This window comes from Notolepis coatsorum (genome assembly GCF_963971535.1).
Source record: "Notolepis coatsorum genome assembly, chromosome: 2".
Classification (NCBI taxonomy): domain Eukaryota; kingdom Metazoa; phylum Chordata; class Actinopteri; order Aulopiformes; family Paralepididae; genus Notolepis; species Notolepis coatsorum.
This window is the reverse complement of record NC_140166.1, coordinates 85,250,125-85,394,303: the sequence shown is the minus strand read 5'-3', so window position 1 is coordinate 85,394,303 and position 144,179 is coordinate 85,250,125. Positions and strand designations below refer to the sequence as shown.

General features: G+C 43.5%; 1 protein-coding gene across 1 annotated transcript; it reads right to left on the bottom strand.

Annotated features, from left to right (window-relative positions):
* Positions 1-32,645: 32,645 nt before the first annotated feature.
* Positions 32,646-140,984, bottom strand: ipo7 (importin 7). The gene is made up of 25 exons (XM_084308865.1): positions 140,768-140,984; positions 94,150-94,231; positions 68,146-68,302; positions 67,705-67,863; positions 63,680-63,836; positions 61,270-61,359; positions 61,045-61,139; positions 60,833-60,917; positions 58,690-58,824; positions 58,134-58,233; positions 57,788-57,864; positions 55,409-55,525; positions 55,188-55,277; positions 52,956-53,121; positions 49,730-49,890; positions 47,624-47,752; positions 46,557-46,623; positions 43,665-43,790; positions 43,231-43,328; positions 42,954-43,049; positions 41,882-42,102; positions 40,186-40,394; positions 39,013-39,222; positions 35,197-35,313; positions 32,646-35,096 (listed from the first exon to the last, which is right to left on the bottom strand). The coding sequence occupies exons 1-25, from the start codon at positions 140,849-140,851 to the stop codon at positions 34,999-35,001; spliced, it is 3,126 nt and encodes a 1,041-aa protein (XP_084164991.1). The 5' UTR covers positions 140,852-140,984; the 3' UTR covers positions 32,646-34,998.
* Between the last annotated feature and the right edge of the window lie 3,195 nt (positions 140,985-144,179).

Sequence of the window (144,179 nt, the reverse complement as noted above, 5' to 3'; positions counted from 1 at the left end):
ATGTCGTTCATACTAATACAATTGGCAGTATTAGGGGGTGGGAAGCTGATGGGTGGGGATTGGACGTTGTGGACAGCGACTCCTACAGGTCGGTTGGTGCGCCTGCGCAGCAGAATCAGGAAGCGACGGGGGCGGCGTGCCCTCCAAACGCAGACCCCCGACGCTGAGAGATCGCGCTGTGCAGGTGAAAAGATGCGACTGCTGCTTCCTCGAGTACCGGAGGGGACACGTGATGTAAGGCTTAGTCCACATTGCAGCCGGCTTGTGGGAGGCATGGCCTAACAGCGTTCGAGACAGGGGAGGGTAGAATTGGACGATACGAAATTGGGATGGGAGAAAAATAGAAAAATGGGAGAAAAAGTAGATAAAAAAAAAATTGTGTATTGAGCTGTACTGTATTGTACCCATTCTGAAATCTGTTAAAGGGGCTATGTATTATAAATGTCATTTTTCAGTCTCTAGCATTGTATTATAGTAATAGGAGTTCGTATCAATGTGTTTTAGGGTCTAAATACCATATTGGCGGATTGCTCAGATTCAGCCCAGCCCCTTTCCTCGTCTAGTAAATCAGGTCATATTTTTTTTGAACGGCCAATACGCGTCATACAGCCGCTGGGTAGCGCACAGTGATGCGATTGGCTCTGTGGTTGGAGCTAATGCCCGCCCCCTAACGCCCGCCCCCATTCTACCGAGAATACAGAGGTACCGAGAAAACGGAGTGCGGTCACTTGCATCTTCATATCTTCCACGATGAGCAAACCCAGCAAACCCCACAGGCCTTACAGGACATGTTCTGTTCCTGGCTGTAAAGCTAGTACTACTAATACGTCTTTGCACACTTTTCCCGTGGATGCCGAACTTCGCCAGCAATGGACAAAGTTAGTTTTTGGGGACCCTCCTAGTTTTGATTTTGATTTTTGATTTGAAGTCTTTATTTCGCAATGAATACAACAAACAATAACAAAAAAGAAAAACAACTCAATCTGCATGTTCGAAAAGGAGTAGGAAGAAGTATACACTTATTTAATCCTACCCCTTTTCCACTACTCAAATGAGTGTACTATTTTAAACATAAAAAAGAAAAGAAAAGAAAAGAAAAGAAAAATATATATATATATATATGCAAAACAAAAAACAAAAACTATATATGTATAAAATAAAATAAAATAGAAACAAAATAAAAATGTAAACACCTGTGAATATCAAGTCCCTTCTTCATCCCTGTACCTTGTGAACACAATTTCCTTATACATCAGTTTGAATTGTCTCATGTTTGGACATTGCTTTAACACCACATTAAGACTTTTCCACAGTTTCACTCCACATATTGAGATGCAGTGTTTTCTCATGGTAGTGCGTACATTTAGCACCTTTAAATTGTGTTCTCCCCTCAGATTATAATCCCCCTCCCTATCAAAGAACAATTCTAGTTCTGTCGCAACGTCTCATACTCGGGTTTGTACTGCACATTTTTCCACCGAAGACGTTGTCAATCAAGGTCTTTTTGATGCTGGGGTGACATCCTGGATTCTTCTAAAGAAAGGTGTTGTGCCTACTATTCGGGACCCGACAGAAGTAGTAAGTAGATATGTCATTCACATGTGTGTGTGTGGGGAACCATTGTTTGGGGGGTGAGTACAATCTAACGTTAGTGTGTGTGTGTTCGACGGTGGGGTAAACATAATTAAAAACTGCTCAATACAAACACAACTAGTCAGAGGTAAACAAGGTAACGTTACTTATAGCAAGCTATCGAAGCAAGCTGGCTGGTCAAGTAAGTAACGTTACTCGCTCTTTTCGGCAAGCCATTATACTAACGTTGTAATAAACTTACCAATCGGAAACTATTTGCAAGCCTCGCTGTTTGGGGGGGGAGTACAATCTAACGTTAGTGTGTGTGTGTTCGATGGTGGGGTAAACATAATTAAAAACTGCTCAATACAAACACAACTAGTCAGAGGTAAACAAGGTAACGTTACTTATAGCAAGCTATCGAAGCAAAAGCTGGCTGGTCAAGTAAGTAACGTTCCTCGCTCTTTTCGGCAAGCCATTATACTAACGTTGTAATAAACTTACCAATCGGAAACTATTTGCAAGCCTCGCTGTTGCAACTCGACTTCTTCTTCTGAATCATACTGTGGGTCGCTCTCTGGATCCCAAACATAATGTACAGCCATGTTGTATTAGTTAGTAAAATCGGTATATGTTTTGCGTGTCGAAATAAAAACCCTTCACCTGAGAGGGAAGGACGGGGAGATGGGCAGAGCTATTTGGTGGGTGGCTGTCACTCAAAGCATTCTGCTAGTATGGGTGGAGCCAAGCCAATAACAGCTTGAAATCCTAAAACAGAAAAATGCTGGTTTTGAGTACTTGATTAGAAATATAAAACAATGATTATTTTTGGAATAAACCTTACAGATGTGTTACATAGACTCACAGGAATTGTGTAAAGTTGCCCAAATAGTGCTAGGAATAGCAATACATAGCCCCTTTAATAAAATGTTCAATCAATCAATCAGATGCGGATGAGTAGAATGAGCAGTTATAGGCATGAACTATCTGTGGCAGATGCTCCTTCCATCTATCCTTCTCTTTCTCATTTAGGGTCCTCAGCATCTTGAGCAGGGTTCTGTTGAATCTCTCTGCTGGGTTGCCCTGGGGATGATACGGTGTGGTCCACTATGAATTGAAAATGGGGGACCCTGATGTAAACAAGACAAACATCTTTCTCTGGTCTGCATCCCCTTAACAATTGTGTGTATTGAGCCGTACTGTATTGTACCCATTCTGCAATCTGTTAAATAAAGTTTTCATTCATTCATTCAGTCCTGGAGTGTCCCACTCCTGTCATCAGCTGTAAGGCCTTGAACAGGTAATTCTCAAACTCACGACCTTGATCATGGTGGAGCTTTCCTGGGTAGCCAAACCGTGGAATGAAGTCATTGAATATCTTTTCAGCTGCGGTCTTCCCAGACGTATTCCTTGTAGGGTAGGCCTGGGCAAATCTGGTAAAATAATCCATGACGATCAATATGTACTCAAAGCCCCCTTTGCTTGGCTCTAGGTGCATGTAATCGATGGACACATGTTACAGAGGTGAGTGAGTGGTGATACTACCCATGGGCACTCTGACGTGCAATGCAGGCTTCTTTTGTTTAATACAGGAACATTTCCGTGTCACATAGGCTTCGATTTCACCAGTGGAGGTTTCTCTATGACAACACGTGAAACACAAATTCACTCATAATTCACAATTATTATTAATTTACATATACATATATATATAAAAAAAAAAAAAAAAAAAACTATATATATATATATTTTTTTTAAATTATTATTATTATTATTTTTTTATTATAAATGTTTTCCTCTGTAAAAAGAATGCCAGTCAATTTTTTTTTTCAAAAATTGCCAAAATTGCCAGCTCTGAGCAGGCCTGCACTTCAGTATTGCCTGCAGTAATTATTCGTGAAGAAAACTTCACAGGTGTGACCCATTGTTAAATAAATAATAAATAACAGCGAATCAAAATAGGCTATTAACTTCATCTAAGCACGGTCTGTGCAGTTAAACTCTTGCCATTGAATGGAGGATTGATTGATTGACAGCCCTTGACATCCAATACACAGAGGTTGAATATGATTGGCAGCCTTGCAAATCCAATCAGAGATTGCTGCATTGCAAAGTCAAAACGGGTCCAGCTGCATGTCCGGAGGATAGGTTTAGCTCGGGCCAATCTCAAGTTTCTCAAGTTTCTTTATTAGTTGTCATACAGAAGTACAGAATACTTTTATACAAAATGTAACATAAAGAAGCATTTTGTATAAAAGTATTCTGTACTTCTGTATGACAACTAATAAAGAAACTTGAGAAACTTGAGATTGGCCCAAGCTAAACCTATCCTCCGGACATGCAGCTGGAACCGTTTTGACTATGTGAAAGTTGAGACTATGAGAAAGTTGTTTTTTAGTAGTTAGTAAGCTGTACAGCTATAACAAGTCAAGTCAGGCTAAATTAAACTTTGCGCCAACATTAGGACCGAAGTATAAACCAGCAACTGAGCAACATGAAAAGTGGACTTATGCATCTGGATCAGAAAAAACGTTGTGGATGAAAAAGTAAGTAGGCTACAGTGCTTGTATGCTAACAGTAGCTAGCCAGCTTAGCCTACATCACAATGATAATCACCAAGCTAACTTACTGTACACACTGTAGGGCTGGGCAATTAATCGAAACAGAATCGCGATATCGATTCATAGACCTATGCAATCTCATTTCTAAGTTATGACTATTTTCTTTTATTAAAAAAAAAAGCTTTTTTTTTTTAATTATTTTATCTGGGTTGAACATGATTTGTGGAACTCCCTCTGGTGTTGTGGTCGTGGTATTCACTGACCTTTGGGAAGTATTTCGACATGCACATGGGTATCTTATCATTTGTGTTCTTCCTTATGTTTCATTTAGCCTGTCTATTACTCTGAGAATCACGACAACAGGAAAAGGAGGGTTAAAGGACATTTATTGTTGGCCATTTTAGGGACAGTTACAGTAAAAGCTTAGGCAAGGAGGGCCAAGGACAGGACCAAAATTGAATTAATGAATTGTTAACACTTTCCGTGCCAGTCCTAGATACCCCGTTGAGTGCCAACGCTCTATTCAATGACAGAGCGCTAACATTTGTGAACGCATAAACTATAGGCACAAGGGGGTTGTATGGTAACCCATGGTAGGGTACGTTGAGGTACGGTGGCAGATATGGAACAAATTACCTGCTGTCGTCAGGGGCGCCTGCTCTGTCGAAGCTTTTAAATCCCTGCTTAAGACCCATCTTTTTTCGCTCTCCTTCAACCTACCCTGATCTCACCTGGTCGGGGACTGACCCTTAGATTAATCTGTCTAGTTTAGTTAGGATGTCTATTTGCTCCCATGTCTGCTTTTCTGCAGACATGGGAGAACCTTTTTAGAAATGTTAACCTCTGTCTCTGTCTCAACCGGTCCCATGGAACAGCTTCATACCGTCTTCTGTCTGGCCTGCAGTGCTGAACCTTCTGAGTGGCTTCTCCTGCCCCCACAGGGCATACAGCGCTGAGCTATTGTCTTGTATCTCATCCTGTATCCATACGCTTGCAGTAGTTCTATCTATTACTCAATTTCACAATTTTCTTATATACTATGATTCTACTGTCACCATGTATGCATATGCTCACTACATGTAACGTGGTTTCATTGCTGGGTTAAGTACTTCTATTCTATTCACATAATATGCTTACTACATATATCTATTCTATTCACATAATGCTTACCACTTGTATCTATTGCTATGTCCGCCCATCACAATCACGTGAGCTGTCTAACGCCTGTCCCGTCTCCCTGTCTCCCTGTGAGTGGCTGTCCCGGAGTGATGACCGGAGTGTTGGACGTCCCGTGATGATGACCGGGAGGATGCGACCCTCTCTGCGCTGCCCCCCTGTCTCCGGCTGTCTCATAGTGATGACCGGAGTGTTGGACGTCCCGTGATGATGACCGGGAGGATGCGACCCTCTCTGCGCCGCCCCCTTGTCTCCGGCTGTCTCTGAGTGATGACCGGAGTGTTGGACGTCCCGTGATGATGACCGGGAGGATGCGACCCTCTCTGCGCCGCCCCCTTGTCTCCGGCTGTCTCTGAGTGATGACCGGAGTGTTGGACGTCCCGTGATGAAGTCCGGGAGGACACAACCCTCTCTGTGCCGCCCCTTTGCCTCAAATAGATCCGCTATCAGCTCTATCTTTAATCTTTCAAAATGTTCAGTTGCTATCGCTATCAGCTCTATCTTTAATCTTTCAAAATGTTCAGTTGCTATCGCATGCACTTATCTGTGTTTCACTACACACATGAGTGCATGCTTACCAACTGTTCGCCTGTTTTACTGCAACACTACTATCACTGACATCTAAGAAGGGAGATCCCCCCTTGAATGGCCCTTCTAAGGTTTCTCTCCTCCACATTGCCTGTGGTGCATTTTTTTCCCTATTGCTAGGTTTTTGTGAGTTTTTCCTTACCTTCGCGTGGGGTATGTCTGGGAGTGTTGCATTTATTTTGCATTTATTTAAAAAAAAATTGACTTTATGGTGTTCTTGTTTTGTTCTTGACTTATTGTGATGTTTCTTCTTGACTTGTTTAAAGAAAACGTGTCCGGCCTATGGGGACATTAACGTGTGTTGTCGGGCCTTACAAATACATTTGATTTGATTTAATGTAGTTGCACATGTCGTATATTCCTATATGAATATCTATTAATTACAGCACAGTGAGGTTGCTAACTAGAGGAAGGGAAAGATCACAGTGTGATAGAAAACATGGTCCTCATCTGGACTCCCAAAAATAGCCAGTAGAGAATAAGTGTGTACAACCAGACAACCAGAAGCTATGGTCCAATATTCATTTAATTTCAGCGTGGGCCGAGAGTGGAATAATGCATTGGTTACATACAGGAAACTTCAAGCATAATACATGTTTGTACAAAAGGATTTGATGAGGTAAATCACAATAGCCCTCACACGTTGGCTCTCTTCATCAAAGACAGTATTGTACATAAATATTAGTCATGTTATGTTAATGAAATAAGACCATAGTACTCTTTGTCACCACATGATTAAACCTGGGTCTAAGATAGGCATCTTACTCTAGTTATCACAAACAGTGATTATTCCATATACAGTTTTACTCACATCGGGACAAAGTAGAAACCATGGTCGGTGGTGGGTGATGGAGGCGCAGACTCAGACCCCCTGTGGACGGGACGGTGTCCTGAGCTGGCCTCCCTACTAACTGCACTCCTCCAATACTTATAGTTTATCTGACTTCCCTACTCTTAACCTAGTTCCACCAATCACAAGTATCTTAAAAACAGGCAGTCCTCATTTGGTGTCTTCTGGTCGTGTGGGTGCCTGTAGCAGCCAGGGGTAGCCCCCTCCTTTTTGGACAGAGGGGGTGTTGGACTGTGGTCCCCTTTGAATGAATCAATCGTTTTAACATTCCTTCTATATGGTTTTTCTTTGTAAGTTACTTTCTAATAGGTTTCTATACTCTTGTTTTATTATTCCAACATTGTTTTCATTCTAAACTAATATAATGCAATTATATTTCCTGTGACCTTACTTGATTAGGCAACTGTCCTTACTGTCATACTGAGTCACCGTTTTTCTGTGGTGTGTGACTGAGTAAACAATGTCGTCATTAGAGAGGTGTCGCCTGGTGGTTTTTCAACATGATGAGGTCTGATGACTTCAGCCTTAATAGTGCTTGTGTTGATATAACATTAACCCAGTATAGTCAGTGCTCCTTAGGTTAATACTATTCAATTCACAAGAGCCATCCCAAAACCCCATCTACCAAACTGACACTTTGTATTTTCTGAATCTATTATTGTAAAGATTCAAGCACATTGCTCTGGTCTCACAGAGGCATTTCCGCTTTTGGTCTCTTCTTGCTGTGCTCAACTGTCACATGTCTAGGTGTTTGGTTTCTTGGGGGACTGGAATGGCCCTCTCTCAAACAACCCTATCATTATAGGCTTGGCCTGCAGGCTTTCTCCGAAATGTGCTCTGAGAGTCTATGTAATGCCTAAATTACCATCACTACAGATATTTTCAGTTTTCAGGGTTAATCTAACATTTTGATTATTGTTCTGAAGGATCAGATTAAACCGAATATATATATGTATTTATATATATATATTTAATTGTATTCGTATATCCCCTGATATCCCTTGTATATTCCTTGTACAATATGCATTGAATATCCCTTCTAGTCTACTGAACATCCCATAATAGTCTCCATTCTACCATTGGACGAGACCTTGGTGCCAGGTCGCCATACCCCTCAGACCAGGTTCAATCGTACCGCTCAACATGTATGGACAAGTCCTAGTTCCGCGTAGGAATATGTCTACCGCACCACTAATGGTACTATTTGTTCATAGTGCGTATATATACTGCGCTATTAAAGTAGAGCTTTCTTTTAGTCCAGTTCCTTACCCTCCAACAGAGTGACAGACGCAAAAGCCTCCCCGCGAACCACGTGTGGGCAGTAAGGCCAATTCGGCCCAGTATCGGCATTGAGACATCGTGTATATTAATATTTGAATAGTCATATTTGGCACTATATCGTCGAGTTGGACGTATTCTATTAAGCTAATAATAGTCTATTCATATGTAGTGCCTTGTGCGGTAAGAGTTCTATAGTAATCAGCACCCCCATCATTTCGGGCATCAGCTGGACGCTTATCCAGGGTGGTTGACCCCACGTGAAGCTGCACCCGAGGAGCTCCAGGCCAAAGAGCGAGTGGACCTGTATATTGGATTATTCTACCGACGACGGCTAGCCTTCCCCGGCTTGGATTATGCTTTGAGTACTTTGATTATTCTATGGATAAAGGCCAACACTGCGGTGTGTTGGAAATACCCCCCCCGGAGAGGACGACAGGTGAGAAGACGCTCTACACGACGAGGTCGCCTCACGTCTCTCCATCGTGGACCGGAGGACGCCGGCCACAGAGAGTCCAACTGCTTTCATCTGTGGATCGAGGATCGCTGGGCACCGGGTCGCACGACTGTGGGCTCTCCCAGGATACCCTCGGCCAGACGGGATACAGCCAGACTCTACCCCCCCCCCTCCAGCTGTCCTACAAGCAGTCGGAACCTTCCCCTAGTGTATCCAGCTATATAATCATTCAAGTATCATTGCTATTGTTCCCTAAATATTCCAGGTTGTATATTTGCTTCCTGCGCAATCAGAGATTGGACATTCGATATTGATCTATCTACGAATACTCATTTGCCATAAAAGTGCAGACTATTTCAAATCATAAATGTAATTAAGTGATCGTTGTACATACCTTTTGCTATGTATTAAAACTCAAACTTTCGATTTGGTACATTTGTGTTGGATCCGTTTATCAGGTGGGAGTGTTCAACATATTCATACCTAGTACTGGGTGGCCAGAGTCTAAAGTACAAGAGGTAGTGGTAGTAAGTATCATATCTAACCATACAGTCAGGGAATTGTACCCCTCAGTTACAATTGGTCCTTCGAGCCGGATGGTAATCAGTGTAATATTAATATAGTGTTATTAATATTAAAATGGCCTATGATGAACACTCCACGAAACGATCCTCCTAACCAACAACTGACCCAGCTCACGGTGGGGACCAGGGGGAACCAGACATGACTTTACACCCGCCAATACCGAAGAAGTAGTCCCCGACGAGTCCCGGGAGGAAGACAACACTACCGAGAGAGAACTCGGCACGGAAGAAGATGAGGAGAGCACCGTGGAGATAGAGCTCCAAGACTCCGCACGGAGTACCCCAAGGGACGGCTCCCCTATACAACCGTCTTCTCCCAGCGAGGCAGAGAGGACACTACAGCAGGCATTCCTCGTCAGCCTGAAAGCCTCTACTGAACGCGATAGACTCCAGGGTGAACGCGATCGATTGCAGATACAGCAACGGAGCGAAGAAGAGCACATACGCCTGGAAATAAGACGCATTCAGATGGAAGAGAATATGGCAAGAGACCGGGCCGACGCCCAGCGCGCCGCCACCGGTGCCCAGAGAGAATCGGATCTCACCAAGCGCGAAGCCGAGCGCGACAGAGCACAAGCGCAACTAATAGAACAGCTGATCAGAAGGACAACACCCCCTCCCTCCACCAGAGGCTCCAGGAACTCGTCTAGACATCACTCCAGGGCGGCATCCCCTAGCCGAGTAAGCGACCCTGAACTTGACCAACAGACGAGGTTTATACCCCCCGCAGACCCCCTTCCCCAACCGGTCCAAGCGAGACCCAGCCACCGGGAAGGAGCAGAATACACTGCGGAGAGGCTAAATCAGAGACTACAAGCCCTGGATGACCTAACGGAAGACGAAGAGGAAGAGGAGGAGAACCACGCCCGACGACAGCACAGTACTCTACCGGACCAGGAGGTCCAGTACAGCCCAGGCTATACCCCCGCGGAGCTGCGCTACAGACCCCCGACGCTATTCACGGGTGAGCACGACGCACGACCCGCACCGAGGAACAGCACCTGGACCAGCGGGCCATGGTACACAGCCGGTACCAGCCCACGCCAAGGAGCAGGAGGAGACTCGCCTAGGAGGCCTCTCCCCCAACGCTCGCCGATGTATCAACAATCCGCGTCATACATTGGCACACCTATGGTACCAGACTTCACCCAGGAGAACCGGGCCCAGTATACGGAGCTCCGCATGTGTCTGGAGACAATGTTGGTGGATGTCATTGATGAACGCCATAAATACGCGATACTACTGAAGCACTTAAAGGTACCCCGCGCGCACAACATAGCGCTCGCCTACGCCACTTCCACGACCCCATACACCGCAGCGCTGGTAGCGTTGGACCAGAGATATGGACGTATATGGGATTACGTGATCCAGGAGATCAGGCACATCGACCGCCTACCCCCAGCAACAGACAATCGAGCACTGGACGACCTGTCCATCAGAGTGCAGTCCCTGGTAGGGATGCTGGGAGCGCAGAGGGAAAAGGGTAGGCATGAACTATACGCCAACTCAAATGTAGAGAGGATCTTTGAGAAGCTACCGCCCGCCCGACAGGAGCGCTTTAGGCGGCAGAGAGACCACCGAGACCCTAATGGCCCCGAACCGAACCTCCTCGACCTAGCCGACTTCCTGGCGAGAGAAGTCAGCAGCTTACGGCTAGATACATTCGGACGGAGCACCCCTGGCTCCAGAGAAGGAACCAGGAGACTAAATGATGGAAGAAGATCGGTGACTGTCATGCACCAATCGGAGTCAGTGCCAAGCAGTAGGAGCCACAGTACCCCCTCAAGAAAGGAGAAGTGGAAGATAGTGTGCCCCTACTGTGAGAAAGAACACTGGCTGTCACAATGTGACTCATTCCCCAAGATGAACGCGGAGGAAGCGAGTCAATGGATAAAGTCCAACAGACGCTGTTTACGCTGTGCGCGATCACACATGGCAGCCGAATGCCGCTTAAAGAAAAAGTGCAGTCGGTGCGATGGAGCCCATCTGGACATACTCCACGACAGTAACAGACGGCGGCCTCCACCCGCACCATCAAGCAGCAAAGCAAGCGTCATGTACATCGACCCCGCCAGCAGCAGCGGAGCCAGAGTGCTCTTAAAGGTAGTCCGTGTGACATTGAGCTACCAGAATAAAGTCATGGACACTTACGCCGTCCTTGATGACGGGTCAGAGAAGACCCTTCTGCTCGCGTCCGCTGCGGCCCAGCTAGGGCTGCGGGGGAGCGAAAACCAAATGACAATTCGGACAATAAGAAGAGATTTGAAAACGATAAAGGGCGAGAATGTCTCATTCTCTATCGCAGCAAGCGGCCAGCCCGAGCGACGGTACAGGATTACAGACGCTTTCACCAGCCAAGAAATAGGACTCTCGCGGTACACATACCCCGTAGCCAAGCTGATGGAGAAATATGTACATCTACGCAAGCTACCGATCCCACTCATAGACGGTGCTACCCCGACACTGTTGATAGGCTCCGACCATGCAGACCTCATTGTCCCGATAGACCGGGTTCATACCGGACCCAGAGGCTGTCCTGCAGCAGTCGAGACCCGCCTAGGATGGACTCTCCAAGGCCCACTCGCCAAATCTCTCAACCAAACCACAGCCACTAGCTGTCTCCACTCCCGAGTCACAGAGGGAGACACCGCACTCCTGCAGCATGTAGAGAGGCTATGGACCCTAGAACAAATGCCCTTTAAGAACGAAAAGAAAGACATTCGCTCTAAAGACGACATCTACGCCATTAACCTCCTCGAGACAGGAACAAAGAGAGTCCCAGTCAGCGGCGTGTTGAGATACGCCACGCCACTCCTGCGGCGGGAAGGGATGCCTACCTTTCACGCAAAGAAAGACGCCACAGAGCGGTACCTACTAAACACAGAGCGGCGCTTAGCCAAGGACCCCGCCCAAGAAAGTGTATACCGCGCTGAGATTGAGAAGCTCATCACAGCGGGACACGTCACAAAGATTGACATTAAAGAGGCCGACCAGACGACTGAATCGTGGTACGTGCCCCACCACAAGGTTCATCACAACGGCAAAGACCGCATCGTGTTTAACTGCAGCTACCAGATCGGATCCCAAAATCTGAATAAAGAGCTATTGCCCGGTCCTACACTCGGCCCCTCCCTACTAGGCGTACTACTCCGCTTCCGCCAGGACAAGGTGGCTATCAGCGGGGATATCAAAGGGATGTTCCTGCAGGTGAGATTAGTAGAGGAGGACAAGCCCCTGTTGCGGTTCCTATGGAGAGAGAGGCCAGGAGATGAGCACCCAGCCATCTACCAATGGGAAGTCCTCCCTTTCGGAACTACATGCAGCCCATGCTGTGCTACATTTGCACTACAGAGACATGTCGCAGAGGACCCAGCAGCGGACGAAGAGGTCCGACACAGTGTGAAGAACAGCTTCTACGTAGATAACTGTCTACAAAGCGTTTCGACCCAGGAAGAAGCCGAGGCTCTCCTACATAAACTCCGCGCCTCTCTGATCAAAGGCGGCTTTGATCTCAGGCAGTGGGCCAGCAGCGATCCGCACGTACTGCGCAGCCTCTCCTCCGAGGACAAGGCAGCGAGCAGCGAGACCTGGATGGCCACAATCCCAGGAGAAGCCCAAGAGATGACACTAGGACTAGTGTGGCGCTTCAAAACAGATTCGCTCCACTATAGACACAAACCCCTGACCACGGAGCAGGGAAGGTCGACGGCAATACCGACCACCAGACGGAGTGTGTACAGAACACTCGCCCGACAATATGACCCGTTAGGATGTATACTACCGTACACCACCAGGGCAAAGATGATTGTACGAGCATTGTGGGACAAGGACCAGGGCTGGGACGACCCCATTCCCGCACACCTTGCATCCACCTGGAGAGAGTGGGAGATGGAACTCCACTCACTCCCAGGCGTTAATATACGCCGAAGCTACTTCCCACCCACGGTGAGGCCAGAGACATGTAAAATGGATTTACACGTCTTCAGTGACGCCTCCGAGGTCGCCTACGGATCAGTAGCCTACTTGCGGGCCCAAGAAGAGGGGGGAGAGATCTACACAGCATTCATCCTCGCCCGCTCGAGAATAGCCCCACGCAAGCAACAGTCTATCCCACGTCTAGAGCTCTGCGCAGCCCTCGCAGGAGCGCATCTAGCCACACTCATCCAACGTGAGCTCACCATTCCGGTGCATAGAACAATCCTGTGGTCAGATTCCACGACAGTACTCGCCTGGATCAAATCGGATTCATGCAAATACAAAGTCTTCGTGGGAGTCAGAGTCACTGAGATTCAAGAGTTAACCGGAGAGTTAACCGGAGAAGCAAACTGGCGCTATGTTGATACAAAACACAACCCAGCTGACGTCATCACCCGGGGAATGTCCCTAGATGACTTAACCCGTCATAACATCTACAGTGACGGACCAGCATTCCTCAAGCTCCCGGAAGGAGATTGGCCCACGCCCACCCCGAGGGAAGCAAGTGACGAGGAGGCTGAGAATAAGAAACCCATGTTCTGTGGATTGAGCACTGTTGTCTCCGCAGACCCCAACATAGACGATTGCATTACCATAGAGAGTGCGCAGCAACGGACATTCCTGCGGCACCACCCAGAGATTAAGTCCCCCGCTGATATGTCAGCAGCTGACTACGAGGAAGCAGAACTGCTTCTACTGCAACGAGCCCAGAGAGACTCGTTCCCCGATGAACTAGACTGTCTACAGGGAGGAAAGCCCGTCCCATCAGACAGCAGATTGATTCATCTGGCCCCCGAGAGTGACACACATACCCTCATCAGAGTGGGTGGTCGCCTGCGGAGAGCCCCCAATTTACCGGATGACATTAAGTACCCGATCGTATTGAACAGCCGACACAAGGTCACAGAGCTGATTATAAAGAAATACGACGAGGATGTACACCACGCAGGAGCAGAGAGAGTCTTCGCGGAAATCAGACGTCGTTACTGGATACTTCAAGGAAGAGAGGCGGTGCGACGCTTCCAGCGAACCTGTCTAGACTGCCGAAAGTGGCGCGCGCAGCCCAGCATACCACGGATGGCTGACCTACCTCCATGTCGCCTCCGACTCGGCGACAAGCCATTCCACTCAACAGGCATGGACTGTTTTGGCCCGCTGCACATAAAGAAAGGAAGAGGCACCGAGAAGCGGTGGGGTATTGTATTCAAATGCATGACCACCAGAGCGATACATATCGAGCTCCTTCCGACCATGAGCGCAGACTCATTCCTTATGGCCTTCCGAAGATTCACATCACGGAAAGGAAAACCGTCTACATTATTGTCCGATCACGGGACAAACTTCAAAGGCGGAGAAAGAGAGCTGAGGGAGAGCTTCCAAGCTATGGGCCCAGAACTTAAGACCCACCTCGCTCCAGCCCAGATTGACTTCCAATTCAACCCCCCAAACGCACCCCACTTCGGTGGAACTTGGGAACGAGAAGTACGTTCTATAAAGACAGCCCTGTACGCAGTACTTGGGGCCCAGACTGTGGCGGAAGAAGTCCTAATGACAGTCCTCACGGAGATTGAGGGAGTATTGAACTCCAAGCCCCTCGGTTACGTCTCCAGTGATGTAGCAGATGTCGACCCAGTCACCCCCAACACCCTCCTGATGGGGCGGCTAGATCCCGCGTTACCCCAGACAATGTACCGGCCTGAAGAAGCGAACGGCCGACGAATGTGGAGGTACAGCCAAGTATTAGCCGACAAGTTTTGGAGCAGTTTCCTACTGCACTACCTACCGTATCTACAGACCCGCCAGAAGTGGGTAAAAGAGAGAGACAATTTGACGGAAGGAACAGTCGTCATGATTATTGACCAGTCACTACCCAGAGCTATGTGGCCGGCTGGCCGCGTAAGCAAAGTGATCACCGGTGCCGATGGCAAGGTCCGAGCAGCTGAAGTACTCGTCCAGGGGCGCATTTACACCCGTCCTGTGGCGAGGCTCATAGAACTGCCCCGACTCCCAGACACAATCGATGATGACCATGACCCTATGACTTTGTGAGTTGACTGACCCTTACAGCGAACCCTTGAGTGGTAGACAGTGCGGTTAATCTGTCTCTGCTTAACTAATTGGGTTGGGACCAATTAGGGGGCGGCTGTTCTGAAGGATCAGATTAAACCGAATATATATATTTATTTATATATATATATTTAATTGTATTCGTATATCCCCTGATATCCCTTGTATATTCCTTGTACAATATGCATTGAATATCCCTTCTAGTCTACTGAACATCCCATAATAGTCTCCATTCTACCATTGGACGAGACCTTGGTGCCAGGTCGCCATACCCCTCAGACCAGGTTCAATCGTACCGCTCAACATGTATGGACAAGTCCTAGTTCCGCGTAGGAATATGTCTACCGCACCACTAATGGTACTATTTGTTCATAGTGCGTATATATACTGCGCTATTAAAGTAGAGCTTTCTTTTAGTCCAGTTCCTTACCCTCCAACAGAGTGACAGACGCAAAAGCCTCCCCGCGAACCACGTGTGGGCAGTAAGGCCAATTCGGCCCAGTATCGGCATTGAGACATCGTGTATATTAATATTTGAATAGTCATATTTGGCACTATATCGTCGAGTTGGACGTATTCTATTAAGCTAATAATAGTCTATTCATATGTAGTGCCTCGTGCGGTAAGAGTTCTATAGTAATCAGCACCCCCATCGTTTCGGGCATCAGCTGGACGCTTATCCAGGGTGGTTGACCCCACGTGAAGCTGCACCCGAGGAGCTCCAGGCCAAAGAGCGAGTGGACCTGTATATTGGATTATTCTACCGACGACGGCTAGCCTTCCCCGGCTTGGATTATGCTTTGAGTACTTTGATTATTCTATGGATAAAGGCCAACACTGCGGTGTGTTGGAAATACCCCCCCCCGGAGAGGACGACAGGTGAGAAGACGCTCTACACGACGAGGTCGCCTCACGTCTCTCCATCGTGGACCGGAGGACGCCGGCCACAGAGAGTCCAACTGCTTTCATCTGTGGATCGAGGATCGCTGGGCACCGGGTCGCACGACTGTGGGCTCTCCCAGGATACCCTCGGCCAGACGGGATACAGCCAGACTCTACCCCCCCCCCTCCAGCTGTCCTACAAGCAGTCGGAACCTTCCCCTAGTGTATCCAGCTATATAATCATTCAAGTATCATTGCTATTGTTCCCTAAATATTCCAGGTTGTATATTTGCTTCCTGCGCAATCAGAGATTGGACATTCGATATTGATCTATCTACGAATACTCATTTGCCATAAAAGTGCAGACTATTTCAAATCATAAATGTAATTAAGTGATCGTTGTACATACCTTTTGCTATGTATTAAAACTCAAACTTTCGATTTGGTACATTTGTGTTGGATCCGTTTATCAGGTGGGAGTGTTCAACATATTCATACCTAGTACTGGGTGGCCAGAGTCTAAAGTACAAGAGGTAGTGGTAGTAAGTATCATATCTAACCATACAGTCAGGGAATTGTACCCCTCAGTTACAATTATGAAATTATGAAGTCAAGGTTACCACACACACCCCAAACTGGTGTCGATGCTACCCCATAGACCCCTACATTGTTTTCGGTGCTGGGAAGGTGGTAAGAAGGTTCACCTAATAACTCATAAGTCAACATCTGAGGCGGCCTCCTATCAAGGGTAGACGTTCTAGTTTCTGTCAGCCTAGGCTGAATACTGACTGTCTAGCTAGTCACTGACTGACTGAGGGACTTGAGCTTCCTCTGATTGAAAAGCTGACTCAGCTGACTCAGCTTCCTCTGGTCCACCCTCTTCATCACTCACAGGTACGTTTCTTCTGGTCTCTGATATCAGTGTTGGTGGGACTGTTCCATAAGCTGAGCTTACCGCAGGCTCACGAGCGGGTCGCAATGGTGTGTTCTCAGGCTCCCTCACTACAGGTATTCTCAGCCAGTATCGTGGTTCATCATCTAAGAGGAGTCACTGCCCACAGATTGGTCTAATTATCTGTCTCTTCTTTGTTTTCTCCCTTTAGTTAGTGCTGACGGCAATGATGCAGGTAGGTCTCTTCTCCTTCTAGGTGGTGCTGACGGCGAGGATACAGGTAGGTCACTAGGTGTAGGAGGTTTCGATGCAGGGTACGGACTCTGTTTGGGACACCCTTCTCTCGATTGGATACACTCTGTAGTCAGGGCCGTCACCCACACGCTCTTTTACTGTGTATACTGCATCCTCCCAGTAAGCCCTCAATCCCCCCCCCCCCCCCCCCCCCTTTCGCTCAGGTTTCGGACTAGGACACTGTCACCCTCCTGGAGGACAACCCCCCTCATATGAGGTCATAATACCGTTTCCCCCTATCGCTTGACTTGCGGCTGTTTTCAGATGCCACCTTCTACGCCTCTTTCATCCTTGCAGCCCACTTTTCAGCGTAACCTCTGGGAGTTGTGGCTTCCTTCTCAGTTGTCAAGCCAAATAACAGGTCAACAGGCAGATCCCCACCCACCCCACCCCACCTACCCAACCCCCCCCCCTCCACCCAACCTCCTCCAATGTACAGACTCTTTTTGTATCACAAACAGTACTGTATTTGTAAATCTGGTATGTCATAAATGTATAGATGTAGCAGTACTGTCTATCTGTATGTCATGTATGTCATATGTTATGATGAATTGAACCTGATGTAAACAAGACGAAAGTCTTTCTCTGGTCTGCATCCCCTTAACAATTGTGTGTATTGGGGGCGGCTAGGTGGTGCAGTGGGCAAGGCGCTCACCACCAATGCAGGAGACGCTGGGTTCGAGCCCAGCTCTCTGCATTGCTATCAGCTTGGCTGGTCGTTCATACTAATACAATTGGCAGTATTAGGGGGTGGGAAGCTGATGGGTGGGGATTGGACGTTGTGGACAGCGACTCCTACAGGTCGGTTGGTGCGCCTGCGCAGCAGAATCAGGAAGCGACGGGGGCGGCGTGCCCTCCAAACGCAGACCCCCGACGCTGAGAGATCGCGCTGTGCAGGTGAAAAGATGCGACTGCTGCTTCCTCGAGTACCGGAGGGGACACGTGATGTAAGGCTTAGTCCACATTGCAGCCGGCTTGTGGGAGGCATGGCCTAACAGCGTTCGAGACAGGGGAGGGTAGAATTGGACGATACGAAATTGGGATGGGAGAAAAATAGAAAAATGGGAGAAAAAGTAGATAGAAAAAAAATGGTGTATTGAGCTGTACTGTATTGTACCCATTCTGAAATCTGTTAAAGGGGCTATGTATTATAAATGTCATTTTTCAGTCTCTAGCATTGTATTATAGTAATAGGAGTTCGTATCAATGTGTTTTAGGGTCTAAATACCATATTGGCGGATTGCTCAGATTCAGCCCAGCCCCTTTCCTCGTCTAGTAAATCAGGTCATATTTTTTTTGAACGGCCAATACGCGTCATACAGCCGCTGGGTAGCGCACAGTGATGCGATTGGCTCTGTGGTTGGAGCTAATGCCCGCCCCCTAACGCCCGCCCCCATTCTACCGAGAATACAGAGGTACCGAGAAAACGGAGTGCGGTCACTTGCATCTTCATATCTTCCACGATGAGCAAACCCAGCAAACCCCACAGGCCTTACAGGACATGTTCTGTTCCTGGCTGTAAAGCTAGTACTACTAATACGTCTTTGCACACTTTTCCCGTGGATGCCGAACTTCGCCAGCAATGGACAAAGTTCGTTTTTGGGGACCCTCCTAGTTCTGTCGCAACGTCTCATACTCGGGTTTGTACTGCACATTTTTCCGCCGAAGACGTTGTCAATCAAGGTCTTTTTGATGCTGGGGTGACATCCTGGATTCTTCTAAAGAAAGGTGTTGTGCCTACTATTCGGGACCCGACAGAAGTAGTAAGTAGATATGTCATTCACATGTGTGTGTGTGGGGAACCATTGTTTGGGGGGTGAGTACAATCTAACGTTAGTGTGTGTGTGTTCGACGGTGGGGTAAACATAATTAAAAACTGCTCAATACAAACACAACTAGTCAGAGGTAAACAAGGTAACGTTACTTATAGCAAGCTATCGAAGCAAGCTGGCTGGTCAAGTAAGTAACGTTACTCGCTCTTTTCGGCAAGCCATTATACTAACGTTGTAATAAACTTACCAATCGGAAACTATTTGCAAGCCTCGCTGTTTGGGGGGTGAGTACAATCTAACGTTAGTGTGTGTGTGTTCGACGGTGGGGTAAACATAATTAAAAACTGCTCAATACAAACACAACTAGTCAGAGGTAAACAAGGTAACGTTACTTATAGCAAGCTATCAAAGCAAAAGCTGGCTGGTCAAGTAAGTAACGTTACTCGCTCTTTTCGGCAAGCCATTATACTAACGTTGTAATAAACGTACCAATCGGAAACTATTTGCAAGCCTCGCTGTTGCAACTCGACTTCTTCTTCTGAATCATACTGTGGGTCGCTCTCTGGATCCCAAACATAATGTACAGCCATGTTGTATTAGTTAGTAAAATCGGTATATGTTTTGCGTGTCGAAATAAAAACCCTTCACCTGAGAGGGAAGGACGGGGAGATGGGCAGAGCTATTTGGTGGGTGGCTGTCACTCAAAGCATTCTGCTAGTATGGGTGGAGCCAAGCCAATAACAGCTTGAAATCCTAAAACAGAAAAATGCTGGTTTTGAGTACTTGATTAGAAATATAAAACAATGATTATTTTTGGAATAAACCTTACAGATGTGTTACATAGACTCACAGGAATTGTGTAAAGTTGCCCAAATAGTGCTAGGAATAGCAATACATAGCCCCTTTAATAAAATGTTCAATCAATCAATCAGATGCGGATGAGTAGAATGAGCAGTTATAGGCATGAACTATCTGTGGCAGATGCTCCTTCCATCTATCCTTCTCTTTCTCATTTAGGGTCCTCAGCATCTTGAGCAGGGTTCTGTTGAATCTCTCTGCTGGGTTGCCCTGGGGATGATACGGTGTGGTCCACTATGAATTGAAAATGGGGGACCCTGATGTAAACAAGACAAACATCTTTCTCTGGTCTGCATCCCCTTAACAATTGTGTGTATTGAGCCGTACTGTATTGTACCCATTCTGCAATCTGTTAAATAAAGTTTTCATTCATTCATTCAGTCCTGGAGTGTCCCACTCCTGTCATCAGCTGTAAGGCCTTGAACAGGTAATTCTCAAACTCACGACCTTGATCATGGTGGAGCTTTCCTGGGTAGCCAAACCGTGGAATGAAGTCATTGAATATCTTTTCAGCTGCGGTCTTCCCAGACGTATTCCTTGTAGGGTAGGCCTGGGCAAATCTGGTAAAATAATCCATGACGATCAATATGTACTCAAAGCCCCCTTTGCTTGGCTCTAGGTGCATGTAATCGATGGACACATGTTACAGAGGTGAGTGAGTGGTGATACTACCCATGGGCACTCTGACGTGCAATGCAGGCTTCTTTTGTTTAATACAGGAACATTTCCGTGTCACATAGGCTTCGATTTCACCAGTGGAGGTTTCTCTATGACAACACGTGAAACACAAATTCACTCATAATTCACAATTATTATTAATTTACATATACCTATATATATTAAAAAAAAAAAAAAATATATATATATATATATTTTTTTTTTAAATTATTATTATTATTATTTTTTTATTATAAATGTTTTCCTCTGTAAAAAGAATGCCAGTCAATTTTTTTTCTTCAAAAATTGCCAAAATTGCCAGCTCTGAGCAGGCCTGCACTTCAGTATTGCCTGCAGTAATTATTCGTGAAGAAAACTTCACAGGTGTGACCCATTGTTAAATAAATAATAAATAACAGCGAATCAAAATAGGCTATTAACTTCATCTAAGCACGGTCTGTGCAGTTAAACTCTTGCCATTGAATGGAGGATTGATTGATTGACAGCCCTTGACATCCAATACACAGAGGTTGAATATGATTGGCAGCCTTGCAAATCCAATCAGAGATTGCTGCATTGCAAAGTCAAAACGGGTCCAGCTGCATGTCCGGAGGATAGGTTTAGCTCGGGCCAATCTCAAGTTTCTCAAGTTTCTTTATTAGTTGTCATACAGAAGTACAGAATACTTTTATACAAAATGTAACATAAAGAAGCATTTTGTATAAAAGTATTCTGTACTTCTGTATGACAACTAATAAAGAAACTTGAGAAACTTGAGATTGGCCCGAGCTAAACCTATCCTCCGGACATGCAGCTGGAACCGTTTTGACTATGTGAAAGTTGAGACTATGAGAAAGTTGTTTTTTAGTAGTTAGTAAGTTGTACAGCTATAACAAGTCAAGTCAGGCTAAATTAAACTTTGCGCCAACATTAGGACCGAAGTATAAACCAGCAACTGAGCAACATGAAAAGTGGACTTATGCATCTGGATCAGAAAAAACGTTGTGGATGAAAAAGTAAGTAGGCTACAGTGCTTGTATGCTAACAGTAGCTAGCCAGCTTAGCCTACATCACAATGATAATCACCAAGCTAACTTACTGTACACACTGTAGGGCTGGGCAATTAATCGAAACAGAATCGCGATATCGATTCATAGACCTATGCAATCTCATTTCTAAGTTATGACTATTTTCTTTTATTAAAAAAAAAAGCTTTTTTTTTATTATTTTATCTGGGTTGAACATGATTTGTGGAACTCCCTCTGGTGTTGTGGTCGTGGTATTCACTGACCTTTGGGAAGTATTTCGACATGCACATGGGTATCTTAGTGGTGTAGTGTATCTTGTAGACCAGGCCCATTGCAAGTTGCTGTACTCTGTCGTCTACTCTAAGCCATCCTAGGTTGTCAAAGTGGACAGGGGTGAGGTGGGTTTTAGGAGTAAGGTCAAGCAGTAGTCTGACCAGTTTGTTTTGTGATGTTTGTAATCTTGTTTTTAGTGCCTTTGAGGTGCTTTGGTACCATGAGGTGCAAGCATAGTTGTAGTACCCTTGAATGAGTGCTCCTGTTAGAGTCTTCAAGGTATTCTTGTTTACCAGAGAGGAGATCCGGTACAGGAATCTAGTTCGTTGGTTGACTTAGTTTTATTACATTGGATCCCATTTTGTCACAGGAAAGATTTGCCTCTATAGGATGGAACCCAGGTAGGTAATTTCATCTTTCCTTTTAAGATAAGATAAGATATTCCTTTATTGATCCCCTTGGGGAAATTCAGGCATCATAGCAGCATGGGGGAAGGGGGGGGGGGGGTACAGGTAGTGAAAACAACACAAGCAGTGTAAACAAATAGGTCAATATAATTTACTATCTAACTAACTGAAATATACATTATTCATTATTCACAGTATCCACATAAGGTGCAGTATGCATAAGGTAGTGTTATTGTCCTACTTGGGTTCCTATTAGTTCTAGGTCGATGTCTGGCAGCAGTCGCTGCCCACTGTTGTGGAGCCTGATGGCCACTGGTATGAAGGACTGTCCGAGGCGGTTAGTTGAGTGTCGGGGGGGTATGAGTCTGTGGCTTCCTTGTCACCTTCACCTAATATGTTTTGATCTGGTCAGGTGCGCTGTCACCTAATATGTTTTGATCTGGTCAGGTGCGCTGTCACCTAATATGATTTCATCTGGTCAGGTGCGCTGTCACCTAATAATTATGATTTCATCTGGTCAGGTGCGCTGTCACCTAATATGTTTTTTTCTTGTCAGGTCCGCTGTCACCTAATGTTAATATGTTTTCATCTGTGTCCACTGACCACTGACACACAGTGGGAGATGTTTTAAAAATATTATTTAATATATAATATAATATAATAATTTGTGCTTCACCTAAAAATTTGGTCAGCAGCCTCCACTGGATTTCACTCTTCATATATGGCCAGTAAAATCTCTTATATTTTATATTAGGATCTCTGTTTAACAGTACTGTATATTTGCATATCTTGTATGTCACAAATGTAACAGTACTGTGTATACCATGTCATGTACCCCCCTGAAATAAATTAATCCGTTATCACGAGAAAACGATCTTTGTTATGTCAAGATAACGAAATAATAAGTCGTTATCACGAGAAAACTGACTTCGTTATCTCGAGATAAATGTATCCGTTATCACGAGAAAACGATCTTTGTTATGTTGAGATAACGAAATAATAAGTCGTTATCACGAGAAAACTGACTTTGTTATCTCGAGAAAATGATCCCGTTATCACGAGAAAACAAATTAAATTAACTCGTTATCACGGGAAAACGGAGTAAATAAAATTTATGAATGTATGGCCTCTTAGGGCTTCCGTACGATGCACTGCTGTTGTTATATTTTTATTGAACAATTTTATCACACTTTTTACTGTCCGTTCTATTTTATAATTTTTTGCCTATTTTTAAACTGCACTTTTTTTTACTCTGTCTATTCTATTTTATTATTTTTATTACTGAATGAAACCGTAAACAGAGAGGCCTATTGGGATGCTAGATGATGATCCTAATGTGATTTACCTTACCTTGCTACGTCTCTATCTTTTTTATGCTCGCTTATGCCTGTATTATTTTTACTGCTGTGAAGCACTTTGAACTGCAATTTCTGTATGAAAAGTGCTATACAAATAAAGTTATTATTATTTCACAATGAAAAGTAGTTGAACTACATCTTAACTAATCTTTAAAAATATTATGTAGCTTGTAAAACAAAAATTACTCTGAAAAAGTAGTTCAACTACAGCCAAACTACATCATGGAAAAGTATCACAATTGAGTCTAGAATCTCCTATTGTTACATGGAGGTCCGCCCACTTTTCTTGATCCTCCAATCACAACTGCTTGTTTGTCTGAGGGAAGCAACAGTTGTGTTTGGAGGATCAAGAAAAGAGGGCAGCGCTTGAGATAGGTCAACTGAACTACACATAGTTAAAGGGATATTTCACTTGAGTTGAATTTGTCATGTAAGCTTGCAACACTGCTGTCCCTGCCAACACCACCATTCATTCATCATTCACTTCCATTCCTTTTTGGCACCTAGTCTAAATATTATACTTCTGATGTATAAACAAACTACTGCTGTGCAGATTTCAATAATAACAATTCTGAGTCGAAGGTACATGTTTGTTTTGGCATTTTGATGTGTCATCGTCACAGATTTATTTCCAGTCAATTTGTTGTAGGTTTGAGTGTGCACTGTGCTGTGTATCTTTGCCTTACATGGAATTTTGGGGAGTGGTTACCATGGTTACCTGCTGCCTTGATGGAAGAAAAATCGAGTTGCTCAAACACCTCAAGTGAGAAATAGTTTCTTTACTGGTCATTTGAAAATGGCAACATTAGCTACCTTTGACTAAGAAAAAGATAATACGTGGAATAATATTGCTGTAGTTTGTTTATACTGCAGATTGAAGTATCATTTAGATTTGGTCCTCAAAATGAATGAAGTGATTGAGGAGCCTGACACCTGGGAGGAATGGTATTGACAGTAGACAACAGGGACAGCAGTGATCACTAGCTTATTTGTAGACAACTTTGGATAGAGGCAGGACTGCTAATTTATACTATCCCTTTAATTACTCCCAAAACACTGCCTTTAAGCCTCAGCTTTTGTAGACCGCCCCAGTCGAGTTCACTTTCCAACCAACTCTCTATAGTCTAGAAGTCTCTTGTTGCTGGGTTCTTGAGGGGAGGGAACAGATGGTGGAGGTAAACGGTACCCTACCGCCCCCCCCCCCCCCCCCTCACAGTGAGCTGTGGTGTTCCACAAGGAAGCATACTAGGACCGCTACTGTTCCTAATTTATGCAAATGACATGTCGTCAGCTTGTGACTGCAACTTGTTCCTGTTTGCGGACGACTCAGCCCTGCTGGTCTCTGACAAGAACAAGTTACAGGTTGAAAAAACCCTCAGCTCTTATAGGCAAAATCTGCATATGGCTCGCTGATAACAAACTATCATTACACATGGGCAAAACAGAGTCCATTCTCTTCGGTTCAAACTCAGCTAGACCGACGGCCTCTCAGTTACAGTGGGTGACAATATTGTCACAAGGAAAGATGAAATTACCTACCTGGGTTCCATCCTAGAGGCTAATCTCTCCTGTGACAAAATGGCATCCAATGTAATAAAAAAAGTCAACCAACGAACTCGATTCTTGTACCGGATCTCCTCTCTGGTAAACAAGAATACCCTGAAGACTCTAGCAGGAGCACTCATTCAAGGGTACTACGACTATGCTTGCACCTCATGGTACCAAAGCACCTCAAAGGCGCTAAAAACAAAATTACAAACATCTCAAAACAAACTGGTCAGACTACTGCTTGACCTTACTCCTAGAACCCACCTCACACCTGCCCACTTTGACAACCTAGGATGGCTTAGAGTAGACGACAGAGTATAGCAACTTGCAATGAGCCTGGTCTACAAGATACACTACACGACCAAGGTACCCATGTACATGTCAAAATACTTCCCAAAGGTCAGTGAATACCACGATCACAACACCAGAGGGAGCTTCACAAATCATGTTAAACCCAGATTCGGCTCAAACAAGGGACTAAACACGTTTCGCAATTATGCCACATCAATGTGGAACGCCCTACCCAAAGCTGTAAAGGAATGTGAATCACTACCCACTTTCAAAACCACTCTCAAGGAACACCTACGGGAGACTGCAATTCGAAACTGGCCCGTGTAAATGTCCTAACCCAACCCCCTCCAATGTACAGTAATTTACCTAGTATGGTTGTCAATATTCCAATGTACAGTTTTGCTTGTTTGTAGTGTCTCTCCCCCCCCCCCCCCAACCCCCTCCAATGTAAATTACCTAGTACATTTACATTTAGTCATTTGGCTGACGCTTTTATCCAAAGCGACTTACATGTTCTGTACGACAAGCCATCAGGAAGGGCACAACTATCAGCTGAGCAACAATGTTCATCAAAGTGTTGAGTGCTACAGTGTAGGTTAGTTTATTAGGTGCATGACAGTACGGTTAGTTAGGGTTCGATTTATTTTTTTCAGATAATGATGTATGGTTGTCAATATCCCAATGTACAGTTTTGCTTGTACAGTTGTACAGTGTTTCCCTCCCTACGCAACCCCCCCCCACACACAACCTCCTCCAATGTACAGTTTCTACGTCAAATGTATACTCCCTTTTCTGGACAATTTTTGCAAATCCCAATTGTACCCATTCTGCAATCTGTTAATAACGTTTTCAATCAATCAATCAATCAATCAATCAAGCAGTAGAGGTCTGTGTTCTCGAGATGGTATTTGTAAATCTGGTATGTCATAAATGTATAGATGTAGCAGTACTGTCCATCTGTATGTCATGATGAATTGAAAATGGGGGACCCTGATGTAAACAAGACGAAAGTCTTTCTCTGGTCTGCATGCCCTTAACAATTGTGTGTATTGAGCTGTACTGTATTGTACCCATTCTGCAATCTGTTAATACAATTTTCAATCAATGGTAAGTTGAAGTGGTGCGTTATTGAAATCAACTGGGATTGCACGCACCTAATGGTGCCACGTGCACGCGAGCTCCCGCGAATGCCCATAAATGTCCCCTTGCTTGAGCAGCAGACTACAGACAGTTCCTAATTGCCTCTACGAATGGAATGTAACACATGTCATTCACAAAAAGTTAGGTGTGAATGTATCTGAGAACGTATTTAACACAGTCTGATGACCGGCGCTATTGATATGCAAATAGCGAGTACTTATGTGGGCTTGCACGGAGTGCAACCCCGTCCCATGAACAACGCATGCCATTGGTAACAGTACACTTCAGTTTCTTTCTTTTCCTTAGCGATTCCACATCAGACCCCCAACAAGTGATGCAGGGAGTAGCCTCCAGCTGCAACCACGGAGCGAGCCCCTCACTAGACGCTGTGGCAGGCGCGCGCTGATTGGCGGAGAGAACGGAAGTTAGCACTAGCGTCACTCCACATTGGGTCTAGCCCTTCCCCCTTGACCAAGCTTGGTTGAGACGTGCGGTTGGAGAGAGGGTCGCGGAGTACCCTATTGGAGTCGCGGCCAGGAATTGATTGATTGAAAACGTTATTAACAGATTGCAGAATGGGTACAATTTACAGTAAAATACTTCCCTAACCCTAACCTCTATGGTTGAGGGCCTATGTTGCTTTGTTACAGGAAGTATTACCAGCCCTGACTGTCACTCTAACCTTAACCTCTCTTAGATGAGGGCCTAAACCTAACCAGTGTTGCGTTGCTGATATCAAAACTGGTTGCACGCACGCTAATGACGCCACGTGCACGCGAGTCCATTCTCTTCGGTTCAAATAACAAACTCAGCAAGACCGACGGCTTCTCAGTTACAGTGGGTGACAATATTGTCACAAGGAAAGACGAAATTACCTACCTGGGTTCCATCCTAGAGGCAAATCTTTCCTGTGACAAAATGGCATCCAATGTAATAAAAAAAGTCAACCAACGAACTAGATTCTTGTACCGGATCTCCTCTCTGGTAAACAAGAATACCCTGAAGACTCTGGCAGGAGCACTCATTCAAGGGTACTACGACTATGCGTGCACCTCATGGTACCAAAGCACCTCAAAGGCGCTTAAAACAAAATTACAAACATCACAAAACAAACTGGTCAGACTACTACTTGACCTGAACCCCAGAACCCACCTCACCCCTGCCCACTTTGACAACCTAGGATGGCTTAGAGTAGACGACAGAGTACAGCAACTTGCAATGGGCCTGGTCTACAAGATACACTATACGACCGGGGTACCCATGTACATGTCAAAATACTTCCCAAAGGTCAGTGAATACCACAACCACTACACCAGAGGAAGCTCAACAAATCATGTAAAACCCAGATTCGGCTCAAACAAGGGACTAAACACGTTTCGCAATTATGCCACAACAATGTGGAACGCCCTACCCAAAGCTGTAAAGGAATGTGAATCACTACCCACATTCAAAACCGCTCTTAAAGAGCACCTACGGGAGGCTGCAATTCGAAACTGGCCACCGTAAATGCCCAAAACCCCCACCACCTCCTAAGAGACAGTCTCCTCCCCACCGCATGTATACAGTCTCCTCCCCACCGCATGTATATATTCCCTCCCCACCGTATGTATATTTCTCTCCCACCCACCCCCTCCTAATGTACAGTCCCCTCCCCATCATATGTATATACTCTGTCAGGATCTAGGGGTAACAGTACTGTATATTTGAATACCGTTTATGTCACAAATGTATCAGTACTAAATACCTATATGTCCCTATGCCATAAATGTCATGTATGTTGTGTATGTCATAAATGTCTATATGAATTGATATGTATTGTACCCATTCTGCAATCTGTTAAATAAAGTTTTCATTCATTCACAGCCATAGATATCTATAGGCCACAGCGTCTAGTGAGGGGCTCGCTCCGAAGTTGCAGCTGGAGGCTATTGGATGCAGGTTTGCTTGGTGATCCAGCTCCACTTCCTGTTGCCACTCAAACCATTCTTCAGTGATTCAGTCTTCAATTTACAGGGGTGTAAAGTACTTGAGTAATTGTACTTCGTTACAATACTTAAGTACTGTTTTGGGGGATTTGTACTTTACTCAAGTATTATTAGGTTTGTATACTTGTACTTTTACTCTGTTACATTTCAGAGAAAAAAAATATACGTTTTACTCCTTACATTTAAAAATGCAGACCTACAAAACAAATCTTGTAGGTCCAACCATTTTAATTAGTATATTCGTTTCTCTGGCTGAACTAACATTAACGTTATTAATCCTGCGGCTGCACGTTATTTAAAAACATCAAATCACCAACAATGGAAAATGAACCTGCCCATACCCATGCTGACTGGTCCTTGTGCAAGACTAGAAAGAAGGGATCTTTGATTAAACACCTGCTATCAGAATAGTCAGAAAAAAGTTTTAGTACTTAAGTACATTTAAAAGTAGAAACTTTTTTACTTTTACTCAAGTGTGTTTTTAGCCAGATACTCTGACTTTTACTTTAGTAAGATTTTGAGACGGTACCCATACTTTCACTTAAGTATAATTTCTGGGTACTTTTTACACTCCTGAATTTACCCCATGTCTATTGACTGTAGTTTTGTTTTTGCCGTAATGTAATCAGCACCACTCTGGCTGTTAATCCTGTAACCAACACCACTCTGGTTTTGTTAATCCAGTAACCAGCACTGTCTTTGTTAATCCTGTAACCAGCACCTCTGGTTTTGTTAATCCTGTAACCAGCACCTCTGGTTTTGTCAATCCTGTAACCAGCACCTCTGGTTTTGTTAATCCTGTAATCAGCACCTCTGGTTTTGTTAATCCTGTAATCAGCACCACTGGTTTTGTTAATCCTGTAATCAGCACCTCTGGTTTTGTTAATCCTGTAATCAGCACCACTGGTTTTGTTAATCCAGTAACCAGCACCTCTGGTTTTGTTAATCCTGTAATCAACACAACTCTGGTTTTGTTAATCCTGTAACCAGCACCTCTGGTTTTGTTAATCCTGTAATCAACACAACTCTGGTTTTGTTAATCCAGTAATCAGCACCTCTGGCTTTGTTAATCCAGTAATCAGCACCACTGTCTTTGTTAATCCTATAATCAGCACCTCTGGTTTTGTTAATCCAGTAATCAGCACCTCTGGTTTTGTTAATCCTGTAATCAGCACCTCTGGTTTTGTTAATCCTATAATCAGCACCTCTGGTTTTGTTAATCCAGTAATCAGCACCTCTGGTTTTGTTAATCCTGTAATCAGCACCTCTGGTTTTGTTAATCCTGTAATCAGCACCTCTGGCTTTGTTAATCCTGTAATCAGCACCTCTGGTTTTGTTAATCGTGTAATCAGCACCTCTGGTTTTGTTAATCCTGTCATCAGCACCTCTGGTTTTGTTAATACTGTAATCAGCACCTCTGGTTGTTAATCCAGTAACCAGCACCTCTGGTTTTGTTAATCCTGTAACCAGCACCTCTGGTTTTGTCAATCCTGTAACCAGCACCTCTGGTTTTGTTAATCCTGTAATCAGCACCTCTGGTTTTGTTAATCCTGTAATCAGCACCACTGGTTTTGTTAATCCTGTAATCAGCACCTCTGGTTTTGTTAATCCTGTAATCAGCACCACTGGTTTTGTTAATCCAGTAACCAGCACCTCTGGTTTTGTTAATCCTGTAATCAACACAACTCTGGTTTTGTTAATCCTGTAACCAGCACCTCTGGTTTTGTTAATCCTGTAATCAACACAACTCTGGTTTTGTTAATCCAGTAATCAGCACCTCTGGCTTTGTTAATCCAGTAATCAGCACCACTGTCTTTGTTAATCCTATAATCAGCACCTCTGGTTTTGTTAATCCAGTAATCAGCACCTCTGGTTTTGTTAATCCTATAATCAGCACCTCTGGTTTTGTTAATCCAGTAATCAGCACCTCTGGTTTTGTTAATCCTGTAATCAGCACCTCTGGTTTTGTTAATCCTGTAATCAGCACCTCTGGTTTTGTTAATCCTGTAATCAGCACCTCTGGTTTTGTTAATCCTGTAATCAGCACCTCTGGCTTTGTTAATCCTGTAATCAGCACCTCTGGTTTTGTTAATCGTGTAATCAGCACCTCTGGTTTTGTTAATACTGTAATCAGCACCTCTGGTTTTGTTAATACTGTAATCAGCACCTCTGGTTGTTAATCCAGTAACCAGCACCTCTGGTTTTGTTAATCCTGTAACCAGCACCTCTGGTTTTGTTAATCCTGTAATCAGCACCTCTGGTTTTGTTAATCCTGTAATCAGCACCTCTGGTTTTGTTAATTGTGTAATCAGCACCTCTGGTTTTGTTAATCGTGTAATCAGCACCTCTGGTTTTGTTAATCATGTAATCAGCACCTCTAGTTTTGTTAATCCTGTAATCAGCATCTCTGGTTTAGTTAATCCTGTAACCCTGTAATCAGCACCACTCTGGTTGTTAATCCTATAATCAGCACCTCTGGTTTTGTTAATCCAGTAATCAGCACCTCTGGTTTTGTTAATCCTGTAATCAGCACCTCTGGTTTTGTTAATCCTGTAATCAGCACCTCTGGTTTTGTTAATCGTGTAATCAGCACCTCTGGTTTTGTTAATCCTGTCATCAGCACCTCTGGTTTTGTTAATACTGTAATCAGCACCTCTGGTTGTTAATCCAGTAACCAGCACCTCTGGTTTTGTTAATCCTGTAACCAGCACCTCTGGTTTTGTTAATCCTGTAATCAGCACCTCTGGTTTTGTTAATCCTGTAATCAGCACCTCTGGTTTTGTTAATTGTGTAATCAGCACCTCTGGTTTTGTTAATCGTGTAATCAGCACCTCTGGTTTTGTTAATCATGTAATCAGCACCTCTGGTTTTGTTAATCCTGTAATCAGCATCTCTGGTTTAGTTAATCCTATAACCCTGTAATCAGCACCACTCTGGTTGTTAATCCAGTAATCAGCACCTCTGGTTTTGTTAATCCAGTAATCAGCACCTCTGGTTTTGTTAATCCTGTAATCAGCACCTCTAGCTTTGTTAATCCTGTGATCAGCACCTCTATTTTAGTTAATCCTGTAATCAGCACCACTCTGGTTTTGTTAATCCTGTAATCAGCACCTCTAATTTTGTTAATCCTGTAATCAGCACCACTCTGGTTGTTAATCCTGTAATCAGCACCTCTAGCTTTGTTAATCCTGTAATCAGCACCTCTGGTTTTGTTAATCCTGTAATCAGCACCTCTAGCTTTGTTAATCCTGTAATCGGCACCTCTGGTTTTGTTAATCCTGTAATCAGCACCTCTGGTTGTTAATCCTGTAATCAGCACCTCTGGCTTTGTTAATCCTGTAATCAGCACCTATGGTTTTGTTAATCCTGTAAACCGGCACCTCTGGTTTAGTTAATCCTGTAACTAGCACCACTCCGTCTGTTAATCCTGTAATCAGCACCACTCTGGTTGTTAATCCAGTAATCAGCACCTCTGGTTTTGTTAATCCTGTAATCAGCACATCTGGTTTTGTTAATCCTGTAACCAGCACACACTCCGTCTTTGTTAATCCTGTAATCAGCACCTCTGGTTTTGTTAATCATGTAATCAGCACCTGTCTTTGTTAATCCTGTAATCAGCACCTCTGGTTTAGTTAATCCTGTAATCAGCACCTCTGGTTTTGTTAATCCTGTAACCAGCACCACTCTGGTTGTTGATCCTGTAATGTCAGCATGTCTGGTGGTAGAGGTCAGGGGTCATGAAGCAAGCGTATGCAGTCAGCCAGATAACTTTGCAAAAATATTATTGAATAACTTGATATTTTGTTCATTAATAAAACATTTAAATAAATAAATATTTATGACCGAGTGACATTTCTAAACGTAGTTTACTTTTAGAGATTCAAACCCAAAGCATCACAATATAGTTCAAACTTTTTCTAGCCAACGCATAATCCCGCTTCATGGAAATACCCAAAGTACATAAATTAAGGGGTACACCGCCCACATTTAGAATGCAATGTTATCTCTATGGCCTAGATAAATTCAACCAATATTTACAGGTTATGTTGCTGTATATCAGAATCTGATATTTTTCTGACTTAGATTTGCTTCTACTTACTTTCTACGACTAACTATATATATGTAAAAAAAAAATCACAATCACACAGATCAAACGCTTTCACTTGATATATTGCCCAGCCCGTTCCAAGAGCCATCCACCTTGACGAGGCTCTTCGGTTTCAAATGGCTCCCGTTTCTCTTCTCCGTCACTTGCTCTTGCACTCAGACACACAGGAGGCTCCTCTGACGCCGCACACAGGAACACAATCCAGTCCGTCACCCCCATCATTTCATCACAGTTACTTTGTTAGGAGTATGGTGGTGAGAAGAGGACGCACGCTCAAACTTCTCACCCATGGGAAAACCGTTTGGTAATAGAATTTTACTTAAAGCAACAATGTGTCCTTTTTAAATTATTAATCGATCAAGTTCGGGAGCGTGTACGGAGAAAATTGACAGTTTAAGGTGAAGTCGAGGGTCGCGGTGAAGCTCCGCTGGTCTCAGCTTGCTCTGTACGCGCTGCAGAACTTGATTATCAATAGAAGAAAACATTTAAATAAAAAAATAAATAAAAAAAACATTGTCACTTTAATATAACTTGGGAGGGTCCCAGCTTTCAAAAGAAAGGGGAGCCAGGGAGGCATTTCACAAAACAGCATCACTGTCCAAACCTTCCAAAAGTATCATTGAATATTTGGTTCACAGTAGGCATGACTAATGTCACATTCCTAAACCCATTACTCAAGTTTCATTTTACACACTTACTGAAATCCAAAAATCAACATATAGCTCATCCTTTTCAAGATGTATCTGGCCAACTTGCCTGCTTTGTGAAATACTCCAGAGTGTGGTCGACAAACTTGGAACACTATGAATAGATAAAACACATCATATAAATTGATAATACATTATGGTTAGTTAAAGGAATACGCCAACATTGTGGGAAATGCACTTACACTCTTCTCCAGAGTCAGACAAGAAGATGGATACCAGTTTCCTGTGCATTCAGTAGAAAGCTAACCGGCTGCAAGCTAGACTAGCTTAGCACAAATTAATGGAAACAGACACAAACCACTAGCTTAGTTGTTGGACAAAAGCAGATTCCAGAGTTTTAAGCTAGGCTAGTGGTCTGTATCCGCTTCCATTAATTTGTGCTAAGCTAGGCTAGCTTGCAGCCGGATATCTTTCTACTGAAGTCACAAAGGAAACTGGCATCCATATTCTTATCGGACTCTGGAGAAGACGGTAAGCGGATTTCCCATAATGTTAGCGTGTTCCTTTAACATCACAGCTTTCATTTGGTTTGTGGGAAAAAGGAGAGCTGCAAACTTTTGTGGGGACCGTCCTCTGAACAAGTAATCAGCCGAGCTAAATGGCATCATATTGAATAACTGCAATAATAGACAAGCAATACATGTCTTTGCAAGGAAACACTCGAAGGGCATGAACTCCCTTAGCTTTTTCTTTTTTAATATGTTGTATATATAGATGGTTCATCCATACACCAACCAAAAGCTTGAGACCTTAACTATAGTCCGACTGTACTTTCAGTGCCCACCAACACACATCCTGTACCCAAACTGAACACCAAGAGCATTTCTCTTTCAGGAATCTAGAATGTTTCCACATAATTTTAAAGTGATGTTTTCCTATTATTCCACACACCGTAACCAACACATGTGACAACCAGCCGTTAAAGGAGAAGTCGCTTGCAAAGTAACAAAGTTACAGCTGTTTTTTTTGTGTTTTTTCTTTTTTAAATAGGCTTAATTGATTTAAAAAAATTTGCAGTCTGATACAGAAGGCTAGGAGACCTGAACAATATGAAAGTGCTAGTCGTTAATTTACAGAGATCAGGCATCACACAGTCCTAAGAAGTATCCATTATGCTACATATGAATACACTCGTCGACACCTTACAAATGCCTCTGGGTTGGTTTGCAAGGCTACTTGAAAATCAAGAACCTTGGCTCGTATTTACATAACAAACATGGATTTGTTTATGCAGAAAATAACGTAGATAACACGATTGCCAGAGGTATAATCTTATCACGGCCTTCTGGCCTGAAACAGTGATAATGATGAAATATTTAAGTCCCGTTTTTTCTATTTCAAATTGTTAAGCCCCCAATTTTGTGTAAAAGTGGGAAAAACAAACAAAAGGAAAAATAAAGAGTTGCCATCATGATATCCCTCTATATTGGACTGGAGAAGACGGCGGGTGTTCAGAGCCTCTTCTCTTGCGTCGTGCTCAAGTTCTTGGTTTGATTTCCCAGCCATTGGTTGCATTTGGTTGCTTTCCCCTCACATCTTCTTGGTGCGATTTTCCAATTTTGATAGATTGAAGAATGACTGAGAAGAACCAGTTCTGGAACCACTACTTAAGGGAACAACACAAGCTTTTTTTTTTCACTTCACTACAATCAGTCACAGAGTAATAAAAAGGAGAGGGGGGGAAGACGACTCAATTCATTCCTGGAGCGTTGCCACCGAAATTGAAATTGCTCGGCACCACCGGCACTGTGAACTTGTATCCTCCGTGCTTCTCGATCATCTTGGATTCTGAGGGACGAGACGATCACACTTTAAGATGAGCGATGAATCGCGAGCACAGGGGGGGGGGAAATAACAGCCGATACGGGAAGGAGTGAGCGGTACGTACCATGTGCTGCCCGTCTCTGGTCGGCCAGAGTGCCAATGTCATGAAGCTGTTTGCCCTGGTCCTCGTCGAGGGCTTGTATGAGCGCCTGGTACCAGGTGGGGTCTCGGGTCTGGATATCTGGATCAGAGTAAAAGCATGCTATGAGTTCTGCCAAAACAGTTACACTGGCCCCATTTAAAAACGGTTACACTGGCCCCATCTTAAAACGGTTACACTGGCCCCATTTAAAAAAAATTTTTTTTTACAAATGTTTCAGACTCGTTGACCTCGACTCATTATATTAGGGCCGTCACTAACGATTTTGTTATCGATTAATCTGTTGATTATTTTATCGATTTTGTCGATTAACCCATTCTCTGCCGGAGCTTATATCCATCCTTGTAGCCTCTCTGCCAGTGCTATTTGTCTATGGAGATGTTCACCTTCTTTGCAAGGCTATAACTTTTTAAATTGTATTGCTAAATTGACATTACTATGGCCCATTCAACATCAATTATCCATCGTTCAGGATGTAGGAACGTTTAACTTTTTCATTCACACATTCATACTAAAATACCGTCTAGAAGAGTATAAATATGTTTTTATCGTTTTCTGCTGTATTTCATAGAACGTGAGATATAGCCATAAATGCATATATTAGATGATCAAATGCAGTTTGATACCGATCAACGTTATATTAAAAATGTCAACTGTACATGGTCCTAAACGTCATGACTGACTATCTGCTGGTGACCGGAGGGGGGGTAGTTTATAATTCAATGACCGACGTTAAATGATTCATGTAGTATGGGTGATATATTGATCAGAGCAGTTTGTATCGAAAATGGTAAAGAAAAACGCTGAAACTCACGTCAGTCTCCTCTTACCGTTGGGCGATCACACTGGAGCAAAAAGATCGCTATTATGGGATGTTGATCGATGCGACACATTTCCGGTTTGTATATTACTAATACACGTCCAAAACATGTTGATTATTGAGTTATGGCAAAGATTCATATCGACGGTGTCTGTATTGAGTCCTGGGACGCTAAGCGAGTGGCCGGACGAAAATAGGGGACGGACCAAGCACTTCCGGTTTGGCAACTTGTCGATCGGCCACGAGGTGGCGGTATTGAAGCGTTGCAGAGTTGTGATGGCCCAGACAGCATCACCCAAGACTCAGTGAGTGACATATGAATACCATGACGAAAATATGAAATATTGATCTCAAAGACGCCTTACGGCGTCATTGGCAGATTACGCATGGCGGAGAATGACGTGTTAACACGTCATCGGCGGAGAAAGGGTTAATCTAAATCAGTGGTGCCCAACCAGTCGATCGCGATCGACAGGTAGATCGTGGGCTGATTTCAAGTAGATCTTGATTAATAAAATTTGATTATTAAATTTTTTTTTTTTTTTTGCTAAATCAACTCTGCCTCTCCTTGTTAACTACAACAAGCAATGCTGTTTGTTATTTAAGATGAGGTCGGACTCGGCACTGACAGATTTGTGTTCATTATGCTGCTTTTATAAAGCCTCAAATGACGGCTTACAATTATACAATTTTGGCTGGTAGCTCTCGGCTAGGTGGTAAATTAAAAAGTAGATCTTGGTTCAAAAAAGGTTAGGCACCCCTGATCTAAATGGTTAATTTACCAGAAAAACAACAATTGATACCATTTGCAATTGAATTTTTATTTATTTTTTTACTAGTATCCTCAGGTCACATGGGTAGTTGCCTCTTTGACACCACCTACTGAATACCCAGAGTAGGAGATGAGCCATGAAGTTTATTTATGTCTATAAATGCTGTGTGGTGTGGATGCCTACTGTACATGAGTAGGGTGAGTAACCTACAAGCCATTACCGCTTTTTATCTATCGACTCATTATAGCTACTTTATTATCTTGAAATAATATAACACCCACCCGTTACTAGGAATTTTTGTATCATTACATACAATGTATCCATGCCTGGAATAAAATAGGCTCAGGAATCAGGATTGTTAAAAGCTAATTAGCCTAATCCATGTGAAAAAGAGTAGCCTATAGTAAATGTATACACGTGCACACACACATACACGAGAGGGAGAATAGCTTATAGCAGACTTAATGATTTTACAATATTTTTGCTAATGAAGTGAAATATTTATCATCATCCCCTATCCAGTTAGTTTTTATAGTGTAACGTTTGGCTACTTCATTGATCATCATTGAACATGCAGGGAGAGAGGGAGAGGGACGAGCTCAGCCCCCCCGCCCCCTTTCCTCACTATTGGAACTCCACAAAACGAATTTCTCCTGTGTCTGTGAGCTATTTAGCTTAGCTTAGTTAGCAGCTAACGTTAGTTAACGTTTTAACGCGACGTGGGCATACAGGAATGGCGAGGATGTAAAGCATGTTAGACACCTTAATTGGACCCGTTGCTCACGGAGTTTACCTAGAAACAGCACGACTCGCAAGAGGAGTCATCACAGGCTGTAGAATGCAGGCTGAAGAGCTGCCATAGCTTCTAAAATTGACGGTGGGGGTATCGGGCTCAGCCCCTCCCTTCCAGCTGAAGTGAAACACTGAAGTTCATCAAATGTGAGCGAAACGCGCACTGTGACTGTCGAGTCCTGGCTCTAGGCAGAATCACGAATAGTGTTTTTTTTTATATTTTGAACGAGATTCATTAGATTACACGTTGCGCATGTTATGACTTTGAATGTCTGCATATTTCCACTGCAAAAGGCATACAAGTAACAACAATACGATGCGTCGATCATGATTATGCAGCATCATAGTCGATGACGAATCGTGACAGCCCTACATTACAATAAGTCCAGAGTGTCTCTGTGCTTTTTACACCTTACGGTCAGAACACGCCGATCCGACATCAAAGAACTACTACAGACAAAAGCCGACCATCATCTCCCGGCGTCAGTACTCGGGCCGACAGATTTCACACTGTTCACACCGCACCGACTACACTTCTGCGCCTGCATGAGTTTAAACAACTCCAAACCAGCAGGTGGCGGTAGTCTGTATCGTCAAGGGGTAACGGAAGACCACACGATGTAAACAAGCCATTGCTACATCGTTAGCCACATTATCACTGCTCCTGGCTGCCCTGGGGGGGGGGGGGGGGGGGGGGGGGGAGGACAACGGGATGGGTTAAGCAGAGCTCAATCACATCGGTGACCCTGAGAAAGACAATGCATGTGTGTGTGTGTATTCCTGTGTGTGTGCCGCCCATTGCATGTCCATGTCATTGCATGCAGAATAAAGACGTCTCGAAAGAGGTCCTGCATTATTATTATTCATCACCCCACGTCACATCGTATAGTTTTTTCTTCTTTCAATATAATTGTTTGTTACTCTATTTTGTTTGTTCAATAAACCCCCATAAACGCATGGTTTTCTTTTGAACTAGTCACAATTAGGAGCCTACTTGGCCTCTTTGCCAACACTCACTCAGCACAAGACGGTAGCCTCTGAGAATGTCTGGCACGTTGCATTTGCAGCGGCCTGAGAAAGTGAAAGTAACAGTGGTGTCGCCCTGGCTATTTGTGTTGTAACTTCAGCCAATCAGAGTGATCTCTCTTTTCCCCGACGTTGCCACGATCACTCCATGCCACTTTGACGCCAAAATTCCTAGACACACCGATAAATCCTCCGACGTTAGCCGGTGTTCGGGACACAACACACCGACTCGGACCGCCGACACTCCCGACCCTAACCGATGTTCCAGACGGCCGATACTCGGCTTGGTGTGTACCCCCCCCCCCCCCCCCCCCCTCTAGTTTAACGGCCACGCCCTGGAGCACCAGGGCTCCCATGTAGTTTACTTACTCTGTAGTATGGCCTTGAAGATCTGATATTCGTCCACCAAGTTGTCTTCGTCATCCACAGCTGTAGTGTAGCCCTCTAGTGCCGTCTCCTCCGCATCGTCCTCCTCCCAGTCCTCGTCGTCTCCGTCCTCCCCTGCGTGCTTGGCCAGCATCTCCAGGTACTCCTGGCCCTCCTCGTCGATGTCGTCCTCGTCGCTGCCCAGCTCGGCTGCTGCAGGAAAACAAAGACAACGTACTATCAGCCTCCGTTAAGACTCTTCTCTACAAGACGATAGTTAAGCCTCCGTTAAGACTCTTCTCTACAAGACGGAAGTTAAGCCTCCATTAACGCTTCTCTACAAGACGAAAGTTAAGCCTCCGTTAACGCTTCTCTACAAGACGAAAGTTAAGCCTCCGTTAAGACTCTTCTCTACAAGACAGAAGTTAAGCCTCTGTTAACGGAACGTAGACCAAATGAGTCCAAATTTGTATAGGATTCTAGCACATTTTCATAACAATAGCTAATATTACCGTTTTCATTGAGGTTTCTTACAAATTAACAATGCTTTATGTTGTCCTTTATATGCTACCAGCGCACTTTTGTTAAGATAATTAGTTTACCATTCGCGGTCGCTATACCAAGGTCGCAGTAATAGTTTACCGCTGTTCAGATCACGGCAAAGAATAGACACATCCCAGTGACCTGTGCTAAGGATCTTGGGAAATGTATTCATATAGTTTTCAACATTTTCACCTTTTAATTTTAAACCAATGCTGCCATCTACTGACAACAGAAAGTGTTGTCTATCGTCACTTCCGTATACAGCGTCGCCCGAAACCCATTCTAGAGATTCCCACTTTTTACTGGGAATGGGGCGTGGCCGTATTTGGTCCCAGACAATAAGAGTGGCTGCGATTGGTCACTGTGACGTTAACTCTTCTCTACAAGACAGAAGATAAGCCTCCGTTAACTCTTCTCTTCAAGACGGAAGATAAGCCTCCGTTAAGATCGACTCTTCAAGACGGAAGATAAGCCTCCACTAAGATCGACTCTTCTCTACAAGACGGAAGTTACTCTTTAAAATGATTAAACTTATTATCAGCCGATAAGCCTCCGTTAAGATACTCTTCTCTACAAGACGGAAGTTACTCTTTTAAGATTAACTCTAAAAGCTATGGGGGGGGGGGGTCTTACCATTCTCATCATCATCCTCCCCATCTCCGTCGTCGTCCTCATCCTCGTTTTCATGCTCCGCTCGGCAGGCGTAGGCTCTCTTCAGCCCGTTGAAGAGCAGGATGGCCGCCGGGAGCAGCTGACCGGCCACCTGGTTGACCGCCAGGGGCCTCTGGTCCAGATCAATCAGAGCACACAGGCCGAGAACGCACATCTTCCTGTCATGGAGCCTGTACCGAGAGACCACTTCACATTTAACACGACACACATCTTCCTGTCATGGAGCCTGTACCGAGAGACTACTTCACAATAGGGATGCACCGATCCGACTTTTTCAGTCCCGATACCGATACCTGGGTATCGGCCAATACAGATACCGATCCGATACCCATTGTACAAATGTTTTTTCCAAAAAAGTAAAAATTTTTATAAATTCAATCCACGCTTCTTTTTTTTAAAATTTTTATTAAAATATATTTTGTTTTTAAGAATTGTAAAGGATCACAAGTGTGTTTTTGATTTGTTGTAAAAAAAGACAGAAAATAAACTTCCTTCATTCACTGTGTGGAAGAGACTGGGATCATTCTTTTGTGCAAGGCAAAAAAGTCAGGCTTGACTTAAAACATTACTTTCCTAACTTAGTGAAACTAAATGTAACAAATTAAAATTAACAGATATAAATGTACTGAATTGGTTATTTCTTATTTTATTTATTAAAAAATAAATAAATAAAAAATCTGATATATATATATTTTTTACAGATACCCGATCCAGCTATTTTACTGATATCGGCGGCCGATACCGATATCGGATCGGTGCATCCCTACTTCACAACCCACATCTTCCTGTCATGGAGCCTGTACAGAGAGACCACTTCACAACACACATCCTCCTGTCATGGAGCCTGTACAGAGAGACCACTTCACAACACACATCCTCCTGTCATGGAGCCTGTACAGAGAGACCACTTCACAACACACATCTTCCTGTCATGGAGCCTGTACAGAGACCATTTCACATTTAACAGGACGTACGGAAAGACGCTTTTACGCCCTAAGGGTACCATGAGGGCAAGGATTCTTTTGGCATGGGTAGCCCCAGTTGGAATCAAAGCCTGTAGCTCAGTGTTTGAGTAATGCTCTACTGCTCGTTGAGCTCTACAGAAACACCATTAGTAGGGGTGTAACAATGCATCGATGCTAAGGTGACAATTCAACGGCATTGATTTGTAAATGTTGTATATTTTCTTTTTTTTATTAATAGGTCGATTTTTTATTCATTCATGCTGAGTGAATCCATTCCCCCAGCCACATTTGTTAATTGTTAACTGATAAATTCATCTATTGCATCGTGGTCAAATGAAGAGATTTCATGATGCATTGAATCATTGCCTGAAGAATCGTAATCGAATCGAATCGTTGTGGGGTCAAATATTTACACCCCTAACCATTAGCATAATAATGAGTAGCATAGTTGCTACTTGGAAAAAAGAAAGCGCTTTAGGGAGGTGGTCCCAGCATCACAGTTAAGGTAGTTCGACCCCCATTGCCATATTATGAAACATCACTAAAAACAGTGCAGCGACAACGGACCGATCTCAAACCTTTTCTTGATCCTCCAATCGCAAACGTTGCTCAGTTGGTTGTGTTCGGAGGATCAAGAGAAAGAGGGCTGGGCTCTGTAGACGGCTCCACGCACAGAGGGGAGGAACTCTTACCCGAGGAAGCAGTCGGCGTCCTTGAGCCACTGGGTGATGAAGTGGTTGGTGATGGGCTCTGTGTTGTTGGGGAAGCGCAGGTTCTCCAGGGTGTTGAGGAGCAGAGGGGGGCTGTAGTACAGGGCGGCGATGGCCACCTGCAGGCACATGGTCCTCAGCTCGCTGGTCTTCACCTCCCGCGTCAGGCGCTCCAGCGCGGCCGCCACGAACAAGGGGACCACCTGCGGGGACGGCAAGTTCCAGGGGTTGCATCTCCGTGAGCTCGCGCCAGACTATTGTTCTGGAATTTGTCGACTCGATTGATTAGTTTAAAAAGAAACATGCCAACATTTTGGGAAATTAGCTTACCTTCTTCTCCAGAGAGACAAGAAGATAGATACCAGTTTCCTCTCTGTGCGTTCAGTAGAAAGCTACCTGGCTGCACGTTAGCCTAGCTTAGCACAATGAATGGAAGCGGACAGTGCCGGTTAGCCTCCGGGAGAGGTGTTAGTTGGACAATACCTAGACTAACCGGCACTGTCCGCTTCCATTCATTGTGCTAAGCAGATATTTATACGATTGCGTTTGCTACAGTCTCATACCTCTGCCATTCATGAAATCATGCACATTTAAGTGCCGATTAAACATAAAAGCATGTTTGTAAATATAGTTAGGTTGCCAGAGATGTACTCGTAAATTTTCAGGAAATAACTGATACGGCGTGATAGGAAAATCGATTTCCCGTCCCTAGTTATTATTCTTCCATGGCTCAGTAGCCAGCTCACAACGGAAAAGTCTATATATTTTGCTGTATTGATGCAGTAATTTGTGCAAAAGGAGTCCCAACCAAGTACTGAGTGAACATACATGAACATTCTAATTTATTGAGCTGCACCTGTATATATATATATATACTTGTTGTATAAAGGGATGCTTTAAACACGTATTTATAAAGCATCCCTTTATGCAACAAGTGAGGACGACGGACGAGATAATTAAATTAGCCTAACATGATGAGCCTGAGTTCGATGGAAGAGTCCCAGACGCCACAGTGACGCCCCCCGCAAAAAAGACTTCACTACTGGGCACTGACCTGATCGATGCCGCGGCCTTTGCACTGCAGAATGATCACCTCCAATAGTTTGGCTGCATGACACTCTGGGTCTTCCCCTGGATCTCCGGTCAGGACCTGTGTGGGATTGGAAGGCAAGAGTCAAAAGGGCTTCTAGTACACACTGACCATTACATAGCATTTCATAAATATTGTTGTTAACATCAGCATCCATTTACCTTCTTACACGTGCTATACATAATCTCTAGGTATATTTAGCTTCTTATACATGCTATACATAATCTCCAGGTATATTTACCTTCTTACACATGCTATACATAATCTCCAGATATTTAGTGTCCGACAGGAGTGTGTCTGTGTCAACTGTGACGTAGTTATGGAGGAGGGGCATCATATCTGAAACAGAAGGCCAAGCGATAAGGAGGCATCTCTCTGAGACAAAGTACCACAAAACCCTAGGAAGCTATTAAGTGGCAGTCGTCATTACAAAACCTACCGAACATTCCAATATGACAATAATAAAGAGTTAACAGGGTCTTAAAAAAGGGGCATTTCACCTAGTCTGTCCCAAGTCTTCAGTTTAGTTTACTTTTCCTAGATTGATTATTGCAATGGTCCTTTGTTCACTAGATTAATTGCTTTGCATTGCTTTTAATCCGAAAAAAATATAAAACATAGCTACATTTTACTAGCATTATCCTTGGCAGTTGTGCTCCACACCCGACCATTTACCTGTAAAGTAGTCAAATCCATCCGCCTGGAAGACCTCAAACACCAGGGGCAGCAGCTGCCACATCTGTGGCGACACCTGCTGGCAAGTAAGGCTGTGTGCCAGAGAGAGGATCTCCTCGTAGAACTCTGTCACACACAGAGCATACACAGTTAATACACACACACATAGTTAACCTAGCCCTATTTTCTGAAAGTCTGCCTAAAAATACATACCTAAGTAAATGGAAGATTGCTCCACTTCTACAAGGTCCATTTGCATGTTCTTGGTATCTAGGGACATCTATGGATCTCAGGGAATGTATTCCCAGTGTCAGAAATATTGTGTCCGTTACTAGGCTTGAGTAAATTGAGATGAACCAAAGGAGAATATATATATTAAAAAGAAATCTTTGACAGTGACTAACACCATGCTAAAAATGACCAGACATGAAAAATTGCCACTGAGCTCATTCAGCACCTTCTTGAGATCACGTGTACAAAAAATCGAAGCAAATGAATAAAGGGAAGATGATTAAACAGGAGACTTTGTAGAGAGAGTACTGAATTCTGCCATCCGGCCTGAAATATGATTAGAATATAGAATATCAGGCCTATACATTTCCTTATTATGGCCAAGTCATACATCTATGGATCGGGCCAAATCTCACCTTTCCAATGGCAGAGTTCAATCTGGATTTAGTATCACCAGGCGTGATTCACAAACCGTGAATGAAATCTACTGTAAGTACAGTTACTTATTTATAATGTAAATTTCTCCACCATTTTTCATCAGATTGCAACACCGTTTTTGCTAGACGTTCACAGAAAGGTAGAGAAACGAACTGTGTTCTGTTTTATGGCAATAACGTTCAGGTTTGTGGCATAGCCAGGAAGTGTAGTTATTTTTTTATTCGAAAGCCCATCGAAAGTCTTGGGTCTCCTCTCCTCATAGGACTACAAAAAAAAAGGCGGTGTAATTTCCTCTGTCAATTCTCACCTTTTTCCGACTAGATTTCTATAACTAATATTTCACTAATAACACTTAAAAAAACCCATTGGTAAACAAACTTAGTGCTGAAAATATACACTTAGACTGCTGTTTTGACAGGGTTAGGGTCTTTACATTTGAGAGAGAAAAACGCAACATTAATTAATACATTCTGTAGAGATGGATTTATGGCGTGATGTCATTGTCGGTCCAGTACCAGACCGCTCGGGCTTAAGGTGTTAATACACACACACAACACATAGTTAGCTTAAAGGTCCCCTGTCACACAGCGCACACACGGAGCGATGTATCCTCTCTCTCTCTCTCCCCACGGTCCACTTGCATTTTACACACAATCGCAGTCGAGCCGCTCACACAGCGCACACGCGCGCACAGAGCGAAGTATCCTCTCTCTCTCTCTCGTATACTACATGTATCACGCTGTGTGGGTGACTGTCACTCAAAGCGCTTATGGGCGGAGCCCAGCCCAAAACAGCTTGAAATGGAAAAATTCTGCTTTAGAGTACTTGATTAGAAATACAAAACAATGTTTTAAAAAAAAATTAAAATGTATAAACCTTACAGATGTGTTCCATAGACTCACGGGAATTGTGTATCATTGCCCAAATAGTGAAAGGAATAGCAAAACATGGGACCTTTAATACACAGTTAATCCACACACAACACAGTTCACACTAGGGCTGACCTTCGAATTTATTTTTGGAATTCGAAGCTTCGGGGCCGAGATTCGATTTTAATTCGAAGCTTCGAGATAAAAGAATATATATATAATTATAAATATATATATATTTATTATTATTATTTTTTTATGTTGTGAGACTTGTACAGCACTTTGTTCAACTTTGTCAGTGCTGTAAAGTTTAAACCTTTTTAAATCCTAGACAAACTAAACACTTTGCTTTCATGAAATATTGTAAGCAGTCATTTGAGGCTTTATAAAAGCAGCACAATGAACAAAAATCGGTCAGTGCCGAGTCTGACCTCACCTTAAATAACAAACGGCATTGCTTGTTGTCATTAACAAAGAGAGGCAGAGTTGATTTTGCAAAAAATAAAAAATAAAATTTTTATTTTCATATTCGAATCCCATGCCCATCGAACGAAGCTTCGAAGCTTCAAAGTATTTAAGACAGCCCTAATACAAACACACAACACAGACAGTTAACGCACACACACACAGTACAGTTAATACACACTAGGGCTGTCCCCGACTAATGATTTGGATAGTCGACTTTAATTGGCCGAAATTAGCCGATAGTCGACTATTAGTAGACTATGACATTTATTAAAAAAAAAAAAAAAAAAAAAAAGGGTACTTTTTGTAATCATTCCATTTGGGCTGTGGGGGGTGCTTAATGTCTGAAGGAGTCGACTGAAGGCTTCTTGTCCTCTGCAAAAGCATGCAATTGGTCCACTGATGGATACATCTTGATATTTGTCTAGTCTAGTGTGTTCATTAGACGGGTGAAATCCTCTTTCAGTGCCTCTGTGCCTGTTTTCTTAGGCAGTTAGCCTCTGGTATGCGTGCCATTAGCGTTAGCCACGCTTCTAGGCCTCTTTTCTTTTGGAAAGAATGATAAATACAAAAAATTAAAAATAAATAATAATAATATATATTTGTTTGCATTCGACTAAGAGGTTGGCAGTCGACGACGGCTCCTTTCGATCGATTAGTCGACTAATGGGGGTCAGCCCTAATACACACAAATAGTACAGTTAACACACACAACACAGACAGTTAATACACACAACAAATAGTACAGTTAATACACACAGTTAATACAAACACACACACACACACACACACATAGTGGCAACAGGGCCCCAAGCATGTATTGAGAGAGATAGAGAGCAAGAGAGAGGAATGTCCCGGTGGAATGTGGCAGGGAGAACATGGTGCTTACCCAGAACGTGTTGCTGCAGCACGGTGCCGATGACCTGCAGACAGATGCCTTCTAGCTGCTGGGTGATCTGCAAACGACAAAACATGGAGTTCTCAGCACCGGAACATAACACGCATCATATATAACGACAGTGACTCACGGGGGGACGGGACGCGACCTTGTCCTGGCGCTGGAGCGGCCGAGAAGCACACTTTTTCTTGTTGACAGTTAAATCGAGACAAAACCAAATTGCCGGGGGAAGAGATAAAGACCTTTTTAGTTCAGCACGTGGGCTGAGGCCGGCTGAGATGGATGAGTGCTTTATTAATGGTAGCTGCAACCCAAGCTCTTCACCCTCCCAGTGAGGCAGCACTTAACTAGCATCAGCAGTCCTTGTGTTCGGACGGCATGCCGGCACAGAGCCACGGGACTATTTCTAGCCGCTGCCTCGCGAATGTGAGGCACATTGAGTGAGGGAACAGAATGCGTTCCTGGGAGTTGGTGGGTGATTGGAAGTGTGTTGGCGGAAACTCTATTGGCAGAGCAGAGCAGGGATGCAGGGGAAGTGGCAGTGGAATAGTGGTGAGTGAGAATTGAGGAGGGAGAATTGAGAATAGGGGGAGAGAAGAGGGAGAAGAGAGAAGGAGAAGAGGAAGAGAGAATGGGGGAGAGAGAGAAGAGATAGGAAGGAGGGGAAGAGAGAGAGAGAAAGAGAGGAAGAGAGATAGGGAGGGGAAGAGAGAGAGGAAGAGAGAGAAAGAGAGATAGAGGGGGAGAGAGAAGGAGAGAAAGAGAGGGAGAAGAGAGGGAGAGATATGGAAGAGGGAGAGAGAGAAGAGAGGGAGAGATAAGAGGGGAAGAGAAGAGGAAGAGAGAGAAGAGAGGGAGAAGAGATGAAGAGAGAAGATGGGAGGAGAACGAGAGGGGGAGATAAAGAAGAGGAAGAGAGAAAGAGTGAGTGAGTGAGTGAGTGAGTGAGTGAGTGAGTGAGTGAGTGAGTGAGTGAGTGAGTGAGTGAGTGAGTGAGTGAGTGAGTGAGTGAGTGAGTGAGTGAGTGAGTGAGTGTGGCAGGCTGGATGTCTGCTCACCTCCTTGTGGTCCTCCACTACGCTCAGCAGGGTGTCGATGGTGTTCAGGATGCCCATGGCGGTCACCGCCTTGTCGTCCCCTCCCTCCTCGTCGGGACCCGTCTGGATGACCTGGTTAAAGGTCATGGCCTATCGGGGGAGAGCATAGTGGTTATTTATTATAGAGATACCCCCCTGGCCTTCGCAGAGATGCTGAGTGGTTGTTATTTATTATAGAGATACCCCCTGGCCTTCGCAGAGATGCTGAGTGGTTGTTATTTATTTTAGAGATACCCCCTGGCCTTCGCAGAGCGCTCACTGGGTCTCTCGGGCCACTACCCTGGAAACATACAGATACAACACTTGCACAAAAGCTGGGCCAAGATGGTGAATTGCTACCACTCGCAAACATACCCAACGTGGGGTCCTGAACAAACAACTCCAATCATACAACTTGTTCTTGGGTATGTGGGCACCTTAACACTCACAACCTTCTCACATAAACACGTGGGCACCTTAACACTCACAACCTTCTCACATAACCACGTGGGCACCTTAACACTCACAACCTTCTCACATAACCACGTGGGCACCTTAACACTCACAACCTTCTCACATAACCACGTGGGCACCTTAACACTCACAACCTTCTCACATAAACACGTGGGCACCTTAACACTCACAACCTTCTCACATAAACACGTGGGCACCTTAACACTCACAACCTTCTCACATAAACACGTGGGCACCTTAACACTCGCAACCTTCTCACATAACCACGTGGGCACCTTAACACTCACAACCTTCTCACATAACCACGTGGGCACCTTAACACTCACAACCTTCTCACATAAACACGTGGGCACCTTAACACTCACAACCTTCTCACATAAACACGTGGGCACCTTAACACTCACAACCTTCTCACATAAACACGTGGGCACCTTAACACTCACAACCTTCTCACATAAACACGTGGGCACCTTAACACTCACAACCTTCTCACATAAACACGTGGGCACCTTAACACTCACAACCTTCTCACATAACCACGTGGGCACCTTAACACTCACAACCTTCTCACATAAACACGTGGGCACCTTAACACTCACAACCTTCTCACATAAACACGTGGGCACCTTAACACTCACAACCTTCTCACATAAACACGTGGGCACCTTAACACTCGCAACCTTCTCACATAACCACGTGGGCACCTTAACACTCACAACCTTCTCACATAACCACGTGGGCACCTTAACACTCACAACCTTCTCACATAACCACGTGGGCACCTTAACACTCACAACCTTCTCACATAACCACGTGGGCACCTTAACACTCACAACCTTCTCACATAACCACGTGGGCACCTTAACACTCACAACTCGTTCCACTTCCTCAAATTAAAAGGGAGCAGGATCACAGAGGAAGATGTACTAGCCGCATCTATGCTTTTACCAAACGGTTCGTGTTTCCGCGTTCCCGTTTTGCGCTCTGATTGGCCTAGCACGTTTCTGGTCATGTGACATGTGCGCTCAATCGCGCTACGAGCAGTGTCTTAGCCCATTTCCGCGTCGAACAGCCTGCAAACGACCTAACGCCTAGTTTATCACTGGTTAAGCTTAGGCGACTCTTTCGCAGTTGGTTACGGTTAGAGTTTGGAATCAGGGCTGGTGTTCTATCGCCCTGCTCTAAGACAAACTCTAACCTTAACCAACTTCGAAAGAGCGCCTAAGCTTAACCGTCGAAAAACTTGCCGTCACACGATTAAGCGCACATGTCACATGACCAGAAACGTGCGTGGCCAATCAGAGCGCAAAACGGGAACGCGGAAACACGAACCGTTTGGTAAAAGCAATCAGGCGTACTAGCCGGCAAAAACGAGAGAGCAGTTGAAGAGAATATTAACCTGGAACCAAAGCAAGGAACCATAAGTATTAGCCTACTGCAAGCACGCTAGCCATTTCCACCTCACGATTGTGACCAGTGTGGGTCCTAGGGGTAGAACGAGATTGCCTTGTGGATGTGCAGACAAAGAGCAGAGGCCTCTTTTCCAGATTAGTCATCTTTGAACGGAGCGATGAGGTCACTGGGTGAAGACGGCACACCAGAGCGCTTACTCACCAAGTGCTGTGTCATCTCCACTGCGATAGGAGTGACCTCCTCGCTGTATTCACAGATCATCTTCTGGATGACGTTGGTGAGGTCGTCGTTCTCCGTCTCCCTCACGATGTGCAGGAGGGCCTGCATCACGGGCCGGATGAATGGAGTGATGTACTCTTTGGCTGCGGAACACAAGTGCAGGCGGTAACATTAGTGAGAGGGTGAAATCTACCCAGATACAAGTGGCAATCTTTTTATAACTTAATGTTTTTATATATATATAAAATGCTATTTTTAATCTAGATTAATTACAGAAAATTGTGAGATTAATTGGTAATTTTTTTTGCACTATTATATATTTTTGTTTCGTTATATGAATGTTACCAATATTAAATAGTAATATAATTTAATATTCAACATATTCATTAATTGAATATACATTATTATATAATTATATATCATATAATATAATTATTCATAATATTCAATATTGTGAAATAAATAATTAAATTAATACAATAAATAAAACATGACTTTGTTTATGGATTCAGGCCATTTCCTTCCTTTCACTTCTTTCTAGTCATCTATTCCTTTACTATGTTAAAGGAAAATGCCAACATTTTGGGAAATTCACTTATTTGCCATCTTCCCTGGAGTTAGAAAAGAAGATACATACCCTTTTCTTCTGTGCGTGCAGTAGGCTTAGGGAACGCCTGCACCGTTAGCGTAGCTTAGCTTCATCACTGGAAGTGGGGCAGTCCTTTACCCTGAAGTTCCCTACAGTCCCCTACAGTCACGAAATACACTCCAAATACAACTCCTAAACTTTCCTGTAAACATGTTGTGACCTGTGTATTTACCACGTGGAGAAATAAAAAATAATTGAATTAGAAAATTACGTTTTCTAAGCAAATATACTCGGAACTATTTTTTGCCGAACCACTCCTCTCTGGGCTCAAGTCAGTGATTTCACGCAACGCAGTGATACTTTTTAACGTGACGCCAGTGTTTGTTTACATTCTCATTTCATTCAAAGGATCCGAACAGATTGAAGTTTATGGATACCATGCCTTCAAATCCTCTTACCTTGACGATTAAAAGCCTCCACAATGGTGTTGATATGCTGCTAGCTAACGAAAACCAACAAACACAGAACCGGACGTGTAAGCGGAAAACGAGGCATAATTTTTACTTCCGGTCGGGGGGTTTCAAAATAAAAGAGCGACGTCTAAAGCACCGGAAATACGTTTATTTTGTACATTATCTAACGTTAACACGAACCTAAACTAACTTTAGGTTAGTTGTAACGTTAGTTTAGGTTTGATTTGAAATCTTTATTTCGAACATGCAATGAATACAAACAAACAACAAAACAACTCAATCTACATGTTCGAAAAGGAGTAGGAAGAAGTATACACTTATTTAATCCTACCCCTTTTCCACTACTCAAATGAGTGTACTATTTTAAAACATAAAAAAAGAAAAAAGAATATATATATATATGCAAAACAAAAAATATATGTAAAACATGAAAGAAATAAAATAGAACAAAATAAAAATGTAAACACCCGTGAATATCAAGTCCCTTCCTCATCCCTGTACATTGTGAACATAATTTCCTTATACATCAGTTTGAATTGTCTCATGTTTGGACAATTAACGTTAGATAATGTACAAATAGACGTCGCTCTTTTATTTTGAAACCACCGACCGGAAGTAAAAATGATGCCTCGTTTTCTGCTTACACGTCCGGTTCTGTGTTTGTTGGTTTTCGTTAGCTAGCAGCATATCAACACCAGCCATGGGAATACTGTTTTGTAAATTGTGGAGGCTTTGAATTGTCAAGGTAAGAGGATTTGAAGGCATGGTATCCATAAACTTCAATCGGTTTGGATCCTTTGAATGAAACAAACACTGGCATCACGTTAGAAAGTATCACTGCGTTGCGTGAAATCACTGACTGAGCCCAGAGAGGAGTGGTTCAGCAAAAAAAAATTCAGAGTATATTTGCTTAGAAAACGTAATTGTCGAATTCAATTATTTTTTATTTCTCCACGTAGTAAATACACGGGTCACAACATGTTTACAGGAACGTTTTGGAGTGGGTTCGAGCCCAGCTCTCCGCATTGCTATCAGCTTGGCTGGTCGTTCATACTAATACAATTGGCAGTTTTAGGGGGTGGGAAGCTGATGGGTGGGGATCGGACGTTGTGGACATCGACTCCTACAGGTCGGTTGGTGCGCCTGCGCAGCAGAATCAGGAAGCGACGGGGGTGGCGTACCCTCCAAACGCAGACCACCGACGCTGAGAGATCACGCTGTGCTGGTGAAAAGATGCGACTGCTGCTTCCTCGAGTACCGGAGGGGACACGTGATGTAAGGCTTAGTCCACATTGTAGCCGGCTTGTGGGAGGCATGGCCTAACAGCGTTCGAGACAGGGGAGGGTAGAATTGGACGATACGAAATTGGGATGGGAGAAAAATAGAAAAATGGGAGAAAAAGTAGAAAAAAAGGAACGTTTTGGAGTTGTATTTGGAGTGTATTTCTTGTCTAACTCCAGGGAAGATGGCAAATAAGCTAATTTCCCAAAATGTTGGCGTTTTCCTTTAAAAGGCAAACTCTCATGAACTGAAGTTATGACGTCGCATAAGCCCAGGAGTACAGTAACTTATAAAGTCAGCCTACCAGTGTTACAACCAGGCACAGTTGCCGATAGCAGAACACGGCCCGTTGCTCAAATGCCGCAATGAATGTCAACACAACCGTGGGGTGGGACAACTTCCCCTTTCTAATCTAACCACAACGTGACCCCGAGTAGCACCTCACCATCACTTCCACCCACATGGCCGTGTCTGGCATCCATATATATCTCTCTTCTTAGCCAAAATTGCAGACCATTGCTTATTTCTGCAGAGGACACGCATGCTAGCCAACTGGCGGTAGATAATTGTGTGTGAACAGCAAAACGTAGGGATGTTTAGAAATGTTGATAAAAATTATTATCAGCACGTCGTTTTATGGATCAACTCTCGGCATATCAATGCATTCGAATGATATTAAAACAAAGTGGTGTTTTTTTTCCAGTTACTTTTTAATGGAATGATTTGTGGGTGATTTATGACATTACAGTTCCGCTCCAGGCAGCGTGTGCTTGTTTTGCATGTCATTGTAACTTCACGCCATGCCACTCGATTCAAAGAACTAGACTTTAAAACCCTAACGACCGGGGCGGATTAACCGGCTCACCTTTCTCCTGGTTGCTGATGAGGACCTGCAGGGCGATGGCGGCCTCCACCTTGACGGGCATCTCGTTGTCGTTGATGAGACAGAGGCGGGTCAACTCCAGGGCCGTCTGCAGGTTCTGGTCGCTCTTGAACTTCACCTCGCAGAAGTAATGCAGCACCCAGCAGGCCTACGGGGAGAGGGAAGGGTTGAGAGAAATGTACCGACGACGAGACAAAAGAAAAGGTCAAATGGCACTGCAATGAAACCAGACGCCGTCGGGGAACTTGGATGCGGCCTTTACGCGCCAACAAGCTGCAGGCGGTGACAACGGCAATAGGCTGTGACAAGAGCGGCTGACATCAGCGTTTTCCCCCCCGGACGCGGAGGACCGGCTTACAATAGCGAATGTCCCCAGACTGACTGACTCCTCCACTTGCAGGAGTGTCGTGGCCAGGGCCGGCTTAACTAGGCTCGTTTCTTTGGACTGATTTGTTTGGTGTCGAGCACCCGAGACGACTATTCCACTCCTACCGTTCTTACTCACACCCAGGAAAAGCCTCGTCTACAAGGCTACTTTCTTTTTTCCATTTGAGACTTAACTTTAAATCTGTGGCTATATTCCACAGCTACAGCAGCCAGGCTACAATAACATAACTCCAGTCATCACCACAAACACAGCAGAATTTTTAAATACTGTAAACAATCTACCAAAAGTAGGATGAGGATCATCTCCAAGGACAATAGTCCATCCTTCATTTTACAGAATTAAAGTTATTCCTTTTCAACCTGAACGTTCCTGAAGAATCACATCAGTCTGCTGGATGGAGTTTGTAAAATGATGCTCCGTCCAGCGAATGTCTTCTTCTCTGGGTTTACTGGATGGGGAATCACATTTATTTTATATATATATTTATATCTCGCCACCTACTCATCAGGGTGTATTTACACATAGAATCACCAAGTTAGCAAGCTACCACACACAATATTAACCATTTACAATGTCCATTCAGAGATGTTCCGATCTCCCATCACTCAGCTAACCCTCAGCCAGATCCATGGAGCTTCCATCTTTTCCTCCACGTCTAACCCGGTTCCCCTCCTCCTTCATCGGTAATGTCCCAAGAATCTCAAGGCGTCGTCCAAAACACATCTGAATTCTCTAAAATCTTCCTTTCATTTCAGCAGCATTTATGATCATTGCAAGAAATGCTAGAAGCCTTTTTTTTGGGTCCATGTGATCTGATCCATCCATCTTTACCATTTCTGCACAATATAGTAGTTTCTGCACATGATATTCCACTTTATTTTCTCATCCTAATTATGTTCTCCTCCACGATTCTTGTGCCGATCGTGTTTCACGAGTTCCCTTGCAGCGTAGACATATTGCCTTCTCTCTCAAGTTTGCAAATTCTCACATTACATTACATTAGCCCTCCCCCTCCATGACCATAATAATCCTGACAAGAAAACCATCTAGGTGCAGCATTTTAAAATGGCTTCAACCGATACTTGAGGTAGCTGGATAAGATTGACGACAATGACATGAGCCCGGAATACTCTTGAAGTAAGCTTACGTTTCACCCTAACCCGTTACCAGAGCAACAACTTCAGCTCAAACCTGCAAAAAGGCAGGCTTATTATTATTCACTGGATTAGAATGGATCCTTGTCTGGATCGAGACCATGAATCGCCAGTCTACTTTAAAATGATTTCCGTTCCGTGGCATCAGTTTCCAAGCTATATAGACCTGTTCGCCGTTTACAAACATACCGCGTTCGAGCGAATCAGCAATACCAACCGAGTCACGTGACTAAGTTACCTCGGACCTGCGCGAGCTGCTGCTCAAAAAAAGTACAACGGGGCTCCATGGAGAAACCATGACACTCCCCCGACTAAAAGTAGTTTCAAAACGGAAAAAAACGGCTGGATGTCATTTTGCCAAATCAATCAGCATGGCTGTGAGTGTAAGTCTTTCACCTTTTATATATCTAGCTTTGCATTGGATTGATTGTTTAGATCACTAGCATAGCTAACAAATGCAAATATATTGTAGTCTGCCCTGTTGTTCCGACCAGGATTACGTTCCTTCCTGCTCCGGTGATGCGTGCACACACCGAGTCCGACGGATACAGTTATATATATATAACATGTTTTCTTGACTTCAAAAGCACAACATTGATATTTCCAGTCAAGCAGAGTGCAGCTGCTTCGACCCATGGGTTAGGGTTAGGGTCAGAGTGCAGGGGGACTCACTCTGGCTCTCATGTAGCCCAGCTCACTGCGGAACAGGGCGAAGACGTGGTTCTGCAGCATGAACTCCATCTGGTCCTTATAAATCTTTTTCTGTTCGGGGGAAGAGAGAGAGAGAGATAAAACAGTCAGGTTAACACGTCGTCCGTCAATATGTCCGAGCGGGGAATGAAGAGGAGGTCATTAAAGTGGAGCGAGACAAGAGGTCTGATCAAGGTCCTCACCTTGAGCAGGATTTCAGCCAGTGAGCCAATCATGTGGAGAGCTCCGTCCTTTTTCCTGGGGTCGGAGGCGGGATCGGTCAGGATCTGGTAGCAGAAGCCCATGGTCTTTTGCAAAACCTACACAGAGCGAGAAAATACTGATTTACACTTTATCTATAAAGAATAATAATATATCCAGCGGCTCTGTGGTGCAGAGGTGAGAGTTCTGCTGCACTAAGACACACATGGACAGCTAGCAGCCACAAACACTAGGGATGTCACGGTATGAGACTGCGATGGTACGATTACAGCAATTATCCGGTCGTTATGGAAGGGGAAAGACATACGCATTTTATAATTAAACTTCTACAAAAAAATCTCTCCCTCTCCCTCTCCCCCACAGCCCGCTGGCAGGCCGCTTCCAGAAGCTGTATTGTTGGGAGCGACCGGGTGTTAATGAGCTCCATGGCAGGACAGCCGGATTACACAGCAGCTCGTAAACAAGGCTGGACGGTGATGATGACTGCGCTAAGCGCTAAATAGATAGTTGTGTTGGGACGTGGCATGTAGAGCTGTGAATCTTCACTGGCCTCACAATTCGATTACGCTGTCCACGATTCGACGATGCATCTCGATAATATACACTCAATAATATATTACATCCTCAATTTTATAATCTATATTACTGCACATGGCTACTTTTTCATCAATTAATACAAGCAGTCAGATAAATTTACTTTTATTTAGAATGTTCTTAAATCAGAATGTCAAAATAAATGTCTTTACTAGTGTTGCATGATACAGATACTAGAAAGGTATCTCGATACCCAGCTGTTAAAAAACGGTTCAATACTCCATTTTATTAGTATCAATACTTTTAGAATAGCCTGATGCTGTATAGTCTATGAGGATGCATGGCCAGGTCCAGAGCACTAGCTTTAATAATATAATAATATATTTGATTTGTAGGTCACTTTATAGTTGTGGAGCAAATCTCAAAGCGCTACATTGTAAAATAATTATTAATAATGTTCCGTCACTGCATTGATGCAATTTCCACACCCCTAGTGGCATGCTGCCGTCCTGGGAGTTGGTGGGTGACTGGAAGTGTGTTGGCAGAAACTCTATGTCTCCATCTTGTCGGGGCGAGGACGACATGTCTCCATCTTGTCAGGACGACATGTCTCCATCTTGTCGGGGCGAGGACGACATGTCTCCATCTTGTCGGGGCGAGGACGGACTGATGGAACATCGGGGACCATGTGGAAATAAGTCCTGGACTTAACACTTTCAATGCCCACGACGTGATATGACGTTTTATCAGCCCCCCCCCCCCCCCCCCCCCCCCCCCTGAATGCCCACGACGACAATTATCGTTTTATTTTTTTATTAGCGATCTGAATTTTCATATTTCATCCACCGAGTCTCCCGTTGGTACACAAGCCCCATCAGCAGCTCAGAATGGAAAACAGCGCCCCCTATCATCTATCCCTGACGCTTAGACTGACCTGGGATCAGTGATATGTAGAGGCGGGGCCAGCTGGCTCCGTGAGCAGGCAAGCTGTCTGCTCAACATGGAAGTGATCGCGGGACGGGAATCAGCCTGGAATATATATTCACAGTAGCCAATCGATAGTAGACAGTAGTGATCGATTTTTGGAATGGCGATCAGGAATTGGAATGATCTTTTTGGAGAATATCTGATCGGAGGTAAGGAATCTATTTTACCAGTCTTGGGATAATCAGAGTTGTATTCGCTGAGATATCAACGTGTCCCCCCTGTGTGTGTGTGTGTGTGTGATGTTGAGGAAATTAGGTAATCGATTTTCAGCTCGCGGTCCCAGCGTGCATATGTACACATTAATCTAGCGTTTATTTGAAAACGATTCATAAATAGGCTGAAAAATGACAACGTTTTTGTGTATACTAGAATATTCCAGTACAGGTCGTTTATCATGGAATCTTCTTATTTTCCTTGAAAACGAGGGCTTTTCAAAATGCTATAAAACAAAAATGAACCGATAAAAAAACAATCCAATACAGTTGTAGTATATCATTCCACAGTACGTATGTATAGGCATGTTAGACCTTCTCTTGGCGATGGGAGTGGGTTTCTTCACTGAGTGCTTATCCTTAGGGCACAAGTATCTTGTGTTTTGTGGTACAAAAATGTTTTATAGTATCAGTTTTGGAAATCTATTTGCGGTGGGCCCGTTTGATGTTGTGGGGTGGGCCGCCACAAATGAACCCATGTATGAGGAAACACGGCTGGATGACACAGGGCCACAACACCGCAGATCCACTCGGCCGTTCCTCACATCTATTAGGCTGAAGAAAAAATAAATAAAAAGCTGTACCAAACACGCTGATGGCAAAAACAAAAAGAACCTCAAGACTCACCTCTTTCCTCTTGTTGCAGGAGGTGAAGAGGAGCGTCTGAGCAGCTGTGGTGGGGGAGATGAAGTCTTCAAACACATCTGAGGGAGGACAGGAGAGAGGAGAGAGAGGGAGGAGAGAGGAGAGGAGATAAGAGGAGGATGGGGGAGAGAGAGAAAGAGAGGAGGAGAGAGGGAGGAGATTAGAAAACGCATGCATCTCGTCTTTTGCTCCGTTCCATTTGATGCACGAACACGGCTGGTCTCCGTCTCGGGCTAATCATCATCATCATCCATGTAGAACAGCATCTCCAGATGGCGTTCCTCATGGAGGACAACAAGGCTCTCTCTCTCTCTCTCTATCCGCTTACCGAACTTCATCCGGATGTATTCGTACGGGTCTTCCTGCCACAGCTCCTCGTCGCTGTCCGTGTAGCACATGAGGGGGAAGACCACGTCCTGGATGATGCCCTGAAATAAACAATCACACAAATGGTCCAATCTGAATCCGTGGCCATGGTTAAACCAACAACTACAGCTAGGGGATCAATACTAAAGGTTTAAGTAGGGCCCGGGGACACACCAGGACACACCGGGACGCCGTGAAGTGTCGGTTCACGAGCGAGCAGAAGCGTGGCTCCTCCGCTCACATGTAGAGGCGCTCTCGGAGAAAATGGACTAGGCGCCAAAACTATCCGCGAAGATGGCTGGTATGAACAGTCCCAGGGCTCTACGCTAACCTTTTTCCCAAGGAGCACATGTGGCTGGATGAATGATGAATGCCATGGCGAAAAAATTAACTATTGATCCCAAAAACGAGTTAACTCGTTTCTGGCGCACAACGCATGGCAGGCAATAACGAGTATACTCGTTTTTGGCGGACAAAGAGTTAAGGGGTACCATCCTGTGGAGACGTGACAACCGTACCTGGATATGTGGTTTGAGGTTTTTCCAGGTGATGGCGTGTGCGATGCCCTGGTTGATGTAGTTGAGCGTTTGCTGGAGGACTCTGGGAGCCACGTATTGCTTCTCCTTGTACTGGTATAACACTTTCAGAAGCACCTGCAGAGATAGAAGAACTGGTATAACACGTATCTAAATGACTCTTCAGCTCGTACCTGTTGTGTATCTAAATGACTCTTCAGCTCGTACCTGTTGTGTATCTAAATGACTCTTCAGCTCGCAGCTCGTACCTGTTGTGTATCTAAATGACTCCTCAGCTCGTACCTGTTGTGTATCTAAATGACTCTTCAGCTCGTACCTGTTGTGTATCTAAATGACTCTTCAGCTCGTACCTGTTGTGTATCTAAATGACTCTTCAGCTCGTACCTGTTGTGTATCTAAATGACTCCTCAGCTCGTACCTGTTGTGTATCTAAATGACTCTTCAGCTCGTACCTGTTGTGTATCTAAATGACTCCTCAGCTCGTACCTGTTGTGTATCTAAATGACTCTTCAGCTCGTACCTGTTGTGTATCTAAATGACTCTTCAGCTCGCAGCTCGTACCTGTTGTGTATCTAAATGACTCCTCAGCTCGTACCTGTTGTGTATCTAAATGACTCTTCAGCTCGTACCTGTTGTGTATCTAAATGACTCTTCAGCTCGTACCTGTTGTGTATCTAAATGACTCCTCAGCTCGTACCTGTTGTGTATCTAAATGACTCCTCAGCTCGTACCTGTTGTGTATCTAAATGACTCCTCAGCTCGTACCTGTTGTGTATCTAAATGACTCCTCAGCTCGTACCTGTTGTGTATCTAAATGACTCCTCAGCTCGTACCTGTTGTGTATCTAAATGACTCCTCAGCTCGTACCTGTTGTGTATCTAAATGACTCCTCAGCTCGTACCTGTTGTGTATCTAAATGACTCCTCAGCTCGTACCTGTTGTGTATCTAAATGACTCTTCAGCTCGTACCTGTTGTGTATCTAAATGACTCTTCAGCTCGTACCTGTTGTGTATCTAAATGACTCCTCAGCTCGTACCTGTTGTGTATCTAAATGACTCCTCAGCTCGTACCTGTTGTGTATCTAAATGACTCCTCAGCTCGTACCTGTTGTGTATCTAAATGACTCTTCAGCTCGTACCTGTTGTGTATCTAAATGACTCTTCAGCTCGTACCTGTTGTGTATCTAAATGACTCCTCAGCTCGTACCTGTTGTGTATCTAAATGACTCCTCAGCTCGTACCTGTTGTGTATCTAAATGACTCTTCAGCTCGTACCTGTTGTGTATCTAAATGACTCTTCAGCTCGTACCTGTTGTGTATCTAAATGACTCTTCAGCTCGTACCTGTTGTGTATCTAAATGACTCTTCAGCTCGTACCTGTTGTGTATCTAAATGACTCTTCAGCTCGTACCTGTTGTGTATCTAAATGACTCCTCAGCTCGTACCTGTTGTGTATCTAAATGACTCCTCAGCTCGTACCTGTTGTGTATCTAAATGACTCTTCAGCTCGTACCTGTTGTGTATCTAAATGACTCCTCAGCTCGTACCTGTTGTGTATCTAAATGACTCTTCAGCTCGTACCTGTTGTGTATCTAAATGACTCCTCAGCTCGTACCTGTTGTGTATCTAAATGACTCCTCAGCTCGTACCTGTTGTGTATCTAAATGACTCTTCAGCTCGTACCTGTTGTGTATCTAAATGACTCTTCAGCTCGTACCTGTTGTGTATCTAAATGACTCTTCAGCTCGTACCTGTTGTGTATCTAAATGACTCTTCAGCTCGTACCTGTTGTGTATCTAAATGACTCCTCAGCTCGTACCTGTTGTGTATCTAAATGACTCCTCAGCTCGTACCTGTTGTGTATCTAAATGACTCTTCAGCTCGTACCTGTTGTGTATCTAAATGACTCTTCAGCTCGTACCTGTTGTGTATCTAAATGACTCTTCAGCTCGTACCTGTTGTGTATCTAAATGACTCCTCAGCTCGTACCTGTTGTGTATCTAAATGACTCTTCAGCTCGTACCTGTTGTGTATCTAAATGACTCCTCAGCTCGTACCTGTTGTGTATCTAAATGACTCCTCAGCTCGTACCTGTTGTGTATCTAAATGACTCCTCAGCTCGTACCTGTTGTGCAGCGACTGCGTATCCCTTCAGGAAGAGGTCTGCAAACTCCGTGTACTCTTTGGTTGTGTTGCCTGGGCTGCCGTATCTGGTTCAAGAGGGTTTGAGAAGGTGGTTAATGGGAGCGCTGGGCATCATTTAATCATTTGAGGATGTGAGGGGGGGGGGAGACAACGACACACTGGCTACGGGAGGTGGTGTCGCTCTGACGTTACCTCTCAAACAGCCGGGCCAGGATGTGAAGGGCCCACTTCTTACACTTCCACCACGGCAACTCAGGCCGCTCGTCCTCCTCCACCTGCATGGTCTCCTGTAGGCGAAACGGGGGGCGAGGAGGGGGAACCGGGGCGGTCAGCTTAGGCACAACCCGGTGAAATTAAACAGCTTTATAGATCTGGAAAGATTTGGAAAATGTGTCATGTTTTTTTTTTGTTCCTCACCGGAGGGACATCTCTGTCCACGACGGTCTTCAGGATCTCCATCCACTCTGTCAGGTTCTGTCTGTTGATGAGCTCCAAGGGGAGGTTGTACTGTGGGGAGACGCAAATGACATCATCGTTTACATTCAGTCATTTAGCTGAAGCTTTTTTTATCCAAAGTGACTTACAAGTTCTGTATACGACAAGTCAGCAGGAAGGGTACAACTCTGGCAGCTAAGGGTCAGTCATATTGTTCAGATTGCTCCCGGCCACGTCTATTCGAATCCCAACGCATTTATGCTTTCGCGTTTTGCGCTCTGATTGGCCACTGATGTTTCTGGTCGCACCAATCAAGTTCTTTCGCCGGTTAAAGGATAACTCCACTTTTTTTGTAAATTAGCTTATTTAACATCTTCCCTGGAGTTAGACAAGAAGATGCATACCTTTTTTGTCTCTGTGCGTGCATTTTAGCTTTGGGAATAGACGCTCCGTTAGCATAGCTTAGCTTCATCACTGGAAGTGGGGGAGGACAGTAGCCTTACAGTGCCTTACAGTGTATTGCAAGGTCTGACATTGACCAAACTTGATATGCATGACCTTGGTGGGCTCTAGGTCAACTCCTGAAAAGGGGGTCAATGTCAGACTTTGCAATCAAAAGTTAGGGGGCTAATAACCCTTGCCATAATTTCAGTGCGCCCCTAACTTTTGATTGCAAGGTCTGACATTGACCCCCTTTTCAGGAGTTTACCTAGAGCCCACCAAGGTCATGCATATCAAGTTTGGTCAATGTCAGACCTTGCAATACACTGTAAGGCACTGTAAGGCTACTGTCCTCCCCCACTTCCAGTGATGAAGCTAAGCTATGCTAACGGAGCGTCTATTCCCAAAGCTAAAATGCACGCACAGAGACAAAAAAGGTATGCATCTTCTTGTCTAACTCCAGGGAAGATGTTAAATAAGCTAATTTAAAAAAAAAAGTGGAGTTATCCTTTAAGCTTAGGCACTCTTTCGAAGTTGGTTAAGGTTAGAGTTTGTCTTAGAGCAGGGCGATAGAACACCAGCCCTGATTCCAAACTCTAACCTTAACCAACTGCGAAAGAGTTGCCTAAGCTTAACCAGTGATAAACTAGGCGTTAGGTAGTTTGCTGCTGGTCGAGGCGGAAATGGGCGCGTCACGCGATTGGGCGCACATGTCACATGACCAGAAACGTCAGTGGCCAATCAGATCGCACAAGAAACGGCAGTGGCCAATCAGATTCGCAAAACGCGAACGCAAAAGCATAAACACGTTAGGATTCGAATAGACTCCTCCCGGCCGGCCTCTACTGCGGCTGGGGGAGGGAGGGGGGGGGGGGTGACCACTCAACCCAACATGGGCTCCTCCTGGCCTCTACTGCGGCTGGGGGAGGGAGGGGAGGGGGGGGTGACCACTCAACACAACATGGGCTCCTCCTGGCCTCTACTGCGGCTGGGTGAGGGAGGGGAGGGGGGGTGACCACTCAACCCAACATGGGCTCCTCCTGGCCTCTACTGCGGCTGGGTGAGGGAGGGGAGGGGGGGGGGGGGGGGGTGACCACTCAACCCAACATGGGCTCCTCCTGGCCTCTACTGCGGCTGGGTGAGGGAGGGGGGGGGAGGGGAGGTGACCACTCAACCCAACATGGGCTCCTCCTGGCCTCTACTGCGGCTGGGTGAGGGAGGGGGGGGAGGGGAGGTGACCACTCAACCCAACATGGGCTCCTCCTGGCCTCTACTGCGGCTGGGGTGAGGGAGGGGAGGGGGGGGGTGACCACTCAACCCAACATGGGCTCCTCCTGGCCTCTACTGCGGCTGGGTGAGGGAGGGGGGGTGACCACTCAACCCAACATGGGCTCCTCCTGGCCTCTACTGCGGCTGGGTGAGGGAGGGGAGGGGGGGGGGGACCACTCAACACAACATGGGCTCCTCCTGGCCTCTACTGCGGCTGGGTGAGGGAGGGGAGGGAGGGGGGGGTGACCACTCAACCCAACATGGGCTCCTCCTGGCCTCTACTGCGGCTGGGTGAGGGAGGGGAGGGGGGGGGGTGACCACTCAACCCAACATGGGCTCCTCCTGGCCTCTACTGCGGCTGGGTGAGGGGGGGGGGGGGGGGGGGTGACCACTCAACACAACATGGGCTCCTCCTGGCCTCTACTGCGGCTGGGTGAGGGAGGGGGGGGTGACCACTCAACCCAACATGGGCTCCTCCTGGCCTCTACTGCGGCTGGGTGAGGGAGGGGAGGTGACCACTCAACCCAACATGGGCTCCTCCCGGCCTCTACTGCGGCTGGGTGAGGGAGGGGAGGGGGGGGGGGGGTGACCACTCAACCCAACATGGGGGGGGGGGGGGGGGGGGGGGGTCGTACCTGGAACATGGAGGGGGGGGGGGGGGGGGGGGGGGGGCGTGTCGTACCTGGAACAGCGCGTAGAGGATCTTGAAGATCTGTTTCTGCACCAGGACAGAGTCGCTGGACGGGTCCGGCAGCAGCTGGATGAAGCGGTCCTTCAGCATGGGCATAAAGATGTGCATGGCAGCCACCAGGGGCTGGCGCTCATCTGGCTTCTTGTATCTGTCACACACAGACACGCACACATTAGCCACAGGAGAAGCTGGAAACATGTGAACTCACAGGCCTGTGTTTTTCCAAGGGCCTGGGCTTTCAAAAAAAAAAAAAAAAAAAAAAAAAAAAAGGCACAAATCTTCCACTTCTTTGCAGTACGAATGTACGAACATTGTACATATGTCTATACTGAACACTAACCTAATTTTTTTTTACTTCTAATTTACATGCTATACTATGTTATTTCTTTTTTTTTATCCACTTTTTCTCCCATTTTTCTATATTTTCTCCCATCCCAATTTCGTATCATCCAATTCAACCCTCCCCTGTCACGAACGCTGTTTCTTGCCTCCCACAAGCCGGCTGCAATGTGGACTAAGTCATACATAGCACAAGTCCCCTCCGGTACTTGAGGTAACAGCAGTCGCATCTTTTTTCACCTGCGCAGCTCGATCTCTCAGTGTCGAGGAGTAACGCGTGGGAGGCTCACGCTGCCCCCGACACTTCCTGATTCTACTGCGCAGGCGCACCAACCGACTTGTAGGAGTCGCTTGTTCACAACGTTCGATCCCCACCCTTCAGTTTTCCCTCCCCGTAATACGGCCAATGTGTATTACTGCGGACGACCAGCTAAACTGAAAACAATGTGGAGAGCTGGATTCGAACACGCGAATCCTAGCGTCTCCACACTGGTGGCGAGTGCCTTGCCCACTACACCACCTAGCCGCCCCTATACTATGTTATTTCATACTTATCTTGTCTAGCACAGTCTCTGGAGCGTAACAGTAAGAAGCATTTTGTATAAAAGTATTCTGTACTTCTGTATGACAACTATTAAAGAAACTTGAACTCATTCTATTTCACAACGATGGAATGTGACCTTGATTAGGGCTGTTTAGTCGATCAGCTGACTAATTGTTTGCTAGGGTCGTAGATAAGCACTGGATTTAAAGAGAGGTCCATCTGCATGGCTGCATTCGTTTGTATTAAACCATGGGTGAATACTCTTCTCCGATTGGCCGGCAGGTGTGCGTTAAAAAAAAACATTTAACACGTAGTCCCTCTCAAGATTAATCACTGTTCTAAATTCACCCGCTACCCAACCTGTAAGCCGTAGCTGGCTTGCTAGCCAGACATCTCATGGTCCCCAAATTAGGGATGTCCGATATTATCGGCCTACCGATATTATCGGCCGATATCGGCATTAAAATGTGATATCGGAAAATATCGGTATAGGTTTAATTATTTTTTTTTAATTTTTTTTTACATTTCTAACCTTTATTTACCCAGGCAAGCAAGTAAGAACAAATTCAGATTTTATTTATTGTCAAAAGTATGCATAATGTTGTGTTAATTCCACAACAAGATATATGTAATGTTAATTACCTGAAATTATAAAAAAAAATAGATCGGTTGATATCGGTATCGGAAGAGTTGGACAATATCGGTATCGGTAAAAAAGCCAATTATCGAGCATCCCTACCCCAAACCAATAATTTATTTCCCCCCGCCAAAGACGCGTGGTAGCGGTGTTGCGGTCCGGGGTGGTTCTGCGCCTCCGCGTAGTGCCTTAAAACTGTTTTAACGCACACCTACCCGTCGATTATCCCTTATGTAGGACAACAATATGGAAACAATGACATGTATCAATTAAATAGATTCAGATTAATCTATACCTAACTACGAGTTATATAATAACTATGTTTTTGTATAGTTAGTATAGTATAGTTACATATAGCATAACTGTATATTGTAGTGTATATAGGACTCATTACCTTTCATTCGTAAGCTTAGCATTGTATTGTATTTTGTCTTAGTACCTTTTATCATGTCTATTTTATTATCTATTCTATTTTATTCTATTATTTGTATTATTTTGCACAATCAAGGCGGGTATGGCCACCTTCATTTCACTATATGTCCTTGTGTATGTATGTGACAAATAAATCTCTTGAATCTATACAATTCTACCGACTATCAATAGTCAATTTAGTGGCGCCGTATGCGTGGTTTCAGATTATACTAGGTCGACACACAGGACTCGCCACTTGGCATGTGCCGGTATGACATTTTGAAGGTATGATAACCTTGGGCAAAAATACCCCGGTTCACGGTAAAAAAAAATTTAAATAATAATTTCCCATTGAACAAAACGTATTTTATTACAGTGCACAAATCAGCTTTTCTGTAAGTGTTATTTATGAATGTGTGAAGACTGGGAACTGTCTGACCACTTTCAAACTAAGAATAAAAAATACTTCCAAATAAACTTTCATGATTATGAATAGGCCTATGTAGGCTACATGTCAAAAGGGCAATACGTTTTGTTAATGTAATGTAATCTACTTGCACAGATGTACCGGTATGTTATATAGCCTAGTAATATTCTTACTGGATTAAACATACATTTAAACAATTAATCTTTTGTGGAAGATCAACAACTCTAACAACCACCCACAGAACTATGTGTTGGGGATAAGGGTTCCGCACGGACCATATTGTTTGTTACTTTCCTGCCAGCACTCTAGCTAGATACAGGGAGCGAAATTAACTTTTTGACTCACCGGCCAGTGGCGGGTAGATGGGAAGAGTCTACCCGCCAAGCATATTTCTTACCTGCCAAATTTTTTTTGATTAAAAAAAAATATATATATATATTTTATATAAAAAAAAAATTTAAATAAAATATATATTATATAATCATACTTGTAGTTGTATTATCTGCGAGACATCGCCACCACGCAATAAGTCAAAATGCTTGCTATCTGCAAACAGCTCCACTGTCTGTGTGTATACTTGAGTAGCCTCCAGCTCCAGCAAGGATTCTCCGGCCCTGCAGCTAGACCCTATATTCAGCTAGACCCTACATTCAGCATGCAAGGATTCTCCAGCGATGCAGCTGGACCTATTTATAACGTTACCGTTCTTTTGTCAAATCACATTCAACATGCCCTCAGCTAGAATACGCATTCAATCAATGTTATAAGACATTGATATCAGGAGCTATCTGTAGCTACTGCTAGCCCGGTAGATAACGTTAAGACAATTTAGTTTACTGGGACATATGGATCAACGTGAGCTAGCTAAGCTAGCTAACGAGGGACCGGAGGTATTATGCACTCGAGTAGACTATTGCTGGAGCATTTGTTGATATCAGCAGCTATCAGTAGCTAGCCAGCTAGATACCGTTAGACAATGCCTCGTCATGTATTAAACTAAAAGTGAATAGTTGACTGGGTCATTGTTTAAACAGTAACGTTAGCTCTTGGAGGTCCGATATAGACTAGAGCAGATGAAGTAAACAAGCCAAATGATAGCTTCCGATTGGTCATTTGCTTTTTTTCTCATGAAACCAGTCACGTCACTCTACTGTGATTGGACCTAGTGCGATGTGGGACTTGTAGTTTTTTAACGATCTCGCGGCGGAGAAAAAAAAGACGAGCGGCTATAATCTGTACTCGCACAAGAGTATCGTTATGAAGTTATGAACTACACGTCTACACGCCACACGGCGGGCAGCCCTCTAAGTGTCATGCGCCAAAGGTAAAAACAGCCCGCCTCTGGCGGGCGGCGGGCTTTAGTTTCGGTCCCTGGCTAGATATGTAGCTAACGTTAGCTAGGCTAGACACGCAAACCACTCGTCGAAGGGCTAACATTAGCTCACGTTAATTACCCCGTGTATTGAGCATTATTTTCAGATAACTAACAGCTAACTAGCTAGCCATGGTAAATCCCAGCTATTCCAGTTGACAGGCATTTTCCGAAGTTCATGATTCGAAACGTAACGTATACCGAACGTAATTTGAGTGGTTTTGACACTGCAACGTTTTGAAAGCGCGTAAACCGTGGAACCGGCCCATGCCTACTCCCCACTCACTCGTAGTTCTTCACCAGCTGATAGAGGCAGAGCAGGATGCCCAGCCACCCGGCACTGTTGTCAGACTGCAGATAGAAGCCTATCTTGTCCACGATGGTCGTCCACTTTCCGGGATAGTCGTGCTTGATCATGTGGTGGATACATGTCGTCAGCTGGACCCTGAAAAGTATAAAAGAAAAAGAGCGTTTAAAATCGAGGGCCGTAACAGAGATGTAAACACAACATAGAAGAGTGAGTACAAGACTTTCTCACACCACCCCCCCAGGCTTGCCTCCCTTCTCACCCCCCCTTCCTCCCCTGGTGGGGCAGGCTCGCCTCCCTTCTCCCACCCCTCCCCTGGTGGGGCAGGCTCGCCCTCCCTTCTCACCCCCCTCCCCTGGTGGGGCAGCCAGGCTCGCCTCCCTTCTCCCCCCCCTCCCCTGGTGGGGCGCGGCAGGTTACCTGATGCGTTCGGGGGAGTGGATGATGGCCTCAACTATATTGTCTCTGATGAACTGCCGGTCCTCCTCTGGTATGTTATTGACGGGCGTCTCGGGTGTTCCTGAGGCGTCTCCCTCGCTCCAGTGTTGGGTCACCATGTTCTTCAGGTAAATCACACCTGGACAGAGAGGGAGAGGAGGAAGAAGCACAATTATAGATCACCCAAACGCACACAAAAAAGGCCAATCAATGTGCAGCAGGCATTGCAGGATGTTCTTGTAGAGGACAGCAGATGGCTCCCGGTCTGTTACAGGAAGATGCAGTAACATCCGAGTGAATAAATGGACCCGTCCTCAGGGATAGGCCTGTCATTAGATTATCTCCTCATCGTACGATATATGGACATGATCTCTGCCATTTTTAGCTGACCTCGATGTTGCCCATTGTGTTTACATGTGTTTGTTTATGTAAGAATGTCACCAAGTATGTTTGTTTATGTAAGAATGTCACCAAGTATTTTAACCAGACTACTCATTTTAGCTGCTTCTGTCCTCTTGTCTGCTCTCAGTCGGAGGCGGGGCTCCCCACACACAGAGCTCGGAGGCGGGGCTCCACACACACACAGAGAGAGGAGGCGGGGCTCCATACACACACAGAGGAGGCGGGGCTCAGGGCAGTGCTCCACACACACACACAGAGGAGGCAGGGCTCCATACACACACACACACACACAGAGAGGAGGCGGGGCTCAGGGCAGTGCTCCACACACACACAGAGGAGGCAGGGCTCCATACACACACACACACACACAGAGAGGAGGCGGGGCTCAGGGCGGTGCTCCACACACACACACAGGAGGCGGGGCTCAGGGTGGGGCTCCACACACACAAATAGCTCGGAGGCGGGGCTCAGGGCGGTGCTCCACACACTAAGGGCATGCGTCCACCTATCTCACAAAAACGCTGGCAGTGCGCCGGTAGTACTGGGGGTGGAGCGCTGCAGCGCGAGCCTTTGTCTGAATATGCGCATCGCTCTGTAAAGTTCAGAAAGTTTCAACTTAAAAACGCTTGTGTGCGGCCGCACAAAAAAGCTGAAAGGCGGTGAAAAAAGAAGCCGACTGCAGCGCATTTCCTTATAGGCGCTCCCTCCCCATTGGGATACATTGAAAAAAGACGCTTGCGCCAAGAAATATGAGGCAGGTGGATCCGCACCCTAAGGCTGTGCACGAAGCCTGTTTTTGGGATTCGAACTTCGTCAGGGTTTTCAAACGGACGTTCGAACCTTCTTAATTAAAAAATATATATAATTTTATTTTTTAAATATATATTTTTTTAAATAAATATCCTCAAACTAAATCCTCAATTTGAATAAAGTGATTAATCTGATTAAGTCTTTTTTTTTTATTAAATCAACTTTCTTTAATGAATATAACTCAATCAGTTTTTAATACTATATTAGTGTAGCCTAATCTTTATCTGCAACTGTGAAGAAAAACCCCATTGGTTTAAACCGAATGAATACACATACAAAAAATATATAACAAACATCATAAAACAAATACGTTTGATTTATGATAAACAATTTTAAAAAGAAAATTTGAATGTTGATTTAGAATTCGAATGCCAATGTAATGAACAAAGGTCCGAACGTTTGGGCTCAGCCCTAACACACACACAGGGTTTCAAAGCTCGGGTTTCAAGGCCAAGCATTCCACGGCTCGGGTAAAGGGAACGTTTTGGGTCTGTGTGTGAGAGAAAGAGTGAGCTAGAGAGAGCGAGCTAGAGCTAGAGAGAGAGAGAGAGACAGACACACGAGAGAGAGAGAGACGGTATGTCAACCGGATGGCCGTTTCATTCTCCTCCATTGAGCAAATATTCTCATCTACGGGTCGGGAGAATGACTCAATGAGTCGAGGGGGGATGAGACCGCAGTAACAGAGTCACGTGTGCCAGGACGGCCTGCTCTCCCTCCATTATGGTGCGTTCAGCGGCTGAGACTCCCTCGTTACTCCCCTTTGCCTCCCCTCCCTCGTTTTGCCTTTTAAAAGCATCAGCTGTAAACCGATTAATGGCCGCTTCATTTTGGCACGTGATCGCTCCAATGGGTCGAGTAGGCGATGGTCTTCACAGTGAATTAGCCGTTTCAGCTCTGATCCTCCACCGTTTCCTCCACCGAGGATAACTTCTGTTGTTTTTTAGGACTGTGCAAAGTTACCAGTCGACCACTCCAGTCAGAGGCACGGAACGTCATTACAGGCTGTAGTTACATGCCTGGCATGCTCAGCTAATAGGAAGATCAGCAACACCAGTGCAATAAGTCAAAATATAATCTTATTATAGATTACATGACTTCATCTTTGTTTTAATTAAGCATTCGATGTCACGGCGGCCAAGTCAAATATGAACTTGTGCCTCCAAAAAAAAGAAAAAGGTTGCATATGCGACCAATCTGCTTGCCGTCTAGAGCCCTGAAATGCCTGAAATTCATTCCAATGCTTTAAAAAAAATAGAATTTGAAAATGCCTGAATTAAAAAGAAAATGTATCACTGACTTTCTTTAGTTTGATCGTCAAATACGTAAAGAAAATAATACATTTTGAACTATGTATTGAATATAGTTCATGTTGATTAGAGAGTTAGGGTTAGAATAATAATAATAACCATAAGGATTATGATGATGCAGTAATGCAATAATAGAAAGGCATCCGTTATGTTAGAATAACCATCTTGGACATGAGGAAAGGGACGACATTTGATGCTCCATCCTGTTCATCTGTGTTCATTCAGTCTGCCTACAAATCACCTAATTGGCAAACTTTGCCGGAACAAGGAGCTTTGCATCAAGCTAGCTAGCCAATGTTAGCTAACCAGCATTGTATCCAAGCAATCACAACACAACTTGCTGTGAAGCAAAACACTGGACCATTTACTTATGTATTTCTAGGCACATTTTCTGAAGATATGGCTCGGGCTTAAGAGGTTAAACCTAAAGGAGGTTGACATCAAGCTAGCTAACATGAGCTAACCAGCCCAGTTCCTCCACTGTATCCTGAATTTCCCCCAAGGAGATCAATAAAGGAACATTTCATCACAGCAGAACATGGAAAAGATAATCTCCAGAATGTGTGAGCTCATGCATGACTCAGATATGTTTGACCAGTCACACGGGGAACACTGTTAAATCTACCCGAGTGGTTCTGGAGCATTCCTGGAGCACCCCCCCCGAGCTGCTACATTTAACCCCATGTTACCATGGAAACTATTTTGGAACCGGCGAGTTCTTACAGTGGAAACATGCCATAAGTCTAGCAGCAAAGCACACATGGGGTTACTTTGAGAGTGTGCGCCGCTGTGAAAAAAGGGTGCGCTGCATTTACAACACAAGACAAAATGACAGCAACGTGGCCATGCAGCACAATAATAGTTTTATGTCGGATTATCTTGTTTTCATGATCGTGGGAGGCCAAAGTCCAGCCGGGGTGGTATTTTGGTAGCTGCCTAGCCCACAAACATTATTGCAACAGCGCTGCAAAGAAGGTGAGACGCTGTAGAGCATGAGTCGAGTTCCACTGGTTAAGACACTTAATATAGTATTAACAAACATAAATTCCCACTGGCACCAGCCAGGTCCATCTTAACCAGGCTTGCAGGTAAATATGCCGGTTTTCTTTTTTTCATTGTCACACTGATACATTAACATTGTCCTACTCTACTACAGTAGTAGAAGTAATCTCTGACTCCACACAAGACAAAGTTGACAGGTTTGATGTGTGTGGCTGAACAAGATTACACTATAATGAAGAGGATTACAAACTACAATCAAACTAAGAATCGGGCAAGGAATAAGAATCTTACGTTTGTAAAGCCATCTCTGCAATGCATCACATCAGACATCAAATAATTTTAGGTTAGAAGATATCGGACCACAGGAGAATTAAACTGAGAAAGGATGTCTAGCTTAGTCAGCGGTCTGATGAGAGCAGGGGCCCATCAACTATGACATCAGTAGTGGGTCTCAGTACCCAGGGTTAGGTCAGGTGGCTTCCTACTGAGTCACATATCTCTTACCCTCTCTCCTCTTCATTAATGTTCCTAAACAGAGCTGGTATACCACTCTCAAACCTCTTAACTACAGGATGGGCACACACTGGGAACTATTCGAATACTAATCAAAAATCACACTTCCACATTAGCGTATGGTTGTTTTTACTTAATAGCGAACAGGAGATAATCCAACAAGCAAGCTAGCTGGCTGCAGTCATTGCTAACGGCTAACGGACCAGGCTATCGTATTTCCGGGAACAAAGCATTCATTCTGAACATTACATCACTGACGCTTGAAATGGGTGAGCTTAGTGAAACAACATGGCAAATGTACAAAACGTTGCTACTAGGGGTGGAACGGTACGCATTCGAACCGTACACCGTTCGGTACAACCTCCACGGTTCGGGGCATGCGTGTATTGTTCGGTTATTGGGATGCAGAGAGGCAGTAACTAAGTTAGGCGCGAGCTAAGCTACCTAACGTTAGCCGCAAGCTAAGATAACTAGCATCAGCCGTGAGCTAACCATGGAAACACTCATTTCACGACACCAGTTCCATTAGTGGGGAAGGGGGGGGGGGGGTGTATATTGACGAGGCTTGACAACAGAGGTTCAAAGATAACTTCACATTTATTGGCTGTTGGTTTATATTACATCATCAGGGCTTCTCCAGGTTCCAACGCCGTGTTACTGTGTGTTGACTATTTACTTCCTCGTGTGACGTCACTTCAAATACGGCTACTAAGACGTTCAAAAAGCAAAAGCGAGTCGAGTCGATTAGGTACCATTAGTAGGGATGCCCCGATCACGTTTTTTGCCACCGATACCGATCACCGATCGTCGTGATCCATATCGGCCGATACCGATCCGATACTGATTGTTTTTGATTAAAAAGAAATTAAAAATTATTTTATATAAAGTTTTTTTCTTTTTTTTATAAAATATATATATTATATAATTAGACTTGTACTTGTATTATCTGCGACTGCGAGACATCGCCACCACGCAACAAGTCAAAATGCTCACTATCTGCAAACAGCTCCACTGTCTGTGTGTACTCTAGTAGCCCAGCTCAAAAGGATTCTCCGGCGCTGAAGCGGGACCCCATTGGTAACGTTAAGTGCTTTGGTCATTTCACATTCAGCAAGCCCTCAGCTCGAATACGCATTAAATCAATGTTATAAGACATTGATATCAAGAGCTATCTGTAGCTACTGCTAGCCGGCTAGATGACGTTAAGACAGAACTTTAGTTCAATGGGACATTTCGTTTTGAACAGTAAACGAACGTCAGCTAACGCAAGCTAACTGAGGTATGAACATGAACTACTAGACTTTCTGGATCATTTGTTGATATCAGGAGCTATCGGTAGCTAGCCGGCTAAATACCGTTAGACAATGCCTACTAAACGTGAATAGTTGACTGGGTAATTTTGTTTAAACAGTAACGATAGCTAGGTAGCTAACGTTAGCGCAGGTCGAATGCAGTGCACTACAGACTCGAGCAGAGGAGCCGCACCTCTTTGTTTACAAACTCTACACGGGGGCGGGCGGGGCTAGGGAGGAGGAGCAGCGGCAGTTTGCAGGTTGTGTGTGTCTGAGACAGACAGCGAGTGAGAGCTTCGCTTGATCGGTTTCCGCTATCGGCGAATATGACTAATTATCGGAATTCACAGATTGCATATTTATACTGAGTATCGGCCGATAACGATCGGTGGCCGATCGATCGGGGCATCCCTAACCATTAGGGGTGTAAAGGTACACGTATCCGTACCGAACCGTTTCAGTGTGTACCGTACCTAACGGCTGTGTACAAAACGGTATGTTAAACACTAACGACCGCCCACCGGGGGTGTTATTTTCACAATCTAATATAATTATTATAATTATTTATTTTTACAAGTCGATTATTAATTTCAATATAGAATATTCGTTGACAGCCCTACAAGTACAATTAGTTACTGCACACTACATCACCCCTGAGTGGAACATGGAAAGCCAAACTTTCCCCCACTGGGCATAAAAGAAAATATTGTTTGGTTCCTGTTGGTTGTCAGTTAAGGCCATGGGTAGGTAGGGAATTTATTTTATTTTTTCCCACGGCGACTATGGATAGGGAATTTCTTTATTTAATTAAAATGTTCACAACAACAACATGGATGCATGTACTCTGCCAACATGTTTAATATCCATAATACTAAAGGTTTGACTAAGATTCGTATGAAACTTTAAGTAATTTTTTTTTACTCATAATAAATTGGGTCGCACCTAAATCGGCAGGGTCGGTCGGCAACCGGAACCAAACCATTATTTGTTAGGCCCTGTACCGGAAACCCGTACCGAACCTTTGACTTCAAAACCGAGGTACGAACCGTACCTTGGTTTTTGTGTACCGTTACACCCCTAGTAGGTACCATTTATATTTTACATTTAGTCATTTAGCTGATGCTTTTATCCAAAGCGACTTACAAGTTCTGTACGACAAGTCATCAGGAAGGGCACAACTCTATCAGCTGAGCAACAATTTTCATCAAAGTGTTGAGTGCTACAGTGTAGGTTAGTTTAAGTTTATTAGGACAAGTGCATGACAGTAAGGTTAGTTAGGGTTAGATATATATATATATTTATTATTTTTATTTTTTTTCAGATAATGGTTGAAGAAGTGAGTCTTTAGTCGACGGCGAAAGATTGGACGTGTTTCGGCTGTCCTAACTGGGGTGGGTAGTTCATTCCACCATTGTGGGGCAAGGACTGAGAATAGGCGGCTTCTCTTTGATGACCCTCCCGGAGCTCGGATAGGAGTAGGTCTGAGGCGGCCAGAAGATGCAGAGCGTAGGGGTCTTGAGGGTGTGTAGTTAGAGACCATTGACCGGAGGTAGGCGGGAGCGGTTCCCTTTGCCGCACGGTATGCTAGGTCGAGGGCCTTGAAGCGGATACGTGCAGCAATGGGGAGCCATGCAGTGAAAAGCTGCATAAGAGAATACTTCATAATGTTTCATGGAATTAAAAAGTAAATATATATTTAGTACACATGATTTATTTATTTTAAATAAGTCACTTTTCCTTTTTGATAAGAAAGTCTAGTGCTGGTTGAGCATATGCATACTTTATGTTGATGGCCTTTGTCTATAATGTGGCCACAAAAATAGAAAGGTTACCGTTTAATTATTTTGTTTGTTTGCACCAAGTTAATACAAAATGTTGCCTATATTTTTCAGTCAGTTCGGTCTTTGTGTACATTATTTAAGGCAAACTGCTGTAAACTTTTTTTGGAACCTTGCCCCTTTTTTTCTTTTTTACCAAATAAATGAGAAGCATGTTTAAAATCAGCAATCCCTCTCCTCTTGCTGTACCAAAATCTCTCCTAGCTCTAACCCAGGGGTCGGCAACCTGCGGCCTCGAGGCCGCATGCGGCTCTTTAGCCAATCAGCTGCAGCTCCCTGGCCCCCCAAAAAAAAATGTGTCATACTGTGACACTGAAATGAAAAAATATTTCATCAACTAAGATATTTAGTCAACAAAAGGCTTGCCTGTATGCCTGATATGTGGTGCGAAATTTGCGAACAACGAAAAATTTACTTTTAATTTTATAGATTTTCCACAAATAAGGGAAGGACTCTAATAGAGCTGCATAGTTCAGGGTTTTATTTCAAAGTAGGTCTACAGATGTCAGTGTTTTTTCTCCTTTTGTGTTTTATTTAAAAGTAGGACTACACATGGTAGTCTTTTTTCAAAGTGGACTACTTTTTATTTGATAAATGTTCCACAAATAAGGGAAGGACTCAAATATACCTGAATAGTTCAGGGTTTTATTTCAAAGTCGGTCTACAGACACCAGTGTTTTGTCTCCTCTTCTGTGTTTTATTAAAAAATAGGTCTACACAGCCAGTATTTTTTCTCCTCTTCATAAGAGTTTGAGGTTTTCCTTTGTTATAACAGGTAAAAACAGCAATTAAAAAGTCAAGATTTTTCTTTTTGTTGCTTTATAATCCCATTAATGCAACAAACTGTGTGCTATAAGTATAAAGTATAATAAATCGCAAATTACTTTGGGTATGCAATTGTCAGGCATTTTATGCTAAATGTGGGGTATGCTTGGGGATATATAAAACGTTATACACTGTGTTATCTTCATTTTAAGGGTAAATAGGTTGTGCGGCTCCCTGAGCATTTTATTTTGTGGGACGGGGAAAAGTGGCTCTTTTGATACTAAAGGTTGCTGACCCCTGCTCTAACCGAACCGAAAACCGTGACGCCAAAACCGTGATACGAACCGAACCGTGGATTTTGTGAACCGTTCCACCCCTAGTTGCTGCCGTGTATCTTTCTTCATCTTTCTATTCTGTTCCCGCAGCTGTTATCAGACATTTATGCTACCTGCCTAGCTAGTGAGCTGTACCCAGCACGCCGTTCAGCGGTGTAACAGTTAAAGGGCCCCCTCTCAATAGTGTAGGGGAAATATATATTTTTATAGATAAAATGATATTCGCATAAACTAATTTAAAAAAAATAATAATAATTTAACAACCATTTGAATATTAAAAAAATCGATGCCAATCCCTACTCTTAAGAGTTATCTTTCTACTAACTAGGGCTGCAACTAACGATTATTTTGGTAGTCGACTAATCTGTCGAATATTTTTTTCCGATTAGTCGACTAATCTAACAATTATTTCTGTCACACCCTCCATCTCTGCTTCCTGTGGGCGCGGCTCCTTTTCCGGGCTCTTAGCAGACTTCTTAGCTTAACATAACAGACCGACGGTAAGTTTGGGGGAACTAATGGGATAACTGGGGTTGCAACGCATCAACGCAAAAATTCGGCGTCGACGAGTTTTTATGATCGACGTCGCCGATTATGTCGACTAATCGTTGCAACCCTACTACTAAAAAAATGCCAGTTTAAACCCTGGGGAGAGCGCACACGTCCTCGACTGATGTGGAATAAAGATGCGAGGCTCTCTGGGACAGAACTGGGTCGCGTCGCTCTGGCTCCAGTTCAGTGGATCTGAATGTGTCTCTGGGACAGAATGGGTCGCGTCGCTCTGGCTCCAGTTCAGTGGATCTGAATGTGTCTCTGGGACAGAACTGGGTCCCGTCGCTCCAGTTCAGTGGATCTGAATGTGTCTCTGGGACAGAACTGGGTCCCGTCGCTCCAGTTCAGTGGATCTGAATGTGTCTCTGGGACAGAACTGGGTCCCGTCACTCTGGCTACAGTTCAGTGGATCTGAATGAGTCTCTCTGGGATGCGTCTCTCGGAGGCAGGACTGGGTCCCGTCGCTCTCTGGCTACACTACAGTTCAGTGGATCTGAATGAGTCTCTCGGGGACAGAACTGGGTCCCGTCGCTCTGGCTACAGGTCAGTGGATCTGAATGAGTCTCTGGGACAGGACTGGGTCCCGTCACTCTGGCTACAGGTCAGTGGATCTGAATGTGTCTCTGGGACAGAACTGGGTCCCGTCACTCTGGCTACAGGTCAGTGGATCTGAATGAGTCTCTGGGACAGGACTGGGTCCCGTCACTCTGGCTACAGGTCAGTGGATCTGAATGAGTCTCTGGGACAGGACTGGGTCCCGTCACTCTGGCTACAGGTCAGTGGATCTGAATGTGTCTCTGGGACAGAACTGGGTCCCGTCACTCTGGCTACAGTTCAGTGGATCTGAATGAGTCTCTCTGGGATGCGTCTCTCGGAGGCAGGACTGGGTCCCGTCGCTCTCTGGCTACACTACAGTTCAGTGGATCTGAATGCGTCTCTCGGGGACAGAACTGGGTCCAGTCACTCTGGCTATAGTTCAGTGGATCTGAATGTGTCTCTGGGACAGAACTGGGTCCCGTCGCTCTGGCTACAGGTCAGTGGATCTGAATGAGTCTCTGGGACAGGACTGGGTCCCGTCGCTACAGTTCAGTGGATCTGAATGAGTCTCTGGGAGGCAGGACTGGGTCCCGACGCTCCAGTTCAGTGGATCTGAATGTGTCTCTCGGAGGCAGGACTGGGTCCCGACGCTCTGGCTACAGTTCAGTGGATCTGAATGAGTCTCTGGGACAGAACTGGGTCCCGTCGCTCCAGGTCAGTGGATCTGAATGTGTCTCTTGGAGGCAGGACTGGGTCCCGTCGCTCTGGCTACAGGTCAGTGGATCTGAATGTGTCTCTTGGAGGCAGGACTGGGTCCCGTCGCTCTGGCTACAGGTCAGTGGATCTGAATGTAGCACAATGGTGTCGACCGGGTTTCACAATGGAGCCCCTCTGAGGTCAGCGGCTCGCGGGGAGAGGCATCTGAGGGAGCGAGGGTGGAGACTGGAGGGTTCGGACGCAGACATCAGACTGCTGACACATGTGGGTCTATGCCGCTGGCTGGATGGCCATAATCCTGCCCCATCGCTGCTGACACAGCATATACACAACACCCCCCCCACCCCACCCTCCACCACCCCATGCCCGTGTAACAAACCCCAGCACACTGCTGCCCAGCATAACCACCCACCCCCTGGCCTCAGCACCCCATGTCCCTGTAAACCAGCACACTGCTGCCCAGCATAACCACTAGGGGTGGGGGGAAAAAATCGATATGTAGTATCGATATTTATTCATTAATTAAAATAAAAAAAATGTAAATCACAATACTCAGTGTATCGCGATATATTTAGTATCGCGATACTATCGTATCGTGACGCAAGTCTCGCGATAGTATCGTATCGTGAGGTCTCTGGCGATTCCCACCCCTAATAACCACCCACCCCCTGGCCCCAGCACCCCATGTCCCTGTAAACCAACACACTGCTGCCCAGCATAACCACCCACCCTGCCCTTATAAACCAACCCCAGCACACTGCTGCCCAGCATAACCACCCACCCCCTGGCCCCAGCAGTGGCCAGCACCCCCTGCCCTTATAAACCAACACCAGCACACAGTGCTGCTCAGCATAACCACCCCGCCTGCCCTTATAAACAGGGGAGGAAATTAGGCCACTTTACTGGCCAAATGCTAGTATTTTTTTACGTTTGGCTGGTAAAAAAAATCAGATACCCGCCAGTTGGCTGGTAAGCCAAAAAGTTAGTTTCCTCCCCTGCTGGCGAGTATACAAAAAAATAAAACATTCTGCAATCTCTGCACTGGCAAACGGTGCGCGTCTTCTGAGTGTTCGCTTTAGTTGACAGTGCCACGAGAGCACTGCACAAGACCACCCGCGGACATATAATGTTTAATAAACGTTTGCGCAGTACTGGCCAACCCGCGGACATATAATAATAAAAGTCCCGTGGTACTAGGCTAGCCATCAGGAGCACTCGCAAACAGATAACGTTAAACACAGCAGAAGATGGAAAACAGACAGACTGACCAACGGGGAACTGCATCCAACCCTAGTACAACCCTCGAGTATAAGTTACTAAGGACACATTTAAATCACAGAGGTGTAATGTTAGTCTACTGGAACTGTATACAGTCAGTGGTTAGCTTCTAGTTAGCGTTTTAGCTATAGCTGCTTGCTAGCTAACGTTAGCCCTGTGTGCTCAAAGCAGCCAGCTAGGTGTATCTGTTATGACTATAATGTTTCCAAAAAAGCACCGGACTACGACGTAAGGTTAGACATTTTATTTCATGCTCAAAAGCCCCTGGCTTGCACATCGCAGTCACGAAAGGGGCTAGCTCAACCAGTGCACTGTGCACAACAGCACACCAACCCAACTGACGTTACCACAACACTTGACGGTACTTCACAGAACTGTCGTAAGACCACTGTGCTGTCTTAAAGGCACAGTGTGCCTACCCAGATGCATACACAACATTGACGCGGCTTGACATACAAAGAAGTAATTATCACAATTAGCGATTTTTTTTGTCTGGTAAAAAATCTGTTTGGCTGGTAAAAAAAATCAGATACTGGCCAGTTGGCTGGTAAGCCAAAAAGTTAGTTTCCTCCCCTGCTTATAAACCAACACCAGCACACTGCTGCCCAGCATAACCACTGCGCCTGCCCTTATAAACCAACACCAGCATAACCACCCCGCCTGCCCTTATAAACCAACACCAGCATAACCACCCCCCCTGCCCTTATAAACCAACACCAGCATAACCACCCCGCCTGCCCTTATAAACCAACACCAGCATAACCACCCCGCCTGCCCTTATAAACCAACACCAGCATAACCACCCCGCCTGCCCTTATAAACCAACACCAGCATAACCACCCCGCCTGCCCTTATAAACCAACACCAGCATAACCACCCCGTCTGCCCTTATAAACCAACACCAGCATAACCACCCCCCCTGCCCCGAGCACCCCATGTCCTTATAAACCAACACCAGCATACTGCTGCCCAGCGATTCCCCATTACTCAAAAAAAACTCCCATCAGAATTAATTTATTCAAAAATGGAAGGAATTCGTCGTTTTGTTTTCTTCTTCTTCAACGTTTCCAGTTCAATCAAAACGGTTGACGATAAAACACACAGCGACGTATTCGCGGTCGGTCGCCGAGTCGACGAACTTACCAGCCGCAGACAATTTTGCAGCATTTGGCTCATGTTAATTTCCTGCCCTGTAATCCGATCTAGTCAAGAGAATAGGCGGCATATGAACAGAGATTCAATCAGGTCCATTAGGAGGAGAAGGAGAACAGCAGGGATCCTGCCGCGATGAGAGGAAAGCCTCGGTTATCCTCTTCTATTACCCGTTAAGTCAGTGTGAGGCTTCACCAGCCTACTTACAGCAAATGAGCTTCATTAGTGAATCATGTGGGACCATCCAGTAGCAACACGGCAGGGAACCTCCTCTGTGTGCTCTGGGAAGAGGTGCCAAGCCAGTGTCTAATGGCGTTCTCCGTTGACCGACACGTCACGGTGGTTTGCATCCTACCCATGTCGCCGGTTATGCTTCTCAGTTACACAACAGACCGCTGAAGTAGGGCTGGGCGATATGGCCTAAATATGATATCACGATATTTTCTGACCTTTCGGCGATACACATCACGATGTTTTTCTTTTTTTACCCCAAACAATTCATTATGAGGCTTACCAAGACAGTATTTGAGTTTGCAAGCTAACAATAAAGACAAATAAAATACCCATGCATTTAGCATTTTTATATTATATATTAGATTTAGATTATTAGATTATATATTGCATATATTTAGCAATGAGATATTATATGATTTAGATATGAAATATGATGAATTGAAAATGGGGGACCCTGATGTAAACAAGACTAAAGTCTTTCTCTGGTCTGCATCCCCTTAACAATTGTATGTATTGAGCTGTACTGTACCCATTCTGCAATATGTTAATAAAGTTTTAAATCAATCAATCAATTTTTATGAAACTACTGTATATATGTATGTCTCTAAATGTTTTGATGAATTGAAAATGGAGGACCCTTATGTAAAAAAGCCGAAAGTCTTTTTCTGGTCATCCTCCTGTACTGTATTGTACCCATTCTGCAACCTTTTAATAAAGTTTTCATTCGTTCATTCTGACGGAAACATAATAATTTTGATTGACAGTCGAGTCTGCCAATTACGTCACAGCGCTTGCATCCGCCCTGCTGTTCTTAGCACCAATCGGCAAGCGCTATTAGTTTTTGACTTCCTGAATGTCCTGTGTGCTGAACATCAACAAAGCTACTAACGTTAGCTCCCCGCGGCCGTCGAGTAGGAGACCAGTGCTCCACAGGATGACTAAATGAGGCATAATGATTTTACTACAACGAATGTTATAATAAAAGCCTTTCCATACATCTGTCTGATTGAAAACTTTATTAACAGACCGCGGAATGGGCATATCTCAGCACGGGCTGAGATATGAACGAGTAACGTGTGGACAGATTGACGCGACACAATCCTCTTGGGCAAAACATCACGATATCCACGATACGTTGAAAAAGTCTATCGTTAATGAACTGTACCCGATATTTATATAATATCGTCATATCGCCCAGCCCTACGCTGAAGCGACACGGGACAGTAGCAGGAGTAGAGTGGACAGTAGCAGGAGTTAGGGCTGGACGGTATGGTCTAAAATGTATATCACGGTATAATTTGAAGCGTAGACGGTAACGGTATATATATTCATTCATCTTAAAATGTCTATATAAATGCTTCTGAAGGGGTAAAACACTGGTATGGCAGCTATTACTGTACTCTTGTATTACTAGGACATATTTCTAGGCAGGGAGCGAAATTAACTTTTTGACTCACCGGCCAGTGGCGGGTAGATGGGAAGAATCTACCCGCCAAGCATATTTCTTACCTGCCAACTTTTTTTTGATAAATTTTTTTTAATTATAATTTTATATATATATTTTTTAATAATATATATATATTATATAACCATACTTGTGATTGTGTTATCTGCGACACATCGCCACCTCGCTGTCTGCAAACAGCTCCACTGTCTGTGTGTATACTCGAGTGGCCTCCAGCTCCAGCAAGGATTCTCCGGCGCTGCAGCTAAACCCTAAACGCTACATTCAGCATGCAAAAGGATTCTCCTGAGCTACAGCTGGACCCTATTCAGCAGCCCTCACTCATGCGATGTAAGCCAGGGACTCGAATACGCATGTTGTTGTAGGACATTGATGTCAGGACTCAGGAGCTATCTGTAGCTACTGCTGGATGGCGTTGGGACAACGCCTCAGTGAACTATTTAGTTTACTGCGACATTTCGTAGTGACTAGTGAGCTACCTAGCCAACGGAGGTATTATGCACTGGACTATTGCTGGAGGATTTGTTGATGTCGGGAGCTATCCGTAGCTAGCCGGCTGGATAACGTTACACAATGCCTCATGTATTAAACTAAGTGAATAGTTGACTGGGTCATTTTGTAACGGTAGCTAACGTTATCTCACGAAGGTCCCACACTGACTAGACTAACGTCACGGTGAGGCAATAGCCTCTGTTTACATGCAGGCATACAGAAACAGGTTGGGAGGGGTAGGAGCAGCAGCAGAAGTGCGCGGTGCGCTGCATGTCTGTGCTGAGACAGCAAGTGAGAACTCCGCTAAAGAATTGGATCATGATTTTCGGTTTTCACATGACTATTTGATTGCCCGCCACACGGCGGTCAGACCTCTCAGTGGGAGGCGTCAAACGTAAAAACTGAGCGCCAATGGCGGGTGGCGCTCTCTAGTTTCGGTCCCCGTTTCTAGGGATGCACCGAAATTTCGGCCACCGAAGGTTTTCGGCCGAAAATAGTTTTTTCACCGAAAATATATCACCGAAACAACCTGTAACCTAACGCGTGTTGTTGTGATGTCATCAAAACGCGGATTCAGTCATTACATGCGCGCTGTGAGCTCTTCAGTCCTCCTCTTGGGACTCGGGAGTCACGCTGTTTCTATGTAAACTATGCGCGCAACGAGTCCAATAAATGAGTCTTTAACATGCTTTATCCTTATTTACTATATGCCCGTCGCGGTTAATCACCGAGTGATCTAATATGCATATTATTCAGAGCGAGAGGGGGAGGGATTGTGTTTCTCACATTGACGCTGTCTGTCGCGCGTCTACTGTGCCAAAGTCAAGAGAGCGCGCTCATCTGGGGACTAGAAAGGTGCGCTCAGTAGAGCACAGATGTCCGCCTCTCTCTCTCTCTCTCTCTGGGCCTAACAAAATTAATAGTTGGTTTCAGGTTGCCGACCGACCCTGCCGATTTAGGTGCGACCCAATATATTTTATGAGTTTTAAAAAAAAAATATATATTTATATTAATAAAAAAAAAAAAAAAAAAAAAAAAAAAAAAAAAAAAAAATCATAGAAATCTTAGTCAAACATTTATTATTATGGATATTAAACATGCTGGCAGAGTACATGCATCCATGTTGTTGTGAACATTTTAATTAAATAAAGAAATTCCCTATCCATAGTCGCCGTGGGAAAGAATAAAATAAAAAAATAAAATAAAATAAATTCCCTACCTACCCATGGCCAAACTGACAACCAACCTGAAACCAACTATTAATTTTGTTAGGCCCTATCTCTCTCTGATTGATTGATTGAAAACTTTATTAACAGATTGCAGAATGGGTACAATACAGTACAGCTCAATACACACAATTGTTAAGGGGATGCAGACCAGAGAAAGACTTTAGTCTTGTTTACATCAGGGTCCCCCTTTTTAAATTCATCAGGACATATATGACATACATGACATACAGATAGACAGTACTACTACATCTATACATTTATGACATACCAGATTTGCAAATACAGTACTGTTTGTGATACAAAAAGACCCATAATAGTGATTATTTATTATTTAAGTTAAGTTTAGCCATAATCTTATATTTTTCCATAATCAGGTAGCTGAACAACATTGGTAAAAAAAATTCTATTCTATGAATCATTTTCGGCCTTTGGTTTTCGGCCAACTGTTTCCTATTTTCGGTATCGGTTTCGGCCAAGAATTTCCCATTCGGTGCATCCCTACATATTTCACATACAGAGGTATTTTAAGAACATACAATAGAAAAATGCAAAACCTTTTCTCAAGTTACTTCCATCTCTGAAAAACACTTTTTTCATGAAATACAATCAAATCAAGTGGCACAAAGTGAAAGTAAAAACTACAGGAGGTTTCTTTCCCTCAAACACAATACAACTCCAACATAACTTAACTTTAGTGTACATGTTTGACAACAGAGAGAGACAGAGAGAGAGACAGACAGACAGACAGAGAGAGAGAAAGCACGTGATGTAATAGGTTTGAGTTTGAGCGTCCTAAGATGCCGTAGGTGATGATGTCACACCAGGATTGTCAACACAGAGTTGGAAACGGGAGCAGCCCCGATGGATAAAGCGATATAAAGAAACAAATAGCCAAATAAATGTGAAGTTATCTTTGAACCTCTGTTGTCAAGCCTCGTCAATATACCCCCCCCCCCCCCCCCATTTCCTCACTAATGGAACTGGTGCCGCAGAGTCACGTTATAATGTTATCTTAGCGGCTAACATTAGCACGTTGCTGTGCTAAAGCAAGTCTACTCTCAGCCTCCTTAGCCAAATTGAAATGCCAAAACTATATGGCAAGGTCCGTGAGCAAGTGGAGAAAAACTCAGTACAATTAAACACTATGCAACGACCACTGCAAACGTCGAGTGAATAGTCAAGTAATGTTAACATCATTGCTACTGCTGTGACTAGCTCTAGTCTACTGGTCACAAGGTATAGTCAAAATACATACCGTAGCGCAAATTCATAGTTTATACCGTATACCGTTTATACTGTCCACCCCTAGCAGGAGTAGAGCAGACAGGATAGGAGTAGAGCAGGCAGGAGTAGAGCGGACGTTCGTCACTCCGAGACTCAGATAATCTGCTCTCTGGCACCAGTTTGCAACATGGACACCCCCCGAGTGAACCCCAGAGACAGAAAAGGACTAAACAATACTGGAGAATATTATGCGATATAGCTCGTCTTGTCCACTGAGACAAACCGACTCGACACGGCTGCACTCACCACCTCGCCTGGACAAACTAAAAAGGTCCCACTTGGTTTGGGATTTAATTGCAGCAGGCATGAATTACTAGGGCAGACCTTCCAAGCTTTTTTTGACCGCCGAAGCTTCAGGGCCGATAAAAAAAAATTATAATAAAAAAAAAAAAAATGGTATCTTATGTTGTGGGACTTGGAGAGCACTTTGGTCAACTTTGTTGTTTTTAAATGTGCTCTATAAATAAAGTGGATTGGATTAATTAACTAAATGAATAATAAGTCGGGAGCTGCGCTGCCTGGGCGGCTGCTCTCCGTTACACAGCCAACAACATTACACTACATAATTATGTTGCAACCTTCCGTCTATAAAGCAAATTATATAAATATTTATATGTAGTTAACACTTTGAGCGCCACTCACGGCTTTTCTCGGGTTTACGACCCGACCGTTGAATGCCACGTCACGAGTATTCTCTGTGAAATCATATTGTGAAATCATATTGCATCACGCGAGCCTACCGTTGGAGATCCAGGGACCGCCGGCGCTCAGATGTATATATATATATAGGCGGCTACGTGGCGTAGTGGGCAAGGCGCTCGCCACGAATGCATTGCTTTCAGTTTAGCTGGTCGTTCATACTAATACACATTGGCCGTATTAGGGGGTGGGAAACTGATGGGTGGGGATCGGGCATTGTGGACAGCGACTCCTACAGGTCGGTTGGTGCGCCTGAGCAGTAGAATCAGGAAGTGTCGGGGGCAGCGTGAGCCTCCCACGCGTTACACCTCGCCACTGAGAGATCGAGCTGCGCAGGTGAAAAGATGCGACTGCTGTTACCTCAAGTACCGGAGGGGACTTGTGCCATGTATGACTTAGTCCACATTGCAGCCGGCTTGTGGGAGGCAAGAAACAGCGTTCGTGACAGGGGAGGGTTGAATTGGATGATACAAAAATTGGGATGGGAGAAAATATAGAAAATGGGAGAAAAAGTGGATCGCCCCCTATCGTCTCCCAGATGGTAAATCACCCTTTTGGAATGGACTCAATGAAAGTGAATGGGAGAACGGATTTCTGACTCCACATTTTACTTCTCACTGATGCAGCCGGGGTCTACCAGAGTTCATTCTGGAGCCTCTGAGCCGCGCGGATCATGTGTTCTACTGTATACACGGTTGATCAATACATTTATCGATTTTTTCGAATGGCGATCGGAAATTGGAATAAACCATTTGGATACCATCTGACCTCAGGTAAGGAATCTATGTTATCAGTGTTAGGATAATCAGACTCGTTTTCACGGATATATAAGCGTTTATGCGATATGTGATATGGCTGTTTCGACTGTAAAAGCCATGAGGAAATAACAGCAGCGATTATCAGCGCACAGCACGAGCGTGTGTGCGCGCACATATTATCGATCATCTAGCGTTTATTTGAAAACGATTCATAAATAGGCCGACAAATGACAACGTTCTGGAATATTCCAGTAAAAGGAGATTATCATAGGCATTGATTGATTGATTGATTGAAAACTTTATTAACAGATTGCAGAATGGGTACAATACAGTACAGCTCAATACACACAATTGTTAAGGGGATGCAGACCAGAGAAAGACTTTCGTCTTGTTTACATCAGGGTCCCCCATTTTCAATTCATCAGGACATACATGACATACATGACATACAGACAGGGACCGAAACTAAAGCCCGCCGCCCGCCAGGGGCGGTCTGTTTTTACCTTTGGCGCATGACACTTAGAGGGCTGCCCGCCGTGTGGCGTGTAGACGTGTAGTTCATAAGCAGGCCCCTAAAAATATTTGTATGCGAACGGTAAAAATCAATTACGCGCACGCTGTGCGAATACAGATTTTTTTTCCTCCGCTGCGAGATCGTTAAAAAACTACAAGTCCCACATTGCACTCAAGCCAACGGTCCAATCACAGTAGAGTGAAGTGACTGGTTTCATGGGAAATAAAGCAAATGACCAATCGGAAGCTCTCATTTTTCTTGTTTACTTCCTGAAACTCCGCGATCAGGGCTCTCGTTTTCCGAGACACCAACTTATTATAGTCTCTCTTACCAATAGCAATAGATTTTAGAACACATAGATTTATCGATAGCAATAGTAATATAACGTTAATGCAACAAAACGAATGCCTTGCTTTGTTAATCATAACGTTGATGCAGTAGCGTATGTCGGTGTGTTGGCTGTAACGGACATGACAATAACATAACGTGTACACATTAAAATTGCGATAATCTATTCTAACATTTTCAAATCGATGCAGTTGAATTCCCCCCTTAGGATCGATGCATTGTTACACCCCTACACCAAAGTCACTGGCCCACTGTGTATCTGTGTGTATAATAACTTGGCTAGCGTTATCAACAGCAGAGGTGGGCAATGGGTCCAGCTGCAGCACCGGAGTGCAAGCGATGTGATGTAATTGGCAGACTCGACTGTCAATCAATGGTCTACCTGACACGCAAACTCAAACAATGTTTCTGTACTGGAGGTGTGATTGATTGATTGATTGAAAACTTTATTAACAGATTGCAGAATGGGTACAATACAGTACAGCTCAATACACACAATTGTTAAGGGGATGCAGACCAGAGAAAGACTTTCGTCTTGTTTACATCAGGGTCCCCCATTTCAATTAATCAGGAAAGTGTACAGTAGGAAAGTGTACAGTATTTCAATAGGCAACCCTGAAAGGATTATTTTTCTAGAAGAGCAACACAGCCAAAACAGACAGTGGAGCTGTTTGCATTTTGACTTATTGCGTGGTGGCGATGTCTCGCAGATAATACAACTACAAGTATGATTATATAATATATATTTTATTTTAAAAAAAATTGTATATATAAAATATATATTGGCAGGTAAGAAATATGCTTGGCGGGTAGACTCTTCCCATCTACCCGCCACTGGCCGGTGAGTCAAAAAGTTAATTTCGCTCCCTGCATACAGATAGTCAGTACTGCTACATCTATACATTTATGACATACCAGATTTGCAAATACAGTACTGTTTGTGATACAGAAGGAGTCAGGAAAAGGGAGTATATACATTTGACGTAGAAACTGTACATTGGAGGAGGTTGGGTGGGGGGGGGTTGGGTACACTGGGATATTGACAACCATACTGGGTAATCTACATTGGAGGTGGTTGGGGGGGGGGGGCACACTGTATATACAAGCAAAACTGTACATTGAGGGGGGGGGGGGGGGGGGAGACACTGTACAAACAAACAAAATTGTACATTGGACTATTGACAAAACCATACTAGGTAAATGACTGTACATTGGAGGGGGTTGGGTTAGGATATTTACAGGGGCCAGTGTTGAATTGCAGTCTCCCGTAGGTGTCCCTTGAGAGAGGTTTTGAAAGTGGGTAGTGATCCACATTCCTTTACAGCTTTGGGTAGGGCGTTCCACATTGATGTGGCATAATTGCGAAACGTGGGTTGTTTTCCCCCGGAAAACGGGTGATTTTCAAAATGCTATCAAACGGAAATGAAGCGATAAAAATACAATCTGCCTTGCCAATGTTGACTGGAAAATGAGTCTTTGATAAGCGACGGGCAGATTAGACACATAGCCATAATTTAAAACATAGATTAGGCGATATTAACGTTAACATTGGCCGTGGATGGTGGCATTCAACAGGGTAAAAAGGAAAACACGGCCGGCACTGAAAGTGTTAGAGACAAAGGCAGAATTTGACTTGTTGCTTGTTGTAGTTAACAAAGAGAGGCAGAGTTAATGAGGCGTATGACGTTCGTTGCATCCTACGCAAGATTTTGCAGGTGGGATAAAAAAAATGAATTTTTTTTAAGATTTTTTTTGTTGACACATTTTTTTCCCCGTTCGAATCCCGTGCCCATCGAACGAAGCTTCGAAGTATTTAAGACAGCCCTATGAATTACTAATATTAACTGAACTTAGTAATCCATATTCTTAGTGTTGTATGACAGTAAACTGAAATAGTCAAAGGCCAGTTAAAAAAGCACTCCATACACACCCCATGAATGATGTATTATTAAGCAACAGTAAAGGGTTCCAATCCACAGTATCACAGTATCGAAGTAAACAGAGCGGTCTCTAGGTGCCCGGAACTGTGGTAGTCGAAACGAATGGTTCCGAACATGAACCAATTCCATCCCTACTATGCATCGATATTAATGGGGAAATTCAACTGCATCCATCCATCCAAATCAAATCACAAATGACATTAGTTTTATGTTTAGGCTATTCATTTAACATTCATCACATATGGCTGTGTGCACAAATAAACTTGGTACAATGTTTACTGTATTCAATAAGCTGTTTATTGTATTCAATATTGCAGACTGAAACCATCCCGTCACATAATTCCCCTATACTAAAATTACTAAATAATCCGAACGATCTCTAGTAGGTGCGCTTAGGTATCCCCAATACATATATGGGTCAGCTGACATCGTCGACCAATGTAAGCCCTTTACCAACATAGCATTAGTCATAGTTTTCCATGACAGACATCTTGATCGGCAAACAGGTGATTGTAATCAACTTGTAGGCGGTTAACATCAGAGGACAACCGTGGCCAGCGAGCTGTAGCATTGCGTCATGAGAACTCCCTGAATTGACACAAGTGCCCCTGATTAAGCCCAGACTGAATTCCACACAACAGCTAAATGCATAATTCAGTGGTGTGGTCAAATAGCGTTCAGTGTTTTTGTTCCAATAAGAACAGTAGGGATGGGTACCGAATTCGATACTTTTGAGGTACCGAACCGAAACACGTCGGTACTACCGAGTATCGAATCAAGTGAGAAACCGAAAAATAAATAAAAGAAAAATAAAAAAAAATTATTAATTTCTTTTTTTTACTTTTTTCTTTTCATGTCAACGTTCACACGCACAATATATGCTTACCTAGGATTTGACTTGATTCAACAACAAAGCAGTCGGAGCAATGACAAGCCGAAAACTGTCGAAATTGTAGTTATTTGAAGTTTGGATTTTCTTTTTTACGACTGAGGTAGGTAAATTAAATTTCTTGAGACTAAAGTACCGAAAAAAGGTACCGTTGGGTACCGGTATCGATTCACAGGTACCGGTTCAATTGTGAAAGGTACCCATCCCTAAAGAACAGGCATATTATCTATTTTGGTAGAACAGATTGATATGCCTAACCTTTTTCTAATTCCAAGAATAAGGTTTATTTGTTTATGTGAGACAGGAAGCATGCTCTTATTTGTTAAGGTTAACCCTTTCACTACCACACTAACAAATGGCTAACCCTTTCACTGCCACACGACAAAGGCTTAACCCTTTCACACCCACTAGACAGTTAGCCATCTGTAGTGTGGTAGCGAAAAGTTAACCTTCTGTAGTGTGGTAGTGAAAGGGTGAAAGCAAGAATGTAATCCTGTTCATATAAAGATTTGCTTTGCTTTTAGTTCCATCTATATTGATTTGATATATTCATAGTATTGTCATGACATTTCATATCAACCAATACAGGGTGCTTGCATGTATCAGGAAGACCAACTTTGAATGCCACCGTTAAACTTAAACCAATTTTGCTACTAAAATAAAAATCTAATGTTAAAAATGATCAGTAAGGGGGGTAAATGACAATAACTGGTTGAGTTAAAGATCAGTCCAAATATCTTTATTAATGTGAAAAAATATATTTGTCCTTAATGATATTAAATCATTACAATAGTCTTACAGAAATTAAACTGTCAGCGTACCTATTATTCATACTACTTACTATTTTTCATAATAGTGTACTGGGAGGGAGCTCCCGTAGCTCACCGCATATCTCGGCGCTATTTCTGCGTCGGAGAAAACCGTGCTCGTCACGGATCTGGGGACACGAGTTCGATTCCCGGACCCGCCGTCATTTCTCAGAATGTCTTCCCCTGCTCTACATCCCATTTCAACCTGTTTCTGTCGGTCATGCTTGACCAGAAAAGCGATAAACGCTAAAAAATAAAGTTTAAAAAAAAAAAAAAATGTACTGGGCTATTTACTGTGGCCTCTGTGGTTGGGCTGGGCTTGTTTAGTCTACATCACGGTATAATGACAATTTCTATGCTAAAATTCCTCTAGACCCCAGCTGTGTTATTATTGTGGTTTACCGTTTCATAGTTTACACGTGGCTTTTAAATAAATAGGTAAATGCCTAGTGGACAGTCCGCTGTCATAATGAATCAAATCAACGTCCCTCCTGCAGATTGGACTGAAGATGAGCTGTAAAAAGTGGCTCGTCTTTTGTCCAAATGTTGGTGGAGTTGGACAGTTGTTTACCTGGCGATGTTCCCTACACATTATTTAGCCCACATGAATCCTGGTATATTCTGAATAGGGAAGTGTGATGAGTATCACCGGGGAAGTGACGGGTGCAATGACGCTCTTTTATTATGACGAATGAGACTCTATCTGAAATACTGGAGATTAATGGCCAAACGGAAGCACGGCAAGAGAAATGGTTCAAATGAGGTAAGAAAGAAAACTGGGAGAGAAGAGATTGCAAAAGAGATCCTGGATCTCAAATGGGACAACCACGGTTAAGTAAAGGCTAAGAAACCGGACTGTTTGCAGGTTAGCTTACTAACTAGCTGCTCTGTGTCATCCAGACGACACACTACGGTGGTCACCGGGGGACAAAGATTGAGAACACGAATAGCAAAGACAAAATACTGTAATGTGATAATAACGAGGCTTTCAAATTCAACTCTTCGGGTGCATGAGAGTTCAATTGGGACCGTGCTTACAGCATTCAATAAATAAATATTTAAGACCCAGGTGGGAACAGGGTGGAAAGGAATCCCATCCTGAGCATGACATAGGGGCAAAATGGCCACCGTGTGAATATAGTCAATGCCGCAGCCGCAGGTCATGTGCCACAGCTGTCGATTCATCATTGGTCATGAATACTATGAATACAATTGTGGATATTTGCTAGGAAATATTAGTTAGATACAAAAAAACTAATATTTTTCATACAGTAAAAAATAAATTGATGGGAAATTCCCATTTTGTTTTTGATATTATATTCAAATGTGTTTTTGAGTGGCCTACAAAGCAAGTGAAAGGCATGGATGTTTATTTTGTATGGTCCTACAACATCGGCAATATTTTGCCAAGAATTATGCACCATAACACAACCCTTCACCTGGACGACTCCCGACCAATCATTTAGCATTCGGGGTGGAGGCTTGATTTCGCTGATCTTTGTATCCCGAACCGGTCCGGTTTCACCTCGTTCTTGAGACTATTCTCAGACCGAAGGACCATCCGATCATCACTAGGGCCGGGTATCGAAATGCAATACTTTCAAAAGTATCGGAAAATGCTGCGGCATCGAAATCTGGTATCGAATGACATTGCAGTCAGTCGATACCTCAAGACCCGAGATGTACTTCTGAGTGGGCCGGTGCCACTCTCTTCTCAGACCGCCGTACCTGCGCGTTGTCAACGCCGGCCGACGCCTAGATACATTTTTTGCCAGCTGCGAGTAAGTCTCGCCTTGGCTTCGGGGAGCTAGCGACACTACCCTCGGCGAACGATTTGACGTTCCGAATAAAGTTTGCTTAAAAAAGGAACACGCCAACATTATGGGAATCATATACAGTATTCGCTCCAGAGAGAGACAAGAAGATAAGATACCAGTTTCCTCTCTGTGCGTTCAGTTGAAAGCTATCTGGCAGCACGTTAGCCTAGCTTAGCACAATGAATGGAAGCGGACAGTACCGGTTAGTCTAGGCAACACCTCTCCCAAAGTTTAAGCTAGGCTAACCGGTACTGTTTGCTTCCATTAATTTGCTAAGCTAGGCTAACGTGCAGCCAGATAGCTTTCTACTGAACGCACAGAGGAAACTGGTATCTATCTTCTTGTCTCTCTCTGGAGAAGACGATAAGCGAATTTCCCATAATGTTGGCGTGTTCCTTTAAGTAGTTGATCAGTGTCAGCGAGCCAATAAGCATGTTTGTTCCTAGATGCAACATTTATTCAGTTCAACCACAATCCAAAATCATCCAAAATGTAACAAAAGAAAAATTGGCCCACACAGCAACGCACATAACTCAGTAAAGTATCGGAAAAAAGTATTGTTTCGGTATCCCAGATATAGGTATTGGACATTTTCAAATGATAATCATCACAGTGGCAGATGCGACAAGCTATGGACAGCTTGTAAGATGTAGCGTCCCAAACATCTGGAATGCTCATCTCTGAAGACAATCAATCAAGTGGACATATTTTCAAGACACAAATGAATACAGGCTGCCGCGGGCGGGGTATTGTAAGAAAACCCGAAAATGAAATCGACTCGTCACCATTGCAGATTGGAATTCCCGGCGCTTGCAATGGTAAATAAGTGCAATTTATACACAACAATGAAGCCTGTTATTGCGATCTTTTGACGAGTCATCCTCACCCCACTTTTGCAGTAGTCATGCGGTACAAATATACCAATGTATCAGCTCCTCTTTAATCCCAATCCTTTTAAAACTAAACAGTTTTCCACCACATGTGAAGAGGCAAACGTGGGCTCACCTGCTTGCCTGACGGGCAGATCCAGCTGATCGGACATGGTGACGCGCAGGAGCGTTGACACAAAGTTCACCTGGGTGTGGCCCTGTGAATCAGAGGAGGAGAGAAACAGCCATGTTAAACGATGTGGCCCTGTGAATCAGAGGAGGAGAGAAACAGCCATGTTAAACGGTGTGGCCCTGTGAATCAGAGGAGGAGAGAAACAGCCATGTTAAACAGTGTGGCCCTGTGAATCAGAGGAGAGAATAGGGCTGGGCGATATAACGATAACGATAAATATCGCGATATATTTTAATAATCGATATCGAATATCAAAATTAAAAAATTGAAAAATCGTTTTATATATATATATATCGGTATATATATATATATTTTATATATTTTTTTGTGTGACCTGCAACAGGGCAGTTTTAAAACCAGAGACAGTGGACAGACTGGTCTTTCTTGCCTGCAACTTAAAGTAATGGCTTTGCTTGTCCAAATGACAATTAGAGCTGCCGCGGTATTGATGTTTTCCTTACCGCACAAATTTGCAAAATATTTCCTACCGCCGCGGTTATTACCGCACACACACACAAAAAAAAAGTTTGAATGCATTTTTTTTGTAGTCTACTCTTTATAGCATATAGCCTGCCTCTAGTCTAAATGTCTATCTTTAGAGGATGACTTTGCAGCATGAATATTGTTTGGGATTCGGCATGCACGCATTCGTTATTAAAAGTGAAACACGGATTCGAAGTCTCCCCTCGGTGTCGCGAGCAGGGGTGGTAGCGGCGCGCCCGCCGGTTACCCCCCCGACCCTTTCTTCTTATTATTATAACGTTACTACTTATGATTACAAAGGCATTCGATTTGTGGCATTAACGTTAGTATAGTTACACGTTCGTATTTACCGGACCATAGCAAGGCAAGTGTTACTCAATTAATATCTAAGTTCCTTTCTTTGCTCAGAGCGTGCCGAGTTGTACCCATTCTGCGGTCTGTTAATAAAGTTTTCAATCAGACAAGTGTATAGAACGAAGGGCTTTTATTATAACATTTCGTTGCAGTAAAATCATTATGCCTCGTTCCCTGAGGAGCGACGGCGTCGGTAATCCACTCCGGTCTCCGGTGGGAGCTAACGTACTATTAGCCGTGTTGTGACTGAGCTCTGATCAATGGCTCATGGCTGAGATTCAGGAAGTAAAAGCACTGCAAGATGCTCCAGCATGTGACGCGTATCTCTTCTGACCAATCAGTGGTCTGCAGTGTTTCATGTGACTTTTCTGGTACCCAATAGGGTCGCTTGGAATCTCGACAGAGAAGTAGGGTATATCTGCAGAGCCGCAAGCCCAACGAGAGCGTAATAATAATAATAATATAATAAAAAACAGCGGTGATGCCGGTATTCAGCCCAACGCTGCGGTGGGCATGATGTAACAGCGATACCGCGGTAATACCGATACCGCGGCAGCTCTAATGACAATACTGACCAAATTGAGATTTATTTTTCTCTTGTCCATTTATTTTGTTTGCTTTCTAATTTAAAATACAGTTTTAAACAGTCTGTACACAGTAGGCTATGTGTGCTAGCAGAGCTAGACTCCAGTCACGAGTCACGGTGCACATGTGCGGTGGTTTGTCCACCAAAAAAGCGAGCCACAGCCAGCAGAGAAGCCGGTTTACTTTAGCTTTTAAACCAGCTGCAGCCTGAGAACTGGAGTGTGAGGGGATGTAACACTAAAGATGGCGGCAACGACAAAGAATTGCTGCAAAATAAACATACATCTGTTGTTTATATAATATATAAAAAAAAAAAAAAATCTTTTCTTTTTTTATATAACTTATAACAATTTCGATAATTATCGATATAGAGAAATATGATAACATTATCATATCGTTATCGCGATATGATTTTTTGCCATATCGCCCAGCCCTAGATTAGACACTGTGAAATGGAATATAACATGTCTTTATTTCAGTTTTTGCAGTCTATATGAATCCTGTTGTGCAAGTACCCAAACAAATACCAGATGGCAAAGAATTATAAATAAACCTGCGCAAGAAATAATCACAGGTTGTTCCTAATCTGCCCAGTTTTGAACTGAATAATAATAATGATGTTATTGAACTTAACAGAACTACACACAGGCTACAAACAGTGTAGTACAGTGTAGTACCCCCTAATAGAAAATAAAAAAATATTTGAATAGATATCACTATGAAACTTTCCCAGTTTGTTATGTACATATAAACTAAGAAAAAATATATTGCAAGTTTTCAGAATTTATGTTTATATATGCAAATGAGGCACTTCCCCATTAAATATGTGCACATTTATGGATGCAATAAGGCAAAATGAAGTAAAATAAACAACTAAATGTGTGTTATTGACGTTTTATTGTCACTAGTTTCATAGAAGACATGTTTAGGAAGCAAAATATAACAAAATCTCAAAATCAACAAAAAAAGTATATTTGCCTATTCCCCTTAACTTTAAAACCTCCGACCCCCCTAGAGGGTCGGAGGTTCACCCCCCATAGTCTCTGAAAATCCTGTGGGAAACACTGCAATGCAATCGCTAAAAGCTTAAGCAACACATACTTGTCTATTATCAATTATTTTATTATAGGTGGCTGTGATAAAGGGGCATGTCTGAAGACGTTTCTTTTTCTCATTCCGGTGTAATGAGAGTTGTGGGTGGTCTAGTAACTTAGCTCTGGAGGTCCATCCCTGGAAATGTGTTGGATCATTCTGCCTCGTGTCGTAGTGGCCTCGGTGTTATGCACCGACTGCATGGGGCTGCATATAGTTTGCTATAAATAACAACATTAAGGATTTGGCCCCGTCGGAAAATAAATGCAAGGGTTGTTTTAGGCTCCCCATGTCTGTCCTTCTCCAGACTGGAGCGAACCGGCCCATAGCGCTGAACGTATTTGATGCTTGCATACCTCGCGTAGAGCAATTCTCACACTGAGTCACTGTTTAATCCATCTCTACTGTAGACTAAATCTGTAATGCACCCAAACAGCAGACTTAAACTAAGTCTATGCTGGAGAATATTATGCAATAGTAAAAGACTTCTGTACTGTAAGGTGGTGACAGTTGGGCTTTGGCGGTATGACTGTATACCAGGATATTTCGAGATCCCGCCGGTATGATTCTCAATACTGTGACGTCACAGACTGCTATTACACTGACAGAGTTGATTGTAGTGCACAGCACGCGCCAGCAGAGGCCAGAGGGTTACGTGGCTATCGTTCTGTGAGCTAACGTTGATACCTGGCTGCTGCGGGCTAACTGGCCATCGTTCTGGGAGCCAACGTTAGTAGTAGTAGGCTGCTGCGGGCTAACTGGCCATCGTTCTGGGAGCTAACGTTAGTAGTACTAGGCTGCTGCGGGCTAACTGGCCATCGTTCCGGGAGCTAACGTTAGTAGTAGTAGGCTGCTGCGGGCTAACTGGCCATCGTTCTGTGAGCTAACGTTAGTAGTAGTAGGCTGCTGAGGGCTAACTGGCCATCGTTCTGGGAGCTAACGTTAGTAGTACTAGGCTGCTGCGGGCTAACTGGCCATCGTTGCGGGAGCTAACGTTAGTAGTAGTAGGCTGCTGCGGGCTAACTGGCCATCGTTCTGGGAGCTAACGTTACTAGTACTAGGATGCTGCAAGCTAACTGGCCATCATTCTGGGAGACAACGTTAGTAGTACTAGGCTGCTGCGGTAGGGCTGGGCGATAAAACGATAACGATAACTATCGCGATAAATTATTTCCTCGAAATAAACATGAAACGTGGTCGCAAAGTTTCGATATATCGATTTTCCAAGCTTGGATATGAGCACGCACTAACAACCAATCGGTGAAGGAGATGGCCGAGAGCGAAGGAGACCAGGAAGGAGACCCAGCGCTGCACATCTGGGTAGAGAGGTAGGACTCACTCAACAACAAGGCTTGCTAGGCTAACTAGCTTGCACGGTGACGTTTTATATATTTACGTGCAGAGTATGTGTGCGCTGTGAATTCTGAGGCCACGTTCATAGTAGTGTGGGGTATACAGTGGACGTCATTTCAATATATTGTGGCGGAAGAGAGTATTTTAGTGTCATATTTATTACATTGCCATGAGATATTCCGCTTGTCGGCTAACTTCTAACGTGCGCGGACTGATGACGACATCAACTCGACTCGAGACATTCGCAGCAGCATAATAAGTTAATTAAACTTGACATACATTATATCGACGATAATTATCGATATCGAATTATATGAAAATAATTTTATAATTTTATCGCGATAACGTTTTTGGTCATATCGCCCAGCCCTATGCTGCGGGCTAACTGGCCATCGTTCCGGGAGCTAACGTTACTAGTACTAGGATGGTGCGGGCTAATCGTTCCGTGATTCGTTTACTTGGTAACACGGGTTGCTCAGGAATTTAGGTTTGAGGTTGAAGAAAGTGCACTTTTAGGTTGAAAGAACGGCCCTAATGTCAACGTGTTTCAATATAACGTTATGTATGGTGATAACGAGTATATTGTTAGCTCCGCCCCCCCATACCGTCATATACCGTATACCGGGGTATTATGTCAGCAAGGTCAGCAAAAAATTATACCGCCCAAGCCTAGTGACAGTAGACCAGAAAACCGTTCTCTGAAGGACTGGGCATTTATTTCCGTTTGCCGCTCTCTATTCTTAATGTTATTGATTAACGTTACACGCAAATTAAGTGCTGCCTCTCTCTACCGTCCCTGCTACACTCAGTACTACATTAACGTTTCCCTACTCTCACTTCGTTCGGCGACGGCTCATGCTATCTTAAAGGAAAACGCCAACATTTAGGGAAATTAGCTTATTTGCCATCTTCCCTGGAGTTAGACAAGATCCTTTGTGGTCTCCGTGCGTGCAGTAGGCTTAGGGAACGCCCGCTCCGTTAGCTTAGCTTCATCACTGGAAGTGGGTCAGACTTGTACCCTCAAGTTCCCTACAGTCACGAAAGGATCCGAACAGATTGAAGTTTATGGATACCATGACTTAAAATCCTCTTACCTTGACAATTAAAAGCCTCCCCAATTTAGAAAACAGTATTCCCATGGCTGGTGTTGATATACTGCTACTGTAGCTAACAAAAAACAACAAGCGGACACTCAAGCAGATAACGAGGGTAACAACTTCCGGTCGGGGGGGGGGTTAGGGTTAGGGTTGTAACGTTAGTTTAGGTTCGTGTTAACTTTAACGTTAGCTGCGCTCTAACGTTACATAGCTTAATTAACGTGCATAACATACCTGTGTAACGTTAAGCAGCTTGTGTTCCGCTGGGAAAGCATCATTGCATACACTTTGACTTGTTTAATCCAAACGTCCATTCAGAAACATTGCATTATGAAACCAGTATGAGACTATGTGCTTCAATTCGGAAAGTTGATGCTATTTTGTTTAGCCCGTCATTCAGCCAATACAAATTTCAGGGCGATGATCAGAGCCAATCAGAGGCAGATCGGGGCTGGTCTTTGCAGAATGCACGTGTTAGAGCCAATCAAAGGCAGAGATTTTTATTTTTAGAGAACACACATGGCCACAGGGAAAAGACGCTACACAGTACACACACACACACCAGTGTTTCCCATTAATTACCTAGACTGTGGCAGCCCGCCACAGTTTCATAATGAACCAAAAAAAAGTTTTTAATATATATATATATATATATATATATATATATATATTAGGGCTGGGCGATATGGCCTAAATATGATATCACGATATTTTCTGACCTTTCGGCGATACACGATACACATCACGATGTTTTTCTTTTTTTTCCCAAACAATTCATTATGAGGCTTACCAAGACAGTATTTGAGTTTGCAAGCTAACATTAAAGACAAAATAAAATACCCATGCATGTAGCATTTTTATATTATATATTAGATTTAGATTATTGGATTATTAAATTATATATTGCATATATTTAGCAATGAGATATTATATGATTTAGATATGAAATATGATTAATTGAAAATGGGGGACCCTGATGTAAACAAGACGAAAGTCTTTCTCTGGTCTGCATCCCCTTAACAATTGTATGTATTGAGCTGTACTGTACCCATTCTGCAATATGTTAATAAAGTTTTAAATCAATCAATCAATAGCATTTTAGCATTTTTATGAAACTACTGTATATTTGTATGTCTCTAAATGTTTTGATGAATTGAAAATGGAGGACCCTTATGTAAAAAAGCCGAAAGTCTTTTTCTGGTCTTCATCCTCCAGTCCACTGTTGTTGTATTGAGCTGTACTGTATTGTACCCATTCTGCAATCGTTAATAACGTGTTCATTCATTCAATCATTCAGCCGGCAACAGAATAATTTTGATTGACAGTCGAGTCTGCCAATTACGTCACACTGCTTGCACCCGCCCTGCTGTTCTTAGCACCAATCGGCAAGCGCTATGCGTTTTTTACTTCCGCTTTTGTCCGCATTGATTTTGACGAGAGCTCAGCTCAACGACAACAACAGCTCCCCGCGGCCGACGAGTGATTACCAGCGCACCGCAGCATGACTAAACAAGCCATAATAATTTTATTGCAACGAATGTTATAATAAAAGCCTTTCCATACATCTGTCTGATTGAAAACTTTATTAACAGACCGCAGAATTGGCACGCACAACTCCGCACGGGCTGAGATATGAACAGTAACGCTTGCTATCTATGTCGTCATCGGACGTTGCTATGTTTGGGTAAATACGCTGATGTTATTGAATGTGTAACTATATAACGTTAATGCCACAAAACGAATGCCTTTGTTAATAATAAGTAGTAACTTTGATGCAGTAGTGTGTGTGGGGGCGGCGTTGTTCAAAAGTTTGAACGGGTGTGGACCAGATTGACGCGACACAATCCTCTTGGGCAAAACATCATGATATCCACGATACGTTAAAAAAGTGTATCGTTAATGAACTGTACCCGATATTTATATAATATCGTCATATCGCCCAGCCCTAATATATATATATATATATATATATATATATTAATATAAATGTTGCCAATAGGGATGTATCAGTAGTATTGGCAGTAGTAGTAGTAGTAATAGTAATCCAGTATATTCTTTTATTTTCTAAAAAAATAGACCAGTTCAACACAGGTAATCACTTTTGCTTAATTTCTTTGATGGCTCAAATGTATGCTCTAGTTTCCCAAACCTCTCCTCGAGGCACCCCTATTTGTTAAATTCCACCACCAGCACACCTGATTCAACAAATAAAGGGCTAGTTAAGTTTAATCAGGTGTAGGGATGCCCCCCGGACCCCGGTTTTAAACGGGAACCGGTACTATATTAGAAAATACCGGAGTATTTATAAGCTCTGACGTCCTCGGTACTGCTATCGATACTCTAGAGAAATTATTATTATTATTATTATTATTATTTAAAAGTTGCGAACGATCCTCTCTCTGTCTCTGCACGAGAAGCGAGCCGCAGCCAGCGAGTCAATTATTACACACACTCCTCGCGAGTCGCTCGCTAGTGCTACACATAGACATACGGGTACTACATACGGGTACTCCTTAATGAAAGTGCTCCCCGACGCCCCGTGCTATAGCGCGCGGCACACAGACAGCAGCTCTGCATGCACTGAGTCGTGATCATGGCGGATAGAGCGAAGCGTTCTAAAGTATGGATATACTTTACAAGGGTCAATGCCGACAATGCACGTTGCCACAAGTGCAACAAAACATTTGCCAGTAAGGGTGGCAATACGAGCAAATCAATTTATCAAAACATCTGTTGGCAAAACATGATATTAGTGTGCAGAAATGCGCGTATTCGACTGCCTTGCGCGCAGTGTTCCATCTGCATACTGCAGCCGTAACCCAAGATACGGAGTTGCCTAGGCTAATAACGAATTATTACAAATAGGCTAATAAACAAAACAATTGTTTAGCTACAAATACTACAATCTAAACTTTTTATAGATCGTCAAGCTGAGGCGTCAGCCACTATGTCCCAGCCCAGTGAGCCCAGGGCCACCACACATCCTCCCTCTACCTCCCTCCACCACCCAAAGTCCTTTCTCCCTAGCAGCTAGAGGAAGGATGACAGAGGATAGGGTGAACGAGTGTCACCGTTCTGTTAGCCTTTTGCCTTTGTTGTTTATTATAAAAAGTCTATAATTCAGAGTCAGACACATTTAAAACATTGTTGCTGCTGTTGCTGAAGAAATTATATTAATTTATTATATTTATTTATAAAGTTATATAAAAGAACATTGCTGCTGCTGTTGAAGAAATTATATTTATTTATAATACTTATTTATAAAGTTGTATTTATAAATAATAAAGCAATGTTGATTCTGTTCTTAATTAATTGTCTTTTTTTCGTGCAAAAAAATAACCAAAAAGAACCGATAAGAGTATCGATAAAGTACCGAACCGTTAAGCAGTATCGATAAGAGTAGTAGTATCGATAAAATCCTAACGATACCCATCCCTAATCAGGTGTGCTGGTGGTGGAATTTAACAAATATATTGAACGGCTGGGGTGCTTCGAGGAGAGGATTGGGAAGCACTGCTCTAGTCGATTTTGTGTTTTGAGCACAAAGTTCATCATAGATCTTTTTTTTTTTGTATTTTATTTTTTTATTCTTTTTTAAAACAAACATATAAACAAACATGACAACACACGATAAGATATACAAGCATTAATTGTCAGGGCACATCCAATGGGATCACCTTTTGGTTAGTTGTTTTATATAAGATATACCCATAATACCTGTTATCTAAAAAAAAAAACCTACATACATATGCTCAGCTCGAACCCCCCCCTCCCGGACCCCACCTTGAGAAGTACCTCCACTATCCCTCGCACCTAACCAGACACTACCATTATAAGCTAGCTTTTATTCTCTCCACCACTTCTAACCACATTGACATTTTGGATTCATTTAGACCCAGAATTCTTGCTGTAGATATTTCATGGTAAATTACATCGAGATATGTAAGAAACCAAACTTTACGGCAAATTTTTTCCGGTTGAAACCAGCGTGATGCGATCAGCTTTTTGGCTACTGTGATACCCGATAAAACCAATCTCTTTAGCTGTGGATTCACTGCAAACTCAAAAACATCATTCAACAGCAATACCGAGGGGTGTACAGGTATATTCCAAGATACGAGTTTTGATATTTGTTGGGTCACATCTTTCCAGAATGCCTTAACTGGTGAGCAGTCCCAATACATGTGCATAAATGTCCCTTCGTCCCCATTTGTACATTGGGTGCATTTGGAATCTTGTTTGAGCCCCTGATAGTGCGTTGGGTATCATTTCCACTTCATAATTATCAAATAGTCTCTGTGATGCAAAGACATAATCTATTCTGGATAGTGTCTTATGTCTCGCAGATCGACAAGAGTACTTTCGGGTCGTGGGGTTAAGTAACCGCCATAAGTCCTTTACACCTGTAATCTTTGACCAATCCTTTAATGCCTTCGATGAATTCTTTTGTTCGCTGGAAAAGGCGAGGTAAGATTTGTCTATCCTTGGGTTCCAGATGGCATTAAAATCCGCTCCTATTATAAATGAGTAATCGGGAATGTCTAACATTGCATTGGTTAGTGTAGTGAAGAAATCTTCTTCGTACAAATTTGGGGCGTATACCGCTATCAACGCTATTTTCCTGTTCTTATGTTCAATCTTAGCTATAGTTATCCGACCTTCTACATCAGACCATACTCCCTTTAGTACAATATTCAACTTACGTTTAACGACTATTGCTACACCCCGAGTTCTCGTACCAATAGAGGAGTGACTGATATTATGGTATATGTTGTCCGCTAATTTACCTATGTCTTTCCCTAGAATGTGTGTTTCGCTTAGCAGAGCAATGTCCACATGTTCTTTTTTCATCAGTGTGAGCACGCTTTTGCGTTTAAGTTGGTTATTTATTCCCCCGGTGTTCCATATCATTATATTCAAACTAGCCATAGTCTATACATGTTGCATTGTAATTTTTGGTAATGCTTCTAGAGTGCGAGGCAATACTAGATATACATCCCACTAGTGAGGTCCCGTTGAGAGCCGAGCTTAAAAACATACATATATACAAATAAAAATCCCCTACCCTTCCCTCCCACCGAGAGTCGTACAGGATTGTGTTCCATGAACACAACCTTTGCGTATGACTCTCTCCCTTGCACCACCGGATATCCCAGAATGATCCAATTATCCTTAACATTCCTATGTATACCATAGGATCTAACACTCTAAATTCTACCATAAGTAGAATGTCGACTGTGGCTTGGCCACTTACCCGTAAAAAATAAATAAATAAAAATTTAAATGAGATAAACTAAAAATAAAGACCAAAAATAAGCTTCAATTGTCATGCCTTAATCACTTACATTTTATATGAACTTGTAATTTATAGTAATTTATAGTAACCCATGAATAATATGAAGGTATTGAACTGAAGAGAGAGCCTCAATAAATCAGAGAGAGCGGATGAAAAAAAAAAAAAAAAAAAAAAAAACAAGTAAAAGGAAGAGAACATTAACTTAGATCTTAAAAGAGCATTGCTATGCTTAAACATCTAAAGTATTAATTGGAGAAGTAGTGAAATTATTTCCCATTAATAAAAAAACAATTTTTAAATACGTATATGCAGCATTTCCCCCGACCGGGGTGGGCGATGATCGTTGTGTAGAGTGATCTTTCAGCCGGCCGGCTATGATGGCTCTGTGGTTTTGCATCTAGATAGCTGTTGATTATTCCCCCGAGGGGCTTCTGGTAGAATGAATGACCACGTATTGCTGATATTCCAGAATGCTCCATATATCAAAGAATGCTTCGATGTTCTAGATTATTCCAATATGTCATTTTTACATTGTCTGAATGTTCCAGTATGTTCTGGAGTGTTCCAATCTTAAATCCAATATGTCCGCAATAATATACACGTCGGGGAAAGCATTCAAAAACTCTGAGCACGTAGGTCTCTCTGTCCCAAATCCTCGATTATTAAAGGTTGTACTATATGGTGACCTTGCATAACTGAGATTTAAAAGGCCATTTATACACTAATCTGCTCCTGTTCAGACAGGAATTTGGCTGCCTCTTCAGGCGATTTGAGGAGAACTTTTGCTCCTTGTTTGTCGACGGCGCGAAGTATTGCAGGGTATATTAGTAGGGGTCTGTATTTCCCCAGGTATAGTTGAGACATCACCGTCTTGAACTTGGCACGCAGTTCCACTACCTCACGACAATAATCTTCAAAGCAGTGTATTGGTACCTCCATGTGTTTCAGATTGCCTTTCATCCTGCGAATTCCACGCATAATCATTTCTTTTATTCTGACTTGGCGCAGTACAACTAATATCACTCTGGGCTTAGCGTTGTTGTCACTGGAGCGGGGTCCCAATCTGAAGCACTCATCCACCTCCGGTATTTTAGGAAGGATTCCTGTTCCCAAGATTTTCTGTAATTCTGTGGCAAACTCTTCAGGGTTTTCACATCTCACTGATTCGTCCAGACCGACAATGCGAATATTCAGCCTGCGTTTTTGATATTCCATCTCGAATATTTTGGCTTTCTGTTCTTTATTGATTCGCGTGAGCTCCTCCGTTATTTCGCTGAGCTCCGTCTTGATTTCATTGTAGTTCCCCTTCATCTCTTGTAGATGTGAGTGAATTTGATTTCGTGGGCTTCCACTACTTTCTCCAGAGCCTCGGTGCGTTTATTCTGTGCGTCGGCGTCCGCTCTCAGCGCATCAATTTTGCCTTCAATAGATTCTTTAATAGCATCTACTTTTTGAGTTATTATCTTCTGTGATTCTGTGATCATTTCCTCCATTCTCTTCTCTGTGATCATTTCCTCCATTCTCTTCTCCATTGTCTTCCCCATTTCCTCCATTTTCCGGATGATATGTTCGGTATCTGCGGAGGTCTTTGATGGGGTTGAACTTGAAGCGGCCTCTGTCGAGTCAATACTTTCTGCTGTCCGCTGTACGTATCCTGGGTCCCGCGGCGGGACCTCTTCGACTGGTTTTTGGTCTTTCCTTGGGTCTTTCCTTGATGGCATCTCGATTCTTTTGGTCAATATAGTTAGTTGATAGTCTCAGTTGATATATGCGTCAAGTTTTAAACGCATTAATGGTATATAATTATGTGTCACATGCGACCTACTCCATTCTTAGCTGGCCGGGGGGGGTATCGTTTTTTTTATCTGCAACAGGGCAGTTTTAAAACCAGAGACAGTGGACAGACTTGTCTTTCTTGCAACTTAAAGTAATGGCTTTGCTTGTCCAGATGACAATACCGACCAAATTGAATTTATTTTTCTCTTGTCCTATTTATTGTTTGCTTTCTAATTTAAAATACAGTTTGAAACTGTCTGTACACAGTAAGCTATGTGTGCTAGCAGAGCTAGACTCCAGTCACGAGTCACGGTGCACATGTGCGGTGGTTTGTCCACCAAAAAAGCGCCAAAAGATAGAAAAGAAACTAGCAGAGCCAGAACTGTTCAACTCCCCTGGAGCCACAGCCAGCAGAGAAGCTGGTTTACTTTCACTTTCAAACCAGCTGCAGCCTGAGAACTGGAGTGTGAGGGGATGCAACACTAAAGATGGCGGCAACGACAAAGAATTGCTGCAAAATAAACATACATCGGTTTAATATTACATTTCCCCCCCCCCCCCCCCGAGTGATATGATATATGGTTATCGATATCGTTATCGCGATCATTTTTGGCCATATCGGCCAGCCCTAGTACCAAGGTAAACCAAGTGGTCTCTAGGTAAAGGGTTTCACAGACAGTACCAAGGTAAACCAAGTGGTCTCTAGGTAAAGGGTTTCACAGACAGTACCAAGGTAAACCAAGTGGTCTCTAGGTAAAGGGTTTCACAGACAGTACCAAGGTAAACCAAGTGGTCACTAGGTGCCCCAGAAACATGGTGGTGAAGATTTTTCTTTATTTTTATATAAACACAAACCGTTCCATCACTATGCATTGATATGAATGTGGAAATTCAACTGCATCCATCTGTCAAATCACAAATTACATTAGTTTGTGTTTAGGCTATTCATTTAGCATTAATCACATATTGCTGTGGAATAACTTGGTACAATGTTTATTGTATTCAATAAACTGTTGTATTTAATATTGCTGGCTGAAACCATCCTGTGACATAATTTCCCTATACCAAGAATTATAATTTTGTATTGAATCAACCAATAACACAAATATAACTGTTGTGAAGGATCAGATTAAACCGAATATATATGTTTATTTATGGATATATATTTAATAGTATTTGTATATCGTTTGATATCCCTTGTATATTCCTTGTACGTGTACACGGAATATCCCTTTATTCTACTACAGCCCATAATAGTTCATTCTCTTATTGGACAAAAGGACCAGGCGCCAGGGACAAGCCCCTGGCGTTCAAGTTCAAAGGTACCGACGAGACATGCCCTTACTAGCCTCAGCTCCGCGCAGGAATACGGCTACCGAAAGCAGAGCGGCACTACTTGTCCACTGTGCATATAAATATGGCGCAAGAAATGTAGAATTCCTCTTAGTCCTTTACCCTTCTACCCAACTAAGTAACAAGACGTGAAGCCTCACCCCACGATACCGCGTGCGGTGTAGTACGGCCTGTTTGGCCTTAGAATAGCAGTGAGACCTCGTGCGAATTAATAGCTGAATTGCCAGAGTTTGGCACCGTATTTCTATTAAGTAATAATAGTCTATTATGTATGGTGCATCGTTCGGTTAGAGTTCTAAAGTGAGCAGCACCCCCATCGTTTCCTCGCGTTATCTAGAGTCTTAACCAGGTTGGGCAGACCACGCGTGGTGCTTTCATCCGAGGAGTTCTGGGCGAGGACGAGTGGACCTGCACATTGGATTACCTACCCCGACGACTGCTGAGCCCTATACGGCATGGAATATCTATTTGCTTTGGTGCTTTGATTTGTGGAGCGGATAATCGCCAACACCGGTGAGTGTTGGATTTACCCCGAGAGGAGCCACGGTGAGACGGCGCTCAGACCAGACTGAGGTCGCCTCGCTTCTCCTTCGTTGTGGACCTACAGCTACAGCTACAGCTATCGTCTACAAGAGAGCCCAAGTGTATTCATCTGCGGATCAAGGTTCTACGGGCACTGTGTTCTGTACCTGAATTCTCCCTAGAAATCGTTGACCAGACGGGATACAGCCGACGGCTCTCCTACCCCCCCTACTGGCTTACAACCGGCGGGACCCCTGCAGTATATTATCCAGCTATAATCATTAAGTGACCATAGATATAATCCCCTAAGAGCCAGGTTGTATACTATTCCTGTGTAACCAGAGATTGGACATTCAGTGTTGATTTGCCTACAAGTACTCATTTGCCTTACAAGAGCATTCAATTCAAATCATAAATGTAATAAGTAATTATTATATGTACCTTTTGCTATATATTAAATATTTGACTTATACCTTTGTGTGGACCTGATTTCATATGTGGGAAAGTGTTCATCATACTTAGATATCGTGCCGGAAAGTGTGGTTTCTTACATATCTTGATGTGATATATCAAGAAATATCAACAGCAAGAATTCTAGGGCTCAATGAATCCAAAATGTTAATGTGGTTAGAAGTGGTGGAGAGAATAAAAGCTAGCCTATAATGGTGATGTCTGGTTAGGAGTGAGGGATAATGGAGGTACTATCCAAGAGGGGGTCCGGGAGGGGGGGATTTGAGCTGGAGCATATGTGTGTAGGGTTTTAGAAAATAGGTATTCGGGGTATATTATATACTAACATTTATATAATTGTAACTTCGCTGGATATACACGGTATACGGTTAAAATGTTATTATTGACTATTTTTGTTTTATCCTGTTTCTGTACTTGCATATATTTTAACCACCTTTACTGAAAGTTTCATTATACATTGTGTGTTGAGTACTGACTTTTAATAAGTTTTGTTTTGCAATAATAAAAAAAATTAAAAAAAAAAAAAATCATACTTAGATATCGTGTACTGTATGGCCAGTAATTAAAGTACATAAAGCGGTAGTGGTTTAATGATACCATACTTATCAATACAGTCAGGGAATTGTACCCCTCAGTTACAATAACTATGGGCAGAACATTGTAAAATGTGTCAGCCTTCGGCGTGAACCATCCATCCTGATCTTTATTCTTCTCCTCTTCTGATGTCTTGCTCATGAGTTTGCTTAGTACCACCTGGACTGAAGTATTAAGCTCACAGAACTCTCCAAATAGCTTGTTGAATTCTACCAATCTTGTCTGTACACCTTCCAAGTTACCGTCGTCGTCCTCATCCATTAATTGATTCATCTGCTTCATGCGATCAGTTAGCTGACCTAGCTTAGCTTTCCTCTTATTGATGGCATGACGGACCTTTTCCTCATAGGCCTCTTGTCATCTCAATGTCATCTCAACCTTCTTAAGCTCTGACATTTGTTGTTATCCTTCTTTCAGCGCTCCAGTAGTTAGTGTTGATTCCTTTTTCCTCTTGGAACAGAGTTTTCTTACTAATATGAGGGCCGACGTTCCTTAACTCTACTGGTCAAAGTTGTTTACTTGTGAGTAGTACGTTCGTTGATAAAGAGAGCTAACAATATACTTGTTATCACCATACATAACGCTTATATTGAAACACGTTGAGCAGGGCTCGAGACTAACGATGTCCCGTCGTCCCGGGGACGATCAAATATTGATTTGGGACGAACAGAAATCTTTGCTGGGACGCATCCGGGACGGAGAGGATTTTTTTTTCACAGGAAATGTCAATTGGCCGACTGTCAGTGCGCCAGGGTTTCCGTTAGAATTTTTTTTTGCAGGTCTGAGTGTCCGGTAGATTTCAATCTACCGGACAAATGGGATAAATTCCGGTCAGAGTTTATTGAGCTTAAAAACAATTGATAGGCCTATATAAAGAATGACATCATCAAGGCATTTATAATATTTTAACTTAAAACTAGACTACTTTTGCGTATATACAGTCATTAATATATTCCAAATAAAATAAGTCCCTCGAGACTGCGTGCTGCTGCCGACTTGAGGTGTCGGTGGGCAGTCTGCCCGACCTTAATAAACAGCAGTCTGTTATAATCAAATTTTGATGAGCTAACGAATTCCGTTATATTGGACATTTGTATTAATTATATCAAGCGAAGAACTGAGAAATTTGGCAGAGAGACGGCAACATTATCGTGGGTTTGCGCCGTGATGTATATCTCCACCTCCCAACGACTTGGTGCTGCTCATAATGTCCGGTGAAAATAATTCCCTCTAAGCACAATTTGATTATTTGAATTGTATTAAAATAGGCTAAAATTAAATAGCCTATGCGATGAACGAAACAATCATTACATTTGTCGTTGCTTCACCAAGCAGCCGGTCAATGACATCCTGTGTCAGCGAGCTGGCAGCTGATATATTTACGTGAAGCATGGAGCAGGAGCAGACAGAGCAGAGCAGCGGTGTCAGCAGCGCCCCCACCCAACAGCTGAATTGCCAATGGCTGAATTGGAGTACTGCACCCTGCCAAGCCATGCTTCACGTAAATATATCAGCTGCCAGCTCGCTGACACAGGATGTCATTGACCGGCTGCTTGGTGAAGCAACGACAAATGTAATGATTGTTTCGTTCATCGCATAGGCTATTTAATTTTAGCCTATTTTAATACAATTCAAATAATCTAATTGTGTTTAGAGGGAATTATTTTCACCGGACATTATGACCGGAGAGATTAGATATGTCGGACTTCACCAGATTTTGCCAGTCAAATACCGGTAATTACCGGCTAACGGAAACGCTGCAGTGCGCGCATATATTGCTGTCAAATGAAGTCTAAACGTAGCGTGATTTGCCAAATCCAATGACTATCTCCGCCTCCCAACGCAGCAATACGCTCATCCAGCATCAAGTTCCTACCCACCTCTCCTCCGGTACAGTACGCGCTGTGCACCGTACGATTGCAACGGTGCGGAACCTTTTTTTGCGGAACTTAAATCCCCACGTAATTTATCAACAACACTGCGGTCTGCTGTGAGCATTATAAAACAAACGTGTGTTTAACCGACCGTGAATTAAAGTGTCAATGCTGTTTGTCATTTTAACAGCAGATACTTTCTTAAATGCCATCCTCCCGACAGAGCAGTGTGACGGGGAGCTCTGATGGGTTCGATTGCTGGTGTTAGCATTAGCTGAAGAGCTAGTTTTAGCTTAACGTTACCTTGGCTAAAGTTGGGACTAATCATAATCCATCAATAATGGCTGCAGACCTGCAAGCAAAGTACAGCAAGTTGGCGAAGGAGTATTCCAACGTAAATCACATTTTCACCAGTAAAGTTAGTCTTTCCATCTGCAGCTACATGCTAGCTAACCTAGCTCATGTTAGCGTCGTCACTGAACCACCTCGCGTACACAATTAATGACATGTTGCGGACAGCCATATCGGTGACAATGTTTAGCTTTTAGTGCCAAATGATAAGAGTCTGAGGCGGAGTCTCAAAAGAGAATGTTGAATATTTATTGTGCAAAAATCACAACAGATCCTCTCCAACGGAGCCTTGTAGCCGAGTAGGGTGGGTATATCTGCAGAGCCACTTGGTAACGAGTGCAACACCGTGTAATGTCCGTGTGGATCGTTGGAGTAGGGTATATCTGCAGTGCTGCAGCCCCATACTCAGTGTATAGATTTGTATTAGTATCAATGCAATAACATTATGTAGTTTAAAGCTAAACTTGATTTGATCTTTATTTATCTCTAACATTTTCAACCATAAACACACATTTGTAATAACAAAAAAAAATTAAACGAAATAAAATACATTTAAATATATTTTCCTATGGAAGGAATAATCAACATGGCTCCAATTGGTTGACTATAACAGCACCGTGACCAAATATCCCTATACTAGCACCTTGTTAAACACTTTTTTTTATATTTATTTTTAATCATAATTATTCTTGTGAAATCTTTCCACCATGGGAGCCTTTTGACTAAATCAATTTATTCTCCCCTTCTCTGAAAGGTGTTTCTTATGGCAATAACAACTATAGACAACAAAACCAAAGTAAAGAAACTACATTTGATTTTTGGGACGGTTACATTCACTTTGGGACGGTTAAAATTGTATTTCGGGACGGTTCTGGGACGGTGGTGAAAAAAGTTAGTCTGGAGCCCTGACGTTGAGATTAGGGCCGTTCTTTCAACCTAAAAGTGCACGTTCTTCAACCTCGAAGTATTAATTTATAAAAATTATAAATAGCTTTTTAGTATATCGCCATGTGTTATTATTACTATATAATACTCTCATATGCTATTTTCAATTAATATCATAAACAACATAAGGAATATTAGCATAATTTTGAGTGGACTGAAGGAATGAGTCAGCGTTAATAGTTTTAAATGCAAATAATTTATTGAAACATAGAAGTGGGGTCGGGACACACACACACTGTTTCAACTCGCCCCCACCATCTCCCTTTCCCCAGTCCTGTCTGCTGTTCTCTATGGCTCAGCCTCTGCGCCTCTTCCTCTGATCAGGATTAGCTTACGCTAACGTTGTAGTGATTGTAATGGTACATAAACATTAATTTCGGGCGATGTGGGCATAAAGGAATGGCGACGGTGCAAAGCATGTAGATGCATTTGACCCGTTGTGAGAAGAAAAAAAACACCACAGGCTTATTTCGGGTCGTGTAGGCGCACTGCTGTGTAGCGCTGCTCTGCTCTCAGAAGCACGGACTGGTCGGATATGACTCGCGGAGTTGTTACAGGGTTTTTCAAAATAAGAGTATCATATGAACCGAACTTTGCTAGCTGCCGGAGCCATAGATATTATGACTGGAGCTGCGCTTGGGGCGGAAATGAGACCCGCACAGGATTTTCAAAATAAGAGTATCGAAGGGGCGGTCAGGTGGCGTAACGGAGAGTGCGTTCGTCACCAACCCCGGAGCGGCTGGATTCGCCTGTTCGAATCCAGCTCACAGCTCCGGGGTTGTCACCAGCTTAGCTGGCCGTTCACACTAATACAATTGGCAGTATTAGAGGGTGGGAGAAGCTGGCGGGGTGGGTCCGGGTCGTTGTAAACAGCGACTCCTACAGTTCGGTCGGGGCGCCTGCTAAGCGCGGATAGGATCTAAGTGGGATAGTGTGATCCTTCCACACGCTACGCCCTCTGTGAGAATTCGCGCTGCCAGGTGAAAAGAAGCGGTTGATTGGCTGGACGTGTAATGTTCCAGAATGTTCGGTTATGACATCATACGGGACATCACGAATGTTCCAGAACGTTCGATCATGACATCATACCGACATCACAAATGTTCTAGAACGTTCGGTCATGACATCATACTGTGACATCAAAAATGTTCTAGAATGTTCTATGACAAATAAGACGGTTCAATGACTATCTAAATCCAATCAATATTCCTAATGCCGTTTCAATGTAAGGTTATAAAAATAAACCTATAAACATTCATACAATAACATAAATATATAGCTTTGGCTCCTACAGAAGGGGAAAACGATATTGAATCACTTTAACCAAATCTTAAAATCCCAAGATCGATCTTTAAAATCTATGCCTTTCTTCAGTGGATGTGTAAAGATTTTCATTAAATGTTATTTTCCCTCCTGCAAATGTCTCTTGTTTAGTGTGCGCAGAGTTTCATACTACAGAAACTCTGTTGACCAAATTACTGTTTTTACTGTATTACAATAATCTTTTGGCATCAATGACGGGTGCTGGCCACGTGAAACGAGCATCATCGAGCCTAATCAAATCTCGATATCTAAATTGAATCAGGACCTTGTGAATCGAAACCCGGTAACCAGAGCAGATACCCATCCCTAAATATTTTATGAGTCATGGTCAAATCTTGACTTGGAAGAATCCAAATTGAATCATGGTTGGATTGAATCATTCTTATTTAATACACTCATCTCAGTTTGAGATGCACATGTAAAAAACCGAATAACTAATCTAATCCCATGTGCAGTCAATTGAAAAATACAGGCTAATAGCTATACCACAGTGTGTGCCAGTCTTTTATATGCAACAAAATTGCCATTAACCGGGCTCTGACCGTTTCCATTAATTTACCGTCCTAAAGCCATTGAAGAAGATAGCTAAACATAGGGGTGGACGGTATAAACGGTATACGGTATAAACTGTATGAATTTGCTCTACGGTATGGATTTTGACTATACCGTGTAACCGGTAGAGCAGCTCTAAAAGAGCAATGACGTCATGTAACCACAGCGCGACTATTTCAATCGCATTTGCCCCTAAAAATAGATAGAATTAGTCATAGATAATAGATATGTGCAAACTGGAAAAAGTTATTTAGGAGGCTTCGCGCAGTGGGCGTGTCAACACGCAATTGTCATTTCATAATAAACATATCACCGCGGCGCACAGCAAGTTTCAATTTCAGTTCCTGGCATTTTTAACCAGTGGAGAAAGGTAAGGGATTTCCCTATCGTTTTTCTTATATGAATTATTCTACGTTAATAAAACATACCTGGTGATCAACTACAGTTTGCTGTAAACATTATGATATGTGTGTAGTGTTATGATAACGACGGCTGCAGCGGGAGGACGGCTGCAGCAGTGGAGTTGCGAATAGCATGTAGCTGCAGAACCATGGGCGCTTTTAGGTCTGGTCACAGGCCCGCTCAACAGCGCCCCCCACCCAACGGCTGAATTGCCAATGGCTCCTGAAAGCGCCCATGGTTCTGCGGCTCTGCAGCTACATATGCTTCTAGCAAAATCCAGCATCCAGCCTCGCTGTTTGCAATGGGAGCAGCACGGAGTCTCGACTCGGGACTTATTTTATTTGGAATATAATGACTTTATACGCAAAAGTAGCCTAGTTTTAAGTTAAAATATTATAAATCTACATGCCTTGAGGATGTCATTCTTTATATAGCCTGCCTATCAGGCAAAACAAATTATTCTAACGGAAACACTGATACCGTGATATATACCGTTAGCGTCTATGCTTCAAATTATACCGTGATATAAATTTTAGACCATACCGTCCACCCCTAGCTAAACATCAATCTTGTTGTTCCACTCCCAAAAATGAACAGGCATCAAGTTTAACTTAGTTTACATTGTACCCATGGGCAGGGCTCTACGCCAGGGGTTCCCAAAGTCGGGGGCCGCGAGCCGCCGCGGGGGGGGGGGGGGGGGGGGGGGGGGGTTGTCAGATGATAAAAAAAAGGGTAAAAAATAAAGAAAATTTTATGCAGTCAGGCCACTGAATTTAGAAGCAGGGCAGGCCAGTGTTTCTAGTTGCACCAGCACAATAGTTAGATAACCTAGGTGGGGAACAACCAGGAGATCACTGCAACTCACAAGTTGGAGAACTATCTCTCTCTCTCTTGCTCTCACACACACACAAAAGGGAGCCGCATGTGATTGGTGGAGGCGGGACCCTTACAAAAAACTGCTAATCATTGACACATACTAGCCTGTAATAATCCCCCCCAGAAAAATCTACTTTGCATTTGATATATTGCAAATATATGCCATCACACACACTGGCATTTAAAGGGTTAGAATTATAAAATTAATATGTGGTGTTATGATCAGGGCTGAAGTTGAATAAAATATTGTATTTATCAATTAAAAAAAACTGAAAATCCATAAAAATCTGTGTTGTTGCTAATCATACATATGCTAGCCTGTTTTTTTAACAATAATTTGTGATGCCATCACAAACACTGGCATTTAAAGGGTACAAATAAAAAAAGTCCTGCACCAGAATGCAGGAAATTAAGTCTTTGTAACAAAAAAAAATCCTGGTGGGGCCTAACAAAATCAATAGTTGGTTTCAGGTTGGTTGTCAGTTTGGCCATGGGTAGGTAGGGAATTTATTTTATTTTAGTTTTTTATTTTATTCTTTCCCATGGCGACTATGGATAGGGAATTTCTTTATTTAATTAAAATGTTCACAACAACATGGATGCATGTACTCTGCCAGAATGTTTAATATCCATAATACTAAATGTTTGACTAAGATTTCTATGAAACTTTATTATTGAAAAAAAAACAATTTTTTTAAAAAACTCATAAAATATATTGGGTCGCACCTAAATCGGCAGGGTCGGTCGGCAACCTGAAACCAACTATTATTTTTGTTAGGCCTGGGGGACCCCCAGACCCCCTGCTTAAAAAGTGGCCTTACTGGGGCTATATTTTGCACTATATTTCCTGGCCTGAATGATTTCCCCAGTCCGGCCCTGGTTAAAAGCCTTGAATGCTTATTAGTGTGTGTGCATTTGAACGTTTGCATGTTTCAACCATACATTTCCATTTATTTATTTAAAAAAAAAAAAAAAAAAAATTTACCTCCTATAATAGTGGGGGTCGCGGCTCTCTGACACCGTTTTTTTTGGGTCGCGGCCTGAAAAGTTTGGGAACCCCTGCTCTACGCTAACCTTTTTCCCAAGGAGCACACAAAGAAATTTAGGAGCACCCAAAAATATTTAGGAGCACAGTGAAAATATTTCAAGTAACAGTTTATTTTTATTTTTTTAAATAAATGTATATTTGTACGCATGTGCAAACGGGAACGGGACACACATCTGTGCAATAGCACATACCACCAAAGTCACTGGCCCACTGTGTGCGTATCTGCATGTGCAAACGGGAATGGGACACAGACATTTGAACTATTAAGTGAGATTAATGCCTACTGTGGCAAAGTTGTAGCCAACAACTAGGCCTAATAAGAAAGGCAGTGACATTGAACAAAAAGGAGACACTGGCATTACCACCAGGGCCATCAGTAGAGGGGACTGTAAGGTGCCCTTTCGGTATACTAACTACCTTTGCTAAAACTGTGTTCTCTGTTAAAGGTGGTAACTACTGGAATCAGGGTTCGAAATTAACGGGGGCTTGGGGCATAATGCCCTTGAAAATGGACAAAATGCCCTCGAAAATCAGTTAAGGGGGGCACTTAATGCCCCCGACAGTTTACTAATTATATATATATATTTATCCGGTAATGGAGCGTCTGTGTATCGTACGGTTCAGATGACGCGCAAATAAAAAAATTCATTTGGCGGAGCCGGTGTTCTGCACTGGCTGCAGGCAGCAGCAGCACTGCAGCCAGGTGCTAGTCAGTTTGTGTAAAAATGGCACGCACAATATAAATCAATCTTCATTACGACTTTAAAAACATAGCCATTAACATTACATAGGCCTACACACATCTTGCCATAGCGTTAGCGGTTTGTAAACACAACGCACGTTTTAACTATGGTAGCCCGACGCAGCCCGCAAGCTAATACTGTACAGTCAATGAAATGTCACCGTAGCTACTAGCTACTGTAGCAGAGGAGGAAATGGGAGTCTGAGAGGCGGGGTGTTTAAAGACAATGATAGGCGTTTATTCAACATCCAAGAAGGCTAACATACAACTGTGTTTTACTAACTCCAACCGGGACTATTGCCGCTTTCGCGCTGCTTGTTGATGTTATGAACTCCTCTTAACGTGACCGGAGCTGAAGGTGCCACACGCTAAAATGTCCGTGGGGACCCGGCGCCAACCCATAGATAGTTCCAACTCACCGAATTACGTAATCCACCACAGTTGCACTCAATATTTAAATAATGTTAGTCTAAATAAATGTAGACGGAAACATAATAATTTCAAGCAGAAAACGAATCTTTCCATTAAGAACTGACAATCAGGGAATTTAAACATGGTTGACATTGTTTTTGTGTGTGTGTTTATATTAATTAAAGAAAGGAAAGTCTAGTGCTGGCTGAGCATATTGTTTGTTTGCACTAAGTTAATACTTTGACAAATGTAGCCTATATTTTTCAGTCAGTTCGGTCTTTGTGTGCCAAACATTATTTAAGGCTGTAAACACTGTAAACCTTTTATTTTATTTTTAATAAATGAGAAGCATGTTTAGATTTGAGTGTTAATTTTTTTTTTAATAAAAAGTAATGTATATCGAACTGAAAACCGTGACACGAACCAAACCGTCCATTTTGTGAACCGTCCCACCCCTACCGTTTATCATAAAAATTCAGTGCCCCCGAAATACAAAAAAAAGCCCCCGAAAATCAAGGGGGGCAAAAAAAGCCCTTGAATTATTTTTTTAATTTCTAACCCTGACTGGAATAGCCTACCAGTTGTGATAGTGCCCCACATACTCCATGTTCAAGACCCATCTTAAACTGCATCTTAAGGCAAACCAGAACTGTAATCATTTTTAAATCTGATTTAGTTTATGTAACTCGTTTCTTGTTTTTATTGTTGTTTTTATGATTGATTGTCCAGGGCTCTACGCTAACCTTTTTCCCAAGGAGCACATGTGCTCCTAAATGAAAAGATTTAGGAGCACACAAAGAAATTTAGGAGCACCCAAAAATATTTAGGAGCACAGTGAAAATATTTCAAGTACGAGTTTTTTTTTTTTTTTTTATGTATGTATATTTGTACTGTGCGTGCATGTGTGTAAATTAGCTCTTGCTACAACCCTGCATGCTTACATTTTGTATTTTGTACTTGATGTTCATTAACATGTGCTGTCCCTATCAAATAAACTATCAAATTAAACTACTGCTACAAAAGTAACAGTCACTTAACTTTAGCTTTTGCCCCTTTTATGCATACAATGCCTATGTTTTGGCTGTGTTGATCTTCTAGAAAAATAATCCTTTCAGGGTTGCCTATTGAAATACTGTACACCTCCAGTACAGAAACATTGTTTATGAGTTTGCGTGTCAGGTAGACCATTGATCGACAGTCACGTCTGCCAATTACGTCACACCGCTTGCACTCCGGCCGTCCGGCGCTGCAGCTGGACCCTATTGCCCACCTCTGCTGTTGGGTTGATAACGCTAGCCAAGTTAGCTGTACACACATACACAGTGCAGGGCTGTACAGTGCGACATATATATCGCACATGCTACAGCAACATCCGTCTGTGCGATGAATGGATTTACTTCAGTAGCACTGGTGCGATAGGCATTCAGTTCATATAGATACTCTTATTTTGAAAATCCTGTCGCAGGTCTCATTTTTGCCCAAGCGCAGCTCCAGCTATAATAACTCTGGCTCCGACAGCTAGCAACGCTCAGATCGTTTCGATACTCTTATTTTGAAAATAAGAATAATGTGTGTCGTGACCAGTGATGGGAATAACGGCACTATAAGTAACTTCGTTACTAACGGCGTTCGTTTTTTCAGTAACGGATTACTCTTCCAATCTTAATAACGTCGTTACCGTTACTACAAAAAAATGCGGCGCGTTACTATGAATGAACCTGTTTCTTTCATCAGACATATCTCTGCGCCGAGAGGCAATAATATGTTCTTCCTTGTTTAGTGGACAGTGCGCGAGCCAAGCATACATGCTGACGATTGGCTGAGGTTGAATACAATGTCATGGTAAGCCAATCAGAGGTGGAGGTGGGCGGGTGTCTAAAGCATCCAGAGTCTGACACACAGCGCGACAAGACAAGCGATCACTGATCAGTCAGCATGAGACCGCGGTCCGTGTAGTGTACGTTTTGAGCTCAAAAACGAATCCAACGAACAACACAATAGTCAACATGAGACCGCGGGTCCATGAGCGTTTTGTGTTCACTCTTTGCAGCGCAGGGCACTGAGTGGCTCTACTGCAGTGCTGACAGCATTATCAACAGTGCTGCACTTCCTGGTTTAATAGCACAGGCTTCAGGTGCTCAGAGATATATATATCTCTGTATGTCATGCATGTCTTAAATGTAATGATTAGATTAGCTTAGATGATTCGATTAGATTCTTATATCTGTATGTTGTGTATGTCATTGATTGATTGATTGAAAAGTTTATTAACAGATTGCAGAATGGGTACAGTACAGTACAGCTCAATACATACAATTGTTAAGGGGATGCAGACCAGAGAAAGACTTTCGTCATAAATGTCATGAATTGAAAATGGGGGACCCTGATGTAAACAAGACGAAACTCTTTCTCTGGTCTGCATCCCCTTAACAATTGTGTGTATTGAGCCGTACTGTATTGTACCCATTCTGAAATCTGTTAATTAAAATGTTCAATCAATCAGTATATATGTTATTTATTTTTGGTATAGTGCTTAACAAGCATAATTTAATGTTGCCCAGTTGTGGCCTGTTGAGGGGCAATACATATCAAAAGTTCCAAAACATCTATTCTGTTTGTATTTGTATGATCCACTATATAAACATAGTAATTATAATATCTACATAGCCTACATGGCATTTGATTGGAGGCTAGTCTCACTTTGTCCCACAGCAACATTAAAATAGTTTAGATTTGTGTATGTTGTTTATGTAAAAAAAAAATCTTGAAAGTAACGCAATAGTTACTTTCTGAAGTAACTAGTTACTTTTATAATTTGTAACTGAGTAAGTAATTTAGTTACTTTTTGGAAGAAGTAACTAGTAACTGTAACTAGGGATGCACGATAATTATCGGGCCGATAATTATCGGGCCGATATCAGCAATTATGACGTCATCCCGATAAACCCGATAACGTTATTAATAGCTCCGATAATATAATATATTTTTTGGTAAAAGAAAATGCTGTGTGGGTGAATTGGAATGAAGTGCGTTTGTTTTGACTGTAGGCTCATCCCGTTTTGCCAGTACTGTGGTACGACTGACAGCGTGTGGTTTAAGAACAGGGCGTTTTACACAAATCGAGCGCTCCCTTTCTTGGCTGTGACGTAGGCACGTAAGTTTCTGAATCAGCGCTGACGTTAAAAACAAAGATGGCCGCATCGGTACTCGGAATTTCAGAGGAAAAAGATCGCTTGCTATTTGTAATAAATGCAATGGAGAAGTTCCACAAGGAGGGAAAAGGGCAACAACTTGTAATACATCCAGCCTGACGGGTCACCTGCGGCATCACCACCGCTACGATGGTGTGTTATTGTGTTAACTTAGAAGCCTACGACGACGCGAGGAGCTAAGCAAAGCTAGCCCCTTCCATGGCTGTGATGCAACCCTCGGTTGAACGCAGTCACTTATTGCTCCATAGTAGCCAGGTTAATTTGCACCACCAAGGACTGCTTAAAAGCTAGCGGCTTGAGCCCTTGGGTCATTTCTGTCAAACTTCTTTCATTTAGCAAACGACTCGTCAATAGCTGGCTTTGGATTCACAGCAGCTTCTAGCTTCTAGCTTCAGCTTCTAGGTTCTAGCTTGTTGCAGGTGACTTGTTGTGGTGGTAATGTGTCCACTCAAAGCCTTTTTTTCAAGGCTCCGCTTTGAAAAAAGAAGAACAAAAAGCTTCGAGCGTCTTAGGTTGGATGTATTATAAGTTGTTGACGGATTGTGAATTTTCATTTGGAAAAATAAATATGGTCACTTTGTCAATACTGTTGTCTTGGCTTTTGTTTCTGTTGTCTGGTTAGGTCACATTTAAGTTGGTGTTAAGTTATTGTCCTGGGAAGTCTTTTTATGTATTATTATTGTATTGTGATATGTTTTGTTTCATGTTGAAAAAAAAATTTGATAAAAAAAACACATTAAGAAAAAAGATAATACAATAAATATCGGTTATCGATATCGGTTATCGGCCTGAGGAGCATAAAGTTATCGATATCGGTATCGGTGTCAAAAAATCAATATCGTGCATCCCTAACTGTAACTAGTTACTTTTTTAAAGTAACTTGCCCAACACTGGTCGTGACTCATATCCGCTCGGCTCAGCTCACAACACAGCAGGACTTGTCTCCAGCAATAGCGTCTGGACTCTGGAACGCGGACATTGAAACAGAGCAAGGGTAGTGTTTTCGCGACCCAAAACAAGTCCCTGCTGTTTTATTCCACAACGGGTCAAATGCATATAACATGCTTTGCAATCCTCGCCATTCCTTTATGACCACGTCGTGTTAAAGTCCGAAAGTAACGTTACGTTAGCGTAAGCTAACAACAAGCTGTTCAGAGCCATATAGAGAACAGCAGACGGGCAGAGTGGGGAGGGGGGGGCAGACATTCTCCCTTCTCTGTGTGTGTGTGTGTGTATGTGTGTGTGTGTGTGTGTGCGTGCGTGCGTGTGCGTGCACGCGTTTGGAAAGATCAGATGAAGTCAGACGAGTATATTATATTGATAGTAAATGTACTGAGGGTGGACAGATAATGTTGATATTTAAACATAAAAAATACAATACATAAATGTATTCATGATCATGCAACATAAAACGGGTGCGTGTTGTGAGTTCAAAAACATTTAACTTAAAGTTTAAAGCTCAATATATCAAAACGTGGCACTACAGTGAACAGGAGGTCTATGTGTATTCAAAACAATAGATTGTTTTTCCTTTAAAAGTCTGGAAGAGGTCAAAAATAAAAATGTCAAAAGATATTTCCGTTGCCTTTTTGAGTTGATCTAAATGTTACCGATTGTGTTAAATGGGCTTATGTTATGATATCGTCTCATATCGATTGCAGGCACCCAGGGGAGGAAACTAACTTTTTGGCTTACCAGCCAACTGGCGAGTAGATGATTTTTTTTACCAGCCAAACTGATTTTTTACCAGCCAAAAATAAATCGCTAATTGTGATAATTACTTCTTTGTATGTCTTCGTCTAAATTGATTTTCAATCATAGTAATAATAATCACACGTGTCTCTACTCTTTAAAATATTTATTAGCATAAAACATTAATAAGTGTCTCTACTCTCCACAACATGTATACAATAGGGCTGGGCGATATGACGATATTATATAAATATCGGGTACAGTTCATTAACGATACACTTTTTAAACGTATCGTGGATATCGTGATGTTTTGCCCAAGAGGCTTGTGTTGCGTCAATCTGGTCCACACGTTGACACTTTTGAACAGCGCCGCCCCACACACACTACTGCATCAAAAGTTACTACTTAGGATAACAACGGCATTCGTTTTGTGGCATTGACGTTATATAGTTACACTTTCAATAACATCAGCGTATTTACATAGCAACGACCGAGGTCGACCTAGATATAGCAAGCATTAGCCGTTCATATCTCAGCCCGTGCTGACTCCGTTGTGCCCATTCTGCGGTCTGTTAATAACGTTTTCAATCAGACAGATGTATGGAAATGCTTTTATTATAACATCCGTTGCAGTAAAATCATTATGCCTCCAGTCGTTTAGTCATTCTGCAGAGCTAAAAGGTAAAAGTCGGCCGCGGCGAGCTACCGCTGCCATTGTTGTTTTCATTGAGCTCTCCAATAGCGGAAGTAAAAAATTAATACGCGCTTGCCGATTGGTGCTAAGAACAGCAGGGCGGGTGCAAGCGATGTGACGTAATTGGCAGACGCGACTGTCAATCAAACTGATTCTGTTTGCCGACTGAATGAATATAAACGTTATTAACAGATTGCAGCATAGGTACAATACAGTACAGCTCAATACAACAACAGTCAACAGTGGACTGGAGGATGCAGACCAGAGAAAGACTTTCGTCTTGTTTACATCAGGGTCCCCCATTTTCAATTCATCATATTTCGTATCTAAATCATATAATATCTCATTGCTAAATATATGCAATATATAATCTAATAATCCAATAATCTAAATCTAATATATAATATAAAAATGCTAAATGCATGGGTATTTTATTTTGTCTTTAATGTTAGCTTGCAAACTCAAATACTGTCTTGGTAAGCCTCATAATGAATTGTTTGGGGGAAAAAAAGAAAAACATCGTGATGCGTATCGTGTATCGCCGAAAGGTCAGAAAATATCGTGATATCATATTTAGGCCATATCGCCCAGCCCTAGTATACAACATGTATTAATCACACTGTCTCTACTCTTCAAAATATTAGGATAGTTCAAGTTCAAGTTTCAAGTTTCTTTAATAGTTGTCATACAGAAGTACAGAATACTTTCATACAAAATGCTTCTTACTGTTACGCTCCAGAGACTGTGCTAGACAAGATAGTATCAAATAACATAGTATAGCATGTAATTTAGAAGAAGAAAATGAGGTCACAGTGTTCGGTATAGACATATGTACAATATTCTGAGTTACCATATAATATACAATACTATGCAGTGTACTAATGTACAGTACTATATAGTGCAAAGCAGAAATGGGATGAGGTACAATTTAGGTACAATTTACAGTAAGGTGTACGAGTTGTAGTGCAATCCTTCATCAATAAATATAAAGTGTGGGGAGTGGGTGCTACAGTGTGTTTGTTTAAAGTGGGTGTGTGCTATAAAGTGTGTGGAGTGGGTGCTACAGTGTGTTTGTTTAAAGTGAGTGTGTGCGTGTGGATGTGTGTGCTATGTGCGTTTGGTGGTTGTTGTTGTGTAGTGTTCATTGTTCGTTTAGCAGCCTGATGGCCTGGGGATAGAAGCTTCTTCTGAGTCTTTCTGTGCTCGCCTTGAGACTCCGGTATCGCTTGCCTGACCGCAGCAGTTCAAAGAGGCAGTTGTTCGGGTGACTGGAGTCTTTAATGATTCTCTTAGCCTTGCCCTTGCAACGCTTGTTGTAAATGTTCTGGAGGGTGGGGAGCCCCCCTCCAATTGTGCGTTCGGCTGAACGTGTCACTCTTTGTAGTCTGCTTCGGTCTTGTGCAGTGCTATTCCCAAACCAGGAGGTGATGTTGCCAGTCAAGATGCTCTCTATTGTACATGAGTAGAAGTTCTTAAGGATCTTCTGACTGACTTGGAACTTCCTTAGGCGCCTGAGGAAGTAGAGGCGTTGTCGTGCCTTCTTCACAACACTGTCAATGTGTGTGGTCCATGTCAAGTCCTCGGATATGTAGGCTCCGAGGTACTTAAAGCTGTTGACTCTCTCAACCGGTGCCCCGTCGATGCTGAGGGGGCTGTAGTCCTTGACCCCCGACCTCCTGAAGTCCACAATCATCTCCTTTGTTTTGCTGACGTTCAGGGAGAGGCTGTTTTCCTGGCACCATCCCGCCAGGACCTTGACCTCTTCCAGGTAGGCCCTCTCGTCGTTGGCAGAGATTAGAGCCATATGAAATCCGCGTTCACGGAATCGCGGACGGAATCGCGGAATTAACCAATAAAAATGGAATCAACTGCAAAACGTGGAATATTGCAGAATTTGGCCTAATCTGGACTGAAATTTCGTTTTTGGGTGGAACGTTTGGTGTACACGCGACCGGGGAGGCGGGGACGCTACAGCGTGTTACACACAACACAGCCGCGGTGCTCAAGCGTCTGGCTGCTTGTGTTAACATCGTCAAGAAGCTAAACTATTCCACAATAAGCCCTCAATTCAGAGCAGAACAGTATCCTAATGACTTTTATGCCTCCGGTGATAAGGTGTTTTGCTAATTCTGTCAACGTTCCGTTAAATAGCTATGTAACGTTATAGGACTATCTATGGAAATGATAGCTTCTAGAAGTTCTAGCTAAATCTGGTGCCCCCATCAATTTGTTTAATGCAAACGATTGTCATTATACACTGCCCTTTATAATCTAAATAAACTTAAATAGCTATGAAACGTTACATTACATAGGACTATAGATGGAAATGATAGCTTCTTGCTAAATCTAGTGCACCCATCCATTTGTTTAATGCAAACTATTGTCATTATACACTGCCCTTTATAATCTAAATAAACTTAAATAGCTATGAAACGTTACAGTACATATGACTATAGATGGAAATGATAGCTTCTTGCTAAATCTGGTGCACTCATCCATTTGTTTAATGCAAACGTTTGCCATTATACACTGTCCTTTATAAACGAAATAAACTAAACTAAAGGTGCCTAAATTATGCATTACTATATTTCATCACAATATAATAGATATAGCTAGGTTACTGACATTGTCATTGTGATAATGTCAGTAGTAGCTAGCTGTATCTATTGTTTACACTTGAAATATGTATTTTTATTTTGTCACAATATTAATTGAAAAATATTGTGTAAAATTGAACTGTATTTCTGAGTTGAAGCACTTAAAAACATTAAATGGACTGTTATATCTTATTCAATTGTGGACATTTATTCATTCCCACTTATTAGACACTATTTCTGATGGTAAAATTAGCATAAAAGGCAAAATACAGAATTCTGAAATATTAAAACGGAAAAAAATGGAATTTGGGAAAAAATAAAATGGAATTTGGAAAATAATAAAACGGATTTCATATGGCTCTAGCAGAGATCAGGCCCACCACCACTGTGTCGTCAGCAAATTTGATGATTGTATTGCTACTCCGCTGAGCCACACAGTCGTGTGTGTACAGGGAGTAGAGGAGGGGACTCAGAACACAGCCCTGGGGGGCCCCTATGTTGAGGGTGATGGATGAGGAGGTGCAGTGTACTGGGCAAAGTCAACGCCCGCACCAGGTACCTAGCTAGGAAAGCCAACCTCCTTGGCAGAGATAGCCTCAGGCTATTAGCAAATAGCCTAGTACTCTGCCACTTTGACTATGGTAGCGTATCGTGGTTCGAGGGCCTGACAGTGAACATAAAAAAGAAGCTTCAGGTTTCCCAAAATAAGCTAGTAAGGGTGGTAATTAGGGGTGGGAATCACCAGTTTCATCATGATACGATACGATATCGATTCTTTGGACAACGATACGATATTTGCCGATATCACAAAGTCTCTCACGATACAATACGATACGATTAGATTCAGGTGCCTGCGATCGATATGAGATGATATCATATGCCCATTTAACACAATCAGTTATGAGACTCGCCACAGGATTTTCATAATAAGAGTATCGATATGAATCGATCGTATTACATTGCATCGATCCGATTCGATCGTTGATAATTACATCGATGTATCGATCTGGATCGATGTATCGTCCCACCCCTAGTGGTAATGGGTCTTGGCCCTCGCACCCACATAGGGAGGAGTCACTTCCAGGAGCTAAACTGGCTTCCTGTGGAGGCCAGAGTTACCCAGCTCAGACTGAACATAGTGCACAATATTATAAACCAAAGGTCCCCTAGATACCTCCAGAACTACTTCACCCCGGTCAACGAATCCCACAACCACAGAACTAGAGCAAGCATAGCAAACCTGAAGCCTGCTTCTTTCCGATCCAAACTGGGCCAATGCTCCCTTACTTTCTCTGGAGCCCAGGATTGGAACAAGCTGCCTATCCCCATCAAGCAGAGCTTGAGCCTCCACAGCTTCAAGAGAAGCGTCAGGAAGTGGCTCATGGACAGAATAGAAGTATAGCCCCCTATAGTTTGAATGGGTTTCCAATCAGTTTTTAGTTATTGTGGGGTATACACAGGGACCGAAACTAAAGCCCGCCGCCCGCCAGGGGCGGTCTGTTTTTACCTTTGGCGCATGACACTTAGAGGGCTGCCCGCCGTGTGGCGTGTAGACGTGTAGTTCATAAGCAGGCCCCTAAAAATATTTGTATGCGAACGGTAAAAATCAATTACGCGCACGCTGTGCGAATACAGATTATAGCCTCTCTCGTCTTTTTTTTCCTCCGCTGCGAGATCGTTAAAAAACTACAAGTCCCACATTGCACTCAAGCCAACGGTCCAATCACAGTAGAGTGAAGTGACTGGTTTCATGGGAAATAAAGCAAATGACCAATCGGAAGCTCTAATTTTTCTTGTTTACTTCCTGAAACTCCGCGATCAGGGCTCTCGTTTTCCGAGACACCAACTTATTATAGTCTCTCTTACCAATAGCAATAGATTTTAGAACACCTAGATTTATCGATAGCAATAGTAATATAACGTTAATGCAACAAAACGAATGCCTTGCTTTGTTAATCATAACGTTGATGCAGTAGCGTATGTCGGTGTGTTGGCTGTAACGGACATGACAATAACATAACGTGTACACATTAAAATTGCGATAATCTATTCTAACATTTTCAAATCGATGCAGTTGAATTTCCCCCTTAGGATCGATGCATTGTTACACCCCTACACCAAAGTCACTGGCCCACTGTGTATCTGTGTATAATAACTTGGCTAGCGTTATCAACAGCAGAGGTGGGCAATGGGTCCAGCTGCAGCACCGGAGTGCAAGCGATGTGATGTAATTGGCAGACTCGACTGTCAATCAATGGTCTACCTGACACGCAAACTCAAACAATGTTTCTGTACTGGAGGTGTGATTGATTGATTGATTGAAAACTTTATTAACAGATTGCAGAATGGGTACAATACAGTACAGCTCAATACACACAATTGTTAAGGGGATGCAGACCAGAGAAAGACTTTCGTCTTGTTTACATCAGGGTCCCCCATTTCAATTAATCAGGAAAGTGTACAGTAGGAAAGTGTACAGTATTTCAATAGGCAACCCTGAAAGGATTATTTTTCTAGAAGAGCAACACAGCCAAAACAGACAGTGGAGCTGTTTGCAGATAGCAAGCATTTTGACTTATTGCGTGGTGGCGATGTCTCGCAGATAATACAACTACAAGTATGATTATATAATATATATTTTATTTTAAAAAAAATTGTATATATAAAATATATATTGGCAGGTAAGAAATATGCGTGGCGGGTAGACTCTTCCCAGGGCTGGGCGATATGGCCTAAATATGATATCACGATATTTTCTGACCTTTCGGCGATACACGATACGCATCACGATGTTTTTCTTTTTTTCCCCAAACAATTCATTATGAGGCTTACCAAGACAGTATTTGAGTTTGCAAGCTAACATTAAAGACAAAATAAAATACCCATGCATTTAGCATTTTTATATTATATATTAGATTTAGATTATTGGATTATTAGATTATATATTGCATATATTTAGCAATGAGATATTATATGATTTAGATATGAAATATGAATTGAAAATGGGGGACCCTGATGTAAACAAGACGAAAGTCTTTCTCTGGTCTGCATCCTCCAGTCCACTGTTGACTGTTGTTGTATTGAGCTGTACTGTATTGTACCTATGCTGCAATCTGTTAATAACGTTTATATTCATTCAGTCGGCAAACAGAATCATTTTGATTGACAGTCGCGTCTGCCAATTACGTCACATCGCTTGCACCCGCCCTGCTGTTCTTAGCACCAATCGGCAAGCGTCATTCGGCAAGCGTCATTTTTTACTTCCGCCATTGGAGAGCTCAATGAAAACAACAATGGCAGCGGTAGCTCGCCGCGGCCGACCTTTAGCTTTGAGCTCTGCAGAATGACTAAACGACTGGAGGCATAATGATTTTACTGCAACGGATGTTATAATAAAAGCCTTTCCATACATCTGTCTGATTGAAAACGTTATTAACAGACCGCAGAATGGGCACAACGGAGTCAGCACGGGCTGAGATATGAACGGCTAATGCTTGCTATATCTAGGTCGACCTCGGTCGTTGCTATGTAAATACGCTGATGTTATTGAAAGTGTAACTATATAACGTCAATGCCACAAAACGAATGCCTTTGTTATCATAAGTAGTAACTTTTGATGCAGTAGTGTGTGTGTGGGGCGGCGCTGTTCAAAAGTGTCAACGTGTGGACCAGATTGACGCAACACAAGCCTCTTGGGCAAAACATCACGATATCCACGATACGTTTAAAAAGTGTATCGTTAATGAACTGTACCCGATATTTATATAATATCGTCATATCGCCCAGCCCTAACTCTTCCCATCTACCCGCCACTGGCCGGTGAGTCAAAAAGTTAATTTCGCTCCCTGGGTATACAATTTTAGCGATAGGTTAGTCTTATAATGTTTTAAATGTATGAGTGTTGCGTTATTGTCGTGTTTTTGTTGTGGCCTAACAGCCCTGGGACTAGGGGTGGACGGTATGGTCTAAAATTTATATCACGGTATAATTTGAAGCATAGACGGTAACGGTATATATCACGGTATCGTTTTTGATAAAAAAAATATATATATATATAATTTTTTTTTTTTTTTTTTTATAAAATATATATATTATATAATTAAACTTGTACTGGTATTATCTGCGAGACATCGCCACCACGCAACAAGCTCCACTGTCTGTGTGTACTCTAGTAGCCTCCAGCTACGGCCAGGATTCTCCAGAGCTGCACCTGGACCTATACTCTAGTAGCCTCGAGCAGAGCTACGGCCAGGATTCTCCGGCGCTGCACCTGGACCCTATTGTATTGGTATTATAACGTTAGCAAGCCCTCAGCTCGAATACGCATCGAATCAGTGTTATAAGACATTGATATCATGAGCTATCTGTAGCTACTGCATATATAACGTTAATACAACGCCTCAGTGAATTATTTAGTTCAATGGGACATTTCGTTTTGAACGGTGAACTAACTCGCGTTAACGTGAGCTAACAGGTAGCATACACGTCTCTAGTACTAGACTTTGTGGAGCGTTTGTTGATGTCAGGAGCTATCGGTAGCTGGCCGACTAGATACCGTTCGGTTAGACAATGCCCCATCATGTATTAAACTAAAAGTGAATAGTTGACTGGGTCATTTTGTAACGGTAGCTAAGCTAACGTTAGCTCAGGGAGACGCCGACAGCTCCCGTGTCCCGTCCCACTAGACTACTAGACCCGTGTTTACATGCGTGCGGTAGGGGCTGGCACGCCCACTGCGCGAAGCCTCCTAAATAACTTTTTCCAGTTCGCACATATCTATTATCTATGACTAATTCTATCTATTTTTAGGGGCAAATGCGAGTGAAATAGTCGCGCTGTGGTTACATGACGTCATTGCTATTTTAGAGCTGCACTACCGGTTACACGGTATACTCAAAATCCATACCGTAGAGCAAATTCATACCGTTTATACCGTATACCGTTTATACCGTCCACCCCTACCTGGGACCATGACGGAAATAAGGGTTTTACTCTCTCATGTTATCCTTTGGATCCTTGTTGTGTTTTTAATCCATCAATAAAATAAAATAAAATCAAGTTGCCTGCTCTCACCACCTGGGGTCTGCCAGTCAGGAAGTCCAAGACCCACTGGCAGAGGTCATAGTTCAAGCCCAGGTCCCTGAGCTTGGCTATGAGTATGGAGGGGACTATGGTATTGAATGCCGAGCTGTAGTCGATGAATAGCATTCTCACATAGTTCCCCTGCCTCTTGTCCAGGTGTGATGCTGCTGTGTGCAGCACATGGGATATCACATATTAACATGAAAGAGGGAACTATTCTGGACTGGGTTGGGCTGAACTGGGCCGTGAAAGATGCTGGGCTGGACTGGGTTGGGCTGAACTAGGCAGTGAAAGATGCTGGGCTGGACTGGGCTGGGCTGAACTAGGCAGTGAAAGATGCTGGGCTGGGTTGGGCTGAACTAGGCAGTGAAAGATGCTGGGCTGGGTTGGGCTGAACTAGGCAGTGAAAGATGCTGGGCTGGACTGGGCTGGTCTAGGTTGGACTGGGTTGGTCTAGGTTGGGTTGGACTGGGTTGGGCTGGTCTAGGTTGGACTGGGTTGGGCTGGTCTAGGTTGGACTGGGTTGGGCTGGTCTAGGTTGGGCTGGTCTAGGTTGGACTGGTCTAGGTTGGGCCGTTGGACTGGTTTGGGCTGGTCTAGGTTGGACTGGGCTGGGCAGTGAAAGAACCAAGCATTTCACTGTAATGTAATAGCTAAATAAAACAACTTGAACTTGACTTGTTACATTTGCACTCTGGTTGGATACCAAACGTATTCGGGTTGTACTGTACTTGTGCTGTATGATGACAATACATTGGAACCGAATCGCATGACAAGTTGACAACGCTAGGGGTTCAGCAGGTGTATTCTGAATGCCAAGTGTATGACAACATCACCGTTGTGAAGGGCATATGGGCGAGTGGTGATATGGGGGGAAACCCGGTAATAATAAAATGTCACTCGGCTGCATTTAAGCAAAGCCGCTCAGTATAGTCCACTATGTTGAATGCGCGTTATGGTAGCTTGATGCTAGGTAGCTAGCCGGCTAATGCTGGTTAGCCTCACGTCCACTTGTCATTCTCATCCGACTCGAAGGAGAACGTCGTGTGCTGTTGTTCGTCCCCATGTCAGACCGCACTGATATCCGAAAGCGACGACTCTACATGCAATTATTTTCATCCACAATGTGTTTTTGTCTAAGTGTGTCTACGTTGTCAAGCCGGTGACAGGAGTTTGTAGGTCTGCGCGCAGTGATCTGTCCACTTCCCCTAGATGCGCGACATCTTCTAGAAAACGAGTGTTCATTGGAGGAGCTTAGAGCGCATCTGTACAACGATGATGTTCATTGGTTATGGTCGGATTATTATGAGGCACAAATGGGAAGAATCAAGGGGGGAGTCAGATTTCGGCTTGTGCCAGTGAGCGAATCAGCAGATTGCAGAATGATTTTTTTGTTTTGTTTTGTAATTACTAGTACTCGCCAGACTGGCGAGTGCTCTTCATGAATCACTCGCCAAACGTAAAAAATACTCGCATTTGGCGAGTAAAGAGGCCTAATTTCCTCCCCTGCAGGCACCTGCATCGTATCATATATCAGCAAATATCGTATTGTTGTCCAAAGAATCTATATCGTATCGTGATGAAACTGGTGATTCCCACCCCTAGTAGAGTCCATACACCCAACACCAAATCCCATAATTCCTTACACGTAACGTGTCTGGCTGTGTGACGTCAACTTGTCAGCATGAAAATGACAGCCAAACATGGCACTGCAACTAAATAACACAATAGGCACATTTGTGACTGTTACAAATATAACACGTTTTATACTTGTGCTACAAGATTTTGGCCTGTGCTACAAAACTATCAACCTCTGTAGCACCAGTACTTAGTGTTGTCAAAAATAACGAAGTATCGATAAATATCGATACTGAATATTTAAAACGGCTTCGATACTCATTTCCCGAAGTACCGATACTTTCTGCAGTATCGGTACCAGCTGGCTTGCTCCCGCAAGTTGTTGACAGACAAGACGCGCTGCCAGAGCCTTGCCCTTCCGCCTCCTCCTCCTCCTCCTCGCTCAGAGCAACAGACACAAGCTGCTGCAGCCTCCTCCCCCTCACAGCCGGGCAGCGCAGCCCTGTCTTCAGTTTGTAAACAACGCTATTATTAGCTAACGTTAGCTGTCGTTCCTCCGTTAGCTTAATGCTAGCTAGCTGGCCACCTATTACTTCATGTAAACGTAGTAACGTCAAGCCGAGCCCACTACACCAGTACATGCATGAACTCGACACAACTACCCCGTTTCCAACGTTAGGTCGAGCGGAGCCGGAGCCCATCCTACACCAGTACACGCATGAACTCGACACAACGTTACCCCGCCTCCATGAAGTGTCCAATTAGCAGCAATGTTGTTGAAAATGTAACGTTAATAAATGCTCCGAGTATAGCTCCGGAGATCTCTCGATCTCTCTCCCTCTCTCTCTCTCAGTCTCAGTCTCTCTCTCTCTCTCTCTACCAGCAACAAAAGCCAAATTTGTTAAAAAAAAATATATATATATTATTATTATTATACTTTTCAAGGTATCGTATCGAAGTCGAAATTCCAGTATCGTGACAACACTACCAGTGCTATGTGCAAAAAAGGTTAACGTACAGCCCTGCAGTGGGCCAGTTACTTTGGTGTAGGGGTGTAACAATTAGGGATGTCCCGATCCGATCACGTGATCGGCGTCGATCACGTGCTTTTCAGAGGCTCTGGGATCGGGAAAAAATAATAAAAAGTCAAAAAAAGAAAAATTTTATTCACCAAACATGACCATGTCCACGTCTTAAACTCATACGGAGGCCTTAGTTTTGGTTTTAAATTACATATAATATATCATCATTAATGTATTTATTGTCACAGAGCAGAATAATTGTCCACAACAAACACATTCCCCTTTAATTTACACCGTTGCAACAAACACATTCCCTTTAATTTAGACTGGCTACACGCTACACGCTCCACATCACAACAACAGTACAACACGTCGTTCCCGAAACACGGTTAATATCCACTGACTTGAGCAGCTAGACTTAATGTCAGAGGTTTGGAACTAAGCATTTTAAAATAGAAAGTCAAGCCAGTTGCAATGTTTGCAAGGAGGACAGGCTGGAGGCGAAGTTTTCAGACTAACTTTTCACCTGGATGATAACGTGACTGAGGATTATCGTCGGCGTTTCAGACCAGAATGGACCATTACGTAAGTCGAACACTGAATGTATACTAATGTGCAAACATATATTGAAACTTTTAATATTTCTCATATGAAGCAGAAGCACATTTCTCAGGGTGAATGTAATAACAAAAGCCTCTGCGCTCGCGCCCCGGACTATAGGCAACAGATGGGCTTGTCTCGCTCTGCCAGTTTCTGACAGAAATGCGTCAAAATTGATTACTAATGTGAAAGATCGGATCGGAAACGATCGGATCGATAGATATTTAAAATCACATGATCGGGATCGGATCGGAAGCAAAAAAAGGCGATCGGGACATCCCTAGTAACAATGCATCGATCCTAAGGGGAAATTCAACTGCATCGATTTGAAAATGTTAGAATCGATTATCGCAATTTGAATGTGTACACAGTGTTATGTTGTTATGTCCGCTAGTCAACACAACAACATACGCTACTGCATCAACGTTATGATTAACAAAGCAAGGCATTAGTTTTGTTGCATTAGCGTTATATTACTATTGCTAAATCTAGGTGTTCTAAAATCTATTGCTATTGGTAAGACTATAATAAGTTAGTGTCTCGGAAAACGCTAGCATATCGCAATCAGAGCCCTGATCGCAATGGCCGACTTGCAGGAAGTAAACAAGCCAAATCAGGGCTGTACGCTAAGCTTTTTCACTAGGGGCACACTTGCCCCTAAATGAGAAATTTAGGGGCAAAAAATATTTTTTAGGGGCAAATTTTTAAATAACAATTTTACCATTATTTATATCGATTGTTTTTGATTAAAAAATTTTTTATATAATTATTATTTTGAATAAAATATATATATATTATATAATCATACTTGTAGTTGTATTATCTGCGAGACATCGCCACCTCGCTGTCTGCAAACAGCTCCACTGTCTGTGTGTATACTCGAGTGCTCCAGCAAGGATTCTCCGGGGGTGCAGCTGGACCCTAAACGCTACATTCAGAATCAGCATGCAAAAGAATTCTCCGGCGCTGCACCTGGACCCTAGTCAGCAGCCCTCACTCATGCGATGTAAACCAGGGACTCGAAATACGCATGTTGTTGTTGTAGGTAGCTTGCAGGACGCTTGTAGGACATTGATGCCAGGAGCTTTCTGTAGCTACTGCTGGATGGCGTTGGGACAACGCCTCAGTGAACTATTTAGTTTACTGCGACATTTCGTAGTGACTAGTTACCTAGCCAACCGAGGTATTATGCACTGGACTATTGCTGATGGATTTGTTGATGTCGGGAGCTATCCGTAGCTAGCCGGCTGGATAACGTTACACAATGCCTCAAAGTCATGTATTAAACTAAGTGAATAGTTGACTGGGTCATTTTGTAACGGTAGCTAACGTTATCTCACGAAGGTCCCACACTGACTAGACTAACGTCACGGTGAGGCAATAGCCTCTGTTTACATGCAACAGGTGGGGAGGGGGTAGCAGCAGCAGCAGTGCGCGGTGCGCGCTTCATGTGTGCTGAGACAGCGAGTGAGAACTCCGCTAAAGAATTGGATCATGATTTTCGGTTTTCACATGACTATTTGATTGCCCGTCACACGGCGCTCAGACGTCTCAGTGGGAGGCGCCAAACGTAAAAACTGAGCGCAAATGGCGGGTGGCGCTCTCTAGTTTCGGTCCCCGACTACTAGACTTACTGGAGCATTTGTTGATAGCTATCAGTAGCTAGCCGGCTGGCAGGCTCACCGAGGTCCCAGTGTTTACAACAGCCACGGGTGCGAGAGGGCTGGAGGAGGAGCAGACGCCGCAGCTCTCTCCGTGTGTCTGAGTTCAGTTCAGTTCGGCTCACTATAGGAGGTCGAACGCGACGAAAATATGAAGCAATACTAACTTTTCTTCATAGCTAAATCAGACAGTCAGCCAGTCTATCAGAGTGAGTGCTCAGTCGATTGTTCCCGCTGATCATACCTGCTGAGTGCTCACTGCTCAGCTCGCGTGAGTGACGTCATCGCGTCATCATACGCCTTGGATAATTTAGGAGTGAAATGCGAATCCAAGGCTTGAAAGCACTACTCGCAAGCCCGCCCCCAGATAATATTTACCAATCGCAACGGCCAATTAAAGGGGCAATTCGCGATGATATCATCGCAGTGTACAGGCCTGCAAATGAGAGCTTCCGATTGGTCATTTGCTTTATTTCCCATGAAACCAGTCACGTCACTCTACTGTAAAATACTGTACACCTCCAGTACAGAAACATTGTTTATGAGTTTGCGTGTCAGGTAACCATTGATTGACAGTCGATTCTGCCAATTACGTCACAACCAGGGAGCGAAATTAACTTTTTGACTCACCGGCCAGTGGCGGGTAGATGGGAAGAATCTACCCGCCAAGCATATTTCTTACCTGCCAACTTTTTTTTGATTAAAAAAATAATTATTATTTTATATAAAAACATATTTTTTTTAATAAAATATATATATATTATATAATCATACTTGTAGTTGTAATATCTGCGAGACATCGCCACCTCGCTGTCTGCAAACAGCTCCACCGTCTGTGTATACTCGAGTGGCCTCCAGCTCCAGCAAGGATTCTCCGGCGCTGCAGCTGGACCCTAAACTCTTACATTCAGCATGAAAGGATTCTCCTGCACTGCACCTGGACCCTAGTCAGCAGCCCTCATGCGATGTAAGCCAGGGGCTCGAATACGCATGTTGTAGGACATTGATGTCAGGAGCTTTCTGTAGCTACTGCTGGATGGCGTTGGGACAACGCCTCAGTGAACCATTTAGTTTACTGCGACATTTCGTAGTGACTAGTGAGCTACCTAGCCAACGGAGGTATTATGCACTGGACTATTGCTGGAGTATTTGTTTATGTCGGGAGCTATCCGTAGCTAGCCGGCTGGATAACGTTACACAATGCCTCATGTATTAAACTAAAAGTGAATAGTTGACTGGGTCATTTTGTAACGGTAGCTAACGTTATCTCACGGAGGTCCCTCTGACTAGACTAATGTCACGGTGACTGTCTGAGGCAATAGCCTCTGTTTACATGCAGGCATACAGAAACAGGTGGGGAGTATAGGAGCAGCAGCAGCAGTGCGCGGTGCTGCATGTCTGTGCTGAGACAGCGAGTGAGAACTCCGCTAAAGAATTGGATCATGATTTTCTGTTTTCACATGACTATTTGATTGCCCGCCACACGGCGGTCAGGCCTCTCAGTGTGAGGCGCCAAACGTAAAAACTGAGCGCAAATGGCGGGTGGCGCTCTCTAGTTTCGGTCCCTGGTCACACCGCTTGCACTCCGGCCGTCCGGCGCTGCATCTGGACCCTATTGCCCACCTCTGCTGTTGATAACACTAGCCAAGTTAGCTGTACACACATACACAGTGGGCCAGTGACTTGGTGTAACAATGCATCGCAATGCATCGATCCTAGGGGAAAATTCAACTGCATCGATTTGAAAATGTTAGAATAGATTATCGCAATTTTAATGTGTACACAGTGGTGCTATTCTCTTGTCAGTTACAGCCAACACAACGACATACGCTACTGCATCAATGTTATGATTAACAAAGCAAGGCATTCGTTTTGTAACCATTAACGTTATATTACTATTGTATTGCTATCGATAAATCTAGGTGTTCTCAAATCTATTGCTATTGGTAAGACTAGAATAAGTTACATTAACTTAATGTTACTTCTTGTGTCTCGGAAATCGCTCGCATATCGCAATGGCGGACTTTCAGGAAGTAAAAGAGAAAATTAGAGCTTCCGATTGGTCATTTCCCCCCCCCCTTTTTTTTTTAAACCAGTCACGTCACTCTACTGTGATTGGACCGTTGGCTTGAATGCAATGTGGGACTTGTAGTTTTTGAACGATTATCAGCGGAGAAAAAAGCACAATTGAGGCTGTAATCTTCACTTGCACACCGTGCAAGTAATTGATTTTTCCGGTTCGCACAGACATATTTCTAGGGGCATATGCAAGCAATATGGTCGCACTGTAGAGCCCTGCCCATGGGTCAATCTATCTCACCTATCCATTATGGAAGTTCTCAAGGGAGGCTTTAACTTGAAGTGTGTCATCTTTACTCATTTCCATGGTAACTACTACAATACCCATAAGCCTCACCAATCTTTGTACAATCACAAGAGCACAATTACTTTGACATTTGTATCCCTCGTCATTGTCTTGGTCAATGTAGTATTCGCGACCATCTCCGTTTTCATTGAAGCCATTAATCAAACTTACAAAACATGAAAGATACCACTTATGAGTCCGGTAATCATACGGCTATTCCTATAATGACTCAAATAGTGTATTATGTCTGTTGTTATGACTATTTTGGTTTTGTAACATCGCCCTCTTGTCTCTTGTTAATTAACCGTTGACTTGTTTACATTATCCAGTAATAGACACCAAATTATGTTTTTGTTGATAGCAACCGTTGTTTTGCATCCACCATAACTTGTCTCTTCCATTGCCATGTACAACACAATGGTTGCCATGTTACAGGCTACCATGTTGGAAGACAGAACTTCACTAAGATTCTGTGCAAGGCCTCCATGTGTCATCTATTCACAAAACAATGGTTGCCATGTTACAGGCTACCATGTTGGAAGACAGAACTACACTAACATTCTGTGCAAGGCCCTCTCTATGTGTCATCTATTCACAAAACAATGGTTGCCATGTTACAGGCTACCATGTTGGAAGACAGAGAACTACACTAACATTCAAGTTCAAGTTTCAAGTTTCTTTATTAGTTGTCATACAGAAGTACAGAATACTTTTATACAAAATGCTTCTTTCTGTTCATTCTGTGCAAGGCCCTCTATGTGTCATCTATTCACAAAACTATGGTTGCCATGTTACATGCTAGTGCTACCATGTTGGAAGACAGAGAACTACACTAAGATTCTGTGCAAGGCCTCCATGTGTCATCTATTCACAAAACAATGGTTGCCATGTTACATGCTATCATGTTGGAAGACAAAGAACGACAGTAACATTCTGTGCAAGGCCTCTCTATGCGTCATCTATTCACAAAACAATTGTTGCCATGTTACAGGCTACCATGTTGGAAGACAAGAGAACTACAGTAACATTCTGTGCAAGGCCCTCTCTATGTGAGATCTATTCACAAAACAATGGTTGCCATGTTACAGGAGGCTACCATGTTGGAAGACAGAACTACAGTAACATTCTGTGCAAGGCCTCTCTATGTGTCATCTATTCACAAAACAATTGTTGCCATGTTACAGGCTACCATGTTGGAAGACAAGAGAACTACAGTAACATTCTGTGCAAGGCCCTCTCTATGTGAGATCTATTCACAAAACAATGGTTGCCATGTTACAGGAGGCTACCATGTTGGAAGACAGAACTACAGTAACATTCTGTGCAAGGCCCTCTCTATGCGAGATCTATTCACAAAACAATGGTTGCCATGTTACAGGGGGCTACCATGTTGGAAGACAGAACTACAGTAGCATTCTGTGCAAGGCCTCTCTATGTGTCACCTATTCCCAAAACAATGGTTGCCATGTTACAGGCTACCATGTTGGAAGACAGAGAACTACACTAACATTCAAGGCCTCTATGTGTCATCTATTCACAAAACAATGATTGCCATGTTACATGTGATGCTACCATGTTGGAAGACAGATAACTACAGTAACATTCTGTGCAGCAAGGCCTCTAAGCAAAGCCAATTATTTCACTGTGCGAGCGTCCAGACCCACCCATTAATTATTGTTATTAACTGTCAATAACGCGTAGCGGTTATAATAATATTATACATTTAACTAACTCGTTGGGATACCAGTGCTGTTGTGACATTGAAGCTAGGAGGTAACCAGCGCAACATAAATCGTGTAGTTAGCCATTTTGTAAAAACATGCCACGATCACCTTAAATACCACGGGTACGTTTAGCTGTTAGTTAGTTAGACGAGTATATATTAGTTAGCTAGACGGGTATATTAGTTAGCTGACTTGAGCTATATGGCAGTGAGTGTCAACAGTGCTGGGCTCATCACAATGACACGTGAGCAGCAGCTCTGGCTCGATGTTCCAACAACTGGAACAAGTGGAGACATCAGCAGCTAACAGCTAGCTATCCATAACCGTACTGTACAGTACATGACGTTAGCTAATCCACCGTTCATAATAGTAGTTTAGTCTCGCTAGTGGCTTATGAGCTATTTATATATAATAAAAAAAATCTGTTATCAAACGAGTCACGTTTTAGATGTTTAAAAGGAACTGTTAGTTGTGTCGCGCTAACTGGCTAACACTTAGCTTAGTGACGTTAGCTAGTAGTAGCCACGCAAGCTAACATTAGCGTTAGCTAGCTCCCTTTAACTCAACCCGTTACTTTAGCAAAAAGAGCTACTGTCATCCGACGTCAACATAAAAAAGTAGCTAATTTGTTCAATTTAATAACGTTATATGTCCAAGTCATGGTGTGATTAGAGACAACAAGTCGGGTGGACAATATTGAAGGCGATCGGTCAAAGTTAACGATAGCAGCAGATCTAGTCTCTGCGTTGATCACAACCATCTTGATGTTGTTGAGGCCCTGATCCGCGGCCGGCCAAGCAACCATTAAACCACCACAAGTCTGTCTCTCTTTACCTCGTTCAGCTGGATCTCCGCGGCCTCGCGTAGGTTCGGGTCCATGGTGCCCCGAAGGGCCTCGATCAAAGCGTCGGCATCCATAGCAAAACGTCTGTTGTTGTGTCTCGCGGATTCTATATATTTCTTCTAGTGGTCTATCAATTATTCCCAGGCAATGCGCACATGGACGCACCGTTCTCCAGTTGCCGGCGCGAAAGGAAGAAGAGAATGAAGTACCCGGATAGATCAGCGCCAATTTTCTGCAACACGGACTTCCGGTTTACCACCGTGGCACTCTGGGATTTGTAGTTCCCTTTTTCCTTTTTTTGTAAACAATTTTTTCTTTTTTTTTTTACAACAGTTCTCTCTTTTTTCTGAACTATAAAAGGAAGATTCGGAAAATGTACCATACATGTAAGAGAAAATACTACTTTTTGTTTTTATGTAGTATTTTATACAGGATTGCATGCTAGTGCTACCTTTTTAGAAAGGCCTTTTATTAGTTTTTATGTCTTATTCATATGTTGTTCTGCTATGTGTTCTTTTTTATATTGTAGTGATTGTAATGGTACGTAATTCACCAACGGAACTAATGTCCGCCGAACATTCTGGAACGTTTGTGAGGATGTCATAGCCGAACGTTCTAGAACATGGGTGATGTCACCTTATGATGTCATGACCAATGTTCTAGAACATTTGTGTATGTATATATGTATTCGGCAATTCTGTCATAATAGAACATTCTAGAACATTTGTGATGTCACAGTATGATGTCATAATCAAACATTCTAGAATATTTGTGTACAGTATATATTCAACAGGGGAGTAAGCAGGCCATGCCGTATGTTCGTGGGGGGCGGCTGTTGTTTGGAGAGGAAGACAGAAGTGCGGCCTGTTCATGTGGGAGGATGGATTGGGAGAGATGCGCCGAGTGGCGGCGTCTGTGTCCGTCGGAACTGTGCAGCGAAGACATGCGTGGGAGCAGTAGTCGGTGGTGGGATGCGGAAGAAGTGGCTGGGAGAGATCAGGAACAGGGAAGGCCTTGCGATTGGTGGCCCCGGCCTGTGAGCGGCTACCCAGGGTATTGGGAGGATCGTGATGGAAGTAAATGGTGTGAGAAGGGCGAGGAAGATAGCGAAAGGGGTAAGGATGGCAAAGGGAAGGAGTCGGGTGGTGACAGAATGGAGTATAGTGGGGAGGAGAGTGAGAAAGAAGAGATTGAGAAAGAGGTGTGGGAAACGGCGGGGAAGAAGAGGAAGAAACAGATGGGGAGGAACGACAGCGATGGGGATAGCCAGGGCAAGGGTAAGGGGTCGGGTGAGAGTAGGGGGGAGGAGAGGGGGGGAGAAGGGGGGAAGAGGAAGAAAGTGGGGGACGATAGCTCAAGTGGGCCGGGAGACGAGGGTGCTGGAAAAGATGTGGCAAAAGAGGAAGTGATCCATATAGTGGTCAGGCTTGAGGGGGAGAGGGGTGAGGGGAAGGTAGGTAGGCTCGAGTGGCCCAAACTCATTGCCGCGCGACTAGGAGAGGTAAAGTACGTGAACGTTTTGTGGGATGGGAATCTGGCCGTAGGGTGTGGTAGTGAGGGGCAGGTGGAGGTGGCTAGGACGATGCGGGGCATTGGGGGGGTGGGTATAAGTAAGGTGGCGAGAGTAGGGGAGAAGAGGGGGGGGGGGTGTAAGGGGGTGATAGCTGGGGTACCGGTCGAGGTTACAGTAGAGCAGCTGGTGGAAAAGCTAAAGGAGAACGGGCGTAATGGCATAGTTAAGAGTGCAGAAAGGATGAAGAGGGGAGCGGAGAGGGCAGTGACGGGGACGGTAGTGATTACGTTTGAGGGTGGGGTTGTTCCTAGGGAGGTGTTTGTGGGGCATAGGATGTATAGGGTTAGGGAATTTGTTCATGATCCTCTTAGGTGCTATAGGTGCCAGGAGTTTGGCCATATAGCTACCACGTGTAGGAAGGGGCTGAGGTGCGCTAGGTGTGGCGGGGAACATGAATATGGGGAGTGTGGAGAGGGAGTGAAGCCGAAGTGCTGTAGTTGTGGTGGGGAGCATAGTGTAGCGTTTAGGGGGTGCGAGGTGATGATGAAGGAGGTCGCGGATCGGAGAGAGAGAAGGGAGGGTAAGTTGACGTATGCTGGGGCGGTTAGCAGGGCAGGACACGGTAGCCAAGAAAGGGTGCAGGGGGTTGAAGGAGGGCATTTGGCAGTGAGGGTAGAGCAGGTGGAAAGAGAGAGGGGAAGGGAGGAGAAATTAGGTATTGTGGCCTTCGTGGCAGGGGTAGTTACTGGTATGGCAGAGGCTAAGGGTAAAACAGCGATGGTGAAGATGATTGTTAGGATAGCGGTTCAACATCTGGGATTGGAAGGTCTGGACTGGGAGGTGGTGTATAGCGAATTGGCTGAGGGGGCTGCGAGGGACAAGGCTGCGAGGGACAAAGCAGCCCAGGATAAGATAGCAGGGGGCAAGGTGGGTCCCGCGGAGGGGGGCTCAGACAGGAAGTAGCAGCAGTAGCTGCACTCCAATGGACAATGTAGGTGATGACGGGGTCCAGTAGAAGAAGAAAAAGAAGGTGAAGAAGGAGAAGAAGGAGAAGAAGAAGAGCCCATAAAAAGAATTGCGGAGGGCAGTAATACGCCTCGATGCGTCTACTCTGCCGGAAATTCAAATAAGAAGAAGAAGAAGAGTCAGTCAGTCGACTGCAAGCAACTTGGCAGTAGCATGGTGTATTTCTGTGCTTAATAAATGCTATTCGCTCTGCCTCGAGCCACCGTCTCCAACTCTCATCTCTCTGCACTACAATATATCCATTTGTATTCTATTCTCTTTAACTCTGTAGCACTCTGAGACTCAGGAATGTAGGGTGCGTTATAAGATGCTTTCATGGAGAAGGCTGTCTGGACAAATGTAGTAGAAGTACTGAGCTGAGTAGTCCCCCCTGGTGGATGCTCTTTCTGTCCTAGTATTGTCCTTGCATGACAGAACAAACTGTTTAACAGGTGGTGGGCTGGGGTCATGAATGATCTTAAACAGTAGACATGCATTGGCATGGCAGATGAAGCTGTCAAAGCTCATTTTACATGAGCTAAGGTGGGTCGTGAATTGATTAGCTATCACCTTTTTTCTGCCACTTGATATGGGTGAGAGGATGCTGGTGGGCCTATAGACCACTGCAACACTTCCGGTATTCTGAAATCAGAAATCATGGGAGAGAGAGTGGAGGGGGGGAGAAAATGAATGAATGTGGATGAGAGCCTTGGCATTAAGTGGTTGTAGCTAAGACAAAAAAAGTGGTTGTAGCTACGGCTGTGGGGGTGCTGTAGACATGATCCAATAGACTTTTATACGCCTGCGTCTCCTGAACACGGAGAGACCAATCCCAAGTTGATCGGCACTCTCTCAGCTGAGCTATATTCACTTTTCCACACCTA

Excerpts from the sequence above, each read along its gene's own strand:
- ipo7 (XM_084308865.1), bottom strand. The coding sequence starts at position 140,851 with ATGGATGCCGACGCTTTGATCGAGGCCCTTCGGGGCACCATGGACCCG. Across the intron at positions 94,232-140,767 it reads CGGAGATCCAGCTGAACGAG|GGCCACACCCAGGTGAACTT; the intron begins GTAAAGAGAGAC and ends TCTGATTCACAG. Across the intron at positions 61,360-63,679 it reads TCCTCTACGCGCTGTTCCAG|TACAACCTCCCCTTGGAGCT; the intron begins GTACGACACGCC and ends GTCTCCCCACAG.